Source organism: Haliotis asinina, chromosome 5 (genome assembly GCF_037392515.1).
Source record: "Haliotis asinina isolate JCU_RB_2024 chromosome 5, JCU_Hal_asi_v2, whole genome shotgun sequence".
Taxonomy (NCBI): Eukaryota; Metazoa; Mollusca; class Gastropoda; order Lepetellida; family Haliotidae; genus Haliotis; species Haliotis asinina.
The window spans coordinates 56,181,955-56,302,030 of record NC_090284.1 but is presented as its reverse complement, the minus strand read 5'-3'; the positions used below and the strand labels follow the sequence as shown (position 1 = coordinate 56,302,030).

At 40.0% G+C, this 120,076-nt stretch overlaps 7 protein-coding genes across 8 annotated transcripts; 3 read left to right on the top strand and 4 right to left on the bottom strand.

Moving 5' to 3' along the window:
* Nucleotides 1-2,560: 2,560 nt before the first annotated feature.
* Nucleotides 2,561-3,609, bottom strand: LOC137284503 (uncharacterized). The gene has a single exon (XM_067816328.1). The coding sequence runs from the start codon at nt 3,607-3,609 to the stop codon at nt 2,638-2,640; it is 972 nt and encodes a 323-aa protein (XP_067672429.1). The 3' UTR covers nt 2,561-2,637.
* Nucleotides 3,610-14,884: 11,275 nt separating this feature from the next.
* Nucleotides 14,885-26,658, bottom strand: LOC137283920 (uncharacterized). Its single transcript, XM_067815595.1, has 8 exons — nt 26,574-26,658; nt 25,623-25,783; nt 20,798-20,966; nt 19,286-19,381; nt 17,680-17,931; nt 16,512-16,650; nt 15,388-15,481; nt 14,885-15,013 (listed from the first exon to the last, which is right to left on the bottom strand). The coding sequence occupies exons 1-8, from the start codon at nt 26,656-26,658 to the stop codon at nt 14,885-14,887; spliced, it is 1,125 nt and encodes a 374-aa protein (XP_067671696.1).
* A 21,299-nt stretch (nt 26,659-47,957) lies between these two features.
* On the top strand, nt 47,958-53,348 carry LOC137284212 (uncharacterized). Its single transcript, XM_067815940.1, has 4 exons — nt 47,958-48,251; nt 51,245-51,405; nt 51,847-51,897; nt 52,627-53,348. Exons 2-4 carry the CDS (start codon nt 51,256-51,258, stop codon nt 52,792-52,794), a joined length of 369 nt encoding a protein of 122 aa, XP_067672041.1. The 5' UTR covers nt 47,958-48,251; nt 51,245-51,255; the 3' UTR covers nt 52,795-53,348.
* A 3,208-nt stretch (nt 53,349-56,556) lies between these two features.
* LOC137283608 (peroxisomal 2,4-dienoyl-CoA reductase [(3E)-enoyl-CoA-producing]-like) lies at nt 56,557-63,342 on the bottom strand. Its single transcript, XM_067815200.1, has 8 exons — nt 63,161-63,342; nt 61,121-61,189; nt 60,712-60,829; nt 60,066-60,135; nt 59,387-59,511; nt 58,770-58,863; nt 58,303-58,407; nt 56,557-57,551 (listed from the first exon to the last, which is right to left on the bottom strand). Exons 1-8 carry the CDS (start codon nt 63,235-63,237, stop codon nt 57,322-57,324), a joined length of 888 nt encoding a protein of 295 aa, XP_067671301.1. The 5' UTR covers nt 63,238-63,342; the 3' UTR covers nt 56,557-57,321.
* Nucleotides 63,343-63,605: 263 nt separating this feature from the next.
* LOC137284868 (heparan-alpha-glucosaminide N-acetyltransferase-like) lies at nt 63,606-91,704 on the top strand. The gene is made up of 16 exons (XM_067816891.1): nt 63,606-63,663; nt 66,396-66,568; nt 69,671-69,935; nt 71,519-71,588; nt 72,381-72,435; nt 74,681-74,799; nt 75,318-75,425; nt 78,939-79,093; nt 79,935-80,047; nt 80,540-80,661; nt 82,150-82,276; nt 83,001-83,087; nt 84,580-84,654; nt 84,808-84,878; nt 85,476-85,588; nt 88,096-91,704. Exons 1-16 carry the CDS (start codon nt 63,621-63,623, stop codon nt 88,269-88,271), a joined length of 1,872 nt encoding a protein of 623 aa, XP_067672992.1. The 5' UTR covers nt 63,606-63,620; the 3' UTR covers nt 88,272-91,704.
* Nucleotides 91,705-97,663: 5,959 nt separating this feature from the next.
* Nucleotides 97,664-106,000, bottom strand: LOC137284218 (tripartite motif-containing protein 2-like). 2 transcript variants are annotated; one of them, XM_067815949.1, is made up of 2 exons: nt 105,985-106,000; nt 97,664-98,484 (listed from the first exon to the last, which is right to left on the bottom strand). In XM_067815949.1, exons 1-2 carry the CDS (start codon nt 105,998-106,000, stop codon nt 97,664-97,666), a joined length of 837 nt encoding a protein of 278 aa, XP_067672050.1. The 2 variants fall into 2 exon arrangements, with proteins under 2 accessions (XP_067672050.1, XP_067672049.1); XM_067815948.1 differs by lacking the exon at nt 105,985-106,000 and adding an exon at nt 101,449-101,469.
* A 2,253-nt stretch (nt 106,001-108,253) lies between these two features.
* LOC137284866 (uncharacterized) lies at nt 108,254-118,402 on the top strand. The gene is made up of 4 exons (XM_067816889.1): nt 108,254-108,798; nt 115,419-115,667; nt 116,104-116,186; nt 116,281-118,402. The coding sequence occupies exons 1-4, from the start codon at nt 108,339-108,341 to the stop codon at nt 116,419-116,421; spliced, it is 933 nt and encodes a 310-aa protein (XP_067672990.1). The 5' UTR covers nt 108,254-108,338; the 3' UTR covers nt 116,422-118,402.
* The last annotated feature ends 1,674 nt before the right edge of the window (nt 118,403-120,076 follow it).

Sequence of the window (120,076 nt, the reverse complement as noted above, 5' to 3'; positions counted from 1 at the left end):
CACGGCGAGGTGACCTCCAATTGACTGCTGTGGCTTCATCTCCAGTAAACCAGGATGCTCTGACCACCAGTAAGCCAGGATGACTTGGCCTCCCGTAAACCAGGACGCCCTGACCTCCAGTAAACCAGGGTGATCTGACCTCCAGTAAACCAATATGACTTGGCCTCCAGTGAACCAGGATGACGTGGCCTCTAGTAAACTAAGATGTCCTGACCTCAAGTAAACCAGGGTGCCCTGACCTCCAGTAAACCAGGGTGTCCTGACCTCCCGTAAACCAGGGTGCCCTGGCATCCATCACACAAGAATGACTTGGCCACCATTAAACCATGATGCCCAACCTTAGTTTAACCAGGATGACTTGGCTTCCATTAAACAAAGATAAGTTAGTCATTATTAAACCAGGATGACGTGACCTCCATCAAACCTTGATACCCATTGCCCATTAAGCAATGATACTCAGCCCCCATAAACAGATGAGCTCGTGTTAAACGATGATGCCCATCCTTAATTAAACCAAGATGAGCTGACCGGTTTTAAACCTTGATACCCAACGGTAATTAAACCAGGATAGTTTTAAAGCATGATGACCAACGGTAATTAAACCAGGGTAGCTTAGCCTTCATTAAACCAAGAAACCGTGATACCTAACACCTATTAAACCATGACACCGAACCCCCATTTCACCAAAGATGAGCTGACCTGCATTAAAGCTTGAAGCCCCATTGAATCCAGATTCATTGAAAGACGATGCCCTAATCTCAGTTAAACAAAGTAGCAATAAATACAATGAGCTGATCCCATGGAATGCGATTCGAAATAAAACACACATGACAAAACAACGGTTTTGATAAAAGCCTGCTGACATAAAACAACTTAGATCCACAAATAACTATATAAAATAGGCTCATGGCAACACGCGTGAGTGAGTAAGTTAGCCAGTCAGCAATATTCCAGCTAAAAGGAATAAATAATTAATTATAAATAATTGAGTCTGTACCAGACAATCCAGTGATCAACAGTATGAGCATCGATGTACGCCGTTGGAATACGATAACATGCTTAAGCCAAGCCAGCAAGTACTACCACCAGATCCCTTTGGTCGCCTCTTACCACAAGCATGGGCTGCTGAAGATCAGTTCCAACCTGGATCTTCACGGGTCATGGCAACATGAAGCCGGATGCAGATACTTAAGGACTTTGCGATTTAATTCAAGATTAATTCAAGAGTCAGTTTTTCAACATGTTTAGAAATCTTTAATACAAATCGGGTGCCGTCAAATTGAAGTTCAGGCACTTTGTGCATGTAACACGAATTCTGTATCCATTCAGGGGAGATAAGCCATACATACATGTAATATGTACCTGGTGTCTATCTGATTTATATCTACCTTGTATATGATACCAAAGAGATCTGTTACCTCCCAAACCGACATACACACACTACTGTGTCGCAGAAAAAAAACATACATTCATAATTTTGTGTTCATACCTTACACTATTTGTGTTGAGTTAGTGGACATTCCACCATATTTGTTTGCGATTTTACTCCGCACCAAGCCATATTCCAGCTGTGTGACGGAGGTCTGTAAATAGTCGAGTCTTTACCAGACAATCCAGTGATCACCAGCCATGAGCATCAATCTCCGCAACAGGGAAACGATGACATGTCAATCAAGTCAAACGAGCCTGGCCACCTGACCCTGTTGGTCGACACTTACGGCATGCATGGTTTGCTGGAGACAAATTCTCACCCTGATATGATTATTATTACAGGATATTTATATAACACACATGTCCATGCACATAGTGCATGCTCAAGGCTCGAGGTACCCGATTCACAGCTGCGTGGACTGGGACACATAGTCACAGCACTTTGTCCAAGTTTACTACACGTTGCTGTACCCGCAACTAGGTGTATGCACGTGTTCATATGGCCACCATCTGGCTATATACCAAAGAATTCGTGGTTTCATTTAAGTGCACAGGGTTGTGTACTGCACACTAGGGGTTGTGACAACACGGAAAGAGTCTGCACACAATGTTGACTCTAGGGTTTTTACACCCGTTCACAGGTGGACTCGATCCCGTCACCTCAATCTCGCTGGATCACTAGCCTGGCGCTTCAACCAGCGCCCCATATCCATAAGTCCATTCCACCATAACACTGAAGGCCGGCGTAATTTGATTGGTCAGTTGTTCTAAATTAGCGATGATTGACATCTGATTACGACATAAAACAAAAGTGGCATTTTCATGGTGGCGTGGAGAACGACGTATTCTGTTAAAATATCTCGTAATTAACTTCATCGAGGAAAAAAAGGATAATAAAGAGAAGTAGTGGCTTATTAAGTATCTTTTGGTACATGCAGATTCCACAGAAACATCATTGTATATCCATGTGACCACATATGATATATGTAACATGTATTCTCATAAACGTCGAAAGACAACGGTCATACTCAATTCAAGTGTCGCTGTAATGTGTCACAGGACTTGCATGCCTGTGATGTTCACATGAATATAAAGACAGTTGTGTCCTATTTGTCAGCAAAGTCACATGAGAACATTAGGAAAAATAAGGTGCACGTCATCAAAGCACTATTACCTTTGACTTTTACCATTTCGAGGAAACCATTTTCAAAACACAAAACCCCTTTCCTTCATAAAGTCCAATGCTTTCATCCCTATCTTAGGTCTGCTCTCTTTGGGCCTCCGTGGAGGGATATGGAGACAGTCCATGCTCTTCACAATCTCCTTTACGTCGTATGACGTCTGGTAGTCCTTTATAGGAGTGAGAGCATGTTCTAGACTACTATAACGTTTGTCATTAGTTAAACTATCCATACTCGCCCCGTATTTCCTTGAAGGTCCTTTTTTGGCCCATGTTTTCACTCCACCCTCGGTCGATTCTCGTCCAATTGCACCGAGCATCGTTACTGAGGCTGCAGAAACACCTGCTGCCGACACAACAACGTTTGGTAATCTTGGGGCATCTGATGCTTGTGATCCGTTGCTCCAGGATTTGGAACCTTGAGTCTCGGATAACTTATAGGTCCCTGGTGGTTTCGAAGCCATCTCGGTAACTAGATCTGGTATGAACGTAACCGATTTACCCTTTACACTCTGGTCGCTGTTCCGCAATTCCTTTGGTCTGTCGCGTCCGTTTTTTGGATCCATCCTCTCAAGAAACGCCTGACGCGCATTCAAGAATTTCCCCGTTCCCCTAACACGATACGAAGATACACTGGAATCACTGTTCTCTATAGAAGATCTCCGGCTGCTAGCTGTGTCACTCTGACTCAAAATTCGTTTGAAGACACTGGACTTCCGCTGCATTCTGTCGACGAATACCTTCTTCTCGTAGGCATTCTGGCTGAGAAATTTGTACCTCTCTTTCGACAGATCCCATAGTTTCGACTTCAGCATCCTTTCCTCTGTAACGTTATCGACCAGCTGACCGGACATTCTTGATGCCTCGTGATTAGCTCCCAGCGGATCTGCATCTTTTTTAACCCACGCTTCCATCTCTTTCATGGCGTTGGATTTGTTGGACATGAACTTGGATTTAATCCGAGGTGGTGCGCTCTTTGGTTTTGGATGCATTGTCATGGCCTTGTTTTGGTCACTTTTAGCCAAATCAGTTACTCACAGAACTTCGCAAGTATCACATCCTCAAGAGAACAATTAGGCGTCTGGGTCTATGACTTCAGAGCTTAACCATAGAGGGGCGCCATCAATTCTGGCGCAAGGCTTTAGACGTCAGGAACAGTCGAAACTGAAAATATTCAGAGCTCTTTCAGACTGTAGGCTATGAATAATGTATTAGTGGTATTACTGTTCTAAACTCGTTAATTGCTTTTCATCCGTTAATTACAGTTCCCAAGAGTCTCATGACATTTCGTTCTTACTGGCAAGAGACGTTCTTCGTGAATTCTTTTGATAGGGTGAAAATACTCGCCGAGACCACAGTCCCTGGAATCCTACCTGTAAGCAAACACAGTATGGAGTGAGACTTTTTCAGCTAGTTTCCTTTACGTGTTTAATAGCCTTGAACTATAGGCTGAGATCATATATTCAGAACTAAAGCGATCCGTTATTGATTGTAAAACAATATGCGAGTTGAAACTCACGTAACACACGCTGGGTAAATCATTTAGGATATCCAGGTGAGACTACATGTAGCCAAGGCATACGTGCCTACGTTTCGGTTTAACTGACAGCCTACCTTTGATGTCACAGTGTCAATCTGTTACACTGACCGTCCTAATGTTATAGGCGAGTGTTGATAGTGATTGTTCATTAAGTAGGTGTGTTTTGATTGGATTATCTCTAGGGTTCTTGACCATACAATAATCACTTGTTGCGTGGTAGCTGGAATGCTTATGTCACAAACACAAGATTTACGCTTGTCCTTTGGACATTATGCTTACGAAAGGAAAGCGCATACGCAGAAAATTAACTGTAATGACTAGCGAATGATTGATTTAATGGACTATAGTGTCACTTCAACCGTATTCTGTTATATCACAGTTGTTGGTGTTAACAGGTATTGAGGAATGCAGATAATAGGTGTTACTTGGTGGAACCAAGGGACCAGCCATAATGGTCACAAACACAGAAGCCGCGGTGTCGAGAATTATTGTATTAATAATTAAGCCAAAGGTTAACAGACCCTGGCACGGTCAAGGGACTGAAATCCGAATCACGGCGTCTAAGATTACTGGAACGACCATTCTCTCGAAATAAATTTTTACTTACGCAGACATTCCTTAATGTAGTAAACCGGAAGAATTGTAAAAATGTTTAAAAAACAGGCTGTTCCTTCTTTCGTCACAATTATTACTTTATTGCACTTTTGTTGTTTTCTTTGTATTCGAGAAGGGGCGATTATTTAAGCCATGCGATGATGGTTCTAAAAGGGAATATGTACATAAAGAGTACATGAAATAAGAAGTGAGTGACTGAGTTAAGTATTACGCCACCTTTATCAATATACCAGTAATATCACGGAGTGGGAAGACCAGAAAAGTATTCCACACCTTGTACATATGTGGGGAATCGAACCCGGGACTTCGTCGTGACGTGCGAACGCTTTAACCACTAGACCACAACACCACCCTATGTAATGAGTAAATGTTAATTGCATCAAACAGTTATCAACAAAATTTATCATTGTGTTTCCTTCAGAATGTAACACATCCTATAGATGTATACGTATCATTTAAGTGAGGCAATAGAGTCTGTCCAAAAGATTCGCCTTGATTATACTTGTACGTTAATTTGTCTTTGTAACGGTTGTATCAGGATTTCATTAAAGTGTCAAAATGTCAAGACCTGCATCGCGTTTGGTTTTCCTTGTACGGCAGGGGCGGTGGGGTGGCCTTATGGTTAAACCGTCCGCTCTTCATGCTTATGACCCGGGTTCGATTCCCCACATGGACAGAGCGTGAAGCCGATTTCTGGTGGCTCCGTCGTGATAATGTTGGAATATTGGTAAAAGCAGTGTAAAACCTTACTCACTCACCTGCCATTAACATTGTAAAAGTAAAAATAATAACCCTAAAAAACGAGCTTGAGTTTATTTTACCGTTTCTCTTTAATCGATCATTGTTTTCGAGATGATTTTCCCCAGAGAAAGACACACACACATGCACACACACACATGCACATACGCACGCACGCACGCACACACACACACATGATGGAGGATATTGCCTGTGGGATGCGGGATGTCAGTTATCCCACTCCTTCAGTGTGTTGTCAACACCAGCTTCATTGAAATCTCAGGGGAATAATCTCAGCATACATCGCCACCTCAAACAGTGATTTACATCGATCACCGATACCCTGTTTACTTCACGTGGTGTAATAAACGAGTTATACAGATTTAAACCACACGTGGTCGATACAAACATTATATTATAACGCATATATGTAATACTCAACGTTGGAGGTTCAAGGTGAAATCATACCAACTGTCTCGTATGGTATGGTCGTTATGGTGCATTGGTCAAGTGGACGAAGTTTTTGATAGTCAGGCCGAAAATCAGCGTTCGAGTGACTGAGTGAATTGAGTTTTACGCCGCACTCAGCAATATTCCAGCTATATGGCAGCGGTCTGTAAATAATCGAGTCTGGACCAGACAATCCAGTGATCAACACCATGAGCATCAATCTGCGCAATTGGGAACCGATGACGTGTGTCAACCAAGTCAGCGAGCCTGACCAAACGATCCCTTTAGTCGCCTCTTACGACAAGCATAGTCGCCTTTTATGGCAAGCATGGGTTGCTGAAGGCCTTTTCTACCCCGGGACCTTCATGGGTCCCCTGGTTCGATATCAAACATAGCTACAATGTGTGAAGCCCATTTCTGGTGTGCCCAGCCATGGCATTACTGGAATATTGCTAAAGGAGGCATAAAACTAAACTCGCTCACTGGGATGATATGAGCAAAGGCCCCGCAGGATCAAGAACAGCCTTAGCGCCTGTTCAGGAGACCCAGTCTTTGAATGATAATTGGAAACACAACCCTACGGCTGCTTTCAACCATCCACCATCGCTGCAAACGATGGTCACACCCACTATTGACATTCTTAATTGAGTCATTACCGCGACTCTTTTGGGATGTTTCGCTCCGTCTCCTGTGACGAGGTATGGGTTTTGTCAATCAATTTTTTATGATAAAATATCTGTCAGACAAATGACCAAATGTTATCTTGATATTTTTTAAGATCACAGTTCCATTACTTTACATGAAACTCATTTAGCTTTTCCATAGGTAAATTTTCTTTCGCTGACTAAGCTGACGCATGTGCTCGTAACCAAATTGCTTAGATAGATGGTAATTATTTTAATGTGCGGACTCGATTATTTACAGACAGCTGAAATGTTGCTGAGTGCGGCGTAAAACTAAATTCAACCACTCACTCAACCATAGGTATTTTTAGTGTCTTTGAATCTTCACTGACTTTGAGTAACATGTCAAGGAAACAGACTTCAGCTTTCATTTGAAATATAATTTCAATATACACATACATGCATGTAAAAATAGCATATGTGATACGTGTAACGAGCCTGTATAGAAACAAGCTGAACGTCCCGGCAATAATACACCATGACCCTACGTTGTACCCCGGGTTATGGCATTGTCAGTTCGTGTTTTAGTAGACTACACGCTCATATATACATCGCCCATTGTGACACAGACAATGAATCATGGCAATGTCACCATGTTGAACAAAGTATGAGTGTGTCATCTAAATGTTTATTATCACCTACTGTAACTATCGTATTGCTCGTGTCTCTTAATCACAACGCACGTTGCGATAATACCGAAGATTTGTTTAATCATATCATTTAAAGGGCTCAATTTATAGAATTAGAGAAGAATAAAAATTGCACAAATAAACTGAAGAGAAAGCAGTTTGCTCAGAGATATCTACTGACTGACCTTTCATGGTCAGTTCACATCACATGGCTATCGGTAATAACATACATGTATATGATTGCATACGATTTGATTGCGTATACTGATCTATCAATAAATGACACTAAATGGACAAAAAGACCCATGCCTTATTTAAAGTGACAGCTTGTACAAGATAGAACATCAGTCAATGACCATATTAAATTCACCAAACAAAATACATGTACCTGAATATAACAAAAATACATAGTAGCTTACCTGTTGGACCAACAAACACATATAACACCCAGCTAAACGTTGCTATATAGATTTTTCTCAGGGCCGGTAGTGCTCTTGTCACAAACCACCCATGTGTGTAATGTACTCGACATAAGCGCTCAACAGTATCAATGAATCGTTAAAGATAATCCGCATATGTCATAATCCCCAGGCAGGAGCGACCAGCTTTACCCGTCCTGTGGCCTTCCGCGGGGAAGGGGGTGTTCTACATGCCTTGCTCGTGCAAGACGCTGGAATTGATTTCCGATAATCTTGAAAAGATTTACCGCTAGTATATGCAAGGTGTCTAACTGTGTACGCGCTAGTGTTGTCATGGGGCGTAGAATTAGGAAATGCATTCTGCCACCCTTCCTTTATAATCCTATCAATAAACATATAGTCACTCATTATGAAATATGATATGGAGTAAGTTTAAAATACCTTGCATACAACATAAACTAAATATCCAAATACATGATAAGTAACTTAATTTACTTTACTTACGTGCAGGCAGAATGCTAGGGTGGGGTTTTTTTTATTATTTTTTTTTCAGAACATGTTGTAAACACAGGTATAACTCATATTTAGACACGCATTTGGAAGGTGACATTTGGGTCACGTATATTACGAGTTCAAAGGGAACATCTACCACGACGAAAACCATGGCCACAGTTTCTGGTTGAAGGCGTCCATGACTCAAGACATAACCTTGCATGCCTCCATTCTTCTAATCCCAATTTTCACGGCTAAGTAAGGAAAGACAAGAGTATACAGTCACGCTATAGCCAAGTCTGGTAGAGACGACTGTAGCCCCAGGGTGGCTGGGTTATTCTTGAGTGTGTCTCGCCACAATCACACAAAGCTACTATTCGTGAAGTCCGTGTTAAATTACCGCTTGTCACCTACTCGTGTTGTTACAGTGTCGAGAAGACCGTCGGGGTGATTATTGTAACATTAGAGGGAGGGGGAGGTAACGCGTACAATGACGGCGTTCTGGACATGTGACCTCCCTAAAGACCTTCTTCGCAGTGATACTTTTATCACGGTTGGCAGTGGTAGGAAATACGTTTCTGATTTACTTCTCAGGTCGGTTTTGTGTAGTGATGCAATGCCTTACATCATATACTCTGTTCACTCGGCAGGAAAGGGGTACCCGGTGGGATAAGTCATGTGACTATAACGTTCTAGCCTCTCACAGACAGTTTGGGTAATCCGGGTAATAATAAACTGTGGCTTGTATGCGCTTAGGTCATCTCCCTCAGTGCTATTATCGTTATGACTCTATCTTTCAGTGGTGAGGATTTCCTCGGACAAGTCAAAACATTAATTCCACGACAGTCCCGTTTCCGACTGACTGGGTTCCGTCTTACTGCGCAACTTAGTACAATAACCAGTCCAGAATTTTTAGCCCAAACCCACTGGATACATAAATATTAATCAGTATTATCTGATGCATCTAATCACTTGCATATTGCAAGACTACGCCCCTTTTGATCCTTGCAAACACTTCGTGCCTCGTGCTCTGACGTTCAGCTTGCTCTGACAAGCGGAAATCTGGAAATGGCGGACGAAACGAATAATAATCGACGCATCGATAGTATGTGTTGCTTTAAGATAGTTAAGTAATTGATTTTTGTTGATAAAGACGCTGCGCAAAATACAGGATGTTTGGGTGCAGACGTACAGCTTCATTTACAGTTTAGCTGTTTACTTGAGAAATTTCAAGTTTCTTGACACTCATTAAAAGAGACTGAAACTACTTCAACTTGTTTATATTTCGTATAAACTATCCATTCACTTGGGAAATGAGTTCAAGTGAGACCATTCATGGAGAGAAAAACTATTGCAATGGTACTGAGATAGTGAATAGCAATAGACTATCGCTACGCAAACAGCTTTCCACGAGTCACTCTTATTAATGAGTGACAGCTCAACCCCGGCTCTTTCACTGGACCATGCACTATTGTACCATCATTAATGCTCCAGCCCCTACCTGCTCTAACCCACATGGGCACAACATCTGAAGCCTGTTTCTGGTATCCGTGACATTGCTTTAATATTTACCGTTAGACCATCCCCACTAACTCTTATCCACACTGATTACCCAGAACTGAGAAATAGCACCCCTTGCGCTAGTGTTGTTTTTTTCCAAATTATATCCGAAAATGTTTATATTGTGTAAAGTTTAAATTTCTCCATAATCTGTGCCATTCTTTTATAAAAAATTTCTGATGTGTCCACATTGTTCTAATAGGTCCACTGCCAAAAGGATAGGTAAACGACGTTTCTGTAATTACACAGATTCAAGTCTGGAACACCGCACGAGATATAGCAATTATACTTACAATCAAAAGTTAAGACTCACTTTAAGCACTCACTGTATGTTATTTGTATATGGCTATATCAAATATGAATTTCTACACTGGAGCCAACTGCTAACTTTATGCAGATGAAATTTACGAGAAACATGCATCAAATTGCTGAAAATATATGCAACGATCGTGTATGTGAAAAACTGTGTTTCGGTGTAAAGTTTGGTTAAGAATTCTTCAATTTTCACCGAGTTTCATCATTTATTGAACTCACGACAATAATCTTTTCAATGTTACAGATTTGATTTACAATCCATCTGTTCATTTGTAAACAGCACCGAGAAGAAGCACAGCGTAGTGTAGAATATAGAATAAGTGTACATGGATGACAACTTCTTTAATACTGGAACACGACGTTTCGATACAGGTTCTTGTATCGTTTTCAAAGTGTAAATGATACAGGGAGAGAACAGGCGATATATACATAAACTAATTAACTAGTGATGATAAAGACAAAGGCTTAACAATGCATACAAGGATAACATGGAAGCCAGTAGTGCACAGAGCCTAGTATGAATACAAGTTAACAATGTGATGATAACTAAGTAAGCCAGTGAGGTACACAGAGTGGGTTGTTTGTACAGTAGGCTAGAGTGGTTTGATGAGCTCATCGTAAGCCGTGGGGATAGGGTAACCTTGGTCTCTGTTAATCAGGGGTCGGTATCTTTTGATGTTGATTGCTTCAGTTATTTTCCTTTTGGTAAAGTCTGATTGGTTCTTCGAGACTCGATTATTCACAGACCGCCGGCATATAGCTGGGATATTGCTGGGTGCGGCGTAAAACTAACTCACTCACTCACTCACTCACTCACTCACTCACTCACTCACTCACTCACTCACTCACTCACTCACTCACTCACTCACTCACTCACTCACTCACTCACTCACTCACTCACTCACTCACTCACTCACTCACTCACTCACTCACTCACTCACTCAGGAATAATAAATTTGCAGTCGATTCCCCGCTCGGGTACAATGTGTGAAGACCATTTCTGGTATCCCGGCAGTGATATTGTTGCAATATTGCTGCAGCATTATTGCTGAAACCTGCGTAACACCATACTCAGTCGCAAAGGTAGTTAACGTCTCACACCATCTTCAGGTCGGGCATGCTTCCCAAGTTAAACATGTCGTGATGTAAGGGAATACTGTCAAAAGAATCTTGAAATCGGACCCATCCACTCAGGCATGTGGACAACTATTCTGTAGAAGATTTTCAGGAAGTTTGACATTGGACTAAGTTGGGAAATGGTCAAGGACGCTTACCATGTCTTTTCAATCACAGTTATGGGTGTGATTTAGACAAATCAATATTTCGAGTTGATTCACGAACACCATTGTTTTTATTGTTGTACGTTAAGAAAACGCAGCCAGATTGCAATTGTTGGTTTCTTATATCCATGATAAATCCGATACAAATGCGAGAGTTTTGAAGAATATTAGTCACCATTTTGGTGCAGTGTTCAAACAAAGTAAATCAAACATAGTGAAATTAAGATTGCGAATCCTCATAATTGTACCTAGCCAATTGCACATTAAAATCTCAGAATTTTATTCAACTTATTAACATTCGTTGAACAAACGATCAAAGGTTTAAATCGCTATTATTGGTTTGCATTACAAGAGGGTAAGCGTAGAATATGGAACAGTGCGATACCTATGTCATATTTGGGATTTCACTTTTTTGAGTAAAGTACAAATTCTAGTACTTTTTTCGGTTGAGTCCCATCCGGGATTCGAACCCGCACCCTCAGAGTCAGGCACCAAATCGCCAGCACACAAAGTCAGCCGCCTAGCCCGCTCAGCCACCGCATGGAAAATCCCGGATGGGACTCAACCGAAAAAAGTACTAGAATTTGTACTTTACTAAAAAAGTGAAATCCCAAATATGACATATGTTGCATTTGACCACTTTCTAAATGGCATCGTGTAATCAGTGCGATACCTGCTTAGCGTTAACATAGACCAACCCTATCCGGTTCTCGGTTTTTCAATTGATGTGCATACCCCTTTGTAATACAAACCAATGATAGAGATAAGAAACAATGATCGTTTGTTTACCAACCTTTATGCAAAATCGAATAAAATTCTGAGTTATAAATGTTCATTTGGCAAGGATAAATGAGGATTCGCAATCTTAATTTTACTTGATCAAATTTACATTTTTTTTGTTTAAAGTAAATTTCATTGTTACATGTTCACTGCAAACAGACTATATATGATCAAACGTTTATTCGTCAAAAATTAGTCATACTTTTGTCTACAATACCCGTGAAAATCAGGGTTAGAATTGATCTTCATTAACCCTTGCTTGCCCGGGTGGTCAGGCTCGATGACGTGGTTGACGTGACACATGTCATCGTATCCCAATTGCGTACATCGATGATCATGCTGTTGATTACTGGCTTTCTGGTCTAGACCCGATTTTGTACCGACGGCAGCCATAGAAGTGGAGTAATGCTGTGTGCACCGCACCAGCCGGAATCCAGCTTCGTACCGGAAGTAGCGCACCCGAGGTTCATCTCCCGCACACAATCGACAAAATGGACATTCTTCACAAATACGTAGATTAAATTGTGATTTTGGACGTGGGTCCAATTCGTTTCCATGTAGGTGTTGCCTTAATGTAGCGATATCCAGCCAAGGGAGAAAACCGAAACAACTCTTCTCGTGAGCACAAACACATTCATGACCAACATTCGTAACTACTCATCTCTTCCGTGACCTACCATAAGACTCGCATCCCTCTCGTACTCCATCACTGCCAAGAATCGTGGCAAACCAATCAAATCGCGCAAAAAAATGCGCGTAGTAAAATGCATCTCAAAACATGAACATGGCGGAACCGTTGAACTTTGAAACCTCGATAAGCTATACAAAGCACAATTTAAACAAAAGCTTTGAGCTAAAGGATGAACACCTTTCAACACTGAAACATATTTGCAAAGGGAATGACCGTATTGCTGTTTTGCCCACGAAATGTAGAATGTTCTGTTTTCATCTCCATGGCTGTTTGCGCTTTGACAGAACCCGTAAACATGTCCCCGAGAGGGCTACGAGGCGCATACGGCTTGCCGGAATGGCACTACTTACGAATGTTGTGACCAACTCGTGTTATTCCCGAGACACACCGAATAGCTTCTTGGAGGTTACGGGAGAGGGCGAGTGGTGGCGCATGCGCAGAAACATACATTTTGTCAAAAGACGGAGTAAAAGTAGGGGCGTGCTTTTAAGCGCATTTGTAACATTGCCTCTGATTGCACAAACAATACAATTACAATGGAAAGATAACAAAGCTAGAGACAACTATGTTTCATATTCTGACAAATGTGATGTCAGATGTTGAATTTGAAGGTGAAAACTTCCGAAGTGTAGAAACAAAGACATTTATTCAAAGCGTACGTGTCTATAAAAAATTCACAGTTGGCCAAACTATCCAGCTTCAATTTGCACTATTAATGGTATTTTTTGAACAACTGTTTCATATCAAAGTGAAAATGGAATGGACCCCACCGTCTAAACCGGATCAAGCGGCATACAGTGTTGTACTTTTGAAAACACAAGGTTAATGTTTTTAAAAGTACAGCACCCACACGTCTTCAGGGACAGAAGTAGTGTTTTTGAAAAGGGGGCGTGCACAGTTCATTTTCATCCGTTTTCACGAGAGTTTCAATGGTCATATAATAAACTTTCAGAATCAAACGCAAAAGGGCACCCACACCACCCCCTCTCTCTGGATCCGCCTATACGACTTAATCCAGTGTAACCTCCTCAGAGTACTTTTAGCTCGATACGTCGCTGTTACATAGAACCTGAACTGACTCACATTAATATACTCGTATATTTTTTTGCAATGGAACAGTCGTGATACAACTGTGTCGATTACAACTTGAAAGCTAGAGAGAAGATTCCAAGGAAACCAATAACTCCTCCCCACACTGAACAGATACAAAAGTTCTCTGGTATTATTATAGGATGCTTCTTTAGCGTACATGTCCACTCAGCTTGTGTTTGCTTCGGTCAGCATCATTAACAATAATATTTTGAGATTTCCGAAGTATTTGTCCAAGATGAAATCGATAACTACGCGAAAGGCTACCAAAATCGAAAGTTATTTTACATCAATATTTATTCGATGAATATTGTCAATACCGGTTAGGCGCTCTCGGCATTTGGCCATCTCTGACAACCCCCGAAATGCTGTTGGAGAGAACATCCTGACAAGAAAACAGACAAGAAAAATATTTTCAACTAGCACAACTTATGTATCAATTGCTTTCGTACAAGGAAACATTGACACCAAATCATTAGCTCTTTTATGAACATTGAGGATGACTAATTATATTATTGATATATATGATGAAAAAGCTGATATACAAATAATGTATTTCACTATGTAGACTTTTTATCGTTCGACAGGAGTGACAAATGCATACTTTTACAAACTGTCTGAGGCATAGTTTCGTTCCGGTCAAACATAGGCATCATTTACACCCTTATTTACTCAGAGATCAAGTGATTTTGAAGCTCCCTGAAGATCTGGGTTCGAATTGCTCTTAAGTAACTCATGCTTGTCGTAAGCGGCGACTAACGGCATCGGGTGGTTGACACATGTCATCGTATCTCAACTGCGTGGTCGATGCTCATGCTGTTAATCACTGGATCGTCTGGTCCAAACGCGATTATTTAAAGATCGCCGCCATATAGCAGGTATATTGCTGAGTGCGGCATTAAACAACAATATCCAGGAAACAATATTATAGATAAAATCTGACACAAGTTTATCACGAGCTGGGAATCGAGAACGCCATTACTTGACCTTACCTATTTGTTGACATGGTTGTAGGTGGATGTCAGCGACAGGGTAGCGCTCTGGGGACCATCAGTATCATCAACCCAGGCATGGTAGTTGAACGTATATACCTGTCCTGAATACACTTCGTCAATAGTCACCTGTGGAAGAACAAACAGTGTATTCGTAAGAGACATTTATCGCTTCATTGGTGGTATTTAGAAGCTGGCATGGTGAAAAGGTGCCAATGACAAATGTATTCTGGCATAATTTGGGTGTAATAAATTTGTCACATGTAAAACCTGTCATGGTTTAGGGGAATGGACATTCACACTGATTCGTCCGTCTTTCATGCTGAAGACTCCGCTTTCGATTGCTTCCATTCGATTGGGGACAATGAAGCTCATTTCTCAGCTCCCCCCGTCATATTGCTGGAATATTGCTAAAAGCGGCGTAAAACCTCACTAGCTCACTCACTCACATTTGTCTCAACCCATTGCAAGTATATTTATCAGTCATACTAACAGAAGGCTACCTTCTCTATGTTCCAGCCATCGGTGCCGTGCAGCTCCATGTATACGCTGTTTATTGCGCCAAGTGATACGGAGTGGAAGAATACCTCGTTCACTCTGAAATCAAATGTACATTCCATGTAAGTATGAGATTGTACTATGTGTTGGGTGACTCTGGGTTTACTCCAGTTTTACAATATTCCAGGGATATCACGGTAAGGGACACCAGAAATGGCTTTGCATTTGTTGATGAGTTGATTGTAGGGAAACAACCCGTTGGGCTACATAGCTGCAAGATAATTTGATGATCTACAATACGATGTCAATGCAGCATTTCACGTTTCTTTATCATACTCTATATTTACTGTATTTACAATGTGGATGTACTTATCACTGACTGCATTTAGACTGTAGATGTATTTATCACCCACTGTGTATAGACTGTGGACGTATATATCACTAACTGTAATATTTAAACTGTGGATGTATTTATCACTGACTGTATTTAGACTCATTAATTGTGTGTTTGGTCACCCACTGCATTCAGACCGAGTATGTCGTTTGCTGCCACTGGTCTAATGCGTATCCGTGACAGAAACGTTCCGTGTCTGTGACTTGAACCACGTTTTTTCAGGTCAGCAGTTGACCTTGTATATGAAGAATCAGAAAAGATACGCTCACCATTTCGCAAAGAGCCTCCGTCATCACTATTTGATTCGTGAAGAAAAGAGTATGGTTGGTTGTTGCTGAAGGCCGCAATCAGCAATGTTCCAGCTACATGGCGGCAGTCTGTAAATTTTCCGGTAATCAATAGCATGAGCATCGATCTATGCAACTGAGATACCATGACATATGTCAGCGAGCCAGACCACTCGACCTCTTCCGACATGCATTGGTTGCTGGGGCCAATTTTAACCCTACTCTTCACAGGTACACTGCTTATGTTATTACTCGGAATCTACATAACGGATACACAATCACAACTTGAAACAGTACCAGAGAGTGTTTCTGTCGTCTGTCTTTCAGAAAGACCGGCTAATTACTTTACACCAGGCTTTTCTTTACATTTTTCCATTTTTTTCCATTTTTTTCATTTTTCCGACTTTACGTATCTTTACGTGACCATAGAACTAATAAATATACATACTGTCCAGCCTCACGTTTCTGGTCGTTTATGTTTTCGATACTGTACGTTTCTGAAGATCCGTCAATTCTCAAGGAAACCTTGTCATCTGACGCCGCCTGGTTCACTGTACTGATAAAGGCCGCCACCTTGTACAAAACACCTGGAAGTGCATGAAACGACACGCACGTCTGTCTATGCTGATAAGAGGTGTGAAAGGTTAACCATGCTTGTAAACCAAGTTTGTATAAAATCTCGATTTAAACATAAAAATATACGTCAGGCACTTTCAGTCGGCATAACAAGTGACGTTCACGCTAAAAAAATATTTTAGGAATTAACACCCTCCCTAATTAATCTAAATAAACAAAATATTGTTGAATTACCGACTCGTTGTGCAAATTTCATATTTGGTTTATTATGTTTAATACTTATCAAATACTTTATTATCCGGACGGGGCGGTGGGGTAGCCAGGTGGCTAACGCATTCGCTCGTCACGCTGAAGTCCAGGGTTTGATTCCTCACATGGTTACAATTGTGTGAAGTACATTTCTGGTGCCTCCCTCCGTGATATTGCTGGACTGTTGCTAAAAGTGGCGTAGAATCATAGTCACTCAGTGATTTTTGGCCAGACACTGTAATCTGGACTAAATCCGGACAGTGAAGCTAATCCTTCTCCTTAAATGCTTGTGCATGTTTAAAAACAGTAATCGCACAGGTGTGGCATGATGCAGTGCCCTCATCACGGACCTAGTGACCGTGATGAAGATCTCACGGGGATCTGTGAGAGTGAGTATGGTCTTACAGCGGTTTTAGCACTATTCCAGCAATATCAATGCTAAGGTCACCAGAAATGGACATTACACATTTTACCCACGGGGAGAATCGAGCCCTAGTTTTCAGCGTGACGAGCGGACTCTTTAACCATTTAGACCATTACACCTAGGTTTTTTCCCCTGTTTGTTTTCGGAAGTGAGCGAGGTGACCTTTCTTCGGGAACCAGCGGTTTTGTGTGATTTGCCCACTTGTTAAAGTGAGTAGATGCATATATTTCCTATAATTTTGAACACCGACATGTTGCGTTTTTCATTTTTTTAAAAATTCATGACTCTTCATGAGTTAACTTCAGCAACAGGATCGTGACGTCATTGTAATGGTTTAAAGGGAAGGAAGAAAACCACGAAAGCTCACGGTTTACGAATGCAGTCAACCTGGCTGTTGATTCAGTAAGGTCTCCGATAGTGTTTTCGGTGTCTTCACACTTAATGGAAATATCGTGAACCATTTTCTCCAGTCTTCGGACTTTGTCTGAAGAATCTTCCGATTTGGCTGCATTTGCATTAGCCAGGGACAACATCGATTCCTTCAGTTCTGCGATCTGGTCTTCAAGACGTGCCATTGCTTTCTCATGTTCACCGTTTTCTGGCGCTGCATGTTCTATTTCTGCAATTTGGAAACCAAAATAGAACGGTGTCATTAGTTAATGCATACCTTGCACGTGACTTCATATCCGCTGATGGACCCACCATACACTTACGCTTGCATTTGGTCTCGCACTCGAACGTACCTCTGTTTCCTGATTGGTTAATGATAGAATGGGCGGGGCTTTTGTCAAATCATCACGGTAATTGATATCACTGATTTCGTATTGTTGTCAGTACTGTACTTCTTTTGAGGATTAAGACTAATATTTTAAATGGTTCCACGAAAAGAAAAAAAGAAATACTATATTTATGTCAATAATTATTTAACCGGTAACAAATACATAATGTACAGGATAGAGGACAGCAATCATTTATCTTCATGGATATTGACCTCAAGCATCCAGCAGTTCCCAGCTTTTTTCCTGTTATATTGTTTGGTTCTGTGTTTGTTGTTAAAGGCCGCACACAGCAATGTTCCACCTAATCAAACGAGTCTGGACCAGACAACCCAGTGATCAGCATCGAGTATCGATCTCAGCAGTTGCTAGCATTTGTTTATCTCGATATCAGGAGAACTTTCAGTCTTATCTTTTCGGTACACGAGGCCTGGGTTTCTAACTTGACCTGGTTATGGTTTATGATTGATTATCGATCGAAAGCGTTTAACAGTTAATTGACCCATCACCCCATAATTGAACCTGTGAAGATCTTAGGTAGAATAGGTCTTCAGCAACCAATGCTTGCCATAAAAGCTGACCATGAATGTCATAAGAGGCGACTAAGGGGATCGGGTGGTCAGGCTCACTGGTTTGGTTGATACAATGCCATCAGTTCCCAATTGCGCAGACCGACGCTCATGGTGTTGACCACTGGATTGTCTGGTCCAGACATGATTATTTAGAGACTGCCACCATATAGCTGGAATATTGCTGAGTGTGGCGTCAAACCAAACTCACTCACTCACTCTCATCACCATTATTGTCCCAGAGCGTCAGGGTTCGGCATCATGCTTACCTAGATGAGGAGAGGTGAAATGGGAATATTTCGACGTGTATGTGTGGCTGCTTGAGGTTGTACTAGCTTCGAGTTAAGCTGGTTTTATAGTGCCTTCACGCCGAGATACTTTGCCTCAGTGATCGTGAATATCCCACTCAAACACATTATACTGACTCGGAGTAGACATATCCCTGTACCCATAAATCCCGACGCCTTGGCACGGGCCAAGTACCATATTTTAACGTCTTTTGGTTTGACACGGCCGGGGATCGAACCCGCCACCTTCCATTTTCACCACTACAGCACGGAGGCGGCCAAGCTTCTACAGACGTTTCAAAGGAGGGTTATATGGTTTATAAACTAAGGAAATGACTCACCTTGCTTACAGGTGCAGCTGGTTTTTGTTGTGTCAAGCCTTCCTGATAGGTCATCAACTCGGGAAGATACATTCTTTAACTCCGTGTTCAACTCATCTAGTTTAGAATAAAAAAAAACCCAAAGGACGTGAATAAGCTTTTTGAACTGGCAGGTGAAATTTAAGTAACCATATCAGCTGTGTGAGTGTCCCCCTCTAGTACGGTCAACCAACATAATTCTCTTGTAAAAAAAATTCCAGTTCGTGACTGAGGACAACTTGTTCACGAAGAAGGTTGGCTAAATAAATCTTCAAACATTTGCAACAGAGGTGCAACTGAGTAAAACATTTTACAGAACAAATTTTCCCTCACGGCCTTGAAACATGTTTTTCAGGTAAACAATTTTTTCTTCATGCGACTGCAGTAATTGCCTAGTTGTCCTCATTCCGCGTTTTTATTCATTTGTTTTTGTTTTTGTTTTTTTTGTGTGTGTGTGTAAGTGTGTGTGTGTGCGTGCGTGTGTGTGCGTGTGCGTGTGTGTGTGTGCGTGTGTGTGCGTTAAGGTGAGAAACGTTGAGCAAGGGCATTAAGTGTGGAAAGATTATTGTAATCTGACCAGTATCGTCAGCGTGCAAAAATACCTTTCTTCAGCTTGCGTGAGTGAGTGCTTTTGGTTTTACGCTACTTTTAACAATATCTCTGCAATACCACGGCACGGGACACCAGGAATATGCTTCAAATATTCCACTCACGTGGGGAATCGTAACGGGTTCTTCGGCGTGACGAGCGATCGCTTTAAACCCTTGGATATTCCACCGCCCCGACCCATTATTTTTGAAGAAAGGACAGAGAAATACGAATCTTAAGAGGACGTTGGAAAACGTATGTATTTTACGTCATTGCAATATAAAAACGGAAACTGTTTTATTTCGGCACGAATCCTTCGTAATGAAAAACTCAGAAGGCCAATTTGAAGATTTCAGCGTGGATCTGTTGGCCGTCATTGCTCAGGAAGTGAACTTTACTTTATGAAATAATCAAAGTAAGGCACATGGAATACGGCGGTTGTTATGAACGGCATGGTCCAGGAACTTAAACAGCTTAAACGTTTTGTTTTTTTTGTGTTTTTTATTTTTTTTTTGAGAAAACGTGTTCTCACTGATATGCGGAAACTTGAATTGACACACTCCATTCATACATTCATACATCCACATCAAGTCGTAATTAACAACAAAGATACATCGAGTAGTAATTGACAACAAAGATACATCGAGTAGTAATTGACACACAACAAAGATACATCGAGTAGTAATTGACAACAAAGATACATCGAGTAGTAATTGACAACAAAGATACATCGAGTAGTAATTGAAAACAGATACAATCTTAATACACAATAGTCTCCTCATAAATGTAATCATAAAGCTAATAGCCTTGTCTGTAAAAGGGTATTAAGATCCTTTTAAAAAAGAAAAGAAGAAATATCTTCAAGGGTCCCTATATTCAAACTAACCGCAAACAAAGACAACGTACCTTGTTTTGACTCCAGTTTCTGAGTCGACTCTTCCAGTTTTGTCACATACCCGGGTTTACTACTTGAAATAGAATTTATTTTGAACATAGTCTTTGGTATTGCCATGAGACAACACACAGACCAAATATTGACGAACATCAAAAGCAGAGGGAAAACCATCATATTCAGCTCGTCAGTGGAAATGAATTTCACTCTCTGTTTCTATCTACGATGCTGACCCGCGCTCGGTTCTCTGGGCTTCCATCAGTGGAGTTGAGCCTAAAGCATATATATCGGAATAAATGACATATACAGTAGATATATACGGTCATTATACACGCAAGTGATAATATGTGTAGTGGTTTCAAAGAGACCATAACCTTTATTGTCGTTCAACCCAGACGAGGACAAATATCTTAATATTAGGATTTTCATAGCAATGCTTTGACAAATGTATGGGTAATGCCAGCTTTTCCATGACAAGTATCTACAAATGAGTCTTCCATACGCTTCCCAAGCCGTATATCGTGCAATTTAGCAATATAAAGACATTCATTACATGGCATATGAACTGATCTGGGACTTTATATTACAAGTATGTGTGTGTGTGTGTGTGTGTCAACTGTTAGGTAAAGTCATCAGCACTACCTGACGTGCCTGCGAAGATTTGTGACAAGAAAGGATAGAGGATCAAAGAATGGAAATTCCAAAGCATAGCCAGTTGCCATGTACCAAATTATGATAATAATAATCAGACAATGGATACGGTACGACATTGACATCTAAGCATCTGCTGATAGAATGTAGAACTATTTGAAGTGAGAGAACAGGAGTTACCTCAATCTGTACTTTCAAAACATGAATACAAATACTAGTATTCGATTCCGTTTGATCTTTGGTACAAGAGTGAAATGGTTCAGCTGAAACTCAGCTGTCTGTATAGCATTGCCTAACATTTGCTGATTGTTTGGTCGACCAGCGTTCCCCCATGAATACATGTTTACTTGTTTGTTTGTTTGCTGTTTACTGCCAACCTAAGGAAGAATTCAGTATGAAATCAGTGGTTGCTATAGTGACCAACGATTCACGAAGTACTCTCTGCTGTAAAATAACACTGAAACAGAAGTGTTCTTTATTCACTCAGGCTGCAAACTGCAGCTTAAGTGGCACATAAACAATATTTACAATTATACTACTGTTACGAGAGTGTGTATTCTGAAAATTGTATTATTGATTAAGTAATAATTATTATGATATGGGTCGCATTTCGTATCATAAATGTTCAGTACCTCTCGTATTTGGGCTGCAGGCTTTAAGGAAGTGCTCTAGAGTTGCTTCCCTTGATTAATTGTTTACTTCCGGGAGACTACTAGAGAATTCTACGTTAATGGCGATGTTTGTATTTGCTCGAATGTTCACGAACCAGTGACTGTGTATATAAAGTCTGGTTGTCGTGTTGACGCCACCTGACACACACAGCTTAACTGGAGTACATAAAAGTGCCTGCCTCCGTCAACGCTTGACCTGCATAGTCGCTGCATGGACTCTCGCTGTGTTACATTAAGTAAAACTGTTTCTCACTCTCACACCAAATGCAAGACTTTGTTGAGTTGACATTATATTTGTGACCCATTAATTTAGATTTAACTGAGTTGTATTGTACATCAAACCTCTACTGTGTACCTTTGTATCTTGCTGTTGTTTCCTCAATACACATATTATTGAGAATTTCAGATTCCTCAGTGTTATATTTTGCTGGTTCTGAAGGATTTCTTATACCCTTTGTCGCGGCAATTTTTAACCGTAACACTAACAAACAGTATGATAGAAGCAATGCAAATGGCCCAGATTACATATGAGGTAACGAGGTTATTTAAAAAATAAAGCCATAATGGCCGGTCTAATATAATACTACTTGTAAATATATCGTATTATTTCTAATGCTAATTTGGGACGGATAATTTGAAACAAATAATGAAATTCGTTACCAATATCATTGAAGTTATTGTCTCGATTGCAAGACAATGATTGGACGTTCGGAATTTTATTCTAATACGGAAAATTTAGGCACTGTCAAATACTCAGTCAAACCTACCACAGAGCCTGATTTACACTGATATCTCTGATATCTCTGTTTCTTGGAGGGATATGTCCTAACCCTTCTTGGGAATACCTCTGCCGTCACTATTGAAACCTTCGACTATGCTTGTCGTAAGAGGCAACTAACGGGATCGGGTGGTCGGGCTCGCTGACTTGATTGACACATGTCATCGGTTCCCAATTGCGCAGATCGATGCTCGTGTTGTTGGTCACTGGATTGTCAGGTCCAGACATGATTATTTACAGACCGCCTCCTGGAATATTGCTGAGTGCTAAACTCACTCTCGCCCCCAGCCTATTGAAACCTGATGATTTTAGTTACCTGTTTCATTTGAGACTGATGAATTGGTCACTAACACAAAATTTAATAATTGCAACAAACCTGGTCAGTCACATGAAATCTACAGACCAACTACGATGATTTGTTTAATAATTTTGGACACCAGAGCATACTATCAATATTTAGTTGTCACTTTTCGCTCTTTCTGGTAGAACACCCAGGGGTGCGAGTTGTAAATGTGAAATTGAAATTTCACTATACACACTTGTTGATTACCAGTTCTACCATCAAGTGGTCCCCGCTCGTAAAAAGTGCGAATAGTGGCACCTAAGTTTGTCTTTAAAATGAAGCAACCTCAACATTTCATTAACGTGCTACTTACGACTTTCAATGGGCGTTTAATTCCTAAGTACCTAAACGTAGGTCTCACCTTAACAACTCAGTTGACGCGTTGGTTCAATTCCCCACATATGCACAATGTGGGAGGCCAGTTTCTGGTGTTCCACGGCATGATATTGCTAAATAGCGGGGTAAAACCCAACTCACTCACTCACTCACTCACTCACTCACTCACTCACTAACTGTATCAAGGCTTATGGGTGAAGAATTATACGTGATGGAATATTTAGGTTTCGTCCCTACCTGTACCTGATTTTCAAGTTATCGTCACAAATCTGTTGGACTCTAGACATGAAAAGAGTAGTAAATACTTCACAGGAAGGTCAATCAGTAGACATATCTCCTGTGTTAGTTTGAATACTTTTGAATTTGAATGTTTAATAAATTATATTTCTATTCAATAAATTAAAAAAAATCACCGTTTCCAAAGAGTAACCAAAAGTATCTATGATTCGTCATTGCCGGGATTCAGGAAAGTACCTTTTTTGATGTATTCAAGGCCAATACCTGCGGTACGAGAAGACTTAAAAGTTTGCTAGTCACAAGCCGGGGACATGTACCTCAACCTTCTGGTTATGTAGGGGCGGTGGGGTAGTCTTGTGGTTAACGCTTTCTCTTATCAGCCCGATTCCCCATATAGGTGCAATGTGTGAAGCCCATTTCTGATGTCCGTAATATTTCTAAAAGCGAAGTAATCTATTTTCTGTTGAAGCATTTTTGTCGAAAAACCTTTGGCTTAACTGTCTAAATTTCTAAAAGTCAAATCCATTATGTTACATTTGGAATTCTTCAGACTTTCAAGCTCGGGATCAAACCAGGATGCGGTTTTGTTTTGATTCAGGTGGTAAAGGTGTTTTTGTTTATTGCTGAATATTCTAGCAATATAGCGGCATTCTTGAAATAATGCCTGGATTAGACAACCCACGGGTCGACACCGTCAGCATTGATCTAAACACCTGACCACCAGATCCCATGAGGCACCTGTTGCGGGACGATGAAAGTCAGTTCCAACACGGGTCTTCCTCTTGTTCTCTAACACGAGTGGATCACCCACTTTGTGTATCGAGGATTGCGTGATTTCAAGTCTATGGTCCACTGCTCTATACGTGTCGTGAGCAAGTGAGTGAGAGAGTTACATTTTACGCCGCTTTTAGCAATATTCCAGCAGTGGTAGCATTTCTGATTCATGTGCATACTGAATGGGTGAATTTAGTTTTACGACGTTAGCAATATTCCAGCATTATTACGGACGCCAGATAAGGGCTTCACACAGTGTGCCCATGTGGGGAACCGAACCCGCGTCTTCGGCATGACGAGCTAACGCTTTAACCACGAGGCTACCTCGCCGCCCAGTTAAGCAAGTCAATGCGCACATCATGTCTTGTGCCCATGTCTTATCTTGTTGAGATTTCTTTCTCTAATGTCTGTGTGGTTGAGGCTACCGAAAAGCCGCATCTCCGTCGTTCTCAGATTCGGTAATTTGGTAACTTAAGCATATAGATAACAAAATTACCATCATGCTGTATCCTTAAATTGTTGGTGTGGCGGACAATCACAAGATCATTGTCTATCGATTAATGTTAACAACGAGTTACTCTGACGGGTTGGTTCATGTACATCTCAACAATATGACTGCTGCATAAACAAGATTATTCGCCTAAAGACATCGTGATGTTGATATATTAAGTGACCATATTTAGTTTCCATATGTATAAGAAGAATGTTCTACGATGTTTTCAGTCCAAGGTGAAAGCGACTGAAAGGAATTAAAGTAGTATTGATTTGTGGATCCATGTTGCAGAAGTTGCCTTGACAACGGATATGGAATCAGTCAATAACATGGATTTACGACTTTTCAGTACCAGTCCGAAAAGAATTATCAGAATTATACACTGGGAGACCTACGGTTTGCTGAAGTCAGATAAGACTTTGCTTTGGAAACGAGGACAGCATCGGGTATAGTGTCCGCCAGACTCCAGAGAATCATTTCCAGAAATGGTCTCCAGGCGTTGTTTAGGAGGCTGCTTCGGAATTCTAAGAGCATGTTATGTTGTTCTATTGTTCACCTGCGTGAGATGTTCTTGCGTTGACCTCGAGTTTCTGTTGATTCCAAACTCCTTCATGCCGATGAGTGTTTTTCGCGTTCTGCAACCGTCCACCTTGTACCAGTGTGGATCAGAATGTATGATGAACCAAAATTGTTTGTCAATCAGTTTCGTGAAGAAAACTAAAGTTTGTTACCTTAACAGTGATGATAGTAACAGTGGCACCATAGTTCATGAAAATGACTTCGGGTACAGTGATATCAAGTACTGGCCCAAGGTAAGGACATGCTATTTATCGGATACTTTCATTGGATTTAATTGCATAACAAAGTCTGGACTGAAATTAATAGGCTGCTCATGGATTACGATAGCATTATCGAAATATGAAATATACTGTTGAAAAAGTACGGGATATTCTATAAAATGTGTCAAAGTTGTTGGTATTTCATATATTTGATGGTATGAAGAGTGTAACAGAGACAACTGAGATTTGTTGAGTCGTTGAAGGTCAGATGGCCAATAAAAGATTTTGTTTGCTGATTGCCCAAGCGCCCTAGTGCTTAGTACATCATTTAAGATGAAACGTTCAAGGAGACATACTCCCAGTCAAACGTCCGATGTCCAACGGTTTCACAGATAAGTTCGATTGAGTGTGGACTGAGTGCTGACGATTCTAAGATGGATGCTCCTCCTGGTAGAGGTACTCACCTAAAATAGGGCCATGTTTGCCCTTGCGTTTTCATCATGAGACGCACTTACTGGAGTACAAATGCCTCCAGGTGTGCCTCCAGGATGTCAAGTCCCTTAAAGGTATAAATGTTCAGCCCGGGGTTCGAAATTAAGGTCGGCCCCGAAGCCGAATGAAACCCCCCAGACCAACAGCTTTTGCTTTCTGTGGGTCTTTAAGACCGACTTTTTTTTTCATCTTCAATCACTGAGAGTATCATTTCCATATTAAATTATAGGGCTTACACATTGTGATCAGGACCTGCAACTTTTCATGGTTCTGGGTCCTCATGGCTTGTAGTTTTTCATGGACAAACACCGGTTCTGCCATTATGTTGAGCCATCCTGAGAACTTTCGTTCTGTATAACGCTAGCTGGCGGCATAAAAAATGCTCATTCTAAGACTCACTATGTTGCCTTGGTCGGTAAATAATCAAGCCTGGACCAGACAATTCAGTGATCTACAGCAAAGGCATCGATATACGCAACTGGGAACCGATGACACGTATCAGCCAAGTCAGCCAGCCTGACAACCCGATCCCGTTAGTCGCCTCTTAAGACAAGCATGGGCTACTGATGATCAGTTCTGGCCAGATGTATATTTCCAGAGCATATGTTCCACCCTGAATATTCATTAATAATCATTTGACTATGTGTTGTTCTTCAGTATTTAGCAGGACCATGCGAGGACATGTACTGTATGCCTGGTTCCAGATGCACTGTTGACCGACTTAAGAGACCCTACTGTGTTGCAGGTGGGTACTGGCACATAAATTTGATAAAGACAAACTAATTAAATAGACTTCCATCAGTTCCCACAAGAAAATGGTTAGAGTATACAGAAGAAAAGCGTTTATCTACAAAGATAAACAAGCCGCCTAAATGAGATTTTTATAGAAAATATCAACATGAAATGTGGATTATGCAATGATTTTACAGAGACTGTCCAACACTTTGTAAGTTAATGCTCTTCTTTGGCAGGAACTAGCTTAATGTCGCTCTAGGTTTAGTCTTAGAACTAGATTAGTGAGTTCTCTAGGTTTAATGCGTTCTCTAGGTTTAATCTTAGTAACAAGTTTGATGACTTCCCTAGGTTTAGTCTTCGTAACTAACCTTGCAGTCTGTGAAGATGTTCGTAAGCCCGACATCAATAACGTGCAGATGTGAGGCACTAGTATGGACTCAAAGCGTTGCATGTGTTAGAGGTGCGGAAGAATTTTTCAGCTTTTCAGACCTACCTATCAAATTACATCGAATTCTGTTGAACCACGGTATATATTTTTCGAAACGCCAAAAAACTTAACACTTGAAAAGTCTTGAGAATGCAGACTTGCAAATATATTGTTTTATAGGAGTGGAGCATTGTGGCAGTCCCCCGAGTCCCGAAAACGGCACTGTGAGCTACCAGTTCCAGTCTTTGGGGGCTATCGCCAGTTACAGCTGTGACGACGACTACATCTACTGCGGAGACCGCACAGACATCCGCTGTCAACAAGACGGCACGTGGGAGCAAGCCAGTACATGTGAAAAGTACATCTGGAACCTATGGGTAATTGCATACCCATTCCTGATTTAAACAAACCAAAACCTTTCCATAAGGAATCTCAGCTAAAAGCAGGGAGACGGATAGCCTAGAGGCTCAGGCCAGCTTTGTTTAGTGATGATACTAGATGGTGAACGTGGCGGTACGAATAGATTTTTAAAAATCCCCGATTGTCTTCACTATGCCATGCATTTGAAAACACAAGTCATGATGCTCGAAGGACGGTGGGGTAGCCTACTGGTGAAAGTATTCGCGCGTCACGTGGAAGACCCATGTTCGATTCCACACATGAATATGTGTGAAGCACGTTTCTTGAGTCCCCTGCCGTAGTAAAAATTTAGAAATTGCTAAAGGCGGTGTAAAACTTAACTAACTCACTCACTCTCATAAGGCCTAGTTATTTTTTGTTAGATAATCAACGTTTCCCTGTTTTTCATCAAAATGAATTCTAAATATTATCTAAAGAATGGAATGGATGTTTTCATCGAATGAATTATTTTCAATAATTAATGTTTTATATATGTGGAAAGGAGTTAAATACGTGACACAGATACTACCCCAAAACGTTATTTTCTTACTCAAGTACTCCAGATAGTGGGTGTGAATTTAGTTGTACGCCACACTCAGCAAAATTCCAGCTATATGTCAGTACATAATCGAGTCTGGACGAGACACCTGATCCCGTTAATCACCTCTCACGACAAACATGGATTACTGAAAACCAATATTCTACCCGGACCATCACGGGTATACGCCAGGCGGAAGCTTTTGTACCGAGATAATTCAATTAATAGTCCGTCATCATTTTTCTTGATGAGATATTTAATATTTATGAACGATTGGTTTACCATGTATTACCATCAATGCCATCATATCAGGAAAGTTGAAGATTTACATTAGAAGCTCCAGGATGAATTGCATATACACAATTTCATCATACAATATTGAACATTCCTACCAACAATTCGCTATACTTTCTTTCCAGATTCCTGCATTCGACGTGCCGTGCGAGTCCTTCGATAACTTTTCGTTATCTCTGAATGCAACTTTTACCAAGGAAACAAGGCAAGTGTTTTGCTTAAATATGGAATCAAGATGCCGGGTTACAACACTGTTGTAATCGTGACGTGTTACGTGTGTGTTCCATCTAACCACTATCTCAACTTTTAGGAATACACCCATGACATCTGCCCAGTATCGATTACACATGCCTTTGGATATTCTACCACAACGCTCTCGTGATCTGTAGTCTTGTATTAGGGCTTTTTTTTGACAGTCATGATAGCACCCTTTGATTTGACGATTCTCTCTCTCTCTCTCTCTCTCTCTCTCTCTCACACACACACACACACACACAGACACACACACAGACACACACACACGTACGTTCCTTTTGGATCATCGTATGTGAGGGTTCTTTTGATGAAACGAAAACAGTTCACTGCTGGATCATTTTGTAATGATATGTGCCAATCTTTCAGATTCCATCTGAATATACTTCGTGAATCCAATCTTGTACTGCACGTGTCTACCCGGTTCGACGCCGTAGAAGGCCGTCTCATGGTTTTCAATACGCGAGTCAATGGCACTTGGGGCAACAAATATGATTTGGACTACATGCCACTTAGTGTAGGAATCCCTTTTACTATGGACGTGGTATATAACGGATCGGTTTACGAGGCGAGTTTACAAGCAGATCATGTGTTTTGTAAAACGTTAAATCATCTAGTATGAATGGGCTCTAATACAAGTGCGGTTGAAGTGAAGTGAGCGAGTGAACCTGGTTTTAACAATATTCCAGCAAATCACGTCTGGAGCCGGCAGAAATGGGCATCAGACACCGTACACATGTGGGGAATCAAACCCAGGTCATCAGCGTGACGAACGAAAGCTTTAAACATTAGGCTACTCCCTCTTCCCCGGTTAAAGTGGAGATTGTTTTGTTACATTTTTTTATGCGGGGCATTGTAAATTAAACGAAATTAAACATCTTACCTGTGACATGATTGCAGCTATTATTTATCAATGTATGTCGTACCAAACAAATATGAAAGCTCGAATGAAATAGTGAATTTGAAGCAAAATTATATCCGATGGAATCCCGTACATGAATTTGTACCGTTGCTATTTGATACAACGATGGTGAGGTAGCCCAGCGGTTAAAGCGTTCGCTCGTCACGCCGAAGACCCTGGTTCGATTTCCATTTCTGGTGTCGCCATGATGTTGGATATTGCTCTTGATACATGTTTTACACTCATCCACTCAATGTCTGCGGACAATATGATCTCGATGGTGCCATAAATACTGAATACCACTTTTTGTTCTTCCTGTTTCAGATCTACTTGGATGGGAGTCATGTTACAACATTTGACCGAACTATACAGAACATGCACCCAACTTATGCCCGCATGTTTGGTGACATCTTACTCCACCAAGTCGAGATAAAACCAATGATCATTTGACATTGTTATTAGAGGTTTACATCACATGCGCGTGGGTGAGTGAGTTTAGTTTTACGCCGCACACAGCAATATTCCAGCTATATGGCAGCGGTCTGTAAATAATCGAGTCTGGACCAGACAATCCAGTGATCAACAACATGAGCATCGATCTGCGCAATTGGGAACCGATGACATGTGTCAACCAAGTCAGCGAGCCTGACCACCCGATCCCGTTAGTCGCCTCTTACGTCGTCTCATAGTCGCCTTTTATGACAAGCATGGGTTGCTGAAGGTCTATTCTACCCCGGAACCTTCACGGTTCTTGCATCACATGTACATGGGTGATGCGTTCTGTGCCAAGAGCTGAAGGCAATCCAGACTTGTCCAATCATTCTGACTTAGGTTGGGCTCCTTAATTCGCTATCATGTTCGCTGCTCCTTTGGGAGCTATCTTATGCGTTGTTGCTATATATACTGAACAGCAAAAGAAACGCAAGTTTCGAAAAAAATATAATCTCATAGATGTAAGCTTTCATGTTTATGTATTTTATCTAGAAAATTGACAAAAGGTCTGAGTTGCTTTCCTTTTGCTGTTCAGCATATCTTGCAGTTAGATAACTTATTACCTTACTGGAAATAAATGTCAATTCACTCTGAACATCCGGAGGAGAATTACATTGTTGCCAGTATAATGTATACATCTGATCTTCAGGAATTCATGCTTGTCGTAAAAAGCGACTAAAGGAATCGGGTGGACAGGTTCGCTGACTTGTATCGATGCTCATGGTGTTGATCACTGGATTGTATGGCCCAGACCCGTTTGTTTACAGACCGCAACCATACAGCTGGGCTATTGAAGCTGGAGTGCGGCGTAAAACTTGACTCACTCATTCGACGTCTGTCATCAACGTTATTTGTCTGTGGATATTGTGATTGTAAATTCTCACAATTTGAACATTGCAATTGCTCGTAGTCGTTCATGGCGTTTCACTGTAAATTTACGTTTTGACCACGTTCACGTGCACATCATGTAAACACTTGCACGACATTAGCGTTTGCTCGATTCAGAACACGTTGTGAATGGTATAGTATTTACTTAGTATATACACGATCACGCACATAGGTTCCCCAAAGTGGAATATCCCCTACAATTTTGAAACAGCATTTAAGGAAGACAACGTTTCGGAGTCTATTCTTGTGAGATGTTCTTGCGTTGACCTCGAGTTTCTGTTGATTCCAAACTCCTTCATGCCGATGAGTGTTTTTCGCGTTCTGCAACCGTCCACCTTGTACCAGTGTGGATCAGAATGTATGATGAACCAAAATTGTTTGTCAATCAGTTTCGTGAAGAAAACTAAAGTTTGTTACCTTAACAGTGATGATAGTAACAGTGGCACCATAGTTCATGAAAATGACTTCGGGTACAGTGATATCAAGTACTGGCCCAAGGTAAGGACATGCTATTTATCGGATACTTTCATTGGATTTAATTGCATAACAAAGTCTGGACTGAAATTAATAGGCTGCTCATGGATTACGATAGCATTATCGAAATATGAAATATACTGTTGAAAAAGTACGGGATATTCTATAAAATGTGTCAAAGTTGTTGGTATTTCATATATTTGATGGTATGAAGAGTGTAACAGAGACAACTGAGATTTGTTGAGTCGTTGAAGGTCAGATGGCCAATAAAAGATTTTGTTTGCTGATTGCCCAAGCGCCCTAGTGCTTAGTACATCATTTAAGATGAAACGTTCAAGGAGACATACTCCCAGTCAAACGTCCGATGTCCAACGGTTTCACAGATAAGTTCGATTGAGTGTGGACTGAGTGCTGACGATTCTAAGATGGATGCTCCTCCTGGTAGAGGTACTCACCTAAAATAGGGCCATGTTTGCCCTTGCGTTTTCATCATGAGACGCACTTACTGGAGTACAAGTGCCTCCAGGTGTGCCTCCAGGTGTGCCTCCAGGATGTCAAGTCCCTTAAAGGTATAAGTGTTCAGCCCGGGGTTCGAAATTAAGGTCGGCCCCGAAGCCGAATGAAACCCCCCAGACCAACAGCTTTTGCTTTCTGTGGGTCTTTAAGACCGACTATTTTTCATCTTCAATCACTGAGAGTATCATTTCCATATTAAATTATAGGGCTTACACATTGTGATCAGGACCTGCAACTTTTCATGGTTCTGGGTCCTCATGGCTTGTAGTTTTTCATGGACAAACACCGGTTCTGCCATTATGTTGAGCCATCCTGAGAACTTTCGTTCTGTATAACGCTAGCTGGCGGCATAAAAAATGCTCATTCTAAGACTCACTATGTTGCCTTGGTCGGCAAATAATCAAGCCTGGACCAGACAATTCAGTGATCTACAGCAAAGGCATCGATATACGCAACTGGGAACCGATGACACGTATCAGCCAAGTCAGCCAGCCTGACAACCCGATCCCGTTAGTCGCCTCTTAAGACAAGCATGGGCTACTGATGATCAGTTCTGGCCAGATGTATATTTCCAGAGCATATGTTCCACCCTGAATATTCATTAATAATCATTTGACTATGTGTTGTTCTTCAGTATTTAGCAGGACCATGCGAGGACATGTACTGTATGCCTGGTTCCAGATGCACTGTTGACCGACTTAAGAGACCCTACTGTGTTGCAGGTGGGTACTGGCACATAAATTTGATAAAGACAAACTTATTAAATAGACTTCCATCAGTTCCCACAAGAAAATGGTTAGAGTATACAGAAGAAAAGCGTTTATCTACAAAGATAAACAAGCCGCCTAAATGAGATTTTTATAGAAAATATCAACATGAAATGTGGATTATGCAATGATTTTACAGAGACTGTCCAACACTTTGTAAGTTAATGCTCTTCTTTGGCAGGAACTGCATGTCATAAATGACATGATGGCATAGGTCGTTGTTTCTACTATCGTTTTCACCATGCCTGTGTCTTTGAACTGTCCATGAACTGGTGCATTTAAACGTCTTTGTGATATACATCCTAAGAAGAATTCCTACAAACAAGCCTGATCTTGTCCTTTTTGAACGAGGGTTTCTGGAAGGTTGGTTCACTGCAGTAAGAATTCAGGCGCGTAGCAAGAAATCTTTATCGTATAAGGTCGATAGGTTGCAAAGCTGTATATTTAGATAGTATTAAGAGCTAGACCAATCTAGCCCAATCAGTCATGTGTAAGTCCGCGGTCTTTTTTAGATCTGGTCGCTACGCCCCTGGAGTTAAGAGATATGGATGGGGTCTTGTGGACTGATTGCTAGACAAGACATAAGATATAAAATTGTTTTCTTTCTTGGATTTGCAACCAATGGAGTGATTGGAGTAAAAACTTCATGACTTCTCTGGGGTTAGTCTTAGTAACCATCACGATGAGTTCTCTAGATATAGTCTTAGTAACCAGCTTGGTGTGTCCTCTAGGTTTATTCTTCGTAACGAGCTTAATGACTTCTCTAGGTTCGGTCTTAGTAAATTAACTTAATATGTTCTCTAGGTTTAGTCTTAGTAACTAGCTTAATGTGTTCTCTAGGTTTAGTCTTCGAACTAGATTAGTGAGTTCTCTAGGTTTAATGCGTTCTCTAGGTTTAATCTTAGTAACAAGTTTGATGACTTCCCTAGGTTTAGTCTTCGTAACTAACCTTGCAGTCTGTGAAGATGTTCGTAAGCCCGACATCAATAACGTGCAGATGTGAGGCACTAGTATGGACTCAAAGCGTTGCATGTGTTAGAGGTGCGGAAGAATGTTTCAGCTTTTCAGACCTACCTATCAAATTACATCGAATTCTGTTGAACCACGGTATATATTTTTCGAAACGCCAAAAAACTTAACACTTGAAAAGTCTTGAGAATGCAGACTTGCAAATATATTGTTTTATAGGAGTGGAGCATTGTGGCAGTCCCCCGAGTCCCGAAAACGGCACTGTGAGCTACCAGCTCCAGTCTTTGGGGGCTATCGCCAGTTACAGCTGTGACGACGACTACATCTACTGCGGAGACCGCACAGACATCCGCTGTCAACAAGACGGCACGTGGGAGCAAGCCAGTACATGTGAAAAGTACATCTGGAACCTATGGGTAATTGCATACCCATTCCTGATTTAAACAAACCAAAACCTTTCCATAAGGAATCTCAGCTAAAAGCAGGGAGACGGATAGCCTAGAGGCTCAGGCCAGCTTTGTTTAGTGATGATACTAGATGGTGAACGTGGCGGTACGAATAGATTTTTAAAAATCCCCGATTGTCTTCACTATGCCATGCATTTGAAAACACAAGTCATGATGCTCGAAGGACGGTGGGGTAGCCTACTGGTGAAAGTATTCGCGCGTCACGTGGAAGACCCATGTTCGATTCCACACATGAATATGTGTGAAGCACGTTTCTTGAGTCCCCTGCCGTAGTAAAAATTTAGAAATTGCTAAAGGCGGTGTAAAACTTAACTAACTCACTCACTCTCATAAGGCCTAGTTATTTTTTGTTAGATAATCAACGTTTCCCTGTTTTTCATCAAAATGAATTCTAAATATTATCTAAAGAATGGAATGGATGTTTTCATCGAATGAATTATTTTCAATAATTAATGTTTTATATATGTGGAAAGGAGTTAAATACGTGACACAGATACTACCCCAAAACGTTATTTTCTTACTCAAGTACTCCAGATAGTGGGTGTGAATTTAGTTGTACGCCACACTCAGCAAAATTCCAGCTATATGTCAGTACATAATCGAGTCTGGACGAGACACCTGATCCCGTTAATCACCTCTCACGACAAACATGGATTACTGAAAACCAATATTCTACCCGGACCATCACGGGTATACGCCAGGCGGAAGCTTTTGTACCGAGATAATTCAATTAATAGTCCGTCATCATTTTTCTTGATGAGATATTTAATATTTATGAACGATTGGTTTACCATGTATTACCATCAATGCCATCATATCAGGAAAGTTGAAGATTTACATTAGAAGCTCCAGGATGAATTGCATATACACAATTTCATCATACAATATTGAACATTCCTACCAACAATTCGCTATACTTTCTTTCCAGATTCCTGCATTCGACGTGCCGTGCGAGTCCTTCGATAACTTTTCGTTATCTCTGAATGCAACTTTTACCAAGGAAACAAGGCAAGTGTTTTGCTTAAATATGGAATCAAGATGCCGGGTTACACCACTGTTGTAATCGTGACGTGTTACGTGTGTGTTCCATCTAACCACTATCTCAACTTTTAGGAATACACCCATGACATCTGCCCAGTATCGATTACACATGCCTTTGGATATTCTACCACAACGCTCTCGTGATCTGTAGTCTTGTATTAGGGCTTTTTTTTGACAGTCATGATAGCACCCTTTGATTTGACGATTCTCTCTCTCTCTCTCTCTCTCTCTCTCACACACACACACACACACACACACAGACACACACACAGACACACACACACGTACGTTCCTTTTGGATCATCGTATGTGAGGGTTCTTTTGAAACAGTTCACTGCTGGATCATTTTGTAATGATATGTGCCAATCTTTCAGATTCCATCTGAATATACTTCGTGAATCCAATCTTGTACTGCACGTGTCTACCCGGTTCGACGCCGTAGAAGGCCGTCTCATGGTTTTCAATACGCGAGTCAATGGCACTCGGGGCAACAAATATGATTTGGACTACATGCCACTTAGTGTAGGAATCCCTTTTACTATGGACGTGGTATATAACGGATCGGTTTACGAGGCGAGTTTACAAGCAGATCATGTGTTTTGTAAAACGTTAAATCATCTAGTATGAATGGGCTCTAATACAAGTGCGGTTGAAGTGAAGTGAGCGAGTGAACCTGGTTTTAACAATATTCCAGCAAATCACGTCTGGAGCCGGCAGAAATGGGCATCAGACACCGTACACATGTGGGGAATCAAACCCAGGTCATCAGCGTGAAAGCTTTAAACATTAGGCTACTCCCTCTTCCCCGGTTAAAGTGGAGATTGTTTTGTTACATTTTTTTATGCGGGGCATTGTAAATTAAACGAAATTAAACATCTTACCTGTGACATGATTGCAGCTATTATTTATCAATGTATGTCGTACCAAACAAATATGAAAGCTCGAATGAAATAGTGAATTTGAAGCAAAATTATATCCGATGGAATCCCGTACATGAATTTGTACCGTTGCTATTTGATACAACGATGGTGAGGTAGCCCAGCGGTTAAAGCGTTCGCTCGTCACGCCGAAGACCCTGGTTCGATTTCCATTTCTGGTGTCGCCATGATGTTGGATATTGCTCTTGATACATGTTTTACACTCATCCACTCAATGTCTGCGGACAATATGATCTCGATGGTGCCATAAATACTGAATACCACTTTTTGTTCTTCCTGTTTCAGATCTACTTGGATGGGAGTCATGTTACAACATTTGACCGAACTATACAGAACATGCACCCAACTTATGCCCGCATGTTTGGTGACATCTTACTCCACCAAGTCGAGATAAAACCAATGATCATTTGACATTGTTATTAGAGGTTTACATCACATGCGCGTGGGTGAGTGAGTTTAGTTTTACGCCGCACACAGCAATATTCCAGCTATATGGCAGCGGTCTGTAAATAATCGAGTCTGGACCAGACAATCCAGTGATCAACAACATGAGCATCGATCTGCGCAATTGGGAACCGATGACATGTGTCAACCAAGTCAGCGAGCCTGACCACCCGATCCCGTTAGTCGCCTCTTACGTCGTCTCATAGTCGCCTTTTATGACAAGCATGGGTTGCTGAAGGTCTATTCTACCCCGGAACCTTCACGGTTCTTGCATCACATGTACATGGGTGATGCGTTCTGTGCCAAGAGCTGAAGGCAATCCAGACTTGTCCAATCATTCTGACTTAGGTTGGGCTCCTTAATTCGCTATCATGTTCGCTGCTCCTTTGGGAGCTATCTTATGCGTTGTTGCTATATATACTGAACAGCAAAAGAAACGCAAGTTTCGAAAAAAATATAATCTCATAGATGTAAGCTTTCATGTTTATGTATTTTATCTAGAAAATTGACAAAAGGTCTGAGTTGCTTTCCTTTTGCTGTTCAGCATATCTTGCAGTTAGATAACTTATTACCTTACTGGAAATAAATGTCAATTCACTCTGAACATCCGGAGGAGAATTACATTGTTGCCAGTATAATGTATACATCTGATCTTCAGGAATTCATGCTTGTCGTAAAAAGCGACTAAAGGAATCGGGTGGACAGGTTCGCTGACTTGTATCGATGCTCATGGTGTTGATCACTGGATTGTATGGCCCAGACCCGTTTGTTTACAGACCGCAACCATACAGCTGGGCTATTGAAGCTGGAGTGCGGCGTAAAACTTGACTCACTCATTCGACGTCTGTCATCAACGTTATTTGTCTGTGGATATTGTGATTGTAAATTCTCACAATTTGAACATTGCAATTGCTCGTAGTCGTTCATGGCGTTTCACTGTAAATTTACGTTTTGACCACGTTCACGTGCACATCATGTAAACACTTGCACGACATTAGCGTTTGCTCGATTCAGAACACGTTGTGAATGGTATAGTATTTACTTAGTATATACACGATCACGCACATAGGTTCCCCAAAGTGGAATATCCCCTACAATTTTGAAACAGCATTTAAGGAAGACAACGTTTCGGAGTCTATTCTTGTGAGATGTTCTTGCGTTGACCTCGAGTTTCTGTTGATTCCAAACTCCTTCATGCCGATGAGTGTTTTTCGCGTTCTGCAACCGTCCACCTTGTACCAGTGTGGATCAGAATGTATGATGAACCAAAATTGTTTGTCAATCAGTTTCGTGAAGAAAACTAAAGTTTGTTACCTTAACAGTGATGATAGTAACAGTGGCACCATAGTTCATGAAAATGACTTCGGGTACAGTGATATCAAGTACTGGCCCAAGGTAAGGACATGCTATTTATCGGATACTTTCATTGGATTTAATTGCATAACAAAGTCTGGACTGAAATTAATAGGCTGCTCATGGATTACGATAGCATTATCGAAATATGAAATATACTGTTGAAAAAGTACGGGATATTCTATAAAATGTGTCAAAGTTGTTGGTATTTCATATATTTGATGGTATGAAGAGTGTAACAGAGACAACTGAGATTTGTTGAGTCGTTGAAGGTCAGATGGCCAATAAAAGATTTTGTTTGCTGATTGCCCAAGCGCCCTAGTGCTTAGTACATCATTTAAGATGAAACGTTCAAGGAGACATACTCCCAGTCAAACGTCCGATGTCCAACGGTTTCACAGATAAGTTCGATTGAGTGTGGACTGAGTGCTGACGATTCTAAGATGGATGCTCCTCCTGGTAGAGGTACTCACCTAAAATAGGGCCATGTTTGCCCTTGCGTTTTCATCATGAGACGCACTTACTGGAGTACAAGTGCCTCCAGGTGTGCCTCCAGGTGTGCCTCCAGGATGTCAAGTCCCTTAAAGGTATAAGTGTTCAGCCCGGGGTTCGAAATTAAGGTCGGCCCCGAAGCCGAATGAAACCCCCCAGACCAACAGCTTTTGCTTTCTGTGGGTCTTTAAGACCGACTATTTTTCATCTTCAATCACTGAGAGTATCATTTCCATATTAAATTATAGGGCTTACACATTGTGATCAGGACCTGCAACTTTTCATGGTTCTGGGTCCTCATGGCTTGTAGTTTTTCATGGACAAACACCGGTTCTGCCATTATGTTGAGCCATCCTGAGAACTTTCGTTCTGTATAACGCTAGCTGGCGGCATAAAAAATGCTCATTCTAAGACTCACTATGTTGCCTTGGTCGGTAAATAATCAAGCCTGGACCAGACAATTCAGTGATCTACAGCAAAGGCATCGATATACGCAACTGGGAACCGATGACACGTATCAGCCAAGTCAGCCAGCCTGACAACCCGATCCCGTTAGTCGCCTCTTAAGACAAGCATGGGCTACTGATGATCAGTTCTGGCCAGATGTATATTTCCAGAGCATATGTTCCACCCTGAATATTCATTAATAATCATTTGACTATGTGTTGTTCTTCAGTATTTAGCAGGACCATGCGAGGACATGTACTGTATGCCTGGTTCCAGATGCACTGTTGACCGACTTAAGAGACCCTACTGTGTTGCAGGTGGGTACTGGCACATAAATTTGATAAAGACAAACTTATTAAATAGACTTCCATCAGTTCCCACAAGAAAATGGTTAGAGTATACAGAAGAAAAGCGTTTATCTACAAAGATAAACAAGCCGCCTAAATGAGATTTTTATAGAAAATATCAACATGAAATGTGGATTATGCAATGATTTTACAGAGACTGTCCAACACTTTGTAAGTTAATGCTCTTCTTTGGCAGGAACTGCATGTCATAAATGACATGATGGCATAGGTCGTTGTTTCTACTATCGTTTTCACCATGCCTGTGTCTTTGAACTGTCCATGAACTGGTGCATTTAAACGTCTTTGTGATATACATCCTAAGAAGAATTCCTACAAACAAGCCTGATCTTGTCCTTTTTGAACGAGGGTTTCTGGAAGGTTGGTTCACTGCAGTAAGAATTCAGGCGCGTAGCAAGAAATCTTTATCGTATAAGGTCGATAGGTTGCAAAGCTGTATATTTAGATAGTATTAAGAGCTAGACCAATCTAGCCCAATCAGTCATGTGTAAGTCCGCGGTCTTTTTTAGATCTGGTCGCTACGCCCCTGGAGTTAAGAGATATGGATGGGGTCTTGTGGACTGATTGCTAGACAAGACATAAGATATAAAATTGTTTTCTTTCTTGGATTTGCAACCAATGGAGTGATTGGAGTAAAAACTTCATGACTTCTCTGGGGTTAGTCTTAGTAACCATCACGATGAGTTCTCTAGATATAGTCTTAGTAACCAGCTTGGTGTGTCCTCTAGGTTTATTCTTCGTAACGAGCTTAATGACTTCTCTAGGTTCGGTCTTAGTAAATTAACTTAATATGTTCTCTAGGTTTAGTCTTAGTAACTAGCTTAATGTGTTCTCTAGGTTTAGTCTTAGAACTAGATTAGTGAGTTCTCTAGGTTTAATGCGTTCTCTAGGTTTAATCTTAGTAACAAGTTTGATGACTTCCCTAGGTTTAGTCTTCGTAACTAACCTTGCAGTCTGTGAAGATGTTCGTAAGCCCGACATCAATAACGTGCAGATGTGAGGCACTAGTATGGACTCAAAGCGTTGCATGTGTTAGAGGTGCGGAAGAATTTTTCAGCTTTTCAGACCTACCTATCAAATTACATCGAATTCTGTTGAACCACGGTATATATTTTTCGAAACGCCAAAAAACTTAACACTTGAAAAGTCTTGAGAATGCAGACTTGCAAATATATTGTTTTATAGGAGTGGAGCATTGTGGCAGTCCCCCGAGTCCCGAAAACGGCACTGTGAGCTACCAGCTCCAGTCTTTGGGGGCTATCGCCAGTTACAGCTGCGACGACGACTACATCTACTGCGGAGACCGCACAGACATCCGCTGTCAACAAGACGGCACGTGGGAGCAAGCCAGTACATGTGAAAAGTACATCTGGAACCTATGGGTAATTGCATACCCATTCCTGATTTAAACAAACCAAAACCTTTCCATAAGGAATCTCAGCTAAAAGCAGGGAGACGGATAGCCTAGAGGCTCAGGCCAGCTTTGTTTAGTGATGATACTAGATGGTGAACGTGGCGGTACGAATAGATTTTTAAAAATCCCCGATTGGCTTCACTATGCCATGCATTTGAAAACACAAGTCATGATGCTCGAAGGACGGTGGGGTAGCCTACTGGTGAAAGTATTCGCGCGTCACGTGGAAGACCCATGTTCGATTCCACACATGAATATGTGTGAAGCACGTTTCTTGAGTCCCCTGCCGTAGTAAAAATTTAGAAATTGCTAAAGGCGGTGTAAAACTTAACTAACTCACTCACTCTCATAAGGCCTAGTTATTTTTTGTTAGATAATCAACGTTTCCCTGTTTTTCATCAAAATGAATTCTAAATATTATCTAAAGAATGGAATGGATGTTTTCATCGAATGAATTATTTTCAATAATTAATGTTTTATATATGTGGAAAGGAGTTAAATACGTGACACAGATACTACCCCAAAACGTTATTTTCTTACTCAAGTACTCCAGATAGTGGGTGTGAATTTAGTTGTAAGCCACACTCAGCAAAATTCCAGCTATATGTCAGTACATAATCGAGTCTGGACGAGACACCTGATCCCGTTAATCACCTCTCACGACAAACATGGATTACTGAAAACCAATATTCTACCCGGACCATCACGGGTATACGCCAGGCGGAAGCTTTTGTACCGAGATAATTCAATTAATAGTCCGTCATCATTTTTCTTGATGAGATATTTAATATTTATGAACGATTGGTTTACCATGTATTACCATCAATGCCATCATATCAGGAAAGTTGAAGATTTACATTAGAAGCTCCAGGATGAATTGCATATACACAATTTCATCATACAATATTGAACATTCCTACCAACAATTCGCTATACTTTCTTTCCAGATTCCTGCATTCGACGTGCCGTGCGAGTCCTTCGATAACTTTTCGTTATCTCTGAATGCAACTTTTACCAAGGAAACAAGGCAAGTGTTTTGCTTAAATATGGAATCAAGATGCCGGGTTACACCACTGTTGTAATCGTGACGTGTTACGTGTGTGTTCCATCTAACCACTATCTCAACTTTTAGGAATACACCCATGACATCTGCCCAGTATCGATTACACATGCCTTTGGATATTCTACCACAACGCTCTCGTGATCTGTAGTCTTGTATTAGGGCTTTTTTTTGACAGTCATGATAGCACCCTTTGATTTGACGATTCTCTCTCTCTCTCTCTCTCTCTCTCTCACACACACACACACACACACACACAGACACACACACAGACACACACACACGTACGTTCCTTTTGGATCATCGTATGTGAGGGTTCTTTTGAAACAGTTCACTGCTGGATCATTTTGTAATGATATGTGCCAATCTTTCAGATTCCATCTGAATATACTTCGTGAATCCAATCTTGTACTGCACGTGTCTACCCGGTTCGACGCCGTAGAAGGCCGTCTCATGGTTTTCAATACGCGAGTCAATGGCACTCGGGGCAACAAATATGATTTGGACTACATGCCACTTAGTGTAGGAATCCCTTTTACTATGGACGTGGTATATAACGGATCGGTTTACGAGGCGAGTTTACAAGCAGATCATGTGTTTTGTAAAACGTTAAATCATCTAGTATGAATGGGCTCTAATACAAGTGCGGTTGAAGTGAAGTGAGCGAGTGAACCTGGTTTTAACAATATTCCAGCAAATCACGTCTGGAGCCGGCAGAAATGGGCATCAGACACCGTACACATGTGGGGAATCAAACCCAGGTCATCAGCGTGAAAGCTTTAAACATTAGGCTACTCCCTCTTCCCCGGTTAAAGTGGAGATTGTTTTGTTACATTTTTTTATGCGGGGCATTGTAAATTAAACGAAATTAAACATCTTACCTGTGACATGATTGCAGCTATTATTTATCAATGTATGTCGTACCAAACAAATATGAAAGCTCGAATGAAATAGTGAATTTGAAGCAAAATTATATCCGATGGAATCCCGTACATGAATTTGTACCGTTGCTATTTGATACAACGATGGTGAGGTAGCCCAGCGGTTAAAGCGTTCGCTCGTCACGCCGAAGACCCTGGTTCGATTTCCATTTCTGGTGTCGCCATGATGTTGGATATTGCTCTTGATACATGTTTTACACTCATCCACTCAATGTCTGCGGACAATATGATCTCGATGGTGCCATAAATACTGAATACCACTTTTTGTTCTTCCTGTTTCAGATCTACTTGGATGGGAGTCATGTTACAACATTTGACCGAACTATACAGAACATGCACCCAACTTATGCCCGCATGTTTGGTGACATCTTACTCCACCAAGTCGAGATAAAACCAATGATCATTTGACATTGTTATTAGAGGTTTACATCACATGCGCGTGGGTGAGTGAGTTTAGTTTTACGCCGCACACAGCAATATTCCAGCTATATGGCAGCGGTCTGTAAATAATCGAGTCTGGACCAGACAATCCAGTGATCAACAACATGAGCATCGATCTGCGCAATTGGGAACCGATGACATGTGTCAACCAAGTCAGCGAGCCTGACCACCCGATCCCGTTAGTCGCCTCTTACGTCGTCTCATAGTCGCCTTTTATGACAAGCATGGGTTGCTGAAGGTCTATTCTACCCCGGAACCTTCACGGTTCTTGCATCACATGTACATGGGTGATGCGTTCTGTGCCAAGAGCTGAAGGCAATCCAGACTTGTCCAATCATTCTGACTTAGGTTGGGCTCCTTAATTCGCTATCATGTTCGCTGCTCCTTTGGGAGCTATCTTATGCGTTGTTGCTATATATACTGAACAGCAAAAGAAACGCAAGTTTCGAAAAAAATATAATCTCATAGATGTAAGCTTTCATGTTTATGTATTTTATCTAGAAAATTGACAAAAGGTCTGAGTTGCTTTCCTTTTGCTGTTCAGCATATCTTGCAGTTAGATAACTTATTACCTTACTGGAAATAAATGTCAATTCACTCTGAACATCCGGAGGAGAATTACATTGTTGCCAGTATAATGTATACATCTGATCTTCAGGAATTCATGCTTGTCGTAAAAAGCGACTAAAGGAATCGGGTGGACAGGTTCGCTGACTTGTATCGATGCTCATGGTGTTGATCATTGGATTGTATGGCCCAGACCCGTTTGTTTACAGACCGCAACCATACAGCTGGGCTATTGAAGCTGGAGTGCGGCGTAAAACTTGACTCACTCATTCGACGTCTGTCATCAACGTTATTTGTCTGTGGATATTGTGATTGTAAATTCTCACAGTTTGAACATTGCAATTGCTCGTAGTCGTTCATGGCGTTTCACCGTAAATTTACGTTTTGACCACGTTCACGTGCACATCATGTAAACACTTGCACGACATTAGCGTTTGCTCGATTCAGAACACGTTGTGAATGGTATAGTATTTACTTAGTATATACACGATCACGCACATAGGTTCCCCAAAGTGGAATATCCCCTACAATTTTGAAACAGCATTTAAGGAAGACAACGTTTCGGAGTCTATTCTTGTTCCTTCGCCAACTTCATAAATCAAAGCTAGATACAAAGATCTTAGTGTGAGAACAAACAAAGGTACGTGTGTATTTTCTGTTTATCCTAGCGTTCACTGCCATGATGAAAGGGTAAGAGTAAACCCCCGAAACATTGTGTTCCTTTAAACTGAGAGGTTCGTCAGTGTCTTGAAGTCACTCATGGATGTCACGTATAAATGCCATTAAATTCATTGTGTGCTTGGGGCTGTTGAAAACCGCTTGAAATGAATTGTGGTCCTGTTACCTACTTTGCAGAAACATGTCTTGTGAATGTGGTGGAATAAATTTCTGAGACTGTGGCTTTTGTTTCCTCAAGATGTCTGACATACAGAAATATGAATGGACATTTAAGTCCAGACTGAATAGAACCAATGCGCCTTAATTCCTGCACATTGTTAGGTGTCGCTTCATTACAATGTACACATCTACCTAGGTTTTCACTCCACAAATGTATTGATCATGTGAAGTATGCACTCATAATACAATAGGATTCTAAATACACATGTAAATCAATTGAAAGAATCTCTACTTTATCAACCTATTTACAGGCCGATCTACATCTGGATAATGGTTGAGAGTGATTTTTAACAATTAACAAACAACCCAACAGAAAGGAAAATATTGTTTCTGGTACATTTGCGCAAATATGTCTTTTTGTATACATTCTAAGTTGCTAAGAGCTCCTGCAATAATGAACACGTTCACGTCAAATTCAAACGCTGTCCCCATATACCCTTCCATCAATACGTCTCCTTTGAGACAAAGTGCTTTGAGTCTGTCGTGAGGGAAGCACATCTTGCTTTACCAGTAGCAAGTACCATGTGAAAATGAATAATATGCTTCAATCTTGTCAGTCGCTTTCGATTCCGAATCTGATTGATGGTGATCACAACAGGCCTGCGAAATTTTCTGAAAAAGCTGATGTCAAGTTGTCAACCAACCATCACACTGCTGGTTACTAGTGACTGGCACAAACCACTGTGTTGGTGACACATTAACCACACACTTCAAGTTGTCAACTAACCATCACACTGCTGGTTATCAGTGACCGGCACAAACCACTGTATTGGTGACACATTAACTACACTGATGTCAAATTGTCAACAAACCATCAAAAACCGGGAAATGAGGCTGTAAGAGATTTTACGATTTCTTCCCGCACCTGTGTCTTTCTCTCGGAACAAAATCAGATAAACAAGAGCTGGATTGGCGTGCCATTCACGGTTATCGAGTTTATAAGCCGACGTGCGTACACCTGCAAGAATGCATCTGTGCGATTGTGTGCCTGTTTGTGTGTGTATTAGTCTGTATTTGTGTGCACGCGTGCGTGAGTGCATGAGAACGTCTAGATCTGCACGTCACGACGCCCGCAGAGGTGACAGTTATCTCTGGGTGTTAGTATCCCCTTTAAGGATATAAGACATGTAGTCGCTTAAACTGGACGGAAAGTGTCTCCGTGATATTTGGAGAATCTCAATATGCCTTCAAACGCTATTACGTTATCTTATGCATGCTGTATGCACAGTGAGATGATTGGTCAGTTTCATGATGTCATGCAATCCTTACAGCATACATTGTTAGCTTTTCAGGGGCAGAGGGAAAGCTCGGTTATTAAAGTGTTCGTAATACTGAAGATCTAAGTCCGATTTCGCCCGAAGGTAAAAATATGATTTTCAGTATTCCACGTGGCTGTACAATTGACAAAAGCGGCATTAATCCAACTTCACTCACGCCCAATGAATTAACAGTATCCCAATAGCATTTTGTACTTACAAAAACCATACATTAATGATACAGGGCATTCTGTCACAAAGCACCAAGGTGATCGTTTGTCACTAAGGTAATCTTAGCGCAATGTTCAAGAATGGGAGTTAAGGTTAACCTTAGTAAAGGTTTCGTCGCGAAATGATCAACATTGTAGTATATCTAATATATTACAGATTTATCAAAGACTCTTATTAATTATTGTATTTTACAAACAATAAAGGCAAGTAGGTAGATACTGTCGTAAAGATCTGCCATGCTTTTTTTAGACAGTCGCATTCATGATGAGATTGGTACTACCTATGAAGTGCATGACGCCGAACACTTACTACAATCGGACCAATCTACTTGACAGTTTCTACAGTCATGTAACCTTACGTCGTGTTCTAATCCAGCAAACTGGTGTTGGGTTCTGAATGCCGACTCGAGGATCAGTGTGAACGAGCAATACGATAATATACAGCTTGATAAAAAACTTGACAAAAACATAGAGTTCCGTTTATTTTGTGGTTCGATATATATACACTGCTTTTAACAATGACAAAGATGTTATTTAGATTTTTTTAGTCGTCTAACAAAACATACATTTTTCGAGGGGCTAATATACCTGTCTTGTAAGTTTAAGATCAAAATGCCATGTCAAAAGCTTAAAGGTTCAACAAAATGACATCTTTATCTGAAGGTTGAATCTTTAAAAATGATGAATTTCCTTCACATTTTACAAATTTATATCATTTTGTCAACCGCCCAGCTATGTTTAATGACGTCATTATATTGTCGCGGGAAATTATGAGACGTCATTGAAAATTGACGTTCTATGTATCTGTTTCAAATACCATTCTTAGATGAGCGACACAGAAATGGGGATGTAGCCTAGTGGTTAAAGTGTTTGCTGGTCACGCTCGAAGACCCGGGTTCGATTCGCTACATCGGTACTATGATATGCTGGAATGTTGTTACTCAATTAGAAATGTACTAAGAATGAAGATTGTTATGGATGTCAACTTCTTTATATGAGAACACAACGTTTCGGAGTTAATGCTTACTCCTTCATCAGGTGATTCTTATGCATTACACTTCGAAATGCCCTTCAAAGACTAGAAATGGACTACATACAATGTATCCATGCGCAATCGAACCAGGGCGAATACGATACAATGGGGCTACCATTAAGCACGTGTTTTAGTCGTTCCTGAAAGTGGTTCCTGTATACTGGATACATTTTCCTTAAAAATTATAATCTATTTCAATAATAGAGTAACGTGTTTAGCAATTTGCCTTTTACTGGTGTGTGTGCGCGTGCGAGCGTGCGTGCGTGCGTGCGTGCGTGTGTGTGTGCCCACACCCACCCACCCGTCCTTCGGATGGAATGGTTACCAGGTCCCACACAAGATACAACAGTCACACATGTTTTACGGTGCCATTACAAAATCAAAATAGAATCAATACTGTACAAACACCAAACATATGGCGTCCGTCCTCGCTGGGCGCATTCACACCCCGGATGCATAATGTCCCCATTCATAACAGCTGTCTTTACGTACTAATCCACTCGTATTCCACCTCCGACTTAAGGCAGATTACAGATTAAGGCCCAGAGACCTATATATGCCGTTTCAGATGGATAGTCTCATACAGTCCTACACAACACATACCGGTGGCAGCTCAAGCCGCGCGGCAAGCACCAGTGACTCGAAACGTCATATTAATTATTCAAACAATAACTGCCGTTTCTAAGGGAAGCAACAACGTTCGGCGAGACCGGTCTCGTTATCGGAGGCCTCAAGGGTCATCTCAACTGTGCGTTGATACAACAAGCTTGGACGGATTGGTTGTGAGGTCTTAGTAGAAGATTAAAGCGTAGAGGGCAGATCTAGCGACGAGCTAGGTATTGTCGAGATTACTCACTACACCAGTGACGCAAGAAGGTGAGTACTTGATCGGAGAATAATATCGTAGGGAGTTGTTCAGTGTTTATACTTGCATTTTAGATTTTAATTATCAATCTTCACTGTCAGACGCAAAATGACTGAAATAGTACCGATGCGACATTGACGTTTATCGCACTCCTCGCTGTTTCTCTACGTAGACGATAATCCTTCTCGGCACACAAAACGTGGATTAAATAATCAATAACCTCCACCACGTCTTCCGTTTTAAATATGTAGGTTCAGTGAGTGAGTGAGTGAGCAATATTCCAGCTATATGGCGACGGTCTGTAAATAATCGAGTCTGGACCAGACAATCCAGTGATCAACAACATGAGCATCGATCTGCGCAATGGGGAACCGATGACATGTGTCAACCAAGTCAGCTAGTCTGACCACCCGATCCCGTTAGTCGCCTCTTACGACAAGCATAGTCGCCTTTTATGGCAAGCATGGGTTGCTGAAGGCCTATTCTACCCCGGGACCTTCACGGGTCTGTAGGTTCAGAGATATACACAAATCAATATTCTTCTAACGAAACTGTATGTGTTTATCAGGAGAGATTCGTTGTTTACAGAATCGTCTGCTACAGTATCTATGACTTCCTCATAATCGTCTGTCACGCATTAAGAGCCTTGAAAACGTTTAAAATGCCTTGTTCTTCCATTGAAGACAGTTATTATACTTGCATTGTGTAGTTATACCTATGTAAGCAACAAGCAGCAGGTAGATATGCTTCTATCTGCATACAAGACAGTCCCTTCAGATTGCATATATGCACTGCTAAATAATGCATAACCTCTGTTTTGCATTAATTAATCATGCTATTGACTAAATTGTACATGCATTTCAACAATATGATTAATAACGAAAGGCGCAGTTTCTTTAACATAATTTGTAACCGTCTTAAGAGATGTTTTGAAATATGTTTCGAAATGTCATACTAGGGTATTGATGATGCATGAGATCAGTGAATGAGGCTAAATGTTTTCCGCCGTATCGACGATATGGCAACTGCATCTTGGATGGAGATAACCATCGAATTTCACAATTCTATAGTTAGTTGTATAAACCACACCCCGGTTAACATGACACACACCATTGTAAACACCAGTTTTTGGCCTTCGTCGACTTTTATATATATAATGTGTACGTACGTTGTACTACTTCCATATATCAGGTGTATGCCAAAAGCGTTAACATTATTACACAGACCAGTGCATCAGAGTACACTAGAACTCAAAAGGCCTGGGAGACGCCAGAAGTTTAAAAGTGATATGGTCATCTCATCCAACTGCTGGGTGAACAAAGACAATTTGGACATAGTCACTTGACTATGTATAGCTGCCAAACAAGGTCACCACCTTATGACCATCTCATCCCACCGGGTACCCCACATAGTCACCTAACTATGTATAGGTGCCAAACAAGATCACCACCATATGACCATCCCATCCCACCGGGTACCCATTCACAACTGGGTGAACAGCACCACCTGCCTAAGGTGAGACCTCATGTGCCTCTTAGTGGGGCAGGGTGGAAGTCCTGGAAACCCTCGGGAGTCAAGCTGCCAAACAAGGTCATCTGTACACATTTACTACTGGATGAACGAAGTCACCTGTCTAAGGTGAAACCACATGCATTATGTATACATGTGCTTCGAAGTGGGGCAGAACGGAAATCCTGACACCTGATAGGAGTCAACCTGCCAAACACGATGACCAAGCATATGACCACCTGATCCCACCGGGTACCCATGCACAACTGTATGAACAAAGCGTTAAGTAACTTGTTTATGGAGAAACCACATGTGTTACATGCGCTTCTTAGTGAGGGAAGTCTTAGAAACTCACAGGAATCAAGCTGCCAGACAAGGTGACCCATCACATAATCACGAGGCACTGGAACTGGTCACGGGTATCAAACATACGTGAAAGAAGGAATTATTATTACAGTCGACACCAAGAGACACCCGCAGGCATATTCCAAAGCTTTAGGTATCCGCCAGCCTATGTGTTGGCCACGTAACAGTAGCACGCTAAGACGACGCATCAGCACAGCTTTGCAATACGTGGTTTGACGACATGATTAGTGTCTGTTATCTACGCCCCTTGCCAGTCAGCCATTCGCTGCATAGATATATTGAATCATTGATATCGTGCTGTGTGTAGATTGTAAAGTAATCAATAAACAGACAAAGGATTCGAGTCAGCGAGCAGGTAACAGTTTCTGCGTCGGTATCAGCACGTATGTACAGTATATACCTGCTACCTGGCCCATGTTGCATTAAGGTAAACGTACCTGTATTAGCTAATCACAGGTATTTATGATAATTTACATTTTATCTCGTTAATGTTACGTGTATATGAACATGGACAAGAACATGTTTAAGCGTCATCTGACACCGTCTGTGGTACAGGATTTATTATCATACCTAAAACCTGAAAGTGAGTGATGGAGTAGGGTAGTGAAATAGAAGCGACAAACCCCTTTCTACATTCCTTAGAATTTTCTGACGATGGTACAATTTTTGACGACATCTTGAGCAGGTGTGTATGAATCATTGTTAAACCAGAGATAGAATTTCCGATACACGTGCATAATGAGTGAGTGAGCAAATTTAGTTTTACACCTTTAGAAATATTTCAGCAGTATCACGGCGGGGATGAAATGACCTTCACACATTTTACTCATGTGTTGAATCAAACCCAAGTCTTCGGTATGGCGAGCCAACGCTATACCCACTAGACTACCCCATTATACCCTTCATGCATACAAAATTCAAAGTATGTTACTGCATCGGGCATAGTTATATTTGGGAACATCCTTCCTCCATCTCGACCACACCGCCATCAAAATATGCACAGAAGTCTTGAATGTAATACTGTGCCGACATAACAAACATACTTTGTATTCTGTATGCACATGCTTGTACACTGCAATATGAAAATTATGCTACATGCAAAGTATTTAATGTTGTTGCTATGTGACAGGTAACGACGTCATGGCCGGGCGACCAGCGAGCGTGGGTCCTGACTCTTCCAGCAGCTCCACCATAGATCTCCCCTCTCTCAACGTCAGCAAACTGACGCCGCACCCGGAGGAGTGGACGCTACCCCACGAGTGGAATATTGAGAAGAGGGAGATGTACCAGGTACTGCATATATCATGGATAGACGTCCCAGTGGCATTGGTGCATATATTTGTTGTTCATCTGTTCATTGTCGCTCGTTGGTGAAGTAATGAATGAATGATTCAATCAAATACAGTCTCGTGCAAAATTCTTGACGTGTATGCTAACGAGTGAACAAACGATAGAACTAGTTTTACAAGGAGGCACTTAGATCAAAACGACAAATGCTCAACTACACCCCATTCACAATGCAAAATATACTAAATTAAGCAAGTCTAGATTTTCCCGTGGTTCTTACACCCCAATGGGGCGTCTTTTAATTTACATGCACATATTTCTTTCTTTCAAATGTATAATTTTTCAGTGACCCAATCTTACGCCTATTTCTGGGTGTATATGTCCGTCTGTGCGCGATGTAGCTGTAGAAATGATCTGTTCTAACATGTCTTCATTGTACTTCAGAGTTGGAAGATGGATGTCCAAAATCAAATAGCAAATCTCGCCACGTCTTTGGTAAGTGTTGACACTCAGTACCTGTACATGGTTGAATATGGGTAGAATAATCTTTATGCTATATGATACAGTGATAAACCCAGCAACCCAACACTCTGCTTGTTCAGTACGCATGAAGGTCCGGGTTACAACTGGCCTTCATTAACTCATGCTTGTTGTAAGAGGCGACTAACAGGATCGGGTGGTCAGGGTCACGGGCTTGGGTGACACATGTCAATGTATCCTGATTGCTTAGATCGATGCTGATAGGTGAATTGTGAATCCAGACTCGACTGTTTACAGACCGACGTCGTATAGCTGCAACATGGCTAAGTGTGGTGTTAAACAACAACCAACCAACCAACCGAACAACATACTTCAAAAGTTCTTTGCCTGTTCCATTTATTCAAGCAGTATACAAACACTACTATTTACACCCCGCCCCCTTATAACTGGAATATTGTTGAGTGCGGCGTTAAACAACAACCAGCTATCCAACCAACATATTCATTACCTAAATCTTTGAAGGTCATTTAGATTTGAAAGCATAAGAAATGCCGGATTCATGGATGTCAGCTCCTTTATTGTGGAAAACACAACGTTTCGTTGTGTTCCGGAACGTATGCTTGGTCCTTCATCACCTGATATCCATAAATCAGACTTTTCTTATATTCATTACCAATTCAGTTTATTCAAGCGGTACACAAAGTACATCGAACCATTTCTGACGTGGCATACGTGCAATTTCAGGACAAATCTCTACAACATTTCCCACATCCAGAAGTAGGACAGGGGTTCAACTACCAGGATGAAATAGAAAAGGCCCAGATGGAAAAACTGAAACAGGAACGAGAGAGAAAAGCTGGTAACACCCTTGTGTATGGACTTGCGAGATCTACGTGTGCAGGAAGGCGATAGTACAAGGATGAGCAATAACGTTTCAGAGAGTACATTGACGATCGGCATACCGCTCATATGTATACATAGTGTATTCAGTGACGGCATCATCATAATAGTATTTTGGGTTATACGTACATTGAGCCTCCACTAGCTGGTGTTTAAGTCGACGTGAAGGCAGCCACATGTGCGTGTCTGTCCAGTTAGATCTATAAGCTGCCTTTAGGTGTAGTATCTCTTGACCGTTCAAGACGAAGAGGTTGAGCTGGCTTCGGCAGAAAAAGCGTGGCGATTCATTTTCTCTCTCGCTGGCACTTCTCATATGCTGCAGCCCTAAATAAATGAAGGAGGTTATGTTTCTTTGGTTTAGACACAGGCGTACCTGCTCATTTCAGTGTGTTCGCTTTTTATATAAAATATATTTCAGAGAACAAGTGTTCAACTAATGCATTTACTTTTTCAAAATAAGATGAATATTCAGATTGATGACAGCAATTCAGTTTTCCCGATTTGGTAATAGTTTCTTATGAGAAATACTGATTTATCTGAGTGAATAAAATAAAACATTAAACGTTCCCATTGGTTAGTTACATTGTGTGTGGTTGGAATGAAGTTAGAATATGAATACGTATATATTAACCTCAGTGTTAGTGCATGATGTGTGTCTGTGACGGGATGTAACAATTTAGAATGATCTTGCGACTGGTTGGAATAAACTTGAATAAAATGTTGTTGTTTTTTTATTATTCTCAGTATTGGAGAATAATGACTTGCCTTTGCATGTGTCTGTGACAGTTACCAATGGATACAATTAAGCTGTCGAAACCATTTGTCATCATCACTATTGGATAGTGATTCATGAACACTTGCTTGTGAAGCTATCGGAATGATTAAACTGATTCTGCATCTAGTGGAGATTTGTTCCAAACATTATTTGGCATAAAAGACATTTCCGAGCAACTTGTAAATGATATCCCAACATAACCGTATATAGAGAATCTCACCCAAGTGTCTACTGATATCAAATATATCACCAAGAGTTGATAAAGTAACAATTATCCGAGGATATTTTGACTTTTATCAATGAGTGTTGATATAATTGATATCAGTGGACACGAGGGTGAGATTCTATTTATCATCCAAAACCAGTCTTTATTAGTTTTCAATGAAAAGTGTACATCTCTGAACGCGACACTGGCATTAGCTATGCAGTGCAACGATGTCATAGCATTGTGACGTCATCAACTTCATGACGTCATAGCATTGTCAGAGCATTGTGCAAGATCTACTGTCAAAGCGATATCTCCTAGGAGATATCGTCTGATCTCACACAAGCTACATCTCCTGTGGAACAGAGTTTTGGATGATAAAACTGCATCCAAACATAAATATATGAAATTCTACACTTCTAGATTACCCATACGTCGAGGTCTGTTGTTGAATTAAGCATTTCTTTTTAGAAAAATAACATCTTTAATGCCAGGGCAATATATGTAGAAGACATGTACATCTATTTATCATCCAAACGTGTGTTCCATGGGAGATATTGCTTGTGAGAGATCAGATGTCTCCAAGGAAATATCGCCTTGATGGTAGATGTTGCACAATGCTGTGGCGTCATAACCTGATGACGTCAAAATGATATGGCATCGCTGCACTGCATGTCTAATGGCACTATTGTGTTCCGAGATACGCATTTTTCATGAAGGGTGATTTTGATGATAAATAGAATCTCACCCTCGTGTCTTTGGATATCAAATACAATGTATATCACCACTCGTTGATTAAAGTAAAGATATCATCTGCAAGCCTCGGATATTTGTTACTTTATCAACTAGTGGTGATATATTTGGTATCAAAACACTCGGCTGGGATTCTTCACATACTCATTATACTTTGAATTAAACGCTGTCAAGGTACATGTATTTTGAAAATGTGGATTAATTAATTGCTATTGTCCAAAAGGACGCTTTGAGACACCAAGGTCAACGCTGGGGAAGTCTGGGCACGTGATACGTATATATGAAGATCTACAACGTCTTTAGCAATCGTGATGCGACACCAGGAGAGTGGACGGTAACGGGTTCGATTAATATTTTAATTTAATATTGGTACTTGTTGGTCCTGGCATGAATGGGTACAACAAGGGCAGGTCGTGTAGAAATCAGTATAATGTATAACATCTGAGGGGGGTATCCATGCTTAACTGCGGTATGGTATCTAAGTATCTATGAAACAAGGTTAAGTCTGGGCCAGTGCAAGCATTCACGCATACACACGCATGCACGTCGTCATATCAGCGAAATATATCAAGTCGGCCGTTTCACCTTCGGCTAATGCATTCAGTAATTCATAGAACCTCCCTTCGAAGCATGAATAGCGATTTTATTACGTTCCTTGCTTTAAGTCTGAAAAACTGCTTCATGAAATATTTGATCAACACAAGGCACTTACACCAGGTACTGATCGGAATGTCCATCTTGTTGATATATGTCTTCTGACAGGACAAACAGTATAGCAGTGATGTCTGCTGGGCATGTGACTATTAGCATCTTTGATAATGGAACACACACATTGTGCTGAGTCCAATCTGTTGCCAAAGTTTGCCATGTGGAAGTCGCGATTAGTGCGTCGTAAAACTGAACTCACTCAATAAAGGTAACATATATTGGCAAGTCGCGGTGGAAGTCCCAGTAGCTGAGCAGGCCAGGTGGCTGACATGTGCGCTGGCGATTAGGTGCCTGACTCAGAGGGAGTGAGTTCGAATCCCATATGGGACTCAACCAAAAACGTACTAGAATCTGTACTTTACTAAGAAAGTGAAATCCCAAATTTGACATGTTGCAATTATAATGTGTTTTCATATGACATGAAAGTCCCGTACATGTCGTACTTTATGTGTTGTGTAATGAAACGCTCTTAATGTCTTCTCACTGAAACTGCGCACGTGCGATTTGAGTGACTTGTATCTATAGTATGTGTTTGGTCATTGCATGTGTTCGCTCGTTACCCCCGAAGACCCTGTTCGATTCCCCACGTGGACATAATGTCTGATGTCGCCCGTCATATCGCTGGAAAATTCCTAATTGCCGGGTATAACTCACTCAAAAAATAGGAAACTGATCTAGACTCGATTATTTACAGACACACGCCATATAGCAGGAATATTGATTAGTGCGTCGTAAAACTGAACTCACTCAATAAAGGTAACATATATTGGCAAGTCGCGGTGGAAGTCCCAGTAGCTGAGCAGGCCAGGTGGCTGACATGTGCGCTGGCGATTAGGTGCCTGACTCTGGGGGAGTGAGTTCGAATCCCAGATGGGACTCAACCAAAACAGTACTAAAATCTGTACTTTACTAAGAAAGCGAAATCCCAAATATGAGATGTTGCATTTGACCACTTTCTAAATGGCATCGTGTAACCACACATTATAATTGACATGGAATATAAAGTTTTCCAGGCTGATCAACAGGGCTTATTGTTTGTTTCTCTCAGATCGGGACTGAAGCTGTCAGAGTTTTATCCATTCTCAAACGTTGACTTGGCATATCTGTATCTCTGGCAACAGTCATTTCCTGAATATGATGAACCATTTTTTTTAAACGTGATCATCATTAACATGAATATTAATACCAGTCATTCAATGAACTGATTCCGATTGTTCTGAATTTATACCAATGAACAAAACTATCTTCTGAGAGTGTTACTTGAGTCAATATCACTTGTGTCCTGGAGCAAAAAATGTGTCTTAATCAAAACAAATCTTAACAAAGCCATATGTTCGTTTGACTGATATATTTCTTTCCAGATAAATACAAGCATGAATTTAATGTATACTGTACCTACAAAAAATAGAACAATGTCACCATTCTTCACATGAAATGTATTCGTAACACTGTTCATACAACAATCTGGTTTAATGCAGTTCCTGGCTAATATGTATTGCTCATAAGCACAGATTGTAATGGTGAGACAGAATACAATTAACAAAGAATTTATAATGTTCATTGTTGTAGTTCCATTGCATACATATACATTGTTTACAGATGCAATTTGTACACAATATAATAGACTGATAAAAGACATACAAGAAAAACACTTATTAACAGTTGGCAACATGTAATCATTTGTGAACTGTTACTGCATATACTACGTATCTGAGTAAACACACTGAAAAGCATTCACTAAACATATCACAGGCAAAGAGGACACCAAGGCTTGACATCATCATCATCATCATCATCATCATCATCATCATCATCATCATCATCATCATCAATTTTACCACAATCAATCAATCAATCCCAATTGCATAAATCGATGTTCATGCTGTTGATCACTGGATTGTCTGTTGCAGACTTGATTATTTTCAGACCGCCACATATAGCTGGAATATTGCTAAGTGCAGCGTAAAACTAAATTCTTTCATCCACTCATCATCATCACTATCATTACGTTATCAATCACTATCGTCAATCAGCTGTTTGTTCTCATGTTCTACCAGACTGAATAGGTTCACTGCACATTCTTGGTCCTCCTGTCTGTTCACAACCTAGATTTGCTCACAGGGACTCCAGAGGATAACAACTTCTTTGTTTGGTAGAAGTTGTTAGAGCCAGTGAGCCAGCTGCCACCATCAGCTATGACTGTTGTGCCAGTCAGGAGTTCACTGCCCCTGGTTGTTAGAAAGAGGCAGACGTCAGCGATGTCCACACGCAGACCAACTCTCTGAATGGGAATTGACTTCTCATACTCCTCATCTATTCTTCCACCACCTGCAAATTGGACCAGAAAGATTTAGCATCCATGATGGGATTTTTTTAACCCCTGAAAAGATAATCACAAAGTATTGATTATGCAGTGAATCAAATGCCTGCTGGATTACCGTAGTAATGTTTGGAGTTAATATTTAAGCGGCACATTGTTATAAATTTTCAGCTTATCAGTAACTTTCTTACTCTTTCTCGACCCTCCAAAAGAACTTGCAGACCTATCATCAACAGTGTTTTTCAATTGCAAAAGATAAAAGGCATTATTGCCCTAAAGATTGTAAATGCCATGTTGGCAAATGATTGTCACTGTCTAATCTGGTACCCTGTCTAAACCGGCATTAAATCAGTTTAGACAGGTTTCACTGTATCTACAAAGACATTAACAATCTAGCACTGGAGAATTAGCAGTAAATCCTTGTAAGAGGATGCTTTTGTTGATGACTGTGTCATCAAACACTCCCATCAATAACCTCTCAAGAGTGAGTGAGTGAGTGAGTGAGTTCAGTTTTACGTCGCAATATTCCAGCTATATGGCAGCGGTCTGTAAATAATCGAGTCTGGACCAGACAATCCAGTGACCAACAACATGAGCATCGATCTGTGCAATTGGGAACCGAAGACATGTGTCAACCAAGTCAGCGAGCCTGACCACCCGATCCCGTTAGTTGCCTCTTACGACAAGCATAGTCGCCTTTTGTGGCAAACATGGGTTGCTGAAGGCCTATTCACCTCTTAAGAGGTGGGAGGAACATACCAAGGCGTCTCCATCCTTCTGTGTCCGCGATTGGTCCCGGTGCCACACACATGACCCTCACGCCATTCATTCCCCACTCCACTGCCATATGTCGAGTCATTGCCTCTGAAACAGAACATTGCAGGAATGGAAAAGATGTGCTCACAGGACTTCAAACTTCACTTCTTACCATCACGAACAACTTATATTCCTTTTTTCAAGAGACACAATCTACTGGTTTTCACATTGTAACATCTCAAAAATGGGTGTAGAGCATGATGTGCCAATTGCTATTTCCCATGCACTTTTCAACATTTGCTGCCTAATTGAAAGAATAGCAAATACTTTACTTTATAAAGTCTACTGACACAGAAATAATCGCTCCATGTGTCGTATCACTGAGTGTAAACTCACAATACACAGAACTGCTATCAACCTTACAATCTGTAGGGGTTGACACAAGGATTACATGTCCTGTCTACACTAACCAATGGCTGCCTTAGCTGAACCAGCGTGAGTCTGCATCTGTGTTCCTCGGAGATGCAGCAGTGCTGTGATGTTGATGATGACGCCACCATTTGTCTACAAGACAGGACAGGTGAGGTGAAGTGGGGGTTTAACCTCGTACGAGCATGTATGAGTGGCTGCTTGTACTAGCTCAGACATAAGCTGGTTTCATAGTGCTGGCTCACTAAGATATCATACTGCAGTTAAGCATGCATACACCTTTCAAGACACTTTATACTGACTCCCAGTTGACCAATCCTTGTTGCATCCATCAATGCAAAGAGTCAGACAGGGACAAACTAGTACCATATTTGAATGACGAGGCCAGGGATCGAACCCATGACCTTCCACTCTACAGGACATTCTAATCACTACAACAAGGAGGCTGTCACACAGGAGCACAAGATAATACTGTGTGTCACACAGATACTGAGAATGATATCACAACAAGCAGACGAACAAGCTATCCTCTCACAGGTACACATTCGATGATGCAGTCCCCAAGCCCTTATGCATACATGTCACTGACCCCTCCACTCACACACCTGATGCTAACTCTCTATGTCATTATTACAACAGCAGAACCACACCAACCCACCTTCATGCTCTTGTCATACACAACCTTGCTGACGTTGAATGTCCCATGAGCATCAATCTCCATGACAGTGCGGAAGGCGTTGAAGGACATCTGGTCGAGTGGGCAGAGGAAGTTCCCAGCGGCACCTACAGAGAGTCAGAAGCTCAGAACCAATGATACTGCCATGAGGCCTTGACGGTAGTCTCCCAGGAAGACATTAAAAACTTCATTGCTCCCACACCTACTGTAATTTCAGATACCAAGGTTTTGGTCTCAAAATATCATGAATACTGTTCTAAATTGTGAGTTCAATTTATAAACACTAATTCCAGTTTGGCATTAACTTTGACATGGAGAGACCATCAGCCAAGGAAAAACGTTACCTGGATTTTCAAACTGCACTTCTATTTATACCGACCAAATGACCGAACAAAAGTGGAAAATAAGTTTGGCTTTTTTGTTTAATATTGAGTGAGTGCAAGAGCTTAGTTTTGGGCCACACTCAGCAGTATTCCAGCTATATGGTGGCAGTTCAGACAGTTCAGTGATCAACAACATGAACATCAATCTACACAAGTGACCATCCAATCCCATTTGGCGCCTCTAATGACTAGCATGGGTTATTGAAGATCACTTCTCCGTGGGTCGATTTTATTTCATACACTTACAAACTGAGTGAGTATTTACAAGGAAGACCCACCATTAACCAGTATGTCAATTTTCCCGAACTGTCTCATGGCTTCATCTACTGCATCCAGTATCTGCTGTGGCTGAAATAATAATAATGATGATGGTGATGATGATGATGGTGATGATGGTGGTGATGATGATGATGATGATGATGATGATGTAATCTACTATATGATCTTATTGTTGACTACCGATACCAAACAAAGCACACAGCGAGGACCCAAAAATAATATCTTGTTTTCAGATTGTTTTCTTTGCAATCTTTTGTCTACGTAAGTGATTTCAAAGTATGTCATAAATATTCCAGAAAACAATGTCTACTTATATGTCTTTATATGTCTTGAATGAGCCATGCTGACTAACCGGAGGATGTTTTCACTCATTATCATTCTCCATGACTGTCCCTATGGATCTACACACCTGTAAGTTGCTACACATACTGTGAAAACATTAAACATGCATGCACTATTGCTGAACAGCCGAATGAAGGGCTGGTTGAGTGGATGAGTAGTTTAGTGAGAGGTTGAGTGGTTGAGTGAGTGGTTGTGTCTTTGAGTGAGTGGTTGAGTGGTTGAGTGGTTGAGGGAGTGAGTGGCTGAGTGTTCAGTGAATGTGTGAGTAGTCAGGTGACAGAGTGTGATGATTCCGCAACACACCTTTCTGACATCCACACTCAGAGGCAGACACCTTCCCCCTGTCGCTGCCACCAGTGTTTCAGACGCCTGCTTGACTCGTTCAAAATTCCGTCCAGCTATAATTGTTGCACAGCCATGTCTAAGCATAAAACATTTTATCATACAGTGCATTTATGAGAAAAAAGGGGTTGAGGAAAAGTATGGGGTAGGTGGGTTCAGTTTAAACAGTCGTCTTAAGTAATGGCATTTTCACAAATTGCACTCACTAGCCCTTATCATAAGACCTGGAGCACTAGATGATGGCTGAAAGTATGGTATGTACAGATGGTACTTACTCAGATATCACTGTACAGTAAGTTACATTCTAACAAGGTAAGGATTGTTTTAGACAAAGTCTTACTTATAATGATGACGTAAGGCTTGGACTCACCTCATAAAGATCTCGGCTATTGTGAAGCAGATCCCCGAGCCACCACCAGTTACAAAAGCAACTTTCCCTCTGAAATCAGAGTGAATGAGTCTATTACCATACGTTTTCAACAGCTTTAGTGAGTGAGTGGGTGAGTTTGGTTTTACGCCGCTTTTAGCAATATTCCAGCAATATCACGGCGGGGGACACCAGAAAATGGGCCTCACACATTGTACCCATGTGGGGAATCGAACCCGGGTCTCCGGCATGACGAGCGAACGCTTTAACCACTAGGCTACCCCACCGCCCCTTCATCAGCTTTAAGCTAATTATCAGCTTTATAAGTAATTATCAGTTACAGTAAAGTTCAAATATCCACAAAGTTAGATGATTTTGTTCAAAAGCCAGTCTAAGTAAACTTTGTCTCAGTGTATTTTGTAACACTCCACCACTGAGCCTAACAAAACCTAGTAGAAGGTCGCGTCAGGTAACCTTTGAGCAATCAGTGACAGTCCAATCAAATGCGAGACAGTGAAATAGATTTAACCAATCAGACAACGGCTACTATTTAGGGATCGGAGGGACTTTCAAAATATTCAGGTCACCGACACAGATCTCTCCACGAACAAAAATCTGCAGATAACAGAGTTATTTGACCTGCAGTATTTATTACTCGCCCGTTGAAGATACTGCAGTGTAATATTTTCACTTCATTATTACACTAGTGTAATACCGCTTGACGTATGACGTCAAAATTGTTCAAACTTGTGACGTCACAATGCTAATGTTGACGTCACGATATTTACTAGACCTTGCTTGACTTGAAAGCTGAGAGTCCTCACACTGTAGGCAATTTCGCCGCAGTTTCTGTCAATTTATGTTGGTGAGTAATAAACAGAATACTAAACTCGCTTCCGTGAAATACCATTTTCATTAAACTCGTTAAAGATTTAGTATCAAACTCGCTTTCGCTCGTCTGATACCAAATCATTAACTCGTTTAATAAAAATGGTATTACATGGAAGATCGTTTAGTATCCTCCATATACGCTTTGGGTTTTCTGTTGACATGGTTACCATTAGCTAATTATTTCCGCAAGATAGCATCCTTGAATATTGTCAAAAACACTATTTTCAGGGACTGTTTACTCACCGTTGTCATGGCAGTACGTACGCTGTGTGCATCACCTGGAAGCGATCGTACGTTAAATAGCACTTTCGAATGTGCACTTTTGTGATTTGGTAAGCTGTGTTCTGATTGGTCAATCTCAAAGGTTACCTGATGCGACCTCCTATAAGGTTTTGTTAGACTCAGTAGTGGAGTGTAACGAAAAGTACTGAGGATATGTTTACTTAGACTGTTCAAAAGCACAATACATGCGGTGTTTTGCTCCAACTTTCAGAAAACTCTTATATCTTCATTTTGATCCATTAAATTTGAGTATGTGCATCTTAAGTGCATCTTGTATAAACATAAAAAATCACTACTGACATTAAACATCACTTTTTAGTGACCATTTCTTCACAGGTGATGAAAATGAGAACAGCAAGAGTAAAAGTGTGCATGACGATGGTATAAGAAAATATACCGATAAGTTGCATCATAATGCAAGGTATTATCCCTAAAAGAAGTTATTACCCTAAAGTATCATACCATTTTCTCTTATATTTAGCCCAGCTGTTGAGCCAATAGAAATGCTCCAGTATGTAAAGAAATTGTTAGGTGTGCACTACTCCAGATATTAAACCTGGTCAACACTGTGTAACTGTGTAACACTGAGACAACCTATGTAGCAGCCAAGCTACAATTGATCTTAAATTTGGCAGCCCATGCTTGTCCTAATATGCAAATAACGAGATCAGGTTGTGATCTGCACACTGTGCATATTTAGAATAATATAACACTGTGCGCCAGATCACAAGCACCGATGTCGCTGTCAGTGGTGCATAGCCCACCAGGTTAGTGGGAAGGTGGCTAACCCATGAAAAATTATGCAAGTCATATGTCATTTTCTCTTGCACGAAAGACAAGCAGCTCATTTTAATTCTCTTATAATCTTACCTTAGTATGTCTGGTTTAAATATATATTGGTAATTTTCTTCACATGTCTCTTTGTGAATAACATCATTTCGTGACATGTTGTCTTTCGCACAGTTTGCTCAGTGAAAGTTACAGCTCAGTGGACTTTGTCGAAGACATGTGCGAGACCTTTGAACTTGTTTACACTTTGAAAAGTAGGATTCCCTTATGGAAGAAAATTGTTTAAACAGGTATGGGTTAGTGGATGTAATGTAGACCAAAGTTTTCTGACATAACAAACATGTATCTTACATTTATACCATTGACATGGATGCAAAGTTATCTTTGAGTTAAACATTAAGTTATACTTAAGATGAAAACGTTTTTAACGTGGTTCAACATTTAGAAAGAACGAATACCACTGGAACGAATACCAGTTATAAACTCATCTAGTAAACTGGAATCGGTGTGAGAGATCACGTGATTGTCTTGTGATTACAAAATGGCGATACCCTGTAGAGGAACGAAAGTTTTCCTCGTTGTCAGTAAGTCTGTCTCCTTGTTCGTCAACTTTTAGCATTTACATAGAATGGTGTAGAATAAGTGGGAAATGAATTTTGGTGTACTTGACGACCAGTCGCGACTTTTAAGCTAACAAACGTTGAATATTATCATTGGGTTTAGTGTTGTGGCCATTTGTTTTTACTGTTATTATTGGTGTCAGCTGTCATGATGAACAAGACCTGTGTTGACACTGGCGTCATAAGGACAATTTCAAACCCAACCAGGATAAGGTGATTTGGGACTTTAACACGTGTAACCCTTTTCACATTGGGGCCTCACATTGTTTCACATTTTAATTGTCGCCGTATGGTGGATGGGGGATGGAGCCACAGTTACGAGTTTTAGTTAAATGACTATTTTAAAAGAGTATTGTTCCAAGTAATCAGTGTTTGTTAAACATATGATTAGCGTCTGGATTGTTTGCCTTAACGGTGTGAAATAATCATGTTTGACCATGTTGACTCACCAGGATACCTATTGACACAAACTGCACAAACAACTTCATGCACATACTCTCATGGAGTCATAGCCAAGTCATGTGTTGACTGTATCACAGCTCTTGGCCAGTACACTTGGACATCTGAAACGAAGGGAAATCAGAAATACCAGGTGCCACGGATCAGCTGGTTTTATATGAAGATTCCGTTAACAAATTCATCACTCAAGGAGAAGTGTTTTAATCTTAGTGTGATAGCATTAAATACCATGATAATACAGGCCCCCCTAAGTAATTGAAGGAATTACATCAAATTTGAAGGAATTGCATCTCAAATGTAAACAAACGCAGCCCACTCGCGAAACAATTGCAGCAACATCGGTAATTTAGCGGTAATAACAGAAATACATCGGCCCTATCGGAAGCAATGTCGGTAATACTGGAAACACGATCGGCCATCTTCGGAGATTTTTCGGTCGCGAGCGGAAACTCACGCAGCAAAACATGGCGTCGTTGGAAAAAGCACCCGTCTCGGTGAGATTTGTTTTTAGTTTCTACTATTACATTTTTATACTTATCCATCTTTGACCACCCGTGTTGAATGCGTTTAGGTATGAGGTGTTGTCGGGGCAATAGCTTATGTTTTTAGGAAAAGATAGTCACTCTAGGAGAGCGTCACAAGTCATGCCCCTGTAGTTTGTTTACATCTGAACATCGAAGTCGTGCCGATGATTACGAACGTGCGCCAGATATAACATCATTTTTTTTGTAAAATGTGTTTAAATTTGTCAATTGCACTTCGTAGCAAGAAAAATTATGGCTCATAAACTTCTTCATGGCGCACGTTCATGATGTTCGTAATCATCGGCACGACTTCGATGTTCAGATGTAAACAATCTCCAGGGGCATGACTTGTGACACTCTTCTGCAGTGACAATCTTTTCCTAAAAACATAAGCTATTGCCCCGACAACACCTCATACCTAAACGCATTCAACACGGGTGGTCAAAGATGGATAAGTATGAAAATGTAATAGTAGGAACTAAAAACAAATCTCACCGAGACGGGTGCTTCTTCCAACGACGCCATGTTTTGCTGCGTGAGTTTCCGCTCGCGACCGAAAAATCTCCGAAGATGGCCAATCGTGTTTCCAGTATTACCGACATTGCTTCCGATAGGGCCGATGTATTTCTGTTATTACCGCTAAATTACCGATATCGCTGCAATTGTTTCGCGAGTGGGCTGCGTTTGTTTACATTTGAGATGCAGTTCCTTCAAATTTGCTGTAATTCCTTCAATTACTTAGGGGGGCCTGTAATAGAGGGTTCCATGATGTAACTGGGCTTAGCATGATCCAACTGATGTAGGTTTACAGTGTTATCAGAGTTAACCAAAGTTCCCATCTCAGTCTTTGTGTACATTGTGTTCATCAAAAAATCATTGATGGAAGTCTGATTACCCTAGCTACTCCTTGGCCTTGGAGTCAGACATATGGTCATTGAGGAGAGACTGAGTGTGATTTTATGCCTCTTTTAGTAATATTCCAGCAGTATCACAATGGGGAATACCAGAAATGGACTTCACACAATGTACCCATATTTGGAGTCAAACCTGGCTTACATTCCGTTACCACACTGGCCATGACTTTGTAACAGCTCCTTTAATATTAAAGAAATTATATTTCCATAGCACTCTCCTGGTTAATAATACCAACTAGTAAACTAAATGCCCCTCAAAGAAGTATATGTATGTAGTCAGCCTACAGTCAGTTTTTCAATCTTGCAATCTGTGAAAACAATGATGTAAAATCAAGCACTGAAGATTCTTTACTGGTCCTATATTCAGTGAAATACAAGTCAGCTCTTCAAAGCCAAAACAATTAGCTATACTGAAAAAACATAAAAGGAACATTTGTAATTACTACTTGGATATTTGACCTATCATGGACTGCAAAGAAGAAGCTGAAAGTGTACATCTAAGCAGGTGTTGTTGATAAATCCATCTATTCAGCTAGCCCTGTACATCTCACTCTCAGCAAGTGTTATTTGTAAACCCCGGCATTCAGCAGGTCCTGTACTTTGCTGAGTTCATGGAGCATTCATATACTTGTATTTTCAGTGCTCGAGGATTAACACTAGTTTATTAAACAACTCTTTGGTCATTTCTTCTGGTCTTCAAGAATATTTACTTGATATGGATGATCAGATTAGGCATAGTATGAAACACTGTTTTCTATTTATTGAGACTTCTTGCCAACTAATTCCTTATTGTTTTCAGCATTATTGTGCTGGGGAGTGACGTTTGCTGACGATGATTCTGAATTGGTTCCCTTTTCGTGTCCGGATGATGTTCCAGAGTACAAGATGGATACTGCTTTGTTTACAATTAGAAATGACCAAAATCAACAGGCTGAGCTGAGATTATACATGCAGAGTGAGGAATGTAACACAGTGAGTAAACTTTACACTGCTGATCCTGTATGCTTAACAAATATCACAGATCAAACAACAAAATGTCACATGTAAACAAAAGGTGACATTAGCAAAGAATGTCAGCCAGCCTGTTGGGTAAAAAGTTCCATCACCTGACGCACAAGAAAAGTCAGTTTTCATTTGGGGCAATCAAATAGGTGGTATCTTATTTGTGCATGGGCTAGTAGATAATTTCCACTTATGGTTTCAAACTGCAGAAAACTTTCATTTCATAAGTGCTCAAAGTGTAGCTATTCAAATTCACAATGATAACAAAGTGGAGTTTCTTTGCTATTTATTACTTTATAAATAGTCCATTAACCTTTAATATCAAATACCATATCAATTTTTTTCTTTCATAGTTATGTAATCGTGATTATGTCATAATACTCAGGGCAAATGGAAAATTAGTCAGGTAAGTTACTTTCTTAAAGTGGCTTTTAAAGAGACATTGAACCCCTGCCTGTTAATAATGTCAGTTAAAAATATGGTATGCCGACATACTGTTACCCAGCTGAACCATGGGTTAGTCTCCTGGCGATTCAGGAATATGTTTGGGTGTGAGGGTATGGGTGAGCATCTGCCATTATTCACTGTGCACTTGTGGCATATGTGAGTGAGTTTAGTTTTACGCCGCACTCAGCATTATTCCAGCCATATGGCGGCGGTCTGTAAATAATTGAGTCTGGACCAGACAATCCAGTGATCAACAAAATGAGCATCGATCTGCGCAGTTCCAAACAGATGACATGTGTCAACCAAGTCAGCGAGCCTGACCACCTGGTCTCGTTAGTCGCCTTTTACAACAAGCATAGTCACCTTTTATGGCAAGCATTGGTTGCTGAATGCCTATTCTACACTAGACCTTCACAGGCCAGCAGCATATAGTGCACTGTAGCAGAGATCTGTCTCACATTCTGTGAATAGTAACCGTTTCAGGAAAATTGGGAAAACAGTTGATATTGTTTGAAGTCAGATTTTTCATGTTGTTTTTGTAAATTCTTCAGCATTGAGATTTTTGTTAAAGTTAAAGTTGGAAAGGTATGGTAGCTTACTGCATATTTATCAGTCCCTTTACAGGTCCAAATAAATCCATAAATAGCAGCTGTATGCATGACCATAAAGTCAGCCACTGATCAATAACCTGGTTTGAAATTATGTGTGGTGACTGAAAACCAGATATTGGCAGCCTGTACTCTATGTGTATAGGATTTCATATTTATTATCTTGTCTCTAGTGTCAGCTGTCTGTACAACAGAGCTTGACAATAAACATGATAAACATTGGGAATATTCAATAGTGTTGTTATTCAGCTGTTTATTGTTGATATATTCAGGTGTAAATATACTGACATATATGATGGATCATCTGTAAGGTTCAGATGTAACTCATGATCACCAAGATATATTAAACAGAATATATCCATACAGTGCTCTCTGTCCAACTCGGACTCTGTCTTTCTCTGATTGCTGTACATACCAGACCGAACTTACAGTCCCGGTGTAATCTTTCTTAATAGGAAATTTCTGTGTAACTAGGACTGCTGTCTAGTCATGCTAATTTGGACTTTGCAGTTGGTCCCAAGCCGGGCCGAATTAGTGTATATCCATACGTTGCTATGGCCCCTATGCAGGAAAAAAACAGTGAATGTTGTCATTGTTGGAAAGTTTTTTCTTTTCATGGACTTAAAGATCTTGATATTCATGAGGTGTGTTTATTCATTACAACCTGGGATCAACTAGTTTCAACTTTTCGCATCACTTGTTTGATGATGGTGTTAGTACCTATGGCAAAATGTTGCACTTGTTCCTGTAAAGATGTTGACTATCCATAGATTTGGTTTTCTTTCATCTTTACAGCTTCTAAAATGACTTTCAAAGAACTAGGGATGACCTGATCCAGTTATTGATTAGTGCATCGCAGTTGTGCCATTGCCCAATGTCACTGACAGTTTATCAGTGTCAGGATAATGTGTGACTATTGTTTTAGTGAAGTATTTAAGTGCAAAACATGGTATTAAACAATATCTTATATATAAACAAAAGTCTGGGTTCCAGCCGTTTGTAGTCTGCCAAATAATTCCTGATATGTTTATGTTATTTTGTTAAATGGTCTAGCGATTGACATGGTGCTACATTTGTGTCCTATTGAAATGGTATGGATGAAATGTTTTGAATGTTGTCTGGCAGCATGACTCAAATTATGAAATAATACACAAGATTCATTTCATGGAAAATGTGATTTATTTGACCAACTCAAATGACTCAAAAGCTACTTTTACACCCCATTATTCTGTTGATGAGAGGCTCTCTTCATCGCACACCTTAACTTTGAAGTGGTGGTTTTGAATGCCAGTGACCATAACAGGAAGTCCTGTTTGAATGATGACATAGTTTGTGGGTTGGTTTAGGCTTAATAGAGCCAAACCATTCTTGTCGTTCCATCTTACATCATGGAATTGTTCAGGAAATCCAGCTCTCAAGGTTGCTTGTTAGATTTAGATTTAGTTTAGTCTTGGAAGAACGGAAGGGAAATTTATGAGGGTCAGGGTCTGTGATAGTTTTGTTTACAGGTTTACATGTTTCCTAATGTATTAACACTAAATGAATGAATGAATGTTTTGATGTTTAAAGGTTTATGGGATCATCAAAAGGTATGGGATGTGATGCTTATTTTCACAAAGGTTTACCTAAATTATCTTTCTGTTGCCCTATGTCACTCTTTAAACAAATTTCATGTCTGTCAGTATCACTGTGAACATCACAACTAACCAAAGACTTGTTAATGTAAGTCAAGGAATTTGCCTAAACAGTTGATTTATTATGTGGGTTTCATTGCTGTACATTGGGAGTCAGTTTATTTATCTACTTAAAGTTTTTAGAGAACAAAAATGGAAAGTCCTTTGACATTCCAACATGAAGTTTAGGGTGAAAAAGTCCATAAATAAAAATATGAAAAGTTAGACATAAGTTCTGCGAATATTAATTTAATATTATCATGTTGTTTTCATAAATGAACTGCCTAGATAAAATGTACAGAAATTTAGACTTGACAATTTCCTGTTTATTCCTCTATGACCAGTGCAATCTCATCCCAGAGTGGGAAGTCATGCCAGCCCAGAACTGTTCCATATTGGTGGATACCCGGTGGCCGGTGAGGATTGAGATTCGTACAGTGACCAACAGGACAGTCAAGACAGTTGACCCGTCCTGTAGTGAGGGCAATCTCACTAAGATGTTCCTGGAGTATGGTGACTATGTCGTGTACATGAAATCTACAGAGAACAACGAGCAGGCCACATGCTCAAACATCATCACCATGAATGACCCCTCGGACTCAAACATACGTAAGTTTTGTTTTAGGCATGACATTATCTTCATCGTTATTGTTACTTTCTAAAAATCATTGGCATAATATATGAAGGTAAATATGTTTCCATAGAAACTATAATTTGCATGGGATGCTGATGTGTATTACATACATGATGATAAACATACATTTCTGAGTTTCGATCCACAAAGCGTTCATAAGGTTTTGACCTGTCTTGACTCTATAGTTTATTCATAAGCTTATAAATGTTGTAGCTCTATGAAGGTTTCTGTGGACCTGGATGTGTTGTGTTGTGTTGTGTTGTGTTGTGTTGTGTTATGTCATACTCTGATAAAGATTTAAAATGGTAAGTGTTTGTATTACTTGTGCTGTCAGAAATCTACAGTGCTGTAAATAAAAGTTACCTGTACTCTGTCATCCAAGGTGGTGTGGTAGCCTTACGGTTAAAGCATCTGCATGACACATGCGAGACCCATATTCGATTCCCCACATGAATTCATTGTGTGAAGCCCATTTTGGTGTTCCCTGACATGATCTTGCTGGAATATTGCAAAAGGCAACGTAAAACCATACTCCCTCCCTCCTTCTCTCTCTCACTCATTCACTAACTTACTCAGAATTTATTGAGGAGAGGCGGAGACTGACCTATGTTGAGTTCAAATTGTGTTTTGTCTGCATAATGTTTGGAACACTCCAAGGACACAGGGCAATATTTTCTACTTTGGTGGATCATTTAATGTGATATGAGGTCGACATTTCTCCACAGAAGATTAAGTCAAGTGAACCATCAGGAAACTTTGACGACATATTCAGAATGGAAATTACATTGGATTTCAAGTGACAATATTTCAGCTTTCTTAAACAACACCATTTACCACCTTAATTTCCATATTTCATGTTTGAGCAGAGAGTGAGTCAGTTTAGTTTTAAGCCAGGCCTAGTAATTTTCCATCATTATAATAGCAGGGAACACCAGAAATGGACTTCACACATTCTATCTAAGTGGGCAATCAAACCCAGGTTTTGAGCATGACGAGCAAACACTTTAATCATTATACTACCTCTCTGCTCTTTTATGCGAAGAAACCTCAAACAGTACACGTACATCCATTAAGTATAGATTATGTGGGCGCAGTGGGTGAACTGGCTAAAGTGCCAGGTTAGTGATCCATTGAGGTTGAGGTGTCGGGATTGAACCCACCTGTGATCATCCACATCCAATGATCAAGGGAAACTAATACCAGCGTCTTGAACAAGAAATAGTTGCATGGATATGTGTGCTATATGAATATCCTATAATATAGACGTTGCAGGAGGATTTGAGAGGATATGTCAAATGTAGATTAGAATTTAGAGTAGCTTTATTTGATGTGTTCTAAACTACATGATAAATGCTCTTGAGATTTAGAAAGGAGGTATTCTTGTTGAATTATTTACATGTTTGTGCCGAGGAGTCAGATTCTTGATGTTTACTGGCTGTACCTTCATGAAATGGGTTTTTGGAGGAGACAAAACGTCAGCTGTTTGTGAAAAATGTGAACGGATACTATTTGTGTGATGAAGATTAATTGTTTGGTCACTGATTCTTGTATTTTTCAGCCATCTATGTTGCAGTTGGAATTGGGGTGTTTTTGGCACTGTTTTGGATCTTAATGAAATACCTATATAGGTGAGATTTAGCATGTTTTGATAACTGAAGGTTGAAACAAGTGATTATTTACACACTGCTGTCATATAGTGTGTGAAATAGTTCCCAAATTTTGCCACCCAGTCAGGCTAGCTATGCCTGAAAGTTACTAGCCCACAAAAAAATTCACTAGCCCGAAATTTGAGTGTAGAAACTGAGCAAAAGTTTACAAAAAATAAATTAGATATTGTTGACATGAAATGGGTTTTATCATTAACATGTCTAAAATGCTGATATGATGAACATTTTGTCAGACCATAATGATTTAAGCAGGCAGAGTTTATTACAACTTAACTAATCGGTAGAGAGGAATATATTTACAAATTAACCCCATGAAAATTTACTGGCCCAACTGAATTTTTGCTAGTCAAGGGTTAGTAGGCTATTGGCTATTTCACACACTGCTGTCATAGCTGTAATGCTGCTGAGTATAGTGTTCAACAAGAAAACAAATACAAATACCAAGTACATTGAGGCACCAAGCTAAGAGGATGATCACTCTATACTCATGGTGCCTGTTGCAACTAAAATGGATGTCTTCAGACCTATTTCAGCTATGATCTTCATGGATGATATTCATTCCTGAGTGACCGAGGAACACTCAGACACATACAGTATGGACGACAAACATTAACAAACAACAGACTTGTCCATGCATTAGTGGAACAAGGAGGCATTCCTTGAGATTTTGCCACCTTTTGTAACTCAAGAAAATGTAAAGTCCATCTTTTATCCAGTTAAAATCCTCCTTCACTGTGATGTATTACATTTCAGGAGAGGAATACTTCATCGAATAATATATTTCTGGAGCACAGAAGGAATGATGGTGGTAAGTTGGGTATTTGAGGACAGTGGAAGATACTGGCCATGGTTTGACATTACAGAGGGTTTTGGAAGTGTGGCTACAGGTGCCCTGTTCCACAAAATGATCATAGCGCTAAGGTGAACACAACTTCCATACTTTAACAGAAACTTAAGACTGTGTTAATGCTACAGTCATTTTGAGGAATGGGGCCTTAGCTTTATGACTGTAGCAGGCTTTCCATAAGGTATTGGAGTTACGATCAACAAAATATTTGTAAGATTTGTGAGGGACCATTCATTACTTATGGCTGGATGGGGTGATGTGTGTGTGTGTTGAAGGGAGTCACCCATTTTGATCTTGAGAGGTAGGGTGTCAGCAATCTTGTACACACCTGTACTAAGGTGGTCAACAATTTTGTGCATAAAAATATTTATAAAATATGCTGAAAAATTATGGGGTGGTGGGGTGTCATTGATTTTGTACATGACATGTAGGGGTGGGTGGTCACTTTGTAGGCTGTGTCATTCTTATTGTACATCTTTCTCAATAAAATTGATCACTCCTGAAATCTATAAATTATGAGTGGTCCCCAGCAACTTCCACATGTGAAGAACCCGTGAAGGTCCAGGGTAGAATAGGCATTCAGCAACCCATGCTTGTCATAAAAGGCGACTATGCTTGTCGTAAGAGGCGACTAACAGGATCGGGTGGTCAGGTTCGCTGACTTGGTTGACACATGTCCTCGGTTGCCAGTTGCACAGATCGATGCTCATGTTAACGTTATTGATCACTGGATTGTCTGGTCCAGACTCAATTATTTACAGACCGCCACCATATACCTGGAATATTGCTGAGTGCGACATAAAACAAAACTCGCTCACTCAGTCCACATGTCAAGTGTCAGGTGAGAAGGCATAGTGAAAGGCTGGCAGTGTTGACATCAATACAAACTGTACATAATACACTTCATGGTTATAAAATGTTTAGCCATGTTTTGGACTTTTTGATGTTCTTCTTGGTACACAACTGGAAATGTTCAACAGACATTTTCATCATTACAGTGATTTGTGAAGTGTTCGCCAGCTTTAAGAAGTATCATTTCTGGTGTTCCAAAAGCACCTCATGTTAAGTCCAGATTCTTTCAACGACCTTATGCAATGTGAATTACTTGAAACATGTGAAATGGTTCTGATTCTCAAGAATGTTTGTCGTAAAAGACTCCTTATGGGATTGGGTGGTCAGACTCACAGACTTGGTTGTCATCAGTTCCCAGTTGTGATCATTATGATCACTGGATTGTTTGGTTCAGACTTGATTATTTACAGATTGCCGCCATATAGCTGTGATATTGCTGTGTGGGGCATAAAACTAAACTCACTCACTCATAAATAAGTAAATACATTAATGGAAGACCAGTGCTGTCAACTTGGCTTACTGAGCCGATAAACAAAGACATTAGGACCATGTATCTCTCATAGATCCCAAATGACCCTTTTGACAGATATATATATGTGATACATGCTTTTTTGACAGATATTTCTCCCATTTCTCCCTTTTACAGTTAGTTTCCTTCATAGAGATGTTTTTCCCACAGGAACTGTTTCCCGTGCAGTTGTAGCCATTTCACTCCAGACACTAATCCAGTTTGAACCATTTAACAGATATTCTGCCCATAGAGGCACCACTTCACAGACACTCTTCCCACTTAAAAACCACTTCACAGACACTCTTCCCACTTAAGAACCACTTCACAGATAGTCTCCCCATATAGATACCAGTTTATGGAAATTCACCCCATAAAGCATTAGAGGAACTGCTTCACACTTATCAATCCCATTCGAATCACTTCACAAATATTTGTGCAGAAGGGGCCTTTTCTTTATCTCTGTGCCATACGAACCATTTCTTAGAGTTTCATTTCCACTGGGAACTCCTTCAAAGATATCTTCAACAGGTTTAATGTATTTTGTGTGCAAAATAATGTGCTTAAGGTGCTTTACTTTATGTTACAGTGAATCAATTCTTTGAAAATCTGAAGCTTAAAATGCACTGCATCTTCCCTCTAACACTTATCCAATCACCTTGACCTTTATTTGACCTTGAACCTTTCCCATCAAGTCAAATCCCCAGTGACATCTCCATGTAATGTGGTTTGTGTTGTTTATGTGTTGCATTTGCTCCATTGTGAATGACCCGATACCACTTGGCCTTGTGACCTTGAACCTATGACCTCTGTGCTGCTGCACCCATAACAAATGCCGATTTATAGCACAGGTATTCCACACAGGATCTTGGAACTCCCACCAACATCAACGCTGGTGATGACCCCAATAAAGACGACAAGAAGGAGAAAAAGGAGAGGCTGAAATCACTTGATACCTTCAGAGGGTAGGCATTTTCAGCGTTTGATCAGCGAGGAGGATGGTTCCATTTCTGTGAATTCTTATGTGTCAAATTCACTCAGACAATACTCACAGCATTACATTATTTAGCTCCAGTCAATGGTCTCGTTTGTTGTTTAACGCCACACTCAGCAGTATTTTAACTGTTTGCCAGCGGTCTGTAAATCATTGGGTCTGGGCCAGATGAGCATCAATCTATGCAATTAGGCTACAATGACCTTTGCCAACCAAGTCAGGTAGTCTAACCACTTGATCCTGTTAGTTACCTCTTACAAGAAGTATGGGTTGCTGAAGACCAATTATAACCTTAATCTATAGCTGGAATATTGCTGAGTGCTGCGTTAAATAACAAACCAACCAACGATTCCATGTTGCCAATTTCAGAGATATCTTCACAAGTTTACTGTGATTTTTTATTCTTGTATTTTTTGTCAACCATCAGCACCAAGACAGAAAAAAGAGATACAATATCATCTGCATTGAACCTTCATCCTTCTCTTGCAGGATATCAATTTTGGTAATGATATTTGTCAATTACCGCGCAGGCTACTACTGGTTCTTTAAGCACAGTATATGGAATGGTCTGAATCTAGCAGACCTTGTGTTTCCATGGTGAGTTGCATGTATACATTGCATGCAGGGGGATGTGCATTTCTCTCTTCTCGGCGCCAATACTCGCAGGCATTACATGTATTCTGTACTGACTTACTCAGTTCCTTTCAGTCTGTACTGGTGTAGAGCTAATATTATCACTGATAGTTGAACATGCTCACAAGATCTGGAACTGAACTCACATTATTGGAAAGTGAAGTTCACAAACATAGCCCACAAATGATATTTTGAGCATCGATGTGAAAATAAAAATATATAAATTCCTTTTCAAAATGATTTATTTATAAAATTTATTTATAGTTTGATACAGTTTTAGATTTATTTTTAGTTTATGGTTTTATACAATGTTTTCATGTTATGTACCTGTTTTTGATAAAACAAAATTGTAGTTTATACTCTTTGGTGAGGTTTGAAGAGAGTATACTTACGATGTTCATTTTTAAGAATCATAATGGTAATACAGGTCAACAGTGCACTATTTTCCATTACAAATATTGACACCTAACAAGGGTTTACATGTTTCCTTTATTGTCCATTCACTGGCCCTTTGGTCTAGCGGGAAATTTTGAAATGTTTCGTTCCCTGGTTATACTAGTCTTGTGGGCATGTGTAGCTATCCTAGCACATCTTCTTCCTACTGTCTCTATTTATTGTAATGTTATCCTTGTATCTCCCACTGTCAGTGAAGGCCCATGGTACAGCCCTAGTACAAAAGGAAACGATCATTGCCCCCTATCAGGGCTCACAGGATCACAGTGGACACATGTTAAGCCCAGCACAAGGACCTTGAATCACAGAATTTCCTAAACTGGGAGGCTGGCGCAAACTTCCTGCTCATGTTTTAATTCCTAAGCCAGCTGTGACATGTTATTTATTTAAGAGAGGAATTGAAATTCAAATGAGGAATTTGTATTACATAGACAATTTTACCAAACATTGGAGAAATGACACTGACGATGAACATGGGCCTTTATTGATTTTAGCTGTACTGTTATTATTCTACAGATACGAACAAAATGATCATACTGACTGTAACACCATATTAATTCCTTAAACTATTTGATCATGCTTCATCAAACTTGAACTGATAACATTGTTTTGAGCTCACCAGAGTGGAAAGTCAGGGGAACATGTGTCATGGTGAGCTTGTCCAGTGTTCTTGGTGTACTGCCAGCAACAGAATAATCATACATTTGGACAATATTTTAAACTTTGACCTCTGTCTACATTCGGTACTTCTTGCCTCTTTCCATAACCTACAAGAAGACCTCTGTGTGTATAGTACGTCATTATTGCCAAGAATTGTGGAAACCCATTCAAATTTTCGTGTAGTAAAATGTGAAATGACCTTAACTAGTTTCTTTACAATTATCAGTTTTCATGATTATATCTGTGAATATAAAATTATCTTGTTAATGATATTTAACAACATTATGACATAAGAAACTTACTTAAATGACTTTCATCTTGTATTATCAATTAAGTGTTGTTTTCTAAGAGTAACCATGTTTGGACATTGAAATTTATCTTTCCTTGGATATGGTCCTAGACTTAGACATGTCTTGAACATGGCCATGAGAGGGGTTCAAGTGATCATCGGACTTGCCTGAGTAGTTACAAATGCACATAAACCAAACAGAAAACAAACTTTGTTATGGAACAAGGTATCTGTGGGAGTAGTCATCGGGCTCAGTTCATGTGTCAATGGCATTTTCATTTGACCTCCTAACGTTGACAGTTTTGATAACTGTGGTGTTCTTACGGTGTTGTTCTAAACCCTGGTAAACATGATATATTCAGCCTTGTTTGTATCTGTAGAAAAATGTCAGTATATGACTTTGGTGGTTGTAGATTGAGTCTAGTTGTGATGAACTTTGTCAACTATGGTGGTGGCCAGTACTGGTTCTTCAAGCACTCCCGGTGGAATGGGCTGCAGGTGGCTGACTTGGTCTTCCCTTGGTATGTTCACCAAGAACTGCCATGCCAGATGTGACCTCATAAAAATATCACAAATACTAACATTCTGTCCTAAATTAGATGGATGAGTGAGTTACAGTACTACAAATATTGAAAATTAGCTTGATGTGGCTGGTAGCCTGAAATTTTTGTGAATGCTAGCAGCATGAGTTAGGTGACACTAGACCACTTATCCTTCACAGGGCATACATACAAATCATGGAACAGTCTCCATATTCATTTGAAAGATTAACACATGATACCAAACAATTTATGTAAATGGGACTTGTTGTTACCATGGCTTATTTTTATCATTATGGGGATAGAACATGGACTGGTCAGTCTAGCTGCATCTGAGTGGATATCCATGTTAAATGATAGCATAGTGTCTCACTGGACTGGCACTGCTGGGCATGCATTAGTTCATGGTATCTTACAGACAGACAGACACTCATTCACTCACTCATGTGCATACATGCATGTCGCCATATTTGTGTAATATTATCTTCCATGTTAAACCCAATTTTCGCTCACCTCCAGAACCAAGATAAGCAGAGACTAAAGGGACACAACTCTGCATAACCAGTTGAGACTGCCTCAACCACTCATCCACCGTTATCCTGGGTTTATGGGTCGAACATGTTAAATCCATAGTTGGTTCAGTTATGATCCTTGATCTGTTAGTACAATAATCATGCTGTTGCATTATTTTCATCAAAATGGTAACCCATGCTACATGGAATCTCTAAGAAGAGATAGTAGACCGCAGCTCACTCATCACAGCAGCTGGAACCAGATATATCCGGTTTCCAATTTTGAAACAGCTCATTTGGTCACATCTGTGATAATTTCTGTAAGGTCACGTCTCATCAGCCAAACAGAAGCACTGTATCCATCTCTGGCACCACTGATGTAGACACTGGTCAAGCCTAAAGCTGCTTGACCCAGTCTCCATCACTGACGTCACTGAAGCAGATGCACACGAGCACACCTTCTTTACTAATTGCCTGACTGCTTTTTAACACATCTAGAATGAGCTTAGTGGTGATGAACTTTGTCAACTATGGCGGGGGAGGGTACTGGTTCTTTGACCATTCTGACTGGAACGGTATTACTGTGGCAGATCTTGTCTTTCCCTGGTATGTGTGAACAGTTCATCTTCAAGAATACTCTAATATTGTACCAGTTACGTAATCAATGAACATTTGTCATGCTTACTTTTGATTTTTGTATCTTTGTGACCATGCATGTTTGCTTTTTGTGTAGACACTTTTTGAAGAGGGATTTTTGTGACTTAAACAAGATCAAAATTAGATCTTTGTTTGTGGATTGTGAATTTAAGTATGATATCTTAGATCCATCTAACTACCCATTAGATATTTTAATGTTTACATCCATGATTCATTACAGAACACTAAGTATACCCACATGGGCCATAAATCAATAAGGTTTCCTTAAACAAGACAATGAACAATAATTAAAAAATTGCACAGAATGTGAATATCATGTTTCTAAATGTAAATGTACAGTGATGCCATTTTCACTTGATCTTCCCAGGTTCGTTTGGATCATGGGAACATCGATGGTCTTCAGCTTCAATGGCCAGTTGAAGCGGTCGACACCTAAACTAATGATGTTTTGGAAAATTTTAAAGAGGTCAGCCATCTTGTTTGTGTTGGGGCTTATCATAAACACAGTAGGCACACCAGGAGGTGAGTTAAATGTTTGGCAAGTGATATGAACATTGAACTTGACTGAGATTTGATTTAAATGTTGCTATCTGTGGCCTAAACAGCATAACTGATAGAAATGGCATTGATAGGGTGAAACTCTGCAACTTGCCTGATAATGGGTCATTATGCCACAATGAAGTTCACTTCGTGTTAGAGTTTTTATTTCTCCATACTCAGATGTGATTAATGGAGGAAACACATACAATGGGTCCATCACTACCAGACGTAGTCTGTCTCACAGTCCCTGAAACACATTATTTTCCCATCTTCCAACCCTCTCTGCAGTGCAAAAGCCCTAACTTAAGCAAGTCTAGATTTCCTTAGGTTCAGGAATTTCAGGTCTCCCTTGTGCTCTTTTCCAGTTTATATGGGTTAGTTTGTTACTGTCAAAATTATATATATTCAGAGACTAAACATTAGTCTAGGTGTTTGGGTTAGTACAAGACAGGTGTATCCTCATCATCACTGTATGTGAAATGACCTTGAACTTGGCCTTATAATTTAGTGCTTCAATGTGACTTACAGATCGTTATTTGAAGATAAGACAAATATTTCACCATGTCCATGTCACTAAAAGATCTTTCTAATCAAGCCCAGATGTAGACTGACCTTTAGTGAAAATATAATTATAGTTTTAATAGAAACATATAACTCCATTTATTGATCCCAGTGATGAGGAGAAATGGATTTGCCTCCTAAGTGGCTTTAGTATTGCAGAAAGGGCTGGGTGGATGAGAACTTACTAATGTCCAGGAACTCTGAGACGGGCTAGCTAGGCAGGTGCGCTGTGACTGATGGTGTTCTGTGTTTGTTGTCCCAGGTGTGGAGATTTCCGAAATCAGAATACCAGGAGTGTTACAAAGGTTTGCTGGCACCTACCTCATTGTAGCAACAATACACATGTTTTTTGCTAAAACAACAGATGAACATCAGGTAAGCTTTGAATGATCTCATACAAGGCATAGCTTTTCAGAAAGAATTGGGTAACTGATCTTATGAACTAAAAGTATTGCCATAGAAAAGTACAATTTGTGAAGCAGTATTTTTTGTCTGTTACTCTCCTGCTGACCACAAACTGTGGAGGAAGCTTAATTATTGTACATAAATTATCACTTTAAAAAAATATTTTACTATGATAGTATAGAGGATTTAGAAAATTCAGAAAGCACAAATATTCCCTTGAGAGCAGTTTGTTTGGGTTAAATGCCTAAATGCTCAGAAACAACATGGTGTATCAAGTATCCACAACTCATTGTAATCACAACTGCCCATTATCGTTTGTTATCAAAGAAACAGAAGTCAGACAAGTTATGCTAAAGGCTTTTGTGCAAGAGTTCTGAATTGCAGAAAACAGTAGTTAAGATTAATTTTAAATATGGCTGCCACAGCAACCAAATTGGAAATGTGGGTATGTTATGTTGGCAGCACTGCTGGTGGTCCCCAGTTCGAGACATCCTGGACTACTGGCCGGAGTGGATCATACACCTCATCCTGGTCGCTGTGTGGCTATCCATCACCTTTGCCCTGCCAGTCCCCGGATGTCCAAAGTGAGTTGGATGATGGTGTACTTAGGATAGGTTTGTGGAGCCAACACTTTCACCAACTTTGTGCATGTGTATTTATACTGAAGGAAACAGATAAGGGAACACCATTATACCCCAGTGTTCCCATTTTATCACCCAAAGTGTAACACAAAGTTTGATAGAAACACAGACAAGAAGAACAGAAGTTTCAAGTGTTCCCTTATTTGTATACATCAGTATATTTTCACTCACCAAGGTTGTTTAGAGTTATTAAATGCAAACATTGCTGTAAATGTTGGGAGATGGCACAAGTTATTGATATGGTTAGCTACAGCTATCCTGCACAACAATGCCATTTGTGATACCACTGAATCAGATACGACATAAAGCATGACTCTCATGTGATTGCACGTTGTGTAATGAGAGTATAGCGATGGCCTAATAAACCATTTATTACAACTTGTGGGTCTCAGCATGATGACGGTTAAGACAGTTTATGACCAGATGCTGGACAAAGCTCAGTGTTCATACTTTACACAGTCTCGACATGACGGAAGAGATTATGAAAATTCAAGCACATAAGTTGTCAAGACGCATTCATGGATCTGTTGACTCATTCAAGGCCAGCTCTGACAGGTGAAGGTGCGGGGTAGAATAGACTTTCAGCAACCCATGCTTGCCATAAAAGGCCACTGTGCTTGTCGTAAGAGGTGACCAACAGGATTGGGTGGTCAGACTCGGTGACTTGGTTGACATGTCATTGCTTCCAATTTGTGCAGATCAATGCTCCTGCTGTTGATCACTGGATTGTCTGGTCCAGACTCGATTATTTACAGGGCGCCGTCATATGGCTGGAATATTGCTGAGTGCAGTGTAAAACTCACTCACTCACTCACTCAAGGCCAGCTCTGGATGGTCATGGCGCTCAGTGAAGCTTTCACTACACCTAATGATGGCAAGTTCCTTGGGTTTCAGTCAGAAGACAAAACTGATGAACTAATGACATGCAGCAAAGAATGTCTTCATCACATAAATAAGTGAAACAATTCTAAATTAAAAAAAATAAAAAGTGAGAAAAGTATCCCCATCACCAGCCCTGAAACAGTATACGTGTACAGCACAATCAGCAGTCATCTACCTGATCTGGAAGCCTGGGTGATGATGAACTGATTGATGATGCAGAGACATCCCATGTACAGATGTGGAACAAGATAGTAACTATGACATCGAACCAAGAAACCAATGCATAACTCCAACCTCTAGGATTTTAACATGTGCTAGTATCGTTTACTTGGATCAGCTGAAGCTTCATGATATATGGAATAACTATACTGTACCAGAGAAGTAAGTGATGATGAATGATTTGGGGGATATAGTTTTGTAGTGAAGAAACAGCACACAATTTTTTAAAAGTGTCCTGGAAAATATCCATGATCCATAACTTCCTTGCACATATATGTCATATTTCTAATTTTCACCCGTTTGTTTCATGGGCACATGGATATTTTTCAGGGGCTACCTGGGTCCAGGTGGGTTACACGAAGGAGGGAAGTATGAAAACTGTACGGGAGGTGCATCTGGCTACATTGACCGCCTCATCTTTGGAAACGCCCACATATATCACAACCCTACAGCCAAGGTGAGCTCTGGTCACAAGGAATGTGCATGCACCAGCAGGCTCAGTATCCCATGCTTGTCAGAAGAGGCATCTAATGGGAATGGATGGTCAGGCTTGCTAACTTGGTTGTCTCATGTCAACATGTCCAACTGCATAGATTGATGCTCATGATGTTGATCACTGGATTGTCTGGTCCAGAATCAATTATTTTCAGACTGCCATGTAGATGGAATTTTGCTGAGTTAGTTGTTGAGAAATCGGCTCAGTCTGATGAGCACTGGATTCATAATACCTAACTTTAAGGATGAACATTGGGTCAGGAAGTTGTGACAAACTGGACAAGGAAATGTTAGATTCTTTCTTAAAACAACGAGCATGAATTGAATTTCAGTTATGTATATAAATGCTCATTGTGTTAATCAATCTGGTCCAGAACTGATTTTATAGAGGCTGTCTTCACACTCATACAGTCTGCTGGTTGGTGTAGTAGAATGGTTAAAGAGATGTCCAGATAATGACGAGAGTTCTACTGACAACATGAGTTAGCGGGAAGCTAATGTTTAGTCTGGCCTGCCATGATATTACTGAAAGCACTAATGAACATACTCTTCAAACAATCCTTACAATCCATCCACCTACTTGTCTGGTCCTGACATAACTTGTTGTGAACCACAGTGGAGTCAGTATAGTATTGTCGGATGCAATGTGAAGACTGTGCCTCAGTGTCAGTCTCTAATGTTTGCAGGCTATATACAAGACATCCATGCCTTATGACCCAGAAGGGCTGCTGGGGACCTTGACCTCCTGTTTCATGTGTTTCCTAGGACTCCAGGTATGGCCGACACTATAGACACCATTGGTCAGATTGGTCTTTGACCGTTTTCCATGAAGACGAATAATTATGACTTTATTTTGGACCTAGCATGTTCCAGATTATTACAGTCATACCTCGCCTTAACACGGGTCTTGGGGTCCACAGATGACGTCCACGTTATAGTATCTATTACATAATGTGGAACAAAGGCCAAGTAAATTTGCATTTTACATGGACATAACAAAGGTGCTATTTCGTGTATTGCAGTCAGTCAAAACTAAATCGGATCATTGAAGGTGAAGATAAACAAACATTGAAATTGAAAACATATATGTATGGGAAACTTGCAGTAAAAAATCACTGGACATGATAATTTAATTGTTGTTCCTGTAATGCTACCTGTTATTTAAATAAGCCGGAAATAGCAATCAGCTGTGCACAGATGTTTTCGTCCAATGTACTGTTGGTTCAGCTAAGAACGATCCCATAGTGTTACATCAAAGACTTTCTATTCCATTATCAGAATATTTTATATATTAAGCACTTATTGTAACAGATATGTTATTTATTGCTATCGGATTAGTATATAATGCATGCTTTCTGCAAACATCTTTAACATAACAATGAACACAGGCCATTACCTGTCTGGATACATTTTACATAGGAGAGAGTCTAACAAGTCACCGCTAACTTTCCATGGTACATGCAGATTTGATTGTAGAAAAACAAGATGTTGGCCATTTATTCGTTAAATGTTACTTCAGTGAGACTGTAATCTGTTCGTGGTTGATAAGATTATGAAGCCATTGGTGCTATCGTGGTAGGCGCGAAAAACGGACCCTCACGAATTGTGGTAAGCAGAAGTTGTACGCATATGGAATGAGGTAACACCATTCTTTCGTGGTGTCTCCATTGTTTCTGTCAACAGTTTTAATGAATAAAAATGTGATTGAATTTAATAAAATGTGTTTTGTGACACCGGGTAACTGTTCTCGGATAACTGTTTACCCGTCCTATAGCATGGTGTGTTGCACACAGCAAACATTGTAAGTACTCAACTGATGGCACGTCTTGTCTTTAATAAGTTACTACGCTATTTCACTATTGGTATGGTTATTATTGAGAAAACCCTGCATGTTTTAAGAATCTGAAAACAATGGATATGTACAATAAACACTGTCAGTTGCCATCCGCTCTGTATTTCACTGTTTACGTTTTTTACCATAGCACAACAGCGGACTTCTTGATGAACTGTTTTCGATTTCTTGAAGAGGTGTGATTGCAGTTCAACTTTGTTTTTATGGGAGCCACGGATTACCCCATGGTTAACCCAATCCACGGTATTGCGAAGCGTGTTATTGCGTGGGATGACTGTATGTAAATGTACATGTGTTTGATGATGATGATGATGATGATGATGGCGGCGACAACGACGACATCTACTTTCATGACATTAATGATATGACATTTTTTTAACATACTGACTTCACTGATATGTGACTCTTTCCAGGCTGGAAAAATTTTGTTTCAACAAAAAGACTGGGTCCAACGATGTAAAAGATTTCTCATTTGGGGCATAGTATTGGTAAGTTGTTGAGTTCTTTCTTGTGTTTAAATAAGATGCTTTTTACATCTTTGATGGAATCATTGCAAAAGTAAAGATTTAACATATTTTTCATGTCTCAGAAATAAATATTTCTGCATGATCATGACCGTATTGTCTTTTTTAACTTTTCAGGGGATCATTGCTGCTATATTAAGTAAAGGCACCAAAGATAATGGTTATATTCCAGTATGCAAGAATTTATGGTGAGCAGTCATTTATGATGCAGCTTCAGAGCAACATAAATATGATGGTGTTGGTAGATAATGTGTTTTAGAGAAATGAAATATGTTTAATTTAATGTCTCAATATTTGTATCTATTCCAATTGCCCACTGTATAGACAACACAAGCCAAATACTGTGGATACCAAAAGTGTGGTGAAGACAATGACTAGAGTTATCTCCCTTCACTTCTTTCACAACTGGCACTAAATCTGAGAATAGTAAATACTGTAGACATTATACTTTATGCTCAGTCTTAGTGCTTAAACCTTCAGAATGAGGTCCCATGCCCCACTGATCGTTCGTTCTCTATACATACAACCTATTAAATATGGGATGGAACATATCACTGGCAACAAGTAAAACAAGTGGAATGAGGTTATTAGGCTTGTTGAGTCGAAGACACATGTCATCATGGCCCGATTTGATATTACTTGTGTATGTCAGTCTCGGGGTTGTCTACTCATAACTTGATTATTTATATAGTTATTATTTGTATAGTCATATGGCAGGAGTATTCATTTTTGTGACACTAAACTATCGATAAATGACCAATCTTTGTGTACAAACCTATTTTCAGGTCTTTGTCGTTTGTGCTGGCACTGTCAAGCTTTGCCTTCATCTTGTTCATGCTGTGCTACCTGCTGATTGATGTATGGAGGGTCTGGAGTGGAGCGCCGTTCTGCTACCCAGGTGAGATGCTTGTCGGGATGTGGGGAACTACCTGGTCCTTGTATCAGCAGGTGTTTCAGTAGCCGGTATTGTGTGCTTGAACTGTTTCACAAACACGCTCTTGCACCGAGATTGTAATAACTGCCTCCTTTGAACCTTTATGGTTACCAAGGTTTGTTTAGGACTTTTGGGGGTAACCTTCGATGGAATGGAATAATTTATGTTAGACTTTGGTTTAAATAAGTTGAAATTTGAAAAACGATTGTAGTTAGGAATTGAACTATATGGGCTCAAGCACCTGTCCAATCATTAAGAACTATGAGCCACTGAAAATGCCCATAGCATTCATTAACACAGTGCTGGCTGATACATTTTAAAAGCTTTGTTAGTGCTTTATAGTGCTGGTGGCGGTGGCTATAAAGTGGTTCAGTTGTGAAGATGTCTCTCTTGTAAGGTTGACAGTTTGAAGAAAGATTATGTTCTATCTGGCTTACAATAGTGTAGTGTCTGATGTCTGCCATTAAGATGTTATAAAGTTGTAGTTAAGGGTCCCGTTTCACAAAACAATAGCAGTGCTATGACTGTCGTAAGTCTTCAAGTATGACCTGCAACACCTTAGTGCTACTATCACTTTGTGTCGTCAGATAGTTACATCTAACAGTATTAAAATAAGGACTTAAAGACATACAAGTTTTAGATCCTATTGTTATTTTTACCAAATTTGCACATGAAAAAATTAAATGAAAATCCTCACAATTTAGTACATGCCTTGTCATCAATGTGAGCCTAAAAATAAGGGTGAATATTCTCTATCAGTGCTCATTTCTAGTTACTCAAGCCCAAATAATTTGTGCGCACAGTACTTCTGGTTTATAGTGCAACTACGTCTTCACATCAGAGTATTTATTCACTCTAGAATACATTCACTTTGGATCCATTAAGTTTGTTTAATAATGTATCATTGGCTGTTGCACATTAATCACTCACTCACTCCTACTAACTGTCTTTTTGTAGTATAATGACACAGATCCAGAAATAGTAGAAATCAACATGATCTGTCTGTCCATATCATACAAGCCTGCCTCTCTGTATCAGGAGGTTAAATGATTCTTCCAGTTCTGGGATTTAGTGCCTTTTAATCTTCTCACCTTCCATGGCAAAGTAACTGTAGTATTGGATGTAGTCATTTTGATCATGTGTTAATTATCTCTGGATCTGTCAGTAGTTGCTTTTTCTGTTGTTTAACAGGCATGAATTCCATTTTCTATTATGTGTGCCATGACGTGTTTTCGTCATGTTTCCCTGTCGCGGTGGCTGTGCCGGACAGCCATAGCTGGGCGTTGTTCATGGATCTGTGGGGACCCTCCATCTGGTGTTTTGTTGCATACAGACTGCATGTAATGAAGCTCTACATCGCTGTGTAACAGTGTGTGGAGTCTGTGTGTTGTCATGGTGAAGGTACTGCTTCCTGTTTTCAGTTTGAGTTTCTTGAAAAGTAAACTCTTATTTAGGCCAGACCAATTTTATTTGTTGTTTTGGTCCTCAGTCTGAAAGCAGGAGGGGGAAAAAAATTAAAAATAAAATCTCCTGTCAAAATAATATTCCATTTATGAAGTGTATTGGGACCAAAATACAATCTGAAAAGGTTGTCCTTGTAAGTTTAAATGTTTTCCCATTGAAAACAATAGGAGCAGGGATTTTTGGAGGGGGGGTATTCTTGAAAAAATGTAACTGGTGTATCAGTAAAACAAGAAATAGAATTGGTCTGGCCTTCGTTATAATTTTGTGGAAATTAAACATTTTGAAATAATAAGGAAAGCCAGATTTATGGATGTCAAATTCTTTATTGTGGATAACACAATGTTTCAAAACATATGCTTGCTCCTAAATCAGGTGATGAAGGGTTCATAAATCTGGCTTTTCTTGTGCTCTCCTCTTCTAAATGCCCTTCAAAGATTTGAGATAATAATTCATTAAATCTTTTGCCCCATATCCTTGGTGCAGTGTATTTTTATGGGTTTTTATGTCAGTAATATAGATATTATATGGATTTGTTTCATAGCCTGGGCCTAGATTTTCGAAGCTGTCTTAGCGCTAAGTTAGTCGTAAGTGCCATACATTAACATTACCTTAAGACTATGTCAGCTCTAAGAGAGCTTCGTAAATCTGGGCATGGACACATTATTACTATTCTTGTACTAATATTTACTAACACTGCTAACACTCTGTCATTGTTTAAGAAGATGTAAGATCTGTTCTTGTACTATGCCTATAGACTACACAACCCACTGTTTTTTAATTCATGTGCCTGTCTATCATGCTATTTGTGTATAAGGATTGATGTTACTTTTAACTATATTTAACACCATTTGAATACATGTAACATACTCTGAGATGCACAAATATTGATTTGACTTGTCTTCAATAACAGATTGCACAAAGCAATTTGTCTTTTTTAAATATTAAACTCAGTGCTTCAATTTCACATTGCAGATATTTATTAAGGAGTGCAATAACATTTGTTTCAGGACTGAACCCGATTGTTTTGTATTTTGGACATGAAGTGTTCTCTGGCCGCAGCCCTGTTTATTTCCACGTTGTTCGAACTCATGCAGCACAACTTGCAATGAGTGTTTGGGGTACTTTCTTCTGGTTCCTCGTTTCCATGTATCTGTATGCAAAGGACATCATCATCACTGTCTGATCATCTGTTGCTGTGAAGATTGAACAGACATGAAGTAGAAGCAAAATGTCAATGAAATGTCCCATATTTCTCTGGCCATATATTCTCTATCAAAGTGTAGTTTTCACTCTTGCCCATACAAACTTGCCTCAAGAAGAAGGAAATGGACAAGAAGTGGATGTAAAGGGAAGTGAAATGGAATGAAATGTGTCTATACTTAAGTAGACATCAGTCATGTTCAAGTCAAATTAAGGATGTACTTGCCTCCATAAGCTAGGCATGAACTGTCTACTTACGGGACCCATCATGACTCGGACACAACATATGGGTACATCAGTCTTACACATTTAAGCATCCCCTTAAACAATTTCATCATCCCCTTAAACAATTTCAGCATCCCCTTAAACAATTTCAGCTTCCCGTTTAACAATTTCAGCATCCCCTTAAACAATTTCAGCATCCCCTTAAACAATTTCAGCATCCCCAATTACATATTTCCAAATCACAGAGAGCTTTGCTTTGTATGAAACTATTGTTTTGGGTTGATGATAATCTTACATTATGGTATTTTTTTGGTAATAATTTCATTTGTAGTCTCATTTTTATTGCTGATGTTTGATGACAGCATATTTTGCATTGATGACACAGGATGCATGCTGATCGTTATCATTATTTGCTTTGCATGAGCATTATCTATTACATTTATCACATATTTTGTAAGTAATACTTGATTTTACTGGATTGTTATCATTACCTTTTCACACAAATCTCAAGCACATGAACTGTGTTTTCAGTCTGTAATCATATTTGTAATCATTATTCACCTTGAACATAGTCACAGCAAACAGACAATGTTCTGTGTAGGGAACATGAGATCTATATCCCATTTTCATAATAATGACTCAAAAACAAGACTTGTACACAAAAAAGTAGAACCAACACAAGACTGGGTGAGTAATACTCTCTAGTGAGTGAGTGAGTGAGTTTAGTTTTACGCCACACTCAGCAATATTCCAGCTATATGGCAGTGGTCTGTAATAATCGAATCTGCACCAGACGAACCAGTGATCAACAGCATGAGCATTGATCTATGCAATTGAGATATCATCACATGCATCAGCCAAGTCAGCGTGTCTGACCACCCAATCCCGTTTGTCACCCCTTACAACAAGCATGGGTTACTGAAGATTAATTCTAATCCGGATCTTCATGGGTTAATACTCTGCAACTGTAAATGCTAATAACATGCATTTTGTTTACTTTTACCGTTCTGTATAACATTTCATGTGGCATTTAAGCAGACAGCCAACCTTGAGATTCTTTAGCGCAGTATTGCAGTACAGATTGCTACAGCACATAGTTATTTTCTGTAATATGATATCCAATGATATTATTTAAAGTAGACTGAAAGAAAGCACGTACTTTTCTATATATTAAGTATTTTACTAAGGATCAGGTATCATACAGATATTCTTTTGTATGTGAAAATTGTTTTTAAGAAAAGAATTTTTTTTAGATTGTGTAAACTTAAATCTTCCACCATGTCAGATAGTGGAGTCACAGACTTGAAAGTAGAGGTACACGTAGTCTCTTATTTAAAAGGATCAGGGTATAGCATGTTGAGTGAGTGAGTGAGTGAGTGAGTGAGTGAGTGAGTGAGTGAGTGAGTGAGTGAGTGAGTGAGTGAGTGAGTGAGTGAGTGAGTGAGTGAGTGAGTGAGTGAGTGAGTGAGTGATGGTTTTTATGCTTGTAGCAGTGTTCCAGTTGTATTGTTGTAGTGGATGCCAGAAATAGGCCTCACACTTTGTACACATGCATGTTAGGTACTTTGGGATACACACTGGCCCAAGCCAATGTTTCGTAAGGAGCTATCACCTTGTATGTCTGCTTGTCATCAGGAGTTCATTCTATGTTGTCTTTCATCATGCTGCCGGGATTATGTCCTCAGTGATTGTTAATTAACATTTGGAAGAAAAGGACAGCTATTTTCATTTGTTATTATACAAACTGTATACTCCATTGTACTGTTTTGTACAAAACTCAGTATTTGTAATGTTCCATCAAAAATATCTTTGTCTGAATAAGGTATTTGTAATAAGCATCATATTAACTGCCTTATTTTTACTTCATGTTAGAGAATTTGTATTGAGTACATTGGTAGTCAGTAAGGTCTGACTGGTATAATCCAAGGGAGTAAGCATAATGAGAATAAGGATGGACTAGTTTATTCAAGTGAGTAGGGATGGACTAGTATAATGGGAGTAAGGATGAACTGGTACAATGTGAATAAAGATGGACTTTAACTAAGGTAGAGATTAAAGATGGACAAGTACATTCCATTGGAGTAAGGATGGACTAGTAAGTGCAAGGTTGTAAGAGTTGACTAGTATAATCCAAGGGAGTAAGGATGGACTAGTAAGTGCAAGGTTGTAAGAGTTGACTAGTATAATCCAAGGGAGTAAGGATGGACTAGTAAGTGCAAGTTTGTAAGAGTTAACTAGTATAATCCAAGGGAGTAAGGATGGACTAGTAAAAGCAAGGTTGTAAGAGTTGACTAGTATAATCCAAGGGAGTAAGGATGGACTAGTACACTGGTGGAAGGCAAGGATGGTCTTCTACTCTGGCTTAGCAGAGCTGAAATTCCTGTCAGCTAGAATATACTGGTCATGTGATCGCATATTTCATATTCTGCTCTTATCATTCTTTGTTTCTTGGGGTCATACTAGCATGGTGCTTCTTGCTGATTTAGTAGTGCTGAAATATTTTGACTTAACACTCATTAAATTCCCTACTTACTCAAGCTTCTTTTTGAAATATAAACAAATTGTCCACCTGACCAACTGATGATCCTACATATTCCCATACATAATGGTCACAGACAAATATCAATTAATCAGAGAGGCCAACAGAAAAGTATTCATGAGTAAGACTCCATAGTTATTAGTTTGTTTTTCAACACCACTCCCCAATATTCCAGCTATATGGTGGCGGTCTGTAAATAATCAAGTCTGAACCAGGCAACCCAGTGATCAGTATCATGAGCATCAATCGGTGCATTGGGATATGATGACACTGCCAGACCACCCAATCCCATTAGTCACCTCTTAAGACAAGCATTGGTTGGTGGAGACCAATGACATAACTAGAAGTCAGACTGCATACATACTTTTAGGAAGGGTTGAAGGGTTAGATGTAGCCACGGATGCAATATTCATCACTTTTAATGCATTGTGATACCACTGTTATGAGAGTGGGATTAATATATTCTTTCAGGATATGTTATGTCTGTGTATGTGCCAAAGTTTTGTTTTGAGTTTGTAAAATCATTTCGTACCTGTATATGTTTTCATTGCAGTATTTCATATCAATAAGCAAACTTTTCTTACTTTCCTTGTCCATGTTGGAACTTGTAAATATATACCAGAAAAAGTGCTATAAAAATATCATCATTTTATGTTTGTGTGTTGTTTATCCTTGATAAAAAGTGGTAATGTATGAATAGTGCATAGCAACTTGATTTTCAACAGTGTGGAAATTAATGGTCAATAATGTGAAAGAGTGAATATTGTTTTACGCTGGTTTTAGCAATATTCCAGGAATATCGGGGGACACCAGAAATGGGCGTCACACATTGTACTAATGTGGGGTACAACCTTGGCCTTCGGTGTGATGAGCAACAGGGCTGAGTGTCGGCATATTTAGTTTATTGCACTATATTGCGATTCATATTCCAGTATTTTTATACGTATTGCAGTATACTGGGACCTTGAGTGTTTGACATTGACACAAATTGTGAATGTCAATCCTATTTTCTACATTATAAGTCTATAAACATATAAGTTATGGTTCTGATAACAGAAATCTTAAAATTTGGTTGCAATCTTATGGATTCTATTTCCTTCTTTATGCAACTGATAATATTACAGTACAAAGTTTTGTCACTGAATAACGAAGGAAAACATCTGTTGTGAATGAAAGTTTGTGTAAATTTTGATTTAAACCGTAGAGATAATCACAAATATTTCATGCATGTTCTTTACCCAATACATTTGTATACCGGTTCTCGGAAAATACATATTACAATATGTATCGTTTGAAAAGCGTATTGTGATATACCAGTATACCAGTAATACCATGTAGCCTTAATGATCAAATGCTTTACCGACCAGGCTACCCCACTGTCCTTAGACCACTGATAACTAGATCACTCTTTAACTGAAAGAACTTTTGAAAATGGTGACCTGGGCCTGGCTTTGTATCACCCGAACAGACTCTGTGTGGTCTTGTGAATGGAGTGCAGGACCCGAAAGACAAAGGTCTGTGCTTCAATCACCCATGTCCATATCAGAAGATATTATACAACCTCTTATTTCCCTGCCAGGGAAACTGCAAGGTACCAGATGCTAAGGTTACCGTAACTCCTATGCTTCAACTTTGACTTAACACTAGGGCTGGAATGGTAGCCCGGATACCCATGACAGGTGGGTAATGCTTTGGCCCCTTATGATGATGTAACAAAAGATTAAATAGTGTAATATGTCACTCTTTCATTATTAATAGGTTGTATTGTCTTTGAAGATTTTGGCATAATTTACAATCATTTCTTTTGTATACAATGCATGGTTAAGCTATTGAAAAATTAGAAATTTTTGGGTTACAGCTGAAGAATATATTGCAATTTCTTGCAAATTTGGAATTAACATAATGGGTATCTGGGTAGGGTTGGGTGATAGGGGTGGGGAACCCGGTTTTCGAAAAATTGGATCTGTCCCAGCCCTACTTAGTGCTAAGGATGTTTTGTGCATGGTCTTCACTGGGCAAGCATTATAAACAATCACCTTCTGGACTACTACAGAGGAGAACATGTGCAAGCATGCGCACACACATACACACAGACATATATACACATACACAATGGATGCTCTGGGTCTCAAATAATGCTTACTCTCTGAATGTTTATTCTGTAATTCAGAACCAGAGGAAAATCAAGACTTGCCTCACTAGACTTCTGTATCAGAGAAGCAGATGGTCCAGGTTCGGTGAAACAGCCTATGTGTCAAATAAGGAAGGATATAGAAATTTGTCTGTGTGATTGAAAACTATGCATGCTGGGAACAAGATCCAGGAGGTACCTGTCCTGAAATGTCCATACAAAGCATTTCAAATGGTGACTGGGTCAGGGCAACCTAACCGGAAATAGATCTGTAAAACATCTAGTCAGTGCGATTGAGTTCTAAAAAGAATCAATACAAACACAACCTTCTTTAAACCACCCTGTCGTTAGCTAACTGGTGAGATCACATGATTGTATGCAGATTGGGTATGCAAATTGTGACCTTGTCTCCGGTTGTGGTTCACTACCACATGAACTGGGTGGCTGGGAGCACACAGACAAAATAAACAGCACGGCTGTTTAAGATCCAGTCTCTGGGAAGTTAATAAGGTGCCTTTAGTGACTAAATCAAAGACATTGTTTATATACATATAAGTGATTAAATGAAAGACACTGTTAATATACATATACCCATATACAGATAATACAGATATAAGGCACATATTGTAGACATTTCACAAAATATCGCGCATAGAAATCTAACATAGTTAATCATTCATCGACGTAATTCACGTTACTGCGATGAAATTTACGTTACTTAAACATCAAGTGCGAAAACTACCTAAAACTACTTTCACTTTGATTCACATCGTTGATATTTCGGCAATATGTAACAACAACACAATAGTTTCGCGAGACTTTCCAAATTTCTAAATATGGCGGTAACGTAAATTACTGTAAGGTAAATCAGTTCTGGTAATGAATAAGATGACAAGATGAATAGTTATTTTTAGGCAACACTCACAGTTGTAAATTTGTTCCAACTCCAGGCCTTCTGACTAGATCAGCTGTCGCAGTACAGTCGGATAATTGCTGGCTGCTTCCTGGTCACCGAAAATCACTTTATGCCATGACACTGTTGGAAGCGCCATGACCATCCAGAGCTGAGTGAGTGAGTTTAGTTTTACACCGCACTCAGCAATATTCCAGCTATATGGCGGCGGTCTGTAAATAATCGAGTCTGGACCAGACAATCCAGTGATCAACCACATGAGCATTGATCTGCGCAATTGGAAGCCGATGGCATGTTTCAACCAAGTCACCGAGCCTGACCACCCGATCCCGTTAGTCGCCTCCTACGACACGCACAGTGGCCTTTTTATAGCAAGCATGGGTTGCTGAAGGCATATTCTACCCTGGGACCTTCACGGGTCCGTAAAGAGAAGAAGATTTAATCGGATGCTAGATTTTGAATTATAACGGTAACGTATGATATTACTTACACAAATATTTTCTACTGACGTCGAGCATATTTTCTTTCCATATTGTAAGAAAAAGCAATGTTATTGAAACTAAATGTTTTTACGCATCGAGAATGGATGGTGGCCAATCAAGAAAAGTTATCGTGTGGGTCTGTGTGATGATTTACGACAGGAAATGCTGTGAACATTACACTGAGTCTACCGATATAATGTAAACGTGACGTTTTTGTTTTGCTTAGTGGACCATCAACATGCTAACATGGGCAAATTAACCCTTATGTATTACGGTTCTGACACTGAATATAACAAAACTTCCGATGGATAAAATTGCCAGCAAGCTTAAATGCAAAAATTACGCCCTACCAACATAGCAATAATGCCACCATAGAACCAGATGTCTGTTTGTGATATGACTTAGTGCAATCTTTCAAGATTGATACTCATTGCAAACAATATTATATAGAATATCTGCACAGATACAGCAATTGTCCCAGTTAAGTGAGAATGAGTGATTACATTTTCATTTTTGAAGGATAGAGTAGTGACAAAGGTAGTTGAAGAATATTTTAGCAGATTGATTTGGTATATATTGTGCTCTTAAAGTCAAAGGAATGTGTACGTTAACAGAATGTCAAGGCCCAGAGTATCCTTCCATTCACAAAATGGTGGCATTTCACCTCAGTGTAAGAAAACGTAGCCCCAGTGTTATTCGTCATACTCTCATACTGGAGGAGAATAACGAATGACACTGACACTAAGTTTACTTAGACTGCATTTCACAAGAGACCACCCGTGAAGATCCGGGTTAGAATATTGGCCTTCAGTAACCCATGCTTGTCGTAATAGGCGAGTAACGGGATCGGGTGGTCAGGTTCGCTGACTAGGTTGACACATGTCACCGGTTCCCAGATGTGCAGATCGATGCTCATGGTATTGAAAACTTGATTACATACAGGCCGCCGGCATATAACAGGAATGTTGCATATGACCTCTCATCTCACATTAGATATAATGTACAGGGAAGCTATTTGCTAAAACGAGTTTAATATGCACCCATATAGATGTGTGTAACCATGGCGCTGCATTATGATGAATAGTGTGTCATTTGTTATTTACAGTTGTAAAGTCGACTGGGTCAGCGAACGTGGCTTTAACAGAATGCCAGTTTTAGGCGTGTCCCTGAACAGGTTAAGGTCTCCGGCGTGCATCACTTCGGTTGAAATCACAGGCATGGTACTCAGAACCTAGAGACCTAATCTGAGTAAACCAAGATTCGAAGTCATGATCGTACGGTTTGGGACTATCCAAGGGACGCTACTCTGCATGTTGCGTCATTGAGGACTTTGTTCAGTACGATGGATCTTTCATGAAACACCGTGCGAGGTCGTTTTGGACTCGACTGCTTTGACAAGCTAGGCATAAAGAACAGCATTACGTAAGGCATTTGCTGTTAAAGAACTGTACTCATAAGTCACAGAATCGTATACAGCTGACAGAAGCAATGCCATGTCTATAGAAAATACGTTTTATGAACGTTCCCGGAGTGAGTGAGTGAGTGAGTGAGTTTAGGTTTACGTCGCACTGAGCAATATTCCAGCTATATGTCAGCGGTCTGTAAATAATCGAGTCTGGACCAGACAATCCAGTGATCAACAACATGAGCATCGATCTGCGCAATTGGGAACCGATGACATGTGTCAACCAAGTCAGCTAGTCTGACCACCCGATCCCGTTAGTCGCCTCTTACAACAAGCATAGTCACCTTTTATTGTAAGCATGGGTTGCTGAAGGCCTATTCTACCCCGGGACCTTCACGGGTCCGTTCCCGGAAGATGTACATCCTTGGGGACAGCGTCAGGTGATGAATGTTGCAAGCAGAGGTTTATCTGATCTGAATCCAGTTTTTCATCTTGCATGGTTTTGCTGAGTTTTTATGTGCCAGGGGTTACCTCATAAAACGTATTCGTGAAGGGCAGACTCAGCAAGATACACCTGACGCTAAACACGTGAGAACTGGGTGCGTTAACACCTGTAACAGTTTCCTGGTATAGCTGATGCACAAACATGAGTTACATGGGTGAGCGAGTTCAGTTTTACGCCGCTTTTAGCAATATTCCAGCAATATCACGACGGGGGAACACTAGAAATGGGCTTCACACATTGTACCCGTGTGGGGAATCGAACCCGTGTCTTTGAACGCTTTAACCACTAACCACGCTACCCCACCGCCCCACCAGTTGCATGACATCCAAGGCATTGATATGTTGGAAACAGGGCCTAGATTTTCGAAGCTCTCTTAGCGATAAGATAATCGTAAGTCATTGTTAATGTATGTCACTTACGACTATCTTAGCGCTAAGAGAGCTTCGAAAATCTGTACCCTGGGCCTAGACTTTCGAAATTCTTAGCGCTAAGATAATCGTAAGTCAGTATTAATGTATGGCACTTACGACTCTCTTAGCGCTAAGTGAGCTTCGAAAATCTGTACCCTGGGCCTAGATTTTCGAAACTCTTAGCGCTTAGATAGTCGTAAGTTAATGTAAATGTATGTCACTTACGACTATCTTAGCGCTAAGAGAGCTTCGAAAATCTGTACCCTGGGCCTAGACTTTCGAAATTCTTAGCGCTAAGATAATCGTAAGTCAGTATTAATGTATGGCAATTACGACTATCTTAGCGCTAAGAGAACTTCGAAAATCTGTACCCTGGGCCTAGATTTTCGAAGCTCTTAGCGCTAAGATAATCGTAAGTTAATGTTAATGTATGACACGTACGACTATATTAGCGCTAAGAGAAAATCTAAGCCCTGGGTCTCGAACGACAAAGCGTTCGTAACGTTACGACCTGTCGTAACTCTGTGTCATAGGCTTAGAATGTCGTAGTTCTACGAATGTTTTGGTAGCCCCGGACCCATGGTCCGGAAGCACAAAGCATTAGTATCGTTATGACATTTGACGTCACAGGTTGCGAACATACTCGTGATAACAGACACTTTGAGTTCTGCGCTTGTACAGTTACTATTCCCTTAGGAAGTTCTTTGTGATTTTAAAACTAGTAAGGGATTCTCACCATCTAATTTGCATCTTTAGGTATAATGGTTAAGTAACGTTTAAACAGTTCACGGGTCCACACCTAAACACTTTGACCTCTCCCTTGAGACACACATACAGCTGATCTTGATCATCCACACATAAGCCACTGGGTTTGACAATACCGTTCTTAACGCTCAAGACGTGTCTTACAAACTGACCATCTTCTGACAGTTGCATTATGACATTAGCTCCACAGTCTGCTAGGAAAATATCCCCGGATTTTGTGACAGTAATTCCACGCGGATCTTGTGGATTCCTCTCTCCCCGTGGCATGTCAGCAAAAACGACTTCTCCCACTGGCGACAGACAGTAGACGGATCTGGACCCATAGTCCGAGACCAGGATATTTCCTGTACGTGACGCACAAATATGGTATGGGATATGTATGATGTCCTGACCAGTGTCCGGTACAAAAACTGACCTGAGGACATCTCCGTCCATATCCAAGATGTCGATGCTGGTAGTTGCTGAAGCTGCAGCAATAGTTACATGCGTCAGCGCGGTCAGACCACGGTATTGCTTGCCTGTTTCTAGAGTAGTCAGCAGTTCAAGATCAGGAGTTGCCTCAACCAGAACTATACGATTTGGCCATACGGCTGCCGCAATCCTATTTGAGGACAGTTTTGCTAGACCTAGTGGTTTTCCTTCCATCATTAACTTTGTATTATGTTTCCGACCATCCTTGGTGTAGAAACATTTGAGACAGTTATTGTTGTGATCAGAAAGTACTATAACCAGTGAGCCTTTCACGGACAGAACTGCGACGTCAACAACTTCCGGTGTTTCCGTGTCACCGTCGATGCGGATGTTGATGCTTTCCTCGCATTCTGAAACATACAAATCATCTCCTCCATGAGAATAGAGCTGAGTAGTCAAATCGTGTCGACGCTGTTGACACAGCGAATCACAAACTGATATTTAAGTCCTCTCACTACGTCTGTACCCAGTCAAGGATTTAACGTCGCTGTTCACATCGGGGGAACTTTACTCCGCATGATTAAATCGAGACCCGATTAAACCTTCACCTTCATTAAACCACTAGGCGCTCTTGTCATTCTTTCATGAAAGTGCAGATTTGCAGCATCCTCAGATACAAGCTTTGAACTCATCCCTGAATAAATAATAATGTACAGTTATCAATGTTTCCAATGACAAACCTAAACCTAAACCAGCATGACAAGTACCAGATACAGTGTCAAAGATATGTTCGGTTTGTTGTTTGACGCCGCAACAATACTCCAGCTATATGGCGGCGGTCTGCAAATAATCGAGTCTGAACCAGACAATCCAGTGATCAACAGCCTGAGTCACCGATCTGCGCATTTGGGAACCTATGAGATGTGTCTGACAACAAGCATGGGTTACTAAAGATCAATTTTTGATCATGTACCAATTGGTAATATTGTAATGCAAAATTACAATGAACATGTAACTTAAGATACGGTTTTCTATAGCAACTTTCTTAACGGGCAAGTGGTTAACATGTAATTAATATTAGCCAACTTTATAGCAGAGTATTCACGGTTCAGTCTACCAGTATCACCCCCACAACTTTGTCGTCTTTCCGTACATAACTGAGACACCTTATATTATTTCTATAACCGGGGTTCTATTTCGATGTTTATTCCTTCATTTGTAGTCACTGACATAGCAGCTTGACTATAACTCATTAATCGACATTGAATATCCTGTTACTTGCTGAGCAATAAGCTTGACTCAGTTATGTCGTGATTAATTCTTAGAGATATATGTCTCATTACAGGATTCTACCTCGACTTACAGTCATGGGGGTCCCGGGGGTACCCAGTTATGAGTTTTAGAGGTCCTTGCAGGCAACATGAGGGTCCTGGGATGTAAGGGTGTATAACCCTATGCGTTTTGATAATGTCTTTAAAGCCTGGAACGAGTCATTGACCACATTGACTGGTGGACGAAATGATGCATGTAACTGCTTTGAAAGAAACAACACTCAGCAAAGTCATAGATGTGTTGTGGGTACACTGGATGTATATTTGCGCAATAAATATCTACCGAAACATTTCATGAATAATTATATACAGCATAGTCAATGAATATTAGCACAATAAATACACTGTATTACAGTTCTAGTTCCTATATACAGTTATTCTATACACCTTGTGTACTTGTGTACCTGCCTGTAGTTGTAGCTGTGTTGTAGATAATATATATTGCTGCTTCAAGAAGATTCATCCATGCACTATTGCCATCAACATTGATGAACATTTCCTGGAGTTTTTCACCCCTTGTACCGTATTCTTACAACTTAGTATTGCAAAACATATCCACGTCGATTCACGTTCGTGCAATGCAATACACGTTTAGACGTTTAGAGCGTTTGTTAATCTGACAACAGTTATTCAGATATTTGCACCAAGGTTTATTCAGATATTTACATCAAGTGTTAATCATATATTTGCATCTAGTATTTTCACATATTTGCATCTAGCGTTTTTACATATTTACATTAAGGGTTATCCGCATATTTACATCATGTCTAAATAATTAATATTCATTAATATGTAATGAAATACACTTCTCAAATAAAGCTGACACGATGCGATTCCTTTTCTCTGGATGGTCTGATTTCTATGAGATACCATGATAAATGTCCTACACGCGTGTCTCATGGACCAAGCTGATTTTGGTAAGATGCACGCCACTTCAAAAAACACTACCTGACATTTTTGTATGTCAAAGGCCTGACGGTTTATTTTCTCGTTGGTGTTCAATACCGAGCTGACCGGACGAACATGACTGTAAGATGATGATTCCGTTTGTTAATTATCGAACATGTATTCGTTGCTTTTTCTAATAAGTCAAACTACCAAAATTCCAAATTGGGTTACTATATTGGTCTTATGAAATATTTTGCCATAAATTTATTATGACAACTGGCACGTAAATGTCAATGGCTTGTTTCGTCACTCGTTTTCCGTGTTCCAGTAAAGCAATTTTAATCAACCTTTATTCTTTCACTCGCAACAGACTCAGCTGCTTTTAAGCATTGTCTAGCCTTCGTGCTTTTTCAATAGATCTCATGTCCGATAAATTCGAAACTATATTTATATGTTCCAAAGCGAGCTGAATTCGACGTTCTGGTGATTTCGACGATTGCATTGCCAGTGTTATATCGAGGAAGTACGTGCGCGATCGGAGTGCACAAACAGTTTCAACGGTAGGGCGGATGCCCAGTTCCTGTCGTGAGACGTTTTATTACAATTGAAATCAAGAAATTAAGTTAAGTAAAGAGCAAATAAACAACAATATTATTTACCCTCAATCGTTAATACCTCTTCAGAAGCAAAACCAATTGCCTGTATAACAAAAAATATCGAGCAAAATTCAACAAGATCAGTCGTCTGCTAGTGACAGGTTATGTATGAAACAGGAAGCCACGTGATCAAAACACTCTCTCGCAGTGCGGAGGGAAAAGTATGGTTCACCGTCGAAAACACATACAAAAATACCCGGATGTGACAAGCGACTACAGTTTCGCCGATACGTTGTAAAAACGCTATTTTTGTTGGAAACACATTTTTTGTGAAATAGATGAATATACCTTTCTCACTCAAGGTTAGCAAAATCAAAACTTAAAATGATATTAAAGAAAAAAATTACGTTTTTGTCTTATATCGTCGAAAACCCCTAACACTGGGATACATATAGTTAGTAAATCTTCATGGCCCTTAACGAAATTTTGTTTGTCTGTAATGATTTGGTCCTGAGTGATGACTATCGGATGAATATCACACTAGACAGTGGTCACTTACCATATGCAGATCTCATCTTCCTGTGTTGCGGTGTTATCTAGGATGGCCGTCTGTGGCGAAGCAGTATGTGATTGTGGGGTGCTGACGGACTTAATGTACATATTCATACTTCCTTGCAATTCTCTTAGTCATCGCAACACTGGGGCATTTCATTTTATGAAACGATGGGTCAGTGCAGGGTCAGACATCGGAGTGGACGATTACTGACGAGTGACGAGACTAACTGGTTTAGTTCGTCACGAGCTAAGATGCTAGGGCGTTGCTGTATCATCACGATAAAACATCAACGAAGAACAATAAGAAAAGATAGACAGGCAAAGATCACTGATAAGAAAAAAAGTGAACATGACTGCAAGTTCGTTAACTGTGTAACTCTACGCTCTCCGTTATTATATCTGATCTATGAGTCAAGCCAGACAGATGACTACACGGAGTGTGACAAATAAACTTTGATGTTTAACGCTGCAGCAATAGCCAGCTAATGGAGGTTGTCTGTAAACCATCCAGTCTGAACCAGACAATCCTGTGATGAACAGCATGAGCATAAAATATGTCTCTTGGACACCAGCATTGAAAATATCTTGGCCCTTAGAAGGTCTTGACCTCTATAGAAAGGTATGCAATTTCGGAAAATTAGTTATTCACACATACCAGATAAGACATGTTTATTCAAATATTATACCCTTGACTGTAAGTTCGAAGATCGAAACTGCCCAATAGGTATCTACTGGCGAAATTTTGACCGATAACCACCTGTGAAGCTGACACGATTCCCCACGAAGTCTTGGTAGCAAGGGGCTACTTAAACCAGAAGTGCATATTTCACAGAGGACAACCAGCCCTAAGCAGCTGTCAGAGTTGACTAAACTCCTGAGCGAGCAGAAATGCTGTATATTGTTAAACTAAAGTAACAGGAAGTGTAAACTATCCGGCAGACCCACACCCGGATCGGATCCTTGAAGGCGACGTCAACTGCGGCGACAGCACAAGGACACGCCATCAGGAGATGAACAGTCCGACGAAGACTTGGCACGGCTGGAATACGAGCCGCGCGCCGTCCCTTTCTTGAAACGACCTTGTACGTTGGTGGCAGCTGCGTGACTGTTAGAGACTGCTCATTACAGAAGAAAGTCTTTTTAGAAAAGATGTCCGAGTTCGATGGGGTTTTTTAATTTTTTTATTACGTAGAGGAGGTCGAATGGCGCCAAACTGCCTCAACGTATTCCTTGGCTAGAACATCGGAACACAACAATTTCAGATCTTGTCTCGAAACCATCCTCTTCACAGAGGCATTCGACTAAGCGCACTTGTGCATGATTCTGAATATGTAGTGTTATGCAAAAGGCTAATTTGATTTGATCCTTCAGACATGAACTCCACTGAACATCTCTAGGATCATCTTTATCATCAGCTGGGCGGTGTGTACCACTTCTAGGGAACTGGCCGACTCTCTTGTACTTGTAGAATCGGTGACTTACGTCAATGATTAGACGTCTGTTTGCGAGTATGGATGCTCAAAGTGATCACGCTCACAGATGACGTGTCCACGGACTCCCGTTTCATTTTGTGGCTCTTTATGCACTTTTTGAACCAAGTCTGTTTTGTGGAATTTATGACTCTTTAATAATGCATTGTGACAAATGTTTCGTTACTATTTTCTGGTAAAGTGATGTCCGTGATAGCTTTCCTGTGTAAGGTATATTTATGAAAAGAAAGACCCGAACATAAGCTACCGAAGGAATTCTGAAATATTTAAAGTGATTCATCTACAATTTGCTGGGTGCCAAAATACTGCACATATACAAAAAGCATTCACGCTTAACAAAACATGGATTTTATCTCTGGCATTGAGGTATGGCTAAGTTTAAGCATTATGTCATTAATGATGGTGGTTAGAATATAAAAGTATGTCACCACAGAGCCTTGTTCCATGGAGAGCTAGGAGTACCCGTGATTGACTGAATCGGAGAAGCATTTCATTTGGTGATTTCAAATGACAAATGCATGCTTTCTTAGTTTAATAGTATCAGAATGAATTGGGACAAGTATCGGTCATGAAATGGTGTTATCCACTGGGGATTATTCTTATTGTTTGTGCCCGTGAAGATTCGGGTTTTGAACTGATGCTCAGTAACCCGTGTTTGTCGTAAGAGACAGCAAATGGGATAGGGTGGTCAGGATCATCATGTATATCTATTGCGTAGACAGTTGCTCATGATGTCAATCACTTGTTTCTTATGCCAAGAGTAGATTATTTGTAGTCATAAGACTCATTTTTAAGCGTAGGTTTAAACCGGAAAAGAACAAAAACATCAGGATGTGCATCAAACATACTAACTTAAATTATTTCAAATGATTATTTCCCCTGTTTTCACAATGAAATTTTGAAGCAGCACCAGAAGATCAGCCATGATAAAAGTTTATCCAAGCTATGCGCGGCTAAAGACCTTGACTTCACCACTCGGAAGACAGACGGAATGCCTGTCCAGGTCATCCACGCATAATCCGAAGGGCTTGGCCGCTCCGTCTTCTCCGAACAAAATGTTTTTTTCGAACTGACCATCTTCTGACATGTGTATTATGGCATTAGCTGACCAGTCTGCTAGGAGGATGTCCCCGGATCTCGTGAGAGTAATTCGAGGTGACCACAATGTGTGAAGCCCATTTCTGGTGTTTCCCGCCGTGATACTTGCTATAATACTGCTACATGTGGCGTAAACGTAACTCAGTCACTCACTCACTCATGACAAACGCATATAAAGCAAGTCAGTTTTCACCTGACGAATCAGGATTATTCTGCTAGAAGTCAATATTGCTACAACACTGTTTACTAAGTCCATATCGTTCTAAGTTCATCATATGATGAACATTCCCAAACCTGAAAGTTCAAATACCCTGTGTCAGAAAGTGCAAACCCAGCATTGAATGTATAACGCGTATTGAGTGAGTGAGTGAGTGAGTGAGTGAGTGAGTGAGTGTGAGATGTTTGACAATGCTTTCAACAGTGTTCTGCCTATATCATGGCGTGTCGGTTTCATGTCGGAGGAAAGCCACACGTGTTCCAAAATGGGCAAACAAACAACAACAAGCCCAACGGCATAATCGGTTGAACTAGGGTTTAAACCAACACTGTCTATGGTGTACCTTCTATTGCAGTGCGACTGGCGCCGCCTCAGTCGAATGTGATACAAGTGCCCTCCTCATGCAGGAAATAAGCAGCTATGACTACATAATGAATTTGTATACGATCAACATCCACTCAGTAATTAAAACTTACCATGTTCCCCAGGATTTAGTGGACATTTATATTCATGATATGAGTCTGTTATAGTTAATACATATGATGCAATGCATTGTCATTTTACAGTCCGTATGTCGTATAAATGTGTTATCTATTAACAGCGAATAACAATTGCATTCTGGTGTATAAACCAGTCATTTAGATTATTCATAAGAGTGCCGCTTTCATGTTCTGATATAATGTATATATGCTTGCCCAGTGAAAGTTTGGATAAACGAGAGTGTTTCTCTGTAGTCCCTAGAAGACTACTTCCATGTGATTCCAACGTATGGCAATCCATAGGATAGTTCAGTGCCTAGTTCCTGCTTCACCACACTGTAAACTTTATGCTAATAAATCCAACTATCATTTATGTATAGAAAATAAACAAAAACATGCACATTTCAAACAGCTGCATCCTTGTCATAGATGGTATAATGATTATCATGAACATCATCATCCTCGACATCTTCAACATCACCAGCAGCTGTATCAACGACAACATTAACAGCGTCATTTTCTTCAGCAGCAGCAGCTCCACCACCATCACCATCATCTACAACATCACCAGCAGCTGTATCAACGACAACATTAACAGCGTCATTTTCTTCAGCAGCAGCAGCTCCACCACCATCACCATCATCTACAACATCAACAGCAGCTGTATCAACGACAGCATTAACAGCGTCATTTTCTTCAGCAGCAGCAGCTCCACCACCATCACCATCATCAACAACATCACCAGCAGCTGTATCAACGACAGCATTAACAGCGTCATTTTCTTCAGCAGCAGCAGCTCCACCATCACCATCATCAACAACATCAACAGCAGCTGTATCAACGACAGCATTAACAGCGTCATTTTCTTCAGCAGCAGCTCCACCACCATCACCATCATCAACAACATCACCAGCAGCTGTATCAACGACAGCATTAACAGCGTCATTTTCTTCAGCAGCAGCAGCTCCACCACCATCACCATCATCAACAACACCAACAGCAGCAGCAAAATTAACATCAACAACATCATTATTGTCATCAGCAGCAGCAGCATCACCACCACCATCATCACCAGCAACAACAACAACACCAGCAGCATTATACACAACTGCATCATCATTAACATCATCATCAACATCATCAAAAGGAGGTAGAAGAAGAAGAAGAAGAAGAAGATGATGATGATGATGATGATGATGATGATGATGATGAACTTGAAGCTACACTGTATTGTACAGCGGACAAACGCCACTTACCGTAGCCCACGCTCATGTCGCCGTCTTATGTCTAGATGTACCAGCTGTGACAATCCAGCATGGCTGTACTTAAGTTTCCTCTGAGGGATTGCCATGTGACCACGGGATGCTAATGCATGTCCTGACACTATGTGATAATGTCTGTAAGCTGTATTGGTGTAAGCTATATAAGGTTTGGTCATGTTTTATTGATCGACTATCTTGACCCTGCACATGTTCTCCAGTGTCGCAATCATACTGCTTGGTTTTTGTTTTGAAAGTAGACGGAAAGGGTTGTGGCACGGAAGTGACACGGATGAAATGTGTTGGAACCTCGAGACACCTACAGATAAGTGAGTGACTGAGTGAGTGAGTTAACGCCGCTTTTAGCAATATTTAAGCAATATCACAATAGGGGGACGCCAGAAATGAGCTTGACACATTGTACTCAGGTAGGGGTTTGAACTCGGTTCTTCGGCATGAAGAGCGAAGGTTTTAACCCTTTCGAACACCGTGACAGGGATGTATGAGTGAGTCAGCGGGCGAGTTGGGTATAACACCGCTCTTAGCAATGCTAAAACAATATCACGGTGGGGGACACCAGTAGGAATGGGCTTCAAAATATTGTATACCCATGTGAGGAGTCGAGCCCGGGTCTGTGGCGTAACGATCGAACGCTTTAACCATGGTCTCACCTCGTAAGGTTAAACGTCCTCGGACACCGTAACATGGATATATGAAATTTCCTCGAACACCGTAACATGCATATATGAAATTTCCTCGAACACCGTAACATGCATATATGAAATTTCCTCGAACACCGGACATGGATAGATGAAATGTCTTTGGACACCGTGACATATAGATGCAATTGTAGAATATGACTTGTATACCTATATCGCGAACAGCTCGTGTGGTCACCCCATGCCAGCCTTTACGAACTGGAAATCTGTTATGGTATAAGCATATGAGTGAGGGTGTTAGATGGTTGGTATTTATCTCAGGACTTTGTAATGATTTGCTGACAACCGACTTCCTCACCCATCATGTCATGTCAGGCAATAGATGACGCCACCTTCACTTTTATTTGTCCATATTAAAGTCGAAGGTCTTCAAGAAAGTGAGTGAACTTAGTTTTACGCCGCACTCAGCAGTATCCCAGCTGCGGTCTGTGAATAATCGAGTCTGGACCAAGCAATCCAGTGATCAGCAGCATGAACATCGATCTACGCAAGAAGGATACAATGAGTTATTAAAGATAAATCCTTAGTTCTTCGAGAAAGAATGTTGTCGTGTACTTGAAAGACCCAAGTATGTCGAACATAATCTGAATGTCAATGTCGCTAAAGTGAGTGTAAAGTCAGTGAGTGAGTATGGTGTTACATTATTGTTAGTGTTGGTGAGTATGGTTTTACGCCGCTGTTAGCAATATTCCAGTAATATCACTGCAGAAGACACTAGAAATGGGCTTCACATATTGTACCCACGTGGGAATCGCACCCGAGTCTTCAGCGTGAAAGCAAACACTTAAACCACCAGCAAGATAAGAGCTGCTCAGTCAGCTGGTCTGAAAAGTGAAAGATTTATCTTCCCCCTAGAAACCGTTTTACATGTTCATTGGAATAGATCCGTACACAACTCCCGATGTATCCGGGCCGACAAACCTGGTCTTGTCATTGTTTAATAATACAATACAATCGTTTACATAATTAAATTCCCTGCCCATTTTGTCACTGGTATGATTGACAAGATTCATGGTAAACAATCTAGCAATGCCACACTTCTATTCCGACACCAACGTTGTCTGACGGCCATTGATCTCAATGTCTCGGGATTGGTTACATTGGGAGAGTACCCCGGATTTTCTGCCAAGAACACTTTTGGGGAATTCGACGAGGCAACGTTTCCCACGAGTGCTTCCTTCTCTCACTGTCTGTAGAGGGACAAGTGCCCTGAACTAAAGAAGAGCCTATGTGACTGACTTTGCCAACATCACCCAACCCTTCTTTGCTGCTTCTATGTACTTCAGTTAGTAAATAAAGCAATAACAAACCTGACGCACGAGGTTGACATTTATGTTGTTTTCACCCGAATGCGTACCCAGTCTAATGTAACCTAAGCCTTGGATTGACTACAGTTTGTTTGTAATTCATGTTGTTCTCTGTGCTTTAGTTCATGTGTTGTAAAAATAGACAGCCTTCGGTCTGTTTATAGCCCCGCATGGAAAACTGTAAGGTGCAGTAAATACCCGGATGCACATAAACGAGATAGAGGAGAAAGATATCTCCCCACTGGGTAAGGAAAACAAATAGAGCAAGGCATTCACACCATTTCAAATCCGGGTCGGGTTGTCATCGGCTGTTACATTCGTGTGCATGAAAATGGCGGACAAGAGACACTGGGCATTTTGTACAGCATTGGTCTTATCCCTGCTAACACTAGGAAATGCTGAAGAGGAGCGGTTAGGATATATCGAGGCTCTGAGACTTCATTCGGCCAAGTGTGGATACCCACCAAAAGAAACATTTGTCAATGAATCGTTTTTCAAAAAGTGTGTCGATGAAACAACCGTGCCGAAAGTGCAGGACATCTGTGGCCTGTATGAAAATGAGGTAGACAGACTATGTGACACTTCAGATCCTTTGGAGGTGGAGGAAGCAGCCAAGGAAACCAAGGAAATGCTGGACACCGGACTCCATGTTTGTGAAGTAGCCAAAAGGGTGAAGTTAAGTCCCCAGATCACTGAACACCTGCAAGGTCCAAAATGTTACTCTTCTTGTTCCGCGGATGGAGCTCATGAGGTGTGCCGCTTGCTTCTGATTCTGTGTTTGACAGGTAAGAATTATGGGGAACATAATTAAAGCTGACATATTTTAACAAAATCTGAGATATTTTAACTAAAGCTAAGGTATTTAACTAAAGCTGAGATACATTTAACATTAAGAATCGCTGATGCAATTGACCCTGGTGCAAAATTATGATGTCCTTTCATTGTGTTCATGCGTTTTAAATGTTCGGGAACAAGTCTTGAAATAAAATCTTTGTCAATAACCATCATGACACAAAGGTGAAGCCATTGTTTGTTTGTGCATTGTCGGACAATGCTTATGATATGAAACACTGGTTTACCTACTCCATGGACGATTATTGGAGCATTGCGGTTGATGAAGTTGATTCAGCAAATCGCGTCCCGTCAACGGACCTCTCCATGAAAGACCAGCCTGTTCTCTCTCTATGGTAATAAATGGCCAGTGATAATGTGCAGTAAATTGTATACCTGTATCTAAACTATATCTTTATATATACCTGATATCTTTTCAGATTTATGATACAGAATTTACTTTTTGAACTTTTTCAAATTTGTCATGCTGTTCGACCAATGCGAGCCGTGTTCTAAACTTTCTATTCTCGAAGTACAACTGTGTGAGTAAGGTCGGACAATTTACAGACGCAAGGAGCATTCGGCAACTCTCTTCGGCAACCTTTCCGCATGAAGACTCGTGCCCCATCGGAGAACGTTATTATCGAAAACACGACAAAACAATCAGAATGCTCCTACAGATTGAGATGCTTCGATACAAATATACCCAAATCGTTCTCAGTCTGTCGTGTGTCGTAAGTTGTAATATTTGATTCCGCATTGGTAGATGTCTACCCGTAACTGTACTTGAGGACACACCTGGAGAAGATTATTTCAATTTATTTGAAGTTATTTTACACTTATTTTACTCGTACTCTTTACATATGTTACTCTTACTCTTACAGAAATCACTATACAGAAATACAACTATGGAACTCTATAAATATTATTACCAATCCATGCATCATTGAAACTGTTTGATGGAAAGATTCCACCAATTTCTTTGCACGGTTCTGAAATAGGGGCATTATCATAACCAATAATATTGAAAAGGTACATTCAAAGTTCTGTAAGTTTTTGTTATGTGTTGGCTACAGAACTGCTAACAAGGTTATTTTAGCCGAATGTGGACGTTTTCGGACTATTTCATACTGGCTATGAGACAACCGGTTTCACGATATTCAAGATGTAGTTATGAAGGGTTTAAAACGTCTAGATGGGAGATACTAACTGGGTTTCCTTCGTTAGAACTATTCTTTTAGTCCAAAGAAACACAAAATGCACAAAATGTAAGCAAAACACAATATTTCATCAAGTATCAAGTATTAAAGCAGAGATACAAATACATATATCAACAAGACTGGTATAAAGAATTCATACTGTGTCAAATTTCATCAGAATATAAATGCTGTATTAATACAGAAAATTATCTTTTAAAAAATAAATCATCACAACTTAAGCGCAGACTAAATTTAGAGGTAATGCTCACAGCTTCAAAGCCCAAGCAGCACGATTTGCCAAATCTGCAAATGTGACACTTCATTTTCACCCAAGTTTCAAAAGGTATATAGATCTATAACAAACTTTCTAGTCAAGTTTGTAAGTTATGCCGACAAGAGCCAAAATTTGCGAACAACCAGAAGGACGCGTTCTAACTGTGATGAGAGAATCAGATCTGGACAAATATAGAACATAAGTGTGCCATGTAGCGAGATATATTTGAGTTGTATTGTGGAACATGTCTCCTACATATGTGCACCAGCTATTGGATATATTATCAAAAATGCGATCATCACATATAAAGATTACCTAGTTTTGTTTATGCATACCATATTCATAATATATATGCTTACTTTTGATGTTTATACCTCGTTCTACTGTACGAGTACATCCATGTCTATATCACTTCCTTTCTTAGTACTGAACCAAACTGAATCACTTGTGTTAAGAGAGTCTGCATTGCCTAAAATATTTCGTATTTAGTTACGTCAAAATACCAAACAACTCGATCCCCAGTTTACACGTCTGTCACATTTCTTGGTCAGTTGAACGTACAATGCGGGTAATGAGATAACACAACACCGTGCGGCGGTCGGGTTATTCGGGGGACGTTGAATCTAACCGCGGACCATTTAGTCTGTCGGAAAACATGCTATCTATATTTCATCTCAATGCAAGAAGGATTCGCAACAAGCAATCGTACTTGTCATAATTTCTATCTGACAACGACTCAGTTAGATGTATCGTATGATAATGAACGTTTATGATGGGATAATTTTCATTAACCAGAACGTAAGGACAGGAATGCTTTTGGAGGAGGTGTGATTATTTAGATTTTAAGCGACTTTACGGGCTTGAAATTGCATTCGACGAATCAATTTGGATAATAGTATTTCTTCCTCAAAAGCCATTAATATTGTGTACCGTTTACAGACCACTGAGTAACAAAATAGATTTTTGGAGCAGATTAGACATCGGTATAGATGTAGCTTTAGATATATCTGAGAAAGTTACAGTTGTCGGAGATATAAATGGAAATTTACTGTCGCCAAGATGTTCTAATACTAAGGACATAATGAAAAGAAAACACTTGAGTAATGTGATAAGCGAAACAGCGAGGATAACTGATTCAACAAGTACACTGTTAGACCCAATCCTTGTAAGTGATGAGATCGATGTTTCCGACAGTGGAGTGAATGAATTTGATAAGAAAATAAGAGATCATAGGGGAACATATGTAATTATTCATGCAGACATCCGTACTAGTATTGCCTATACCGGACAGGTTTAGTCGTATAAGTGTGGGGGTTATGAAAAACTTGACGATCGTGTTAACACTACCGATTGGAAGTATTTGTTTTCCAATTGTGAAAATGTTGAAAATGCTTGTGATGTATTTTATGAACGTTTTATTGATTACACAAAGCAGTGTATTCCATCCAGAGCAGTTACAATTCGACCCAATGATAAACCATGGTACGATTCGCATTTACGGCGTGAACGTAGGAAACGGGGTAGACTTGAAAAAGCAAGGAATTCGAAACGAGATGAAGACCTAATTAATTTTGTAAAAAACAACAACAACAAAAACAAACAAAAAAACCCAAAAAACAGCGCAGCAGAGGTAACAATATGAAGTGCTACGCTAAATAAACTTTTTATTCCAACCTCGATGAACTCATTTTTGAGCTTTATATTGGAAACAAATCTGCATATTGGAAACTCATAAGAAACATCGTAAAAAAGTCCAACGCCGCTTCCTACATTCCGCTTTAAAGAGAAATGGCAACGAAGAAGGTCTGCTAGCGTTCTCTGACTTGGAAAAGGTTAAAATGTTGAATGAATATTTTTAATCTATATGCAGTTTAGAAGAAGATGGAAATGTAGACTTGCCTCAGTTTGACGAACGCACTCACTCGTATTTGGAAAATATGATTCTTACCATTAATGAAATATCCGATATTATTAAATGCTTGCCTGAAAGAAAGCTGCTGGACCCGACTGAATCAGCCATCAATTGCTTAAGAAAACGGTTAACTCTATTAGTCCTGTACTGTGCATACTACTTAATATGTCTCTCAGGTGCTGCGTGTATCCCAATAACTTGAAAATTGCCAATGTATTGCCTTATTTAAGAAAGGTGACCACTCCCTTGTGTCAAACTGCAGACCTCATTACTTGTGTTGGAAAGCTGTTTGAGACAGCGGTTTCTAAACATGTGTATAACTATTGTTTAGACAATAATTCAGTGTATAAATGTCAATGTGGATTCCAAACTGGTCATTCATCTGTTCACCAACTAATTGAAATTTATAATCAAATTTGTATATCACTCGACAACAAAGAAAACCATGCATGGTATTTTGCAATGTATCGAAAGCGTTTGAAAGAGTATGGCATAAAGGGCTTATGTTAAAATTAGCAATTACGGTGTTAAAGGAAAGTTACTTAATTGGTTCAAAAGTTATGTAAGCAATCGTAACCAATCAGTGTTTGTTAACGAAGCCTTATCCACGCCGAGAATGTTAGCTGGCGTTCCACAAGGTTCAGTACTCGGTCCTTTCTTGTTCATTATTTACGTCATTGAAATAGCTGATGAACTCCTATGTCTAAACAGACAGTTTGCTGATGATACGGTGCTTGGAGCTATTTAAAAAAATACCTGATGGAAAAAAGCATGAATGGTAATTTGACCTTAGTCAGTGGTTGGGCGAAGGAAGGGCTGATTAAATATAATCCTGACAAACCTGAAGCTATGATATTTTCTTTACAACCTAGTGGACAACCTATTAAACTATATTTTGATGGAGTTAGTATAACTACTATAACTTTCACAAACATTTGGGATTGGCTTTTTCTTTAAATGGCAGTTGACCTTATCATAATGGAAATATTGTGAAAAAATACCTCATGAGTGGCGCCTTAAGAAAATTTAAATACATACTGAATAGGAAAACGTTGTCAAAAATTTACACGGTGTTTATAACACTACATTTTGAATATACATGTGAGGCATGGAATGGATGTCTGATTGAAGATCCGAACAAGTTCAAAAGACAACAATTTTAGGCAGCGCGTATAATAACTGGCCTACCCAAATACACTCCGAGTAGAGTTCTTTATTATGAGACTGGATGGGACTTGTTATCAGAGAGAAGAAGAAAGTGTAAATTAAGCTTGTTTTATAAGATTGAACATAATATCGCCCCGTCATCCTTAAATGAACTGTTACCACTTGATGAAGGAAAAAGAACTCGTTATAACTTACCTAATACTCAAAATTATACTGTGCCCGACACAAGACTAAAATATTCAACCTTTTCATTTATGAAAGCCTGGAACAATCTCCCGTCCGCTGTAAAGAATTGTACTTCCATTTCTTCCTTTAAAGGAAATGTTAAAACAATTCACGATAGTGCCCATCATACTGGTATATGTAAACTAAATATTTTACGCACAAGGTTAAGATACAATGAAAGTACGCTGCACTACGACTTGTATAGAATCAATACTATTACAGATCCATCATATTATTGTGGATGAATGTGTGAAAATGTATATTATTATTTTTTGGATTGTCCCCGTTATGAAACACAAAGGGAACTTTGTTAGCTAACATAAGTGATATTTTGAAAAACAGATGTTCACTAGGTATGTGCCTGAATATCTTCAAACATGTCCATCATTACATGAATCAAACTAAACGATTCCGCTGTTCATCCAGATCAGTTATACTGTCAAACACGAGACCTCTCGTGTGTATGTTCTCTGTTCCTCATTTAAATATATGTATATTTATTGTAAGTATTGGGAGAGGGCGTCATTAAGTTGGATGACTTGTGCCCAATCCTTTTCTTCAATGATTAAAATATGTTCAATTCATATCAACAAACCTTCTGGACAAAATGGGTTAGGGACTGGGGGTGCGCTGTTGGTACCATTTGCTAAATTGGTAACACTTGCTAAATTGGTAACACTTGCTAAATTGGTAACACTTGCTAAATTGGTAACATTTGTTAAAAGTAGACGCTATCGGCATCACATGACTGTAGTCCTTCATGAAGTATTAGTATCGTTGTTTTCATTCCTGGAAAATGTCAATCCAGACAAATGCAATCCATGTGGGTATTTAACACCGAAAAACAAAACAAAAAAACACCAACAACAACAAAAAACTGTGTTCAAACAGAGAAAAGACATTTTAACTTTCACCTGTGTATGTTGCCATGCCAGAACAATGATTTCTTCATCGTACACAGATTCGCTATCTGATATGGTTAAGTTAAATAGCCAATTCATTTCCAGCTGCTCTTACCCAAGCCATCTTTAGATGAGTGAGTGAGTCTAGTTTTACTCTGCTGTTAACATTATTCCAGCAATGTTTCGGTAGAGAACGCCACAAATGGGCCATTCCCACGTGGTGAATCGTACCCGGGTCTTCGGCGTGACTAACGAACGCTTTAATCACATGGCTACTCCACCGCGCTCATCTTTAGATGACTGAGCCTAATGGAATCGTCTCATACGTCTCATTTATTTACCTTTGCATAAAGTTTCCTTTGTGGTTTGACACCGCACTCAACAATACTTCTGTAAAGGCCTGGACCAGACAATCCAGTGATCAATATAATGAACATCTATAAGCGTAACTGGGATATGATGACGAGTATGAACCAAGTCAGCGAACCTGACCACCCGATCCGGTTAGTCGCCTCTTACGACAAGCACTCTCTCTTTCACAGTAGTTCTTGCTTGCTGATTTGGAAAGGGCTCTGTCCCTTTAAAATAAGTAAACTAGATACAGATTCGACAAACTTTGTTGCAAAGAAAGCCGACTAATTTCGATGTGTTAATCAGAACGGATCTCTTGGAATTTCCACATAAAAATGTACAATGTATGTTATACAATGGGACATGGCCGCCGTGAAAATTAGGCATATTAATAGAGCAATTACCAAAGCATTAGTATCCGATATATTGAAATTAATATGTTTGAAAGACGAGAAGATTTAAATCTCGATGTGAAGGTGGCGCCCATGAAAGAAAAGAACAGAAGACAAAGAAAAGTTCCATGATCTTGCCTTTGATATTTTAGGGCCCAATAGTTTTGTGGATGCGGTCACGACAGCAGCTTCGACAACAACCTCGACAACAACCTCGACAACAACCTCGACAGCAGCTCCGACAACAAATCTGACAGCAAATTCGACAACACCCCAGAGTGTAAACTTGACAGCAGACTCAGCAACAGTCGTGATAACAGACCCGGCAGCAGAGGCAGAAGCCTCGCCAACAGTTCCGACAACAAAAGACACAACAGTACCCCCAAAAGCGGACAAAACAGGTATCTTTAATTTACATTCCCAGGGGTGTATATTTAATAACTCTGGTATTGACAGCTTTCCACAATCTATCTCCATAATTCCATCAAAACGAACACTGCAAGACAAGCTGACACAAACAGCGTGGATTACTCAAAGTCAGTTGTAGCTGCAACAACGTTTCAAGTTCCTATTACGGTTTTAAATTTTAGTGCCTTGAACAGAGTCAGTAATACAATAATAGATCCAATTCCTTACTACAAAGGCACAACTGGTAAATTGATAATAATCCAGAAATATATTTCTGTAAGTTTCAAAGGGTTCGACTACAACAGAATGCATCAAATCGACCGTTCCATACAGCTATACCATATATGCCAAGACCAGCTGTAGTATACGAGCTGATACAAAGATTCCTTTTCATATTTCTTATCATTTTCACTTTGCACGCTGTCATAGATTGGTTCAAGACTCTCCTGTATCCCGCTTTAGTGCTGGTAGCATGCGCCGTTCTCTTTCTCATCTACAGAAAAAGACACCAGGTGAGGATCAATCTAATGGTGGCTTGTGTTGAAGAGTAATACAACATTTATGTTCTAATTGTTTCACCGAACTGATTTGTGTGTGTTTCTTCAGATTTTGGCTTGTATTCAAGACGATGCGGAGAGTTCGAGGTCACATGAAGATGGGAAGGGGCGCTACCGGAAGTTGCCAACTTTCCAAAAGACCGTTCCTTCATTGCAAGAAATAGATAAAGCCAAATCGTATGTTTACTAGTACCCAAAAGTCACTGCTAGGTTCTGTATTTTCATGTGCAAGATGTTTTGTTTTGTTACGATTTTGTAGTATCTTCATGTAAATACATTAAGCAAAATAATGTCCAAAAGAAACGATACCACGTGTCTGAATTGACATTAAAGACAACCAAAACGATATAGCAATTATTTTAGATTGGTTTATTTCATTTGAGAATTATTTCAATAATGCGTGTACACAAGATCACCCCAGTCAATCTTTTACAATCATTAGGACAAGCATGTAAATATGTGAGAGGTCCAAAATGAACATTTCGTTCAACACATGACGAGGCAAGGGGGGAAAATGTGATAACAGACGTGCAAAAGGCAAATATGGATGACAACTTTATTGACAACTGTTTGTAGTTATTCACCTGACGAAGGGGCATGACGAATAGGAGAGAAACGTCGTGGCATACAATAAAGAAGACGTTGTCACTCGTAAAACCTGCCTTTCACTTGAAGAAAAAACTTCTAAATGGCTCTCTAGAACCTCGGAGATATTAAAGGCACGTTAGTACCTTGTATGTTCAGCGTGAGCGTCAGTTCACGTCAGTACACGTCTACGGGCTGATGACGTCAAACTTCAGATAACGTTGGTGGGATGCGTTGCCATTCATCTGCAGGTGGGGTGACAGGGAGGCACAGGGCGATGTCTGAATTGGCGGAAGAGTTTGTCCCTTGGGTGTTTAATCGCGTTCTTATCCGGTAAACATGCTGTCAGTAGTAAAACTTGGATATTGCCCTTGGCGAGGAAGTTAGTCATCCATGTCGTGTGTGGCCTCGTATTGTCGTGCTTGAAAGTGTTCCACGAGTTGTCGGATGAATTACTTCAAAACTGGTTGTAACATTTCATCTAACGTTCTACATTTAGGTTTCTGGTATAGGGTAAGGTACACATGTAGGAACAGAAGACAACACAACCAGTACAGGATCAGGTACTGAAGTGGAAGCAACAGTTAACACGGCCAGTACAGGGTCAGGTACGGCCTATTTGTTATGGCAGAAAAGAAGCAATGCAAGCTTACTTTCACGATAACTGTTGCAAATCACGTGCTAGAATATCTACTTGCGGATCAATGCATTAAGACGGCAGTATTAAAGCAGAAACATTGCACACTTCACTGCTTACTGGACAAAATGAATGGACCGAGCAAAGGTGTATCTATCAGTATTAAACATCAGTCCTAAATACGTTTTTGTTCCCATCTAATATCTCCAGCATAACAGGATCCAAGCTTCGTAACTCGACTGACGTTTAGACCAATGCAGGGCGCTTATTTCAGTATATTTCTTGTCTGCCATCTGTTGCTCAAGCCTGGAATGCACTTGAAATTAATGATGATTCCTAACCTAGGTTTAAGCAATTGATATTGATTTCCACAGAACTGCTTTCCTCACATTTTACACCCATTGCTTTTATGTACAGTGCCAAGTGATTCTATCTAAAATTATGCTAGGTTGTAGTCATTTAAATCACACTTACTTAACAGATATTTATTTGATGGTCCGACTTTTTCAGGTGCCCACAACAGAGAAGATGTTTTCCACATTTTTCTATCTTGTCCCCAATCTGATCAGTTCAGAATAGATATTTGCTTTGTCGTTTCCCACCACAGCATGCATACAGCGCTCCACACCAATTCATTTCCTTCAGACTATGAAAACAGTATGAAATCAGTTCAAACGCACATTACTTATACTAACCGTTTTACAGCTTGTAACACCATAAGAATATAGATGCATTTGGTGTCCAGGTTTCTATTTTATTTTAATTCTGAGTCACTCCTAAAAAAGTGATTATATGTACTATCTGCGGAGAAGCATTGATATAGACCTCTTGTCCTGTTTCCTTTTCCTTTTTTTCCATTTTTGTTGTGTCATGTGACATGTAAGCTGTGAACATCAATGGAAATAAAACATTGTTTTTATCATAATGAAAAAACAAATTGATCAGCACACTACCACTACTGTTATTACTACCAATATATATCATTACTAACATTACTATATCATTACCACTAACTATAGTTTCACGCCGCACTCAGCAATATTCCAGCTATATGGCGACGGCCTGTAAATAATTGAGTGTGGACCAAACAATCCAGTGATAAAAAAACATGAGCATCGATCTGCACTATTGGGAACCGATGACATGTGTCAACCAAGTCAGAACCTGACCACCGGATCTCGTTAGTTGCCTCTTACGACAAGCATAGTCGCCTTTTATGTCAAGCATGGGTTGCTGAAGGCCTATTCTACCCCCGACCTTCACGGGTCCTACCTACAACGACCACTGTACTATCACTATTACTGCTTCTACAATCTTGCCACCATGTCTTGTCTCGACTCTACAGCTACAAACATAGCTATTACAGCCTTCATTACTACAATGGAATACAATGGTGAGGTCATCACGCCTTAGTCTGCCATACAGACCATGAAGTATAAATATCCAAGAAAGTCCACGCAAGTCTAGAAAATGTGGCAAGTCTAGATTTCCACAGCTTCATTTCATTATATTATTTTCTTTCACTATGGACGTTTTTTCAGTAAAATATGTTCATTTCAGAGACTAGCTGTTAGTCTAATCACGCCTTTACAGCACCAGAAAATGTGCCTGGTCGTATTAATATATCTACATGGACACATCCTAGGCATATCGGCCACGTACAAGTAGCATAGACGTATATAGACGTACTGTAGGGTTTGTTGCCATAGGAGTGATATAAAACAACCACTCTTAAATAAGATTTAATCAATGAACGTTTACACAAAGTGTCTTCGAAAAATATTCTCCACACTCTCTATCAATAATATTCGCTAATATTTAGCTGTATGAATAGAATCAGCATGTGTAAAGTTGTAGCTATTTCAAAGGGTTGATTCACATAAAAACCGTTGATATGCACTACTTAAGCAAGATAAATATCACTGGATGCACCTCTGGGACAAGAATTAATTTTCAGGAAAACATATCAGTGCGGGATACCTTCTGCGTTTCAAAAGGCTGCGTAATAAGGATTGAAATACGTCTTCTGTATAAGAATGGTGTCTTTTCAGTTGTGTGTCGGCTTATAAGAATGCACATTGAAAAACATTGGTTAGCGCGACTGAGCAGAATTACAATATAGATTCAGTCACGCGGAACAGTGAACAGTCTAAGGCGCCAAAGAAAACACACCGAGTTTATTTTATTGATGTTAAATTTGTGATATCGCTAACTTGAGGTATACTAAAATACGAAAGAAAGTACACACATGCTGCTCGGGGAAAATTCCTCCAAACGACGTAAATATTTTCACACGTGTTTTACTGTGACTTACAACTCACAAATATTGTGCACGTGTTGCAGCTGATATGTGTTTTATGTGATATCAGAAAACTATCAATTTCTTCAGCAGTATGTTTATCAAATTGAAAATCAAGATAAAACATTTTTCAAAAGTATATGTACATTTGGTTAAATATAATCCCATATCAACAGACGTGTACTTTCATTTAAACGTTAATGTGTTTTTCAAACGAAAATCGGGCAAGTCAACTCATAGGTGTTGGTTCTGTAAAACAACATGGTCGTCAGTGAGTAAGATGGGTTTTATGCTAATTCTATCAATATTCCGCAACATCACGGC

Coding starts and splice junctions, on each gene's coding strand:
- LOC137283608 (XM_067815200.1), bottom strand. CDS start 63,237: ATGTCACGAAATGATGTTATTCACAAAGAGACATGTGAAGAAAATTAC. Junction 60,830..61,120: donor ATAGCCGAGATCTTTATGAG/GTGAGTCCAAGC, acceptor TTTTATGCTTAG/ACATGGCTGTGCAACAATTA. Junction 57,552..58,302: donor AGAAGGATGGAGACGCCTTG/GTATGTTCCTCC, acceptor TCCAATTTGCAG/GTGGTGGAAGAATAGATGAG.
- LOC137284868 (XM_067816891.1), top strand. CDS start 63,621: ATGGCGATACCCTGTAGAGGAACGAAAGTTTTCCTCGTTGTCA. Junction 63,664..66,395: donor GAAAGTTTTCCTCGTTGTCA/GTAAGTCTGTCT, acceptor TATTGTTTTCAG/CATTATTGTGCTGGGGAGTG. Junction 69,936..71,518: donor CCCCTCGGACTCAAACATAC/GTAAGTTTTGTT, acceptor TGTATTTTTCAG/CCATCTATGTTGCAGTTGGA.
- LOC137284503 (XM_067816328.1), bottom strand. CDS start 3,609: ATGACAATGCATCCAAAACCAAAGAGCGCACCACCTCGGATTAAATCC.
- LOC137283920 (XM_067815595.1), bottom strand. CDS start 26,658: ATGGCAGAACCGGTGTTTGTCCATGAAAAACTACAAGCCATGAGGACC. Junction 19,382..20,797: donor GAAACTGGAGTCAAAACAAG/GTACGTTGTCTT, acceptor ATTCTAAACTAG/ATGAGTTGAACACGGAGTTA. Junction 15,482..16,511: donor CAGAAACGTGAGGCTGGACA/GTATGTATATTT, acceptor ATTTGATTTCAG/AGTGAACGAGGTATTCTTCC.
- LOC137284866 (XM_067816889.1), top strand. CDS start 108,339: ATGAAAATGGCGGACAAGAGACACTGGGCATTTTGTACAGCATTGGTC. Junction 108,799..115,418: donor TCTGATTCTGTGTTTGACAG/GTAAGAATTATG, acceptor TTGATATTTTAG/GGCCCAATAGTTTTGTGGAT. Junction 116,187..116,280: donor TCTACAGAAAAAGACACCAG/GTGAGGATCAAT, acceptor GTGTTTCTTCAG/ATTTTGGCTTGTATTCAAGA.
- LOC137284212 (XM_067815940.1), top strand. CDS start 51,256: ATGGCCGGGCGACCAGCGAGCGTGGGTCCTGACTCTTCCAGCAGCTCC. Junction 51,406..51,846: donor AGAAGAGGGAGATGTACCAG/GTACTGCATATA, acceptor ATTGTACTTCAG/AGTTGGAAGATGGATGTCCA. Junction 51,898..52,626: donor CAAATCTCGCCACGTCTTTG/GTAAGTGTTGAC, acceptor GTGCAATTTCAG/GACAAATCTCTACAACATTT.